A 144,179-nucleotide genomic window follows, 5' to 3' on the forward strand; every position below is an offset into this window, starting at 1 on the left:
ATTTATTAGTTAACCGTAATTAAATTTATATTATATATATTAATATAATATTTATATATATAAGCAGTCACCTTGGAATTAAATCAGACGAGCTCGATTGATCGATCGATCATTGCAGGATCGACCAATTAAGTGCAGGCAAGTATCTCGATTAAAACTTTCCGCTTCTTTACTGAATTCTCTATAAGAGATTTATTCCGGATGCGCTTATCGCTAAGAAATGTTTATTGGAAAACTCAATAAACGTCCCTGAAGTATTTATTAAAAGCAGTAGATCTCGGTAATTTCCATGAATATCGATTTTATAAAAAAGTTCAAAACTTTTTAATCGGAAACATCGCGGTTGTTTTCATTTCTCAAAAGAATAATAGCAATTACGCTCGGTGTTCCTCATAGTATAGTTCTGACTTCATCAGAAAACTTGTCAGTAACTACACTGACAATTTTTGTCAAAATGGAAGAGTAAGAGCTCTCCTTTCACTATACATAATATCGTTTTGAATACGGTCAATGTCTTTATTGTTGTTGCTTGAAATCTCTTTAACCCATTTGAAACGGCATGCTTCAAAAGAAAACTACTCATGAACACGAACTAAATGCACATCCCACTTTAAAAGTTATGGCATCAAAATAGCCTCGATGATTTGCAGTAGTTTGCCTTCAATACGGAAATTCATTTTCAGTATGTTTTCAAGTGGGAGTACCGACATATTAGCGAATTCTACCTTTATGTCCAGGAATATGACGTCAATTTATGGAAAAGAGCCCGTGCCAAGCATAATCACCACTGTATTACATTCAAAAGGAGTCAATACGTATTTAATGACCTACATTTATTAGATCCGTATACCTTTTTTTTAAAAGTAGTTTTGAAGCTAAGACAAAATCCTTACAGAATGAATCAAAAGTTATTAGCAGTAATGGCAAATGATGCAAGAAAGTAAGCTTTATATAGCACCAGTTAAAAAAAAAAAAAAGCCTACACAGTTCACCTATCCCTAACCTTCAAGAATTTGTCTAGTTCTCCTTCAGTTAATTCAACTCATCAACACTTCCATAACAACAGATGGAAGCCTGCCAATAATCCATCACCCGCTGGCTAAAGGCAAACTTCCGCACATCTATCCTGCAACCATCCTTCCTCAACTTGAATTTATGCCCTATCGTGTGTGTAGACTTAGCAAGTGGAAGAATACCATTAACAGTCAGCTTACTCGATCCATTCCAAACTTTAAACACCCCAATAAGGTCTCCCCGCACGTGCCTCGTCTTGAGACGCTGCAATTTGCAGAACTAAACCCTTTCAAGGCAAGAGCACCCGTTTGTTCCCTACACCAATTTGGTTGTCCTTCTCTGCACCGTTCCAGCAGATCTACATCCTTCTTAAAGTGAGGCCTCCATACCTGTATACACTACTCAAGATAAGGCTTAACCCTGGTCTTATACAAAGGGATAATCACCTCCTTATCCCTGCTAGCAAATTTCCGTATACCATTGACAAAACCCCATGAGCTGTCCTGGCAGCATGTCTGCACTACTCAGAGAATTTCATATCTGATTGTGCCGACCGGGCTAGCCGGGTGGGTAAAGTGACTAGTGCCTGCCTAGCAACCCAAAGGTCGCGGGTTCGAATCCCGCCTCGGGCTTAGATCAAAGTACTGCAAAAACCTTGGGAGGTGCATTATGGCCACAGAAGCCGATGCGCCAACAACTACCAAATAAAAAAAAAATATATATCTGATTGCACAATTACCCCCAGTTCCTCTTTAATTCTCTATTACCCTGAATATAGTACCACATATTTGATAAGTTACTCTGTGGTTACAACTACCCATGTGCAGTACCTTCCATTTGTCAATGTTAAACTTCAACTGCTATTTCTCAGCCCATCGACGCAATTTTCCAAGATTGCGGCAGGTCACCCTCCCAATTTTTGTAACATCTGCAAACTTAGACATGAAGTCTGATTTACCTTCATCAATATCATTGATAGATATTGAAAACAACAATTGGCCCAGCACTGACCCCTGTAGAATTCCACCAATAACGTTAGTCCACAAAGAGGAGTGCCCATTGATAACCACTCTCTGTGGTTATCAATTCCCTTAGATAACAACTCTGTGGGACAATTCCATTGGGAATTAAGGAACTTGCCCTTAATGCCACATTGCTCCAGTTTGTACAGCAGTATTTTATGTTCAACAGTATCAAAAGCCTTCCTGAAATCCAAGTTTATGATGTCAAAATCCTTTTTCGCATCGAGATCCTTGGTCACTACATCATAGTAACATATTACATTGGTTACACAAAGCGGCCCCTTAACAAATCCATGCTGTGATTGCAGCATAATTACATGCCTGTCCAGATGGTTGGTCCTGCATCACTTCTGCAAACAGTGATTCCATTATTTTTTACCTGAAACAGACAGCTAACAGGTCTGTAATTACTCATGTTGCCTTTTGTTCTCGCTTTATGAATTGGGGATATATTTTCACATCTTCAGTCCATATGCTTCTAAGAATGCTCTCTTAATTATGTATAAGAGTTTGCTTACGTCTTTTGCTGCCGCCCTAAATATAATTGGATAGATTTCATCCGCCTCAGGTGCCATATTTATGCACATCCTCAACAATTTTCCCTCCACTTTCCTTTCAGTTATGACTTTGTCATAACTTAAAGGAAAGTCATCTAATCTTTGCCACGTGTCTTCCGACATCCGTTTAGGTCAGCCTTGATAACTTGGTAACATCAGTTGTTCCCACTGTACACAATTTAAAAACTGTCTGAGACCTCTGTAGTCACCCTTACGAAAGCAAAAACCCTTCCATTTACCCTTGCTGTAGTTATGTGTTTACTTAAATTCGACATTAGTACTCTGTGATTGCTGCTAGCCAGTGGGTCTTTTACCTGCAGATTCTTAATGCACGAAGTGTGTAATTGAGCAACCCACAAATTCCAGTCAACACCCGGAAAGTCAATCCCCATTGAGAGATTCTGATTCGCTGGACCACTACTTCCCTGTATAGCTGTTTGGTATACTCGTCATAGTCATGAGGCCTATAACAAACTCCTACCCACAACTCTATTTTCGCATTGCTTATATCACACCAAACTGACTCAACATTACACTTATTACCCAAGTCAACTGAATGCACTGACTTAGATTTAATATTCTTCTTAACTAAGAGCATAATCCCTCTACCTCTGGATTCAAGATTGATTTTGAATACAGACTCAACTATTTTGCTGTTACTATATGAAAACGTAAACGAAATTCGGAACACCAAAATGTTACATTATGTATAACTGGATTCACACTGCTGTAGCTAATACATTTCTAGAACTACACGCAGATTACAAAGGTGAATCACTGCAATACGTATGTACAAGTACTCGTACATATGCATGTTTCAATCTAGCAAAATATACGAATCTCAGTGACATAAAATACCTGCCATTCGGCAAAGCATCTTTTCTACGAAGAAAGTTTTACGAATAAATGCACTGTGTACTGTGTTGATTCCGAAACTTCCCCTGTGAAATGTACTTTTCCGTTATTAGATCCGAGCAGCATCGGTGCTCTTCTTATGAAGTCTATGCAAGCAGAAATGTCATGGTATTAGCTGGCAGATCCTACTAAGGATGTTATTTGTTTAAACTCCTTCCGTTATTTCTTATTTCTCCTGACTCTAAAAGTAGTTCGCTCTTGCCAGTTCCTTCAGCTGAAGTAATAATTCGCGGACACCAGACCATTAGATGCGCGAGGGAGTCGCGCAGTTTTTATATCTTCTCGGATTAAATTTCCGAAGTCGAAGACTTGGTGTCTCGGTTTCGTTTGCTTACAAACCGCGGCTTGCTCACTGTAATCGCCCACTTTAATCACTCCACAGACGTGAACAAATAGTGTGATGAAGATTTATTTACCTTGAGAGAGTCTTCTCCTGCTTCAATAATAGACTTCGTTCAAATGTCCTGTCAGCTTTCCACGGATACACGTCTAGCTGTTTCATCGTCAGCGTTTATTTTTTCCCTAATTTCGAAAGTGTTTCCATACGGGCAACGTGCTTTATCGCAGCACAATCGACACAGAAGCCGGCAGAATGAACTGGGATGGTCAAAGATTCTTCTTCTTCAAATCCTCCACACCATTTCCCGTACTACCAGCAAGTGAAAGTCAAAATGGAATTTCAGCGAGTTTTTGCCTGTAGTTCAGCATTTCTCACTTGGGGGCGGTAAAAGAGTTCGTTTCCGTGTTAAGACAATATTAAGAGAAATGAAATGAAGAATTTTTTTTCAGAGACAAAAATTAAAGAAAAGACTGATAGCGCAGACAAGTTATTGTTATGTATTTCAGAAGTGACATAACGATGTGATTGTAAAAATTTGACCCACCCTCCCCCAACACAGTGCTACCATAGTAAGAGCGTTACCAAACGTTCGAGAAACCCAACTCTTACTGTTTGAATGTTTTAACAGTTAAAATGGTTGGCTTTACTTTTTTTCCGTTTTAACAGGAGTTTCAAAATTCATTTATTTTCTCTCACCTTAACACGATATGACTGAAATTTGTTAGGTGCTAAGTGTGGTCCACATTATACATATTTGAAACTTGGACGCTGAAAACATCCAGCATGAACAAATAGAGGCCTTCGAAATGTGGATCTACAGATGCATGCTAAAAATATCTTGGTTAGACAAAGTCACCAAAATTGAAGTCTTGAAATGAGCAGGATGAAAACGTGAATTGTTGAGCTTAGTGAAGAGAAGGAAAACTGCCTACCTGGGACACATCTTTAGAAATGTGAAATATAAATTACTTCTTCAAGTAATAATTGAGGGGAAAGAGATGAGTGGGGAGGAGGAAACTTTCTTGGCTGAAAAACATCTGCAATTGAACTGACAGATAAGCTGAGGATCTTTTTCATCTTGCCCAAGACAGAGAGAGGTACAGCGTGGTGATCGCCAACCTCCAATAGGAGACGGCATCAAAAGAAGGAGAACACAATACGGCTAGTCTAAAAGTCCAGGCGGTTACATCGTAGATTAAGTTAAGAAATGAAGAAAAAACGAGCAGTCCAAATTTTGTATAAAGTGCTACACAAATCTGTACGCATAACTTCGAGTACAGTTGACAACACTAGTCCTAGAACATGGTGGAGAATTCTAAAAGGTGCAAGTTCGGGTTTGCGCTAGGCTACTAAATAGCAATATGTGCTTTCAGCCGTCTGAAAAGTACCTAAAAGTTCCCGTTCCGATGGAAAATAAACAACCAACAACGATCGGCAGATGAAGATGTGACTACAATATTAATTATGTACCAAATATGAATTGTTTCTGTCTAAATATTTAGAATAATTGAATTAAGAGAGCAGAACTAACAGGGCTAGGTTCGTTAGAATTCGCACCAAGGCATCTAAGTCCACGAGAAATCAATATACCATGTCCACGGTTCCCTCTAAGCTGCGCGTTTACGCGGCCTTGCAGGGGTTTTGCAAGTGTCGCGCACTAAATTTTTTGATCACGCTGTACATTCCATAATGCAGTCGAACATGTACGCGGGTATTGGCTGCTAAGGGATTCATTCTCATGCAGGTTTGCATATTTGTATTACTAGAATACAAATTATGCTTTGTATCTGATAAGAACCGTATTGTACGAAAACTCGGAAGAACGACTACTCATACAATTCAAAGAAATTATTTTTCCGGGAAAATATATTTTCTAATACTGACGAATAAGAGATCGCGTTGTCTTTCTGTCATTAAAGGATGCATGGGAGGCTTACAAAGATTACTTTCAGAATATTCAATGCGAAGCGGATAAAATCTGTTAAAACTGTCAATGTTTTCATAGAGTTAATTTTACATTTCTAAATTGTATTTAATCTAATGGTTATAATTATCTGTTATTAAATTGTTTATTTTTTCAAATTCATGCGTAATTGTTACAGTTCATGGCCATAATTCAATTATTTTTGTGTAACGACAAGCTTTGCAGCAGAGTAAAGTAAGCGCAAAGCGATGTTCATTCCGCTGATTGAAAGGGGAAAAAAATTCCCATAAAAGTTCCCTCTCATCCAGAAAGAATGCATATTCTCAATTTGGTGAACGCCGAGAGTCGTGCTGGGACATTTCCACACGGTGTAAGAATTCAGCAAAGCAACTGAGAAAGCAGACAGCTCAGACGTCCGACCATATTCTTAGATGGTTATTTGATACGTCAGTTAGTACTATAAAGGGCAGCAATCTTTTAACTGTGCACTGCTCGGTTTTAACTATATATGACAGTACTCTTTTAATTCACTTTTCTTTTTTTTTTGTAATTAATATCGTGAATGTTACTAAAAACGAACATCGTCGGTTACTGCATTTCCTTAAACGATAGCTCGGGACAAATGTATACACCAAATGTCCAGTTTATTAGGGATGCGTGTATGTGAAAATCACCGAATGACTCTGAACGCTATAACAGTCGATGCCAGATGTACTGCGCAGGTATTATGGGTAAATGCGACTCTGTTTAGGGGTTCACGCACAAACTGTCCATAGCAGGGGATTGGCAAATGATCGATTACGATCGACTGGTCAATCACAAAACATATTTTGGTAGATCGCGGCGCAAAGAAATAAAAATATAATAAAATTATCTGGAGAGCCTAGTGCTATAAATCTAATTAATTACTAGTTTGATTTGGGTTTTAAATTTATTTCAAATTTTTATAAATAAAAGTCATAAAAATTGTGATAGTTCGATCTCAAGATCTTGCTTATTTTTAAAATAGATCATATGGTGGAAAAGATTGCCGCTCCCTGGTCTACAGTGTACCGAAAATGGTAATACAACCAGAGAACATCAAACCAACAGCATTCCATGGCCGGAGACAGCTCTTTGATATGAACGGTCAAAGGAGGAACAAAAGAATCATGCGGTCGACATGTGGTATGTCGTAACACGTAATATGTTGGCTCCTGTCAAGGATGGGATGCTGCGGCATATAACCTCCCCGGGTTCCGTTTTTCTTCGTAATGAAAAAAAATATATAAATACTGCGGGTACAGTGGGCAAGGAATCTCGACATTGGACATTCGAACAATGGAAAAAGGCATTGAGCTCTGACGAATCGCGCTTGCGGTTGCTCCATGCTAACAGCAGAATCAGGATATGGCCATTACAGCATGAATCAAACGGACCCATCGTGCCATGTATCAATACTACAGACTGGTAAGAGCGTAATGCGTGGGGAGTGTTTTCATGGCACATGTCAGGTTCCCCGATACTGGTGAATTAATACATGAATGTCACAACCCACTTGAACATTGTTGCTGACCTGGTGCTCACAGTATATTCATCTTATAACATTTAACTTTAGCAGGATAATTCCCTATGTCATAAGGCATGCATCGTTCAAGAAAATTTCCACGAGCCATCTGTGGGACGAACTGGAACGAGCTGTTCGCGTCAGTGATCCGCCTCTGTCCGATCTGAGGCAACTGCGGAATGAGATCGAGGCTACGCATCCCTGTGGAACGCTTTCAGTAACTCGTGCAGTCCGTATCCCGATGACTTTCGATATGGACTCCATGTAAGGGCGGCTAGTCCTGCGTGGCAGCTTAGCCTGCACACTACATCACCTTCTGCCACTCGTTTGGAGACGTATTCTCCAAACGAGTTAGACATATTATACACACGAGTAGGTTTCTCCCGGCGAGTTTTTTTCTGGTTCACGGGCTGAGCTTGCACAATGTGCAGCTCTATTTTCTTTAATTACGATTTGAATATCTAGGCCTGGAAGTGACTACCCGAATTGGTGCGTTCTCTATGTGGGATATGTTTCCTGTGCTAAATTTTAGAAATTATTCCAATCGATAACATCGTCAATGTATCTGAAGAAGTTAATGGCGTTTTTGATTTGTACTCAGTCCTGCAAGTAGAGGTTAGCAATGTAGCTCGCTCCCATTGCCACCACACCTCGACATTGCTCGTAAATCTTATTGCCCACTTGTATGCAGTTGTTAGGCACACATTATGGGGCCGCCGTAGCCTAGTGGTCAGGCGCGCGCGGGTGCATAAGTGCACGTGCCTTGAGTGACCGGGGGCTCAAGCCCGTGACTGCTGAATGTGGTGCTGTTTCTTGTATTCTGTCTATCTTGTGAACTCCTCTGACCGTTTGGTCGTCCCGGAGTATAAACAGAAAATTTATTTATTTATTTATAATGCAACCAGATCTAACTAGTGGCGTTTATTATAATCTAAAATTTCTTGAAACTCTTCATAGTAGTACTGTTTTTAGATTATTGAAAGCGAATGTATATACTTAGCTAATGTTATTGTGTTTAAGGTATTCTAAAACGTTTCTGTTGTCAGAAAAAAATTTAGTATTGGCGAGATTAGTGGTAATTAAATTTAGTTTTGACTCCAGTTTTTTACTTGGGTTTTTAATGTAGTTATTTCTACACGAGGTAATAGATCTACCGGCTACTGGGACTTGTGAAATTTCGGAATTCAATAAACGAACGGACATTTTGAATTATCGATTTTTTATAAAGCTAACATTTTTTTTGTGTAATGCCATTAGTTTTCTTTCTTTTTTTTTGTAATGATGCTAGAGGTGGAACTGGTAATTTTGTTTCGCTGCCATTCAGTTCTTTTTTTTTTATATATATTCAAATAATTTTTTTTTTTTTTTTTTTTTGAAAATTATACCGAAGTTGTTATCTTTATCTATGCTGGTGATAACAAATTTATTTTTTAACTGTAATATTTTTATTGAAATGTTTCATATTGTATTGTTTGTAGTTTAACTGGTACTGTATATTATTTTTGAAGCTTACCGTGTAATTTGAAATAGTATTAATCCAAATTTGAAATGCTTCCACGGGTGTTTGTATTTATAGGCCAATTTATATGCAACTGTGGTAGATCCGTTCTAATAGAGCTTTGGATGTTACTTTGATTAGTATGGGTGTTAGGATTAAATTCATTCCCTTTTCCACGATTTCTCATCTCATATTGTGATGCGGATCTATCAATGCTTTATAAATGGCTTCTTTGCAGCAAAAAGGGAATTCAAACTTATTAAAGTCTGAAACTGTGTTTTTGTAACTGCATTCAGCCAATCCAATGGGTCGTAAATAATTACGTCTAATCTCTAAATATGTTAATTTTGTCAATAGGTAAATATTTTAGGTTTTATCAATACAGTAATACATTTTAGATTGACAAGGCCAAATATGCGATTCTCATATAAAGTTCTTTTTCTTTAATTTAGTGGCTGGAGTATCCTAATTTAAATTTAATTATATCTTCCATAATGTGCTCTAGATGCAAGCTTCTAAACGGATATCTCACGCAGATCGTTTTAAGGGCTTTCAGTTTGCTGTATTTCAGCGCGAATAGTGTTTTGTATTAATTTAATGTTAATAGGATCGCTATCCCATTCGGTGAACAGTGTTTCAAAGTTGTTAAGGCTTTGGGGACTGGCTTCGCTGTATCTACTGTGTTCTTGTCTAACTTTAGTAAAATTATTATTATTTTTTAGTGTTTTGTATTTTGTCATATATTTTCAGTTAGCTGAAATACAGTACATGGTGGCGCAAAATATTGCTCAGCGGACCAAAATAGTCGCAATATTCTTGGAAAACAATCGGTCAGTAGTTCTAACGCGACGAGCATATAGCGAATTTCATAAATTTCGCGAGGCACCGAGTAGGAACACAATTTACACCTCGGTTCGAAATTTTGAAGAAAGGGGAACTGTTGCTGATGCCAGACACACTGGAAGACCTCGTAGGGGTCGATCAATGGAAACATTGCACGTGTACGAGAGAGTGTTGCAGATCAACCCCAAACATCGAATTTTGCGTAAGGACTCGCATCACTTCCGTACAAGATTCAGTTAGTCCAAGCCCTTCATCCCGAAGGCAAGCAGTCGCGTCTGGAATACACCCTTCATAAACCTCGCAAAAAATTTTTGAGAATTTCATTTCAAATTTGATGATGAGCGACGAAGCACATTTTAAATTAAGTGGCTTTTTTAATAAACAAAACTGTCGATTTTGGAGATCAGTGCGAACCCAAGAATAACTCGCCAGAGACCACTGCATCCAGCTAAGGTAACGGTTTGTGTGTGCCGTAACAGCCTAACGCATCACTGAACCTTATTTCTTCGAGGACGATGGTGTTGTTCAGACGGTCAATGGAGAGCGCTATAGGACAATGGTTGAAAATATTTTGATGCCACAGCTACCAGAAAGAAGACCACAATATGTGGTTCCAACAAGATGACGCCACGGCTCATGCCGCTGGAGCCACAATGGACCTCCTAAGGCAGCCATTTTTCTAATCGCATTATTTCGAAAAATGGTGATGTGAGTTGGCCACTGCGCTTACCGGATTTGGCCGCCCCAGACTTTTTTCTTTTGGGCTATCTCAAGGATAAAGTGTATGCCAATAACCTTCAAACCATAAAGGTCCTAAAAGAGAACATCCGGCATGAGATAGCCGCAATATCTCATGAAACTTTGAGAAATGCCATGGATGACGCCGTGAGAAGAGCATATGTTTGCGAGCAAGAAGGGGGTGGTCATTTGGCCGATATTATTTTTCACATATGATGTAAAAAATTAAGGATAAAGCTTTCATTCACCGTTTAGATCGGTGTTTCCCAACCTTTTTTTTACCATGCCCCACCTAAGTCTTTCTAAACTTCTGATGCCCCCTATGTAACGTTGGGAAACACGGTTATATATATTTTTTATATTCAAAAATTGAATTATTCCCTAAATGAAGCCTAATTACAACTTGTTCAGGACACGAGACTTAGGTTTTAGGAAGAAATCATTAGGAAAAATTAAGAAAAAAATAGGAAGTAAATTTTCAAAACATATAATAGACGTTGTGATATCCAGTCGATTTCTTTTCTTTAGTAACAAATCATTTATGGAACTAAATCCACATTCAGCTAAATATGAAGATGGAAACGGTAACAATAGCTCTCTTGCAAAGTTGGTTGAATTTGGGTATTTTATTTCTGTTTTATCACAAAGCCATGCCATCGCTTCTTTTATATTGAATAAAGTTTTAACTGACTCATCATTTTGCATTTCTGAGAATTCTTCTTGGTACTGCATTGATACATCAGACAAATCCACTAACATTGGTTGCATCATCCAGGTTGGAAAATCAATTTGTTTTAAATCAAAAAACCTTTCTTTTAAATCATCGGGCAGAATTTTCAGATGATCAACAATAACAAATACAGCGGTATCAGTCACTTCACAATTTTGCAGATAACGAAACTGTTCAAACTTTTTTTACAAATATATTTTTGACATAATTTAATAAATGTAATGAAACCAAATGTCTTCGCTTTTGCATCGACGAGAGTTTTATTTGTTCCTTGAAGCCACAGCTACTGTGGCTTCAAGGAACAAATAAAACTTCAAGGAACAAAAAATGCACTTATTTTGACTGGCGCAAAATAAGCTGAACAAACTGTTCAGCTTATTTTGCGCCACCCTCTATAAGTGCATTTTTTGGTGGTGTTGTAGGTGAAGTTTCTGCCCGTAAACCTATTATTTAGCCTGTAAGGGTAAAGTGATTTATAGTGCAGCATGAAGAGGTCTCCCATGATTTCCCCTTTCGCCGTGTTTACTTTTATATTTAGTATCGCTATAGTTGTTGTTATTTAGGTTTTAGGAGCATTAGCAACTAAGGCCATATTGTTCCGGGGATATGCGGTGGTCATTCCTTGACCTTTCCGCATCCTCCGTATTTGGGGGTCACGGGCTCGAACCCCGGTCGACATCAAGAAGCGTGTGCTACGCACTGCTGCTCCTGCCGACCTGGCTACGGAGGCGCCATCGCTATAGTTATATTGCTAATCTTGTGTTTTTGAAAATGCTTTAGTTCGATCTCATTGGTGTATTTATAGGAATCTTGCTGCGTTACCGTTGGTAAGCCTTTTTCTATATTTTTTAATTTGTGATTTAATCCTAAATGCAGTTCCATGCTTGCTTGTTTGCCCAACGTATTATATTCCACAGTCCTTACAGCTAATGATGTATATAGTATTTTGCATATGGCAAAAATTAAAACGTTATCTATTGTGGTGTTGTGTTTGTTATGAAAGATACCTATAAGCAACTTCAATTTTGAAAGTCATCCATAATGCTTAAGCATTGTCCATATATAGTTTCGGAATATTCCGTTTTGTTTATTCTTAATATATCGAGTGGTGTTGTCTCACTAAACGGTCATAATGCCTTTCAACTAGCAGAATGAATTATAAGTTCTGGAGTTTCTCTTTTTGCTTCATAGTTCACGAGAGAAGTGCTTTTATTGAACTGAAGAGTCGTGTATTTTAACTTTGCATACTGAATTATTAACCCTGGGAGCCTCCCAAGGATGGTGAATTTTTGAATAGTCAGTGCCTAGTCATTATGATAATGTGCTGCTTTTGGCTACTTTCTGAATATGACGAGCCACATAACAGACTTTTATACTTATATTATTATCTCCCTTTCTGTTATACTCTTTATTATTCCCTTTAATTGATCAAGCAATTTACATTAATTCTATTATCCGTATTAATGCTTTCATACTTTATACGTTTAACCCTCTTTACCACTGTACTTCTATGTACAGTATAGGACTGTTTATCCAGCGTCCCTCTATCCAGAATGTTTTGATCTCTTATATCTACCTAGCATGTACAATATACTCGTATTAAGAACAATATTCTTGTCGACACTAATCAGACAAGGAATATGACTGAAAAAAATTTAAAGTAGTATTTTAAAATTCTAAAGTCGCTTATACAGAAAAGAGAATAACAGGAAAAGAAGGAAAACGACAAAAAAAGTGAAACGGTATGTCTCTTTGTAGGTTTAGGTTTCACAAAAATGAAAAACTAGAATGCACAAAACTTTTTCAGAGGTAAATTCCTGAACACCAGTGAGACGTCATATCTCTTTGACTGGCTAAATCTGTCACAAAGTGAAATGAAAATTTAAAGGGTAAACTAAACAAAACGAAAGTCGCTTAATGAAGAACTGTGTGTGTCTGTGTTTTTAGCTAATCAAGGAGACATATCGTCTGAATTGCATTCAATTCTGAAAAAGTTTATTCCATTCATTGTAGGATTTGTTTTTGGAAACCTGCAAAGAGATATATACCATTTCACTGATTTTTGTGGTTTTCCTTCTTTTCCTGTTATTCTTTTTAGGCGGGTTTATATATTTCGCCCTTTAAAAAGTTGTGGAGCAATTCCAAATTTAATTAAAATCGGACAAGTGAAAATCCAGCATTATTTCTTTTTTTCCATAACTTTGAAAAAAATAAATTCATACATTTAGTTTAACTTTAATGCGGCATTGTTAGCTTTAGACAGTCCGTGCAGTCTTCGCGTGTATTTTTATGTGAACGTGGTGTCGCTTTTGAAGATAGATATATAATGAGAGAGGTGATTTAAAAGTATATCGGAGGCGACTAATAAATATTATACAGTTGTAATTAAACTGAACGGGAAAATTTAGAGAAAGTCAAACTACAGAGTTTTATTAAGTGTTCTATGAGGCTACAATTGTACTAATTAACTGATAAGGGTATAACTATATTTACTCTTCACATCTATTAATCACAGAAATAGAAAAAATCAATTAATTTAAGAAAGAAAATGAAACGCATTGCGTACATAAACTAACTTGTTTCTATATAAGCGGACTTTATTTTGCTACATATATAATTTTTTTAAATAAATCGATTCCTGTCTGGTCTGTGTTGAAGAGAATATTGTTCTTATTTCACTCCGGGCCTTTAAAAAATGGCCATTATAGTATACTCGCCTTGGTAATCCGCAATCGATTGTAGTGTACATCTTTTATGTTGGCCTTTATTTATCTCATATTACCTCCCCCCCCTTTATTATATTAACCATCCCATTATATTCATACATAATGTGTTTCCTTTGTATTTGCCGCCTAAGGGAGCCTTGATCCAGTTGCTGCAAAGTCTGCGACATGGTTGACTAAGACATTAATTTATCGGTGGCATAATTGTTTTTGTATACTTCTAAAGAAAAAATAATACATTTTTAAAAAAAAATGTTTCTACGCGCGTACTCATATATTCTTGTAAATCATCTTAAGTCATAAGTTGTTGTTAATCATATTCTAAAATAACGTACATTATTTTAGAAGATGATTAACAACAACTTGTTTCACCACGCTTTTCTTTTTCTCTGATACCCTAAAGCCAGGTGATGAATTATTATTATTATTTATTCAAGTAAAGGAAAAGGAAAGGAAATCTACCCCTAGACAGCAAACATTTGCTAGGAGGGTAAACAGATAAACAATATATACATTAATATAAAGGATACAGATCAAATTTATTACAGCAGGCTAAGACAAGGTTCAGGATAAATGTTCTAAATACATTCAGCATCCCTCAAAGCACGGTGCGGGAGAGCAGGCAAGTTGTAGAAAGCTGTACGGAACAGGAGGGTAGTGGAGTTTGTCCTCAAACACAGAAGCCTACGGAGAGCAGAGGAGACTCGAAACATCTAAAATTGCAATATTGCGTAGGTATCTGCAGACTTTGGATCTGTAGGTCTTGTCCACGCAAATCGCCTCGCGGTTAATATTTAATCGTTCAGGAGACCAATCGTGTTTGCTGGAAACATGACTGAGCGAGCTGATTTGGTTGAAGGCAGGTAGGATCTTAGATGTTTGGTGATTAGTTGCTCTTCTGTTATCTTTGGATAGAATGATGAGCCTACCCGAAATAAGCATAATTACCGGTAGGTTCTTGTTAATAGCCATTTAAATATAATGTACACAGCCACATCGTAGAAGAAACCCATTTTGTATTTATCTTTGAATCTTATATTTCGCTCCAGTATTTGATTCTTAAGCTGCATATGTCCCTTTGTTTTACAGAGTAGTATATTGGTTGTTCTTGGCTCTCTTAACAGGGTTCGTTGTGATCCAGTGGAAGAGATTTCCGATAACAAGGATTCTTTTGACATACCCGAAAAATTGCTGTAGAAGTATCTTAAAAAAAGATGAACGTTCATGGTATTTACCGATATATTTCACCGCTTCAGATTAGCTCACTTCCTTTGAGCTAAGTAATAATTCTTCATAGCTGCCTCGCATCTGTCTGCACCAACCAATTTACTTGAACGAACGACTGTCTTCACTCTTTTCACATAGTGAGGAACGTGATCTGTTGCTAGCAATTAAGTAACATCTATGCCGGAGATGGTTGTTATTCATAGCAAATTATCAGCCATTTAATTGAATAAGGGAAGACAGAAAGTATCTGGAACACTTGACACAAGGCAAATATCAGCAATGACCGTTCAGCTACAAATATTAATTTAATCTGCTTCATGAACGCTTATATCAGCAATATATTGATGCTATTAGTATCCGGTAAGTGTCTCTGGGTAAGCGAAGACCGCGTGAATGAATTATTTGTATGTATACCGATTTTTATTTACGTCATCAGATATAAATGAGTTCATCGCCCGTTAATAAGTTTTTTTTTTTTTTTTTTTTTTTGTCAGTTCCTTAGTAATACAGCGATATACAGGCTACCCTCATTTATAAACCTTTTTGTTTTTGTTCTTAAAAAAAAAAAAAAAGTGCATTCGAGATTATTCAACGCAGAAAGGAATAAATTAACAAAAGAAAAGAAAAAGAAGAACAAGTCCAATGTATCAGAATATTCGTTTTATATAAGATGCTTAGCTCATTAAATTTACTAAATTGACTCGAGGTCTAAGTGCGGTTTTTTTTTTTTTTTTTTTTTTTGGAAAGATACGTATAACACTGGAGTGATAAATTCCGGTGTGGGTGTAGTAGCAAAATAGCAAACACCCACAGGTAGTGATGTTATGTACTGCAAAGAAGCTGTATAAATCCAAGACATCGAAAATGTATCTCTTGAGATAACGATGTGGATAATTCTGATAACAAAACAAAATCAGTCCAAATTAATATAAGGCTAAGCTTACACTAATGCAAAATCATGTTTTTCAGTAAGATTCTGTTCAAGTATACAAAGCCTTTCGAAAACGGTTGTGAATCAACGATGGAGCTTGAGCGCGCACATATGCAACCAATGCTGTGACTGAAGATTTGCCTCATTTAACGGATTAATATGATTGTTTAACTAGCATAATCATAAGAGACACCGCCATTGTGGTAAATATCAGTCTTCGCGGTGTAGCGAACATCATCGATTCGACAAAATTCAGCAAGGTCACCTTGGGTGCTCGACAAACTTTTATTCGATCAGAAGCAGACAAAGATGCGCGCAAATCATCTCAAATAATAATAAAGAAGGAATGGTTTTCTGAAGTATACAGCGACGTAATAAAATGTTGTCCGGTGGGAAGGTGATCCGGTACGAAGTACCGAATCACCTGGAAACCCTAAACCTACATACCATTGGAGTGTATTGCCAAGATGGTGGCCTTAAGGCATTTAAAAGTTGATATAATTATACTGATGTTATATGATATTATAAAGTGACCATTCTCAGTTGCCATCACTGAAGAAATCAAAGTTAAGCAGTGAAGAGGTCATAGCAACAGCATTCTGCAACCGCGAATTAAATCCTTATGCACCTTCTTCAACGTAATCTGTTTTGCTGTCTAGAGAATACCAGTCCGGGTTCGCATCATAGTCCATCATTTATCCTTCCTCCTAATACTTGCGAACATCCTTCTAAAACCTATGTTAATCTCAGCATTTTTCTTCAGAATGTAAGAAGCTTAAAAAATAAACTGTCCACGCTTATAGCACTTTTGGTTGAAGAAACTCATGACATAATTTGTTTAGTTGAAACATGGATGCAGGAGCCTCTTCAGGATGTTATTCTACTGCCGAAAAATCTCAACTACACTCCATACATGACATCTAGGATTAATCGAAGAGGTGGAGGGTCAACAATTATTTTAAAATCCAACATTAAAGTTATTAACACCTACAACTCCTGTTCCTACAACTTTGAAGGAATTTCTCTTCTGATCCAAGTTAAAGATTCACTACTTCAAATATATAATATTTATATTCCGCCTGGACCTACTGATGATATTATTAACGAAGTAACAACCTGGATCATCACTGTTCATAAGTCTCAATCTAACATAATTATAATGGATGACTTTAATCTTCCCCTGCCCAAATATAATTTACAAATGAAGTTGCTGTCCGACTCCTTATTAGTTCTAGGAGCTAAAAATGTCAACGTCCGTGCTACAAGAGGTAATCAAGCGCTTGATCTAGTTTACTCCAATCTTCAACTTCAAGAAAAACGTAGCAGCAACATTACATTTAGATCTGACCACAAGAGTATAGAACTGCAAGCAGCAATTTGCTGTGGGAATCCTCGCCCTCCCTCTAGAAATCACTAAAGAATATCATCAATTAAATTCCTTCAGAAAGAAAAGTTTTGCAGCTCTTAAAATACTATCCATGGGATTCTCTTAAAAATATATCTATTCAGGACGCCACGTTTCTATTAATAAAATGGTTAAATCAATTAAATACAGAGTCAGCATCCAAACTTATACGACTTTTTTCACTCCAAACCGTGGTTCAAATCTCATCTAAAACCATACTTTAAAAGGAAACAAAAATGCCACAGGCAGTGGAAGAAGTACGGCACTTCATCAACATACATAAAGTATAAAAAGAGCAGAGAGCATTGTTTCAGCTCAAAAAAATTCAGGCGTACAAAAATTATTTAACGTTCAGGCTCAAGCATAATAAAAGAGCACTTTCTTCAAAAACAAGAGCTACCTTGCAGCATGACCAGACGTTGGAATGGATAAAATTCAATATGGAAACATGCAATTTTGACATCTGCAATGAAGATATGCAAAACAGATTTAAAGAATTCTATTCTTATAAACGCACAAATAGCGTTCAACATGAAATGCTTCCTAGTCAAGCCCCGCTAATCACCCAACTTGTAAACAAGAATACAGTTCAGAAAATTATTAACAAATTAAGAATTGATAGTAGTGAAGGCCCTGACGGCATCCCTAGTTTTATTATTAAAATGTCCAGTGAATTCATCATTGATTCTTTTTCCTTTCGATTTACTCCCGATTACAAAACAACTATTATGAGCCATTTAGTTTAAAGCCAACAGTTATCAATAGTTTCAACGTCTACGTCGAATGCCGTTGGTTTCATCGATCTAGATCGTACGGTTCGCGTAAACGGCGTTTTCCGAGCAACCTCTACAAGTACTGAAAGTAGTTCTCAGGGCTGGTCGGATATCACTCATTTCGCCTTTCCCTTCATTTCTCCGAACAAATTTAGGTGTCATTCGATGCGGACTGACGAGGACAGTAATAATATACCTTTTTACGCAGATATCAGACGAAATTTAAGAACGGTCCAGGTAAAACTGGAAAAATCCGGTTTTTCCTCCCGATTACAAAAGAACTATTATGATCCGTTTAGTTTAAAGCCAGTATTTAACAATAGTTTCACCGTGCACGTGGAATGCCGTTCGTTTCATCGTTCTACGTCGTACGGTTCGCGTAAACAACGTTTTCCGAGCAATCTGTAGAATTACTCAAGTCAGTTCTCTCTCCCAGGGCTGGTCTTAGCTCGCTGATTTCGCCGTTCGTTTCATTTCCCCGAACAAATTTTAATGTCATTGGATGCGGACTGAGGAGTACAGTACAAATATACCTTTTCTACGCAGATATCCCACGAAATTTAAGAACGGTCCAGAAAAACTGGACAAATCCGGATTTTTCCTCCCCCATTACAAAAGAACTATTATGATACGTTTAGTTTAAAGCCAGCAGTTATCAATAGTTTAACCGTCCACGTCGAATGCCGTTAGTTTCATCATTCTAGCTCGTACGGTTCGCACAAACCCCCTTTTCCGAGTACTCTAGAATTTGTTAAGTCAGTTCTCAGGACTGGCCGGAAATCGCTGATTTCGCCTTTCCTTTCATTTCTCCGAACAAATTGTGGTGCCATTCGATGAAGACTGACGAGGACAGTAATAGTATACCTCTTTTACGCAGATATCCTACGAAATTTAAGAACGGTCCAGGTAAAACTGGAAATATCCGGTTTTTCCTCCCGATTACAAAAGAACTATTATAATCCGTTTAGTTTAAAGCCAGAATTTATCAATAGTATTTACATTGCACGTGGAATGCCGTTCGTTTACTCCTTCTATACCGTACGGTTCGCGAAAACGGCGTTTTCGGAGCAACTTCTAGAATTACTGAAAGTATTTCCCAGGGCTGGTCGGATATCGCTGATTTCGCCTTTCCCTTCATTTCCCCGAACAAATTTTAATGTCATTCGATGCCGACTGACGAGGACAATAAAAATAATCCCTTTTTTATGCAGATATCCCAAGAAATTTAAGAACGGTCCTGGAAAAAGTGGAAAAATCCGGTTTTTTCTCCCGATTACAAAAGAACTATTATGATACGTTTAGTTTTAAGACAGCAGTTATCAATTCTTTTACCCTACACGTCGAATGCCTTTGGTTTCATCATTCTAGCTCGTACGGTTCGCAAAAACCCCCTTTTCCGAGCACCATCTAGAATTTTAGTCAGTACTTAGGGCTGGTCGGAAATCGCTGATTTCGCCTTTCCTTTCATTTCCCCTAACAAATTTAGATATCGTTCGATGGGGACTGAAGAGGACAGCAATAGTATACCCTTTTTACGCAGATATCCCACGAAATTTAAGAACGGTCCAGGTAAAACTGGAAAAATCGGGTTATTCCTCTCGATTACAAAAGAACTATTATGATCCGTTTAGTTTAAAGCTAGTATTTATCAATAGTTTAACTGTCTACGTCGAATACCGTTCGTTTCATCGTTCTACGTCGTACGGTTAGCGTAAACGGCATTTTCGGAGCAACCTCTAGAATTACTGAAAGTAGTTCTCAGGGCTCGTCAGATATCGCTGATTTCGCCTTTTCCTTTATTTCCCCGAAAACATTTAGGTGTCATTCGATGCGGAGTGACAAGTACAGTAATAATATACCTTTTTTTCGCAGATATCCCACGAAATTTAAGAACGGTCCTGGTAAAACTGGAAAAATCAGGGGATTTTTTCTTCCCGATTACAAAAGAACTGTTATGATACGTTTAGTTTTAAGCCAGCAGTTATGAATACTTTTACCGTCCACGTCGAATGCCGTTGGTTTCATCATTCTAGCTCGTATAGTTCGCAAAAACCCCCTTTTCCGAGCGCCCTCTAGAATTTCAGTCAGTTCTCAGGGCGCTGGGCGGAAATCGCTGATTTCTTCTTTAATCTTTATTATTGTATACAAACATGGTATATACAATAGACCCTTCACAGCAGCAATGCCAGGGGTTTTACATTGGTTGGTGGACAATAGCCTTGGGGGAACGGGGCCCACATCGAAGTTCGGGCTCATCCCCCAGAGCCAACAATAAAATAGAATCAGTGTCAGATTATTTACAGAATATATGCTTTTGACAGTATTTATAGTGAAATAATAGATATTCAGTTTACATTATGTTATATTAATATTTATATTCATAAAGATATTGTTGATTTTATTTACAACACATTCATAAAGACATCGTGCTTTGAACATTATTTACAATATATTGGGCATTATTATGCTGCCCTTATCAATGTGCACTTTGCCTGGCCAAAGTCAGGCTCTTAAGGATCTGTCTTCGGTACCTCCGATCCTTCACAAACCTACAGAGGTCGCCGTCAATTGAAACGATTGTGGGGAGCATCTCCATGGGGAGAAAGCGGTCACTGAGCGATAGTCTGTTATAGTGAGCTGTGAGCGTGGGAGCTGACCTCAGTCCGGGTAGAGGGATCCTCCAGCCACACAGTTCCCAGATGTTTGGCTCCGAGATCATTCCGGTTGTCATCTTGACAGTGAGAACAAGGCGTTTTTCAAATACAAGATCTGGAAGTCGGGCAAAATTAAATGAGATCGCCATCGCAGTTGTTCTTTGCTGGGGTGGACGACGATGTTTTTGCGTGATCCAACGAAGGAGCCAGTATTCGGCGGAGTACACGCGCTTGATGTTGGTAGGGGCCGCGGACCCCCAAATTTCCGAGGCATACAGTACTACGGAGTATACTGAGGTGTATACGTATCGACGAGTCACATCCAGATCCCTAACGTGGAGCAGTTGTTGTTTTGTGGTCCAGCGCATTTGACAGAATTTTGCTGTGAGCTTGTCAATGTGGGGGTTGAAGCTCAGTTTATAGTCGAAGACGACTCCCAAGTCTGTATGCATCTTGACCACTGGGAAGGGAATGCCGTCTAGAGAGGCTTGGATTTCAGTGGGTTGGCGCTTCAGAGAAAAGACAATTTGTGCTGATTTGGCAGGGTTAATGAGGAGGCCAAATTGATGGAGATAGGATCCTAAGTTGTGTAACTTTTCACAGATCTTTTTATTGATGTTTGAGAGATGTTGGCCGGGGTTAATCTGAGTAAATATCTTAATATCATCGGCATAGCAGAGTATGTCTTCTCTCTGTTGCACAAACGGAAGAATAACTGCAGTGAATAATACTCCGGAGAGAACTCCGCCTTGGGGAACTCCTGCGGTAATCTTTCTCCAGATTGTGTGTTGATCCGCTTTAAGAAGAATAGTTCTCTCAGAGAGCAGGGCTGTGATAAACCACAACATGTCACCTCTTATGTAGAAGTAGTTTTCTAGGAGGTGAACAAGTGAGGGGATACTGATGGAGTCGAAAGCAGCTTCCAGGTCGATGTAGGTGACAGAAAGCTCTGCTTTAGCTTCTAGTGCACTGAGAATGGTGTTGGTTATCGATGTTAAATTGGTGACTGTGGATCTACCTGGAATGCCATAGTGAATCTGTGGGGGTTTGTGAGGCATGATTTGATTGGTGATGGTGGAAAGTAATGTCTTCTCCATGAGCTTCAAGAGGCTGGAAGAATGAGAGATTGGCCTGAACTGTTTAATGAGGGTTGCAGATTGGAATTTAGGGTGTGGCCTCACAGCATATCTGTTCCAGAGAGGGGGAAAGTAGTGCTGCGTTAATACACGGTTAAAAATTGATAGTAGCGGATCGATGATAAACGAGCTAAGACATTTAATCATGAATTGTGGCACAAGATCGGGGCCTGCAGTTGCAATGGGTGGCAATCCATTCATAGCAGTTATAAGCTGCTTCCTGCTGATGCGAACGGTGGCGAGCATATCAGTAGGGACGTTGTTGATGGGTAAGTTGCCTAGATGCATCGGGGCCACAGTGTTTGAGAACCGTGCAACGTGGTCCATCCACAGTTCAAGGTCCAGTGTCTTAGGAATTCCTGTGTGCTGAGAGTCATAAAACGATTTGCCTTTTCGTAGGGTTGAATTTAAATGCTTTTTAATTGCAAATGTTTTCTGACGGTTGAAAACTGCTCGGGCTCTGGAGAAGGCAATACGATCTTGTATAGCGCCTGATTCTTTCCATCTCTTATGCAGATTTTGTTTTTGTTGAAAGCTGTTGTTCAGCGCTGGTGTCCACCAAGCTCTCGAACGGGGAGTGATGCAGACAGTCTTTGTGGCACCATAACTTGCAATGGTTCGAATCCATCTAGTCATGAGGTCCACAGCTAGCTCGAGATCACAATTATTGAGAGCCTCCCAAGGTATCGAGGATGCAGCTTCGAGACATCGTGGTGGATCAATGAATTTGGGTGCTGTGATGTCTTTTTTCTTTTTTGGGCCTTGGATATCAAAGTTAGGTGCGGCTAAGTGCAGGAGTAAGGCAATGGGTTCGTGATCGGATTGAAATAGGTTTTGAGGACTGTCTTCGAGGTCGCATGGTGCTGAGGAGAATATCAGATCCAAGAGATTAGATCCTCTCGTGGGGTGGCAATTAAGTAGGGCGATACCCAATGAATCCATACTTCTAATGAGTTTCCTATTAAGATGTGTGAGAGTAGGTGGAAGATTGAAGTCTCCACAAATAATGTGCTTAGCAGAGGCATGGAGGTGATTTACCAGCCAGTGGATCACATCTTCAATGATGTCACTGTTTGGGCCTGGTGGAATGTATACTGTTGCTATGTCAATCAGGTTGGCATTGAGCTTGAGGGATACCATAGCAGCTTCAAATGCAAGGGATTTGGTTACCACAGAATGTGTCAATGAGAAGATAGTGGTATTATAGAATATTGCGACTCCCCCCCTCTACGATCCTCTCTGGAGGAACTGAGCATCTGGTACCCAGCCTGAGGAGCACAGGCAAGGGAGTCCCGCCCATTCCCCAGCCACGTTTCAGCAATGCAGAGAATATCAAAGAATTTAGAGAGGAGAAGCTGTTCGACAGTGTCTAGCTTGTTACAAATACTCCTTGCATTTTGATAGACAATTCGAATGGTGGTAGCCATAGTAACTGGAGTTCGTACAGGTGGCAAGTCTCTTTTTAAGCTTCGCACTGGTCTACTGTGCAATGCGATGTGTACAGGGATATTCTTTACAGGTCTGGAGCTCAGGGGATTGTCATTATAATCTGCTGAGAGTTGGATTGAATGATATGTGGACAGTTTGTTTCCTATGGTAAGTTTATTCTCAGTGAACTTATCTGATTTCTCATGCGTTTTGTTGGCTTGGGAGCTTGGTAGCTTTAATTGCTATTGCGTTTGATGTTGACGTCGGTGGTTTATTGCGGTTCTTGGCTTCTGATCTAGGAAGGGTTTGACGAGGGTTACAGGGGGCCATAGCCTTGGATCCAGTACGAAGCTCATCTTCTCTGGGTGGCAGGTAAGCATGAAAGAGGCGTAGGTTGGATACTTGGTTCTTCTCTGTCTCACATCAATATTCATCCCATGTACTTCTGTAAACATGGCCTTAATGCTGTCTGGTTTAGTAATCGGTTCCAGTCGAGATATAAAGATTCGACCACGAGTCTGAACTGCTGTGATATTGTACGAATTTGCAAGAGTACCCTTCAAGGAAAGTTCTTTGGCATCTCTATTGCCATGTTGTCTTTCATGTTCCATGTTCTGATATGTTGAATATGTCATCCGGGTTTCTTTTAAGTGAGCATGTTGGTCGGTGAGAGATGCCAGGGAGTAGAGGCTATCTATGAGCCCTGCTGGTGCGATCTTTTGGTTATTCTCAGCATCTTTTTTGCCGGTGCCTACTTCTGCAAATGTGGGTCTTGATGCACCCTTTCCAGTATTGATTGTCTCCTTTAACCTTTTAGATTTAACCTTTTAGATTTCGCCTTTCCTTTCATTTCCCCGAACAAATTTTGGTATCGGTCGATGGGGCCTGACGAGGACAGTAATAATATACCTTTGTTTATGCAGATATCCCAGGAAATTTAAGGACAGTTCAAGAAAAACTGGAAAAATCCTGATTTTCTTCCCATTACAAAAGAACGATTATGATACGTTTAGTTTAAAGACAATAGTTATTAACAGTTTTACCGTCCACGTCGAGTGCCTTTGGTTTCATCGTTCTAGGTCGTAACGTTCGCCTAAACGGCGTTTTCCAAGCAACCTCCAGAATTACTGAAAGTGGTTCTCAGGGCTGGTCGGATATCACTGATTTCGCCTTTCTCTTCATTTTTCCAAACAAATTTAGGTGTCATTCGATGCGGACTGACGAGTACAGTAATAATGTACCTTTTTTACGCAGATATCCCACGAAATTTAAGAACGGTCCAGGAAAAACTGGAAAAATCTGGATTTTCCTCCCGATTAAAAAAGAACTATTATGGTACGTTTATTTTAAAGGCAGTAGTTATCATTAGTTTTGTCGTGCAGGGGGAATGCCGTTGGTGTCATTGTTCTACGTCGTAAGGCTCGTGTTAACGGCGTTTTCCGAACAACCTCTAGAATTACTGAAGTCAGTTCTCCCTCTCAGGGCATGCTTTATCTCTCTGATTTCGCCGTTCCTTTCATTTCCCCGAACAAATTTTAATGTCAGTTGATGCGGACTGAGGAATACAGTAAAAATATACCTTTTTTACGCAGATATCCCACGAAATTTAAGGACGGTTCAGGAAAAACTGGAAAAATCCGGTTTTTCCTCCCCATTACAAAAGAACGATTATGATACTTTTAGTTTAAAGCCAGCAGTTATCAATAGTTTTACCGTCCATGTTGAATGCCTTTGGTTTCTTCGTTCTAGGTCGTACGGTTTGGAAAACGGCGTTTTCCGAGCAACCTCTAGAATTACTAAAAGTGGTTCTCAGGGCTGGTCGGATATCACTGATTTCTCCTTTCCCTTAATTTTTCCAAACAAATTTAGGTGTCACTCGATGCGGACTGCCGAGGACAGTAATAATCTTCCATTTTTACGCAGATATCCCACGAAATTTAAGAACGGTCCAGGAAAAACTGGAAAAATCCGGTTTTTCTTCCCCATTACAAAAGAACTATTATGATAAGTTTAGTTTAAAGCCAGCAGTTATCAATACTTTTGCCGTCCACATCTAAAGCCATTGGTTTCATCATTCTAGCTCGTACGGTTCGCAAAATCCCACTTTTCCCGAGCACCCTTTAGAATTTTGGTCAGTTCTCAGGGCTGGTCGAAAATCGTTTATTTCGCCTTTCCTTTCATTTCCCCGAACAAATTTTGGTATCGGTCGATGGGGACTGACGAGGACAGTAATAATATACCTTTGTTTATGCAGATATCCCAGGAAATTTAAGAACAGTTCAATTAAAACTGGAAAAATCCGGTTTTTCTTTCGATTACAAAAGAACGATTATGATACATTTGGTTTAAAGCCAGAAGTTATCAATAGTTTTACCGTCCACGTCGAATGCCTTTGGTTTCATCGTTCTAGGTCGTACGGTTCGTGTAAACGGCGTTTTCCCAGCAACGTCTAGAATTATTGAAAGTGGTTCCCAGGGCTGGTTGGATATCACTGATTTTGCCTTTCCCTTCATTTTTCGAAGCAAATTTATGTGTCATTCGATGCGGACTGACGAGGACAGTATTAATGTTCCAATTTTACGCAGATATCCTCCTAAATTTAAGGACGGTTCAAGGAAAACTGGAAAAATCCGGTTTTTCCTCCCCATTACAAAAGAACGATTATGATACGTTTAGTTTAAAGCCAGCAGTTATCAATAGTTAAACCGTCTACGTCGAATGCCGTAAGTTTCATCATTCTAGCTCGTACGGTTCGCACAAACCCCCTTTTCCGAGCACTCTAGAATTTGTTTAGTCAGTTTTCAGGACTGGCCGGAAATCGCTGATTTCGCCTTTCCTTTCATTTTTCCGAACAAATTGTGGTGCCATTCGATGAAGGACTGACGAGGACAGTAAGAGTATACCTCTTTTACGCAGATATCCCACGAAATTTAAGAACGGTCCAGGTAAAACTGGAAAAATCCGGTTTTTCCTCCCGATTACAAAAGAACTATTATAATCCGTTTAGTTTAAAGCCAGTATTTCTCAATGGCCTCCGTAGCCGAGTGGGCAGGAGCGGGAGTGCAGTAGCACACGCTCTTTGAGTAGACCGGGGTTCAAGCTCCTCACTGCTGAATACGGTCGATCTGCCAACCCGCACTGGACCAGCGTGGCAGATTATGGTCCATTTCCCTCAGCATGAGTTGTTGAGGAGGCTTCCATCCTGCAGTGGGTTGATAATGGCTGCACTTTACTTTTTACTTTTTTTATTTCTCAATAGTGTTTACATTCCACGTGGAATGCCGTTCGTTTAATCCTTCTATCCCGTACGGTTCGCGAAAACGGCGTTTTCGGAGCAACTTCTAGAATTACTGAAAGTATTTCCCAGGGCTCGTCGGATATCGCTGATTTCGCCTTTCCCTTCATTTCCCCGAACAAATTTTAATGTCATTCGATGCCGACTGACGAGGACAATAAAAATATTCCTTTTTTACGCAGATATCCCACGAAATTTAAGAACGGTCCTGGAAAAAGTGGAAAAATCCGGTTTTTTCTCCCAATTCCAAAAGAACTATTATGATACGTTTAGTTTAAAGCCAGAAATTATCATTAGTTTCACCGTGCACGTGGAATGCCGTTGGTTTCATCGTTCTAAGTGGTACGGTTCGCCTAAACGGCGTTTCCCGAGCAACGTCTAAAATTACTGAAAGTAGTTCTCAGGGCTGGTCGGATGTCACTGATTTCGCCTTTCCCTTTATTTCTCCGAACAAATTTAGGTGTCATTCAATGCGAACTGACGAGGACAGTAATAACGTACCTTTTTTACGCAGATATCCTAAGAAAGTTAAGAACGGTCCAGGAAAAATTGGACAAATACGGTTTTTCTCCCCATTATAAAGAACTATTATGATACGTTTAGTTTAAAGCCAGCAGTTATCAATAGTTTTGCCGTCCACGTGGAATGCCTTTGGTTTCATCATTCTAGCTCGTACGGTTCGCAAAAACCCCCTTTTCCGAGCATCCTCTAGAATTTTAGTCAGTTCTCAGAGCTGGTCGGAAATCGCTGATTTCGCCTTTCCTTTCATTTGCCCGATGAAATTTTGGTGTCATTCGAGGCGGACTGACGAGGACAGTAATAATGTACCGTTTTTACGTAGATATCTCACGAAATTTAAGAACGGTCCAGGTAAAACAAAAAAAATCCGGTTTTTCCTCCCGATTACAAAAGAACTATTATGGAACGTTTAGTTTAAAGCCAGTAGTTATCATTAGTTTCACGGTGCATTTGGAATTCCGTTGGTGTCATCGTTCTACGTCGTACGGTTCGCATAAACGGCGTTTTCCGAGCAACCTCTAGAATTACTAAAGTCAGTTCTCTCTCTCAGGGCTGGACTTATCTCGCTGATTTCGCCGTTTCTTTCATTTCCCAGAACAAATTTCAATGTCATTCGATGCTGACTGAAGAGGACAGTAATAATGTACCTTATTTACGCAGATATCCCACGAAATTTAAGAGCGGTTCAGGGAAAACTGGAAATATCCGGGTTTTCCTCCCGATTACAAAAGAACTATTATGATATGTTTAGATTAAAGCGAGCAGTTCTCAATAGGTTTGCCGTCCACATCTAAAGCCGTTGGTTTCATCTTTCTAGCTGGTACGGTTCGCAAAAACCCCCTTTTCAGAGCACCCTCTAGAATTTTAGTCAGTTCTCAGGGCTAATCGGAAATTGCTCATTTCGCCTTTCCTTTCATTTCCCCGAACAAATTTTGGTATCGGTCGATTGGGACTGACGAGGACAGTAAGAATATACCTTTGTTTATGCAGATATCCCAGGAAATTTAAGAAGCGTCCAGGTTAAACTGGAAAAATCAGGTTTTTCTTTCGATTACAGAAGAACTATTACGATCCGATTAATTTAACGCCAGCAGTTATCAATAGTTTCACCGTCTACGTCGAATGCCGTTGGTTTCATCGTTCTGCGTCGTACGGTGCGTGTAAACGGCGTTTTCCGAACAACCTCTAGAATTAGTGAAGTCAGTTCTCTCTCTCAGGGCTTGTGTAATCTCTCTGATTTCGCCGTTCATTTATTTCCCCGAAGAAATTTTAATGTCATTCGATGCGGACTGAGGAGTACCGTAAAAGTATACCTTTTTTACGCAGAGATCCCCCGAAATTTAAGAACGGTTCAGGAAAACTGGAAAAATCGGGTTTTTCCTCCCTATTACAAAAAAACTATTATGGTACGTTTAGTTTAAATCTGCAGTTATCGATAGTTTCACCGTGCACGTGAAATACCTTTGGTTTCATCGTTCTATGTCGTACGGTTTGCGTAAATGGCGTTTTCCGAGCAACCTCAAGAATTAATGAAAGTAATTCTCAGGGCTGGTGGGAAGTCGCTGATTTCGCCTTTCCCTTCATTTCCCCGAAGAAATTTTGGTGTCATTCGATCCGAAACGAGGAGGATAGTAATAATGTACCTTTTTTCGCAGATATCCCACGAAATTTAGCAACGGTCCAGGAAAAACTGGAAATATCCGGTTTTTCCTCGCCATTACAAAAGAACTATTATGATAAGTTTAGTTTCAAGTCAGAAGTTATCAATAGTTTTGCCGTCCACGTCTAAGGCCGTTGGTTTCATTATTCTAGCTCGTACATTTCGCAAAAATCCCGTTTTCCCGAGCACCCTTTAGAATTTTAGTCAGTTGTCAGGGCTGGTCGGAAATCGCTGATTTCCCCTTTTCTTTCATTTCCCCGAACAAAGTTTGGTATCGGTCAATAGGGACTGACGAGGACAGTAATAATATACCTTTTTTTTGCAGATATCCCAGGAAATTTAAGAACGGTCCAGGTAAAAGTGGAAAAATCCGGTTTTCCTTTCGATTACAAAAGAACTATTATGATCCGTTTAGTTTAACGCCAGCAGTTATCAATAGTTTCACGGTCTATTTCGAATGCCGTTGGTTTCATCGTTCTACGTCGTACGGTTTGCGAAAACGGCGTTTTCCGAACAACCTCAAGAATTACTGAAAGTAGTTCTCAGGGCTGGTGGGAAGTCTCTGATTTCTTCTTTCCCTTCATTTCCCAGAAGAAATTTTGGAGTCATTCGATCCGAAACGAGGAGGACAGTAATAATGTACCTTCGCAGATATCCCAGGAAATTTAAGAACGGTCCAGGAAAAAGTGGAAATATCCGGTTTTTCCTCCCAATTAAAAAAGAACTATTATGATAAGTTTAGTTTAAAGTGAGAAATTATCAATAGTTTTGCCGTCCACGTCTAAAGCTGTTGGTTTTATAATTCTAGCTCTTACGGTTCGCAAAACCCCCTTTTCCCGAACACCCTTTAGAATTTTAGTCAGTTCTCAGGGCTGGTCGGAAATCGGTTATTTCGCCTTTCCTTTCATTTCCGCGAACAAATTTTGTTATCGGTCGATGGGGACTGACGAGGACAGTAATAATATACCTTTGTTTATGCAGATATCCCAGGAAATTTAAGAACGGTCCAGGTAAAACTGGAAAAATCCGGTTTTCATTTCGATTACAAAAGAACTATTATGATCCGTTTAGTTTAACGCCAGCAGTTATCAATAGTTTCACCGTCTACTTCGAATTCCGTTGGTTTCATCGTTCTACGTCGTACGGTTTGCGTAAACGGCGTTTTCCGAGCAACCTCAAGAATTACTGAAAGTAGTTATCAGGGCTGTTGGGAAGTCGCTGATTTCGCCTTTCCCTTCATTTCCCAGAACAAATTTTGGTGTGCTTCGATACGAAACGAGGAGGACAGTAAGAATGTACCTTTTTTACGCAGATATCCCACGAAATTTAAGAACGGTCAGGGAAAAACTGGAAATATCCGGAATTTCTCCCAGTTGCAAAAGAGCTATTATGGTACGTTTAGTTCAAAGCCAGTAGTTTTCATTGGTTTCATCGTGCACATTGAATGCCTTTGGTTTCATCGTTCTACGTCGTACGGTTCGTGTAAAGGGATTTCTCCGAACAACCTGTAAAATTACTGAAGTCAGTTCTCTCTCTCAAGGCATGTCTTATCTCTCTGATTTCGCCGTTCCTTTCATTTCCCCGGACAAATTTTAATGTCAGTTGATGCGGACAGAGGAAAACAACAAAAATATACGTTTTTTACGCAGAAATCCCCCGAAATTTAAGGACGGTTCAGGAAAAACTGGAAAAATCCGGTTTTTCCTCCGCATCACGAAAGAACGATTATGATACTTTTAGTTTAAAGCCAGCAGTTATCAATAGTTTTATCATCCACGTTGAATGCCTTTGGTTTCTTCGTTCTAGGTCGTACGGTTTGGAAAACGGCGTTTTCCGCGCAACCTATAGAATTACTAAAAGTGGTTCTCAGGGCTGGTCGGATATCACTGATTTCTCCTTTCCCTTAATTTTTCCAAACAAATTTAGGTGTCACTCGATGCGGACTGCCGAGGACAGTAATAATCTTCCATTTTTACGCAGATATGCCACGAAATTTAAGAATGGTCCAGGAAAAACTGGAAAAATCAGGTTTTTCCTCCCCATTACAAAAGAACGATAAAGAACGTTTAGTTTAAAGCCAATAGTTATCCACATTTTTACCGTCCACGTCGAATGCCTTTGGTTTCATCGTTCTAGGTCGAACGGTTCGCCTAAACGGCGTTTTCCAAGCAACCTCTAGAATTACTGAAAGTGTTTCTCAGGGCTGGTCGGATATCACTGATTTCGCCTTTCCCTTCATTTGTCAAACAAATTTAGTTGTCATTCGATGCGGACTGAGGAGTACAGTAATAATGTACCTTTGTTACGCAGATATCCCACGAAATTTAAGAACGGTAAAGGAAAAATCCGGATTTTCCTCCCGATTAAAAAAGAACTATCATGGTACGTGTAGTTTAAAGGCAATTGTTATCATTAGTTTCGTCGTGCAGGTGGAATGCCGTTGGTGTCATTGTTCTACGTCGTACGGTTCGTGGTAACGCTGTTTTCCGAACAACCTCTAGAATTACTGAAGTCAGTTCTCTCTCTCTCAGGGCATGCTTTATCTCTCTGATTTCGCCGTTCCTTTCATTTCCCCGAAGAAATTTTAATGTGAGTTGATGCGGACTGAGATATACGGTAAAAATATACCTTTTTTACGCAATCCCCCGAAATTTAAGGACGGTTCAGGAAAAACTGTAAAAATCCGGTTTTTCCTCCCCATTACAAAAGTGCAATTATGATAAGTATAGTTTAAAGTCAGAAATTATCAATAGTTTTGCCGTCCACATCTAAACCGTTGGTTTCATCATTCTAGCTCGTACGGTGCCCAAAAACCTCCTTTTCCCCAACACCTTTAGAATTTTAGTCAGTTCTCAGGGCTAGTCGGAAATCGGTTATTTCGCCTTTCCTTTCATTTCCCCGAACAAATTTTGGTACCGGTCGATGGGGACTGACGAGGACAGTAATAATATACATATATATATATAATCTTTATTGTATACAAACATGGTATATACAATAGACCCTTCACAGCAGTAATGCCAGGGGTTTTACATTGGCTGGTGGACAATAATAGCCTTGGGGAGACGGGGCCCACATCGAAGTTCGGGCTCATCCCCCAGAGCCAACAATAAAATAGAATCAGTGTCAGATTGTTTACAGGATATATGCTTTTGACAGTATTTACAATGAAATAATAAAGATATTCGTATTTACATTATGTTATATTAATATTTATATTCATAAAGACATCGTGCTTTGAACATTATGTACAACACATTGGGCATTATTATGCTGCCCTTATTAATGTGCACTTTGCCTGGCCAAGGTCAGGCTCTTAAGGATCTGTCTTCGGTACCTCCGATCCTTCACAAACCTACAGAGGTCGCCGTCAATTGAAACGATTGTGGGAAGCATCTCCTTGGGGAGAAAGCGGTCACTGAGCGATAGTCTGTTATAGTGAGCTGTGAGCATGGGAGCTGACCTCAGTCCGGGTAGAGGGATCCTCCAGCCACACAGTTCCCAGATGCTTGGCTCCGAGACCATTCCGGTTGTCATCTTAACAGTGAAAACGAGGCGTTTTTCTAATACAAGATCTGGAAGTCGGGCAAAGTGAAGTGACGTCGCCATCGCAGTTGTCCTTTGCTGGGGTGGACGACGATGTTTTTGCGTGATCCAACGAAGGAGCCAGTATTCGGCGGAGTACACGCGCTTGATGTTGGTAGGGGCCGCGGACCCCCAAATTTCCGAGGCATACAGTACGACGGAGTATACTGAGGTGTATACGTACCGACGAGTCACATCCAGATCCCTAACGTGGAGCAGTTGTTGTTTTGTGGTCCAGCGCATTTGACAAAATTTTGCTATGAGCTTGTCAATGTGGGGGTTGAAGCTCAGTTTATAGTCGAACACGACGCCCAAGTCTGTATGCATCTTGACCGCTGGGAAGGGAATGCCGTCTAGTGAAGCTTGGATTTCAGTGGGTTGGCGCTTCAGAGAAAAGACCATTTGGGCTGATTTGGCGGGGTTAATGAGGAGGCCAAATTGATGGAGATAGGATCCTAGGTTATGTAACTTTTCACAGATCTTTTTATTGATGTTTGAGAGATGTTCGCCGGGGTTAATCTGAGTATATATTTTAATATCATCGGCATAGCAGAGTATGTCTTCTCTCTGTTGCACAAACGGAATAATAATTGCGGTGAATAATGCTCCGGAGAGAACTCCACCTTGGGGAACTCCCGCAGTGATCTTTCTCCAGATTGTGTGTTGATCCACTTTGAGAAGAATGGTTCTGTCAGAGAGCAGGGCTGCAGATATCCCAGGAAATTTAAGAAGGGCCCAGGTAAAACTGGAAAAATCCGGTTTTTCTTTCGATTACAATAGAACTATTACGATCCGTTTAGTTTAACGCCAGCAGTTATCAATAATTTCACCGTCTACTTCGAATGCCGTTGGTTTCATCGTTCTATGTCGTACGGTTCGCGTAAGCGGCGTTTTCCGAGCAACCTCTAGAATTTCTGAAGTCACTTCTCTCTCTCTCAGGGCTGGTGTTATCTCTCTGATTTCGCCGTTCCTTTCATTTTCCCGAACAAATTTTAATGTCATTCGATGCGGACTGAGGAGTACAGTAAAAATATACCTTTTTTACGCAGATATCCTCCGAAATTTAAGGACGGTTCAAGAAAAACTGGAAAAATCCGGTTTTTCCTCCCCATTACAAAAGAACGATTAGGATACGTTTAGTTTAAAGCCAGCAGTTATCAACAGTTTTACCGTCCACGTCGAATGCCTTTGGTTTCATCGTTCAAGGTCGTACGGTTCGCATAAACCGCGTTTTCCAAGCAACCTCTAGAATTACTGGAAGTGGTTCTCCGGGCTGGTCGGATATCACTGATTTCGCCTTTCCCTTCATTTTTCCAAACAAATTTAGGTGTCATTCGATGCGGACTGACGAGGGCAGTAATAATATTCCATTTTTACGCATATATCCCACGAAATTTAAGAACGGTTCAGGAAAAACTGGAAAAATCCGGTTTTTCTTCCCCATTACAAAAGAACTATTATGATAAGTTTATTTTCAAGTCAGAAGTTATCAAGAGTTTTGCCGTCCACGTCTAAGGCCGTTGGTTTCATCATTCTGGCTCGTACGGTTCGCAAAAACCCCCTTTTCCCGAGCACCCTTTAGAATTTTAGTCAGTGCTCAGGGCTGGTCGGAAATCGCTGATTTCTCCTTTCCTTTCATTTCCCCGAACAAATTTTGGTATCGGACAATGGGGACTGACGAGGGCAGTAATAATATACCTTTTTTTTGCAGATATCCCAGGAAATTTAAGAACGGTCCAGGTAAAATTGGAAAAATCCGGTTTTTCCTTTCGATTACAAAAGAACTATTATGACCCGTTTAATTTAACGCCAGCAGTTATCAATAGTTTCACCGTCTACTTCGAACGCCATTGATTTCATCGTTTTACGTCGTACGGTTTGCGTAAACGGAGTTTTCCGAGCAACCGCAAGAATTACTGAAAGTAGTTCTCAGTGCTGGTGGGAAGTCGCTGATTTCGCCTTTCGCTTCATTTCCCCGAAGAAATTTTGATGTTGTTCGATCCGAAATGAGGAGGACAGTAATAATGTACCTTTTTTATGCAGATATCCCACGAAATTTAAGAACTGTCCAGGAAGAACGGGAAATATCCGGTTTTTCCTCCCAATTGCGAAAGAACTATTATGGTACGTTTAGTTTTAAGCCAGTAGTTATCATTAGTTTCGTCGTGCACGTGGAATGCCGTTGGTTTCATCGTTCCACGTCGTACGGTTCGTGTAAACGGCGTTTTCCGAACGACCTCTAGAATTGCTGAAGTCAGTTCTCTCTCTCAGTCTGCTCTTATCTCTCTGATTTCGCCGTTCCTTTCATTTCCTCGAACAAATTTTAATGTCAATCGATGCGGACTGAGGATTACAGTAAAAATATACCTTTTTTACGCAGATATCCCCCGAAATTTAAGGACGGTTCAGGAAAAAGTGGAAAAATCCGGTTTTCCTCCCCATTACAAAAGAACGATTATGATACGTTTAGTTTAAAGCCAGCAGTTATCAATACTTTTACCGTCCACGTCGAATGCCTTCGGTTTCATCGTTCTAGGTCGGTCGGTTCGCGTAAACGGCGTTTTCCGAGCAACCTCTAGAATTACTGAAAGTGGTTCTCAGGGCTGGTCGGGTATCACTGATTTCGCCTTTCCCTTCATTTTTCCAAACAAATTTAGGTGTCATTCGATGCGGACTGAGGAGTACAGTAAAAATATACCTTTTTTACGCAGATATCCTCCGAAATTTCAGGACGGTTCAGGAAAAACTGGAAAAATCCGGTTTTTCCTCCCAATTACCAAAAAATATTATGATAAGTTTAGTTTAAAGCCAGCAGTTTTCAATAGTTTTACTGTTCATGTCGATTGCCGTTAGTTTCATCATTCTAGGTCGTTCATATTATTTCCAGTTGCATCTTCCAGCCATTCCTTCCAAGACTATGGAAGACTTTTAGAATTGCCCTGAATCCAAAACAGGCTAGTAGTAATAACCATATAATCTATCGTCCAATTGCTGTATCGTCATTAGTCGCCAAAATTATTGATAAGATCATGCTGCCATATTCAGGATGAGATCGTCGCTAATGCACCTGTCAACATGCATTTTGGTCCTACAGGGTGCTTCACAACAACAATCCTAGCTGACACCATTGTTCGCATCCAAACTGCGTTTCAGGATAAAGCACAATGCGATGTCTTTTACTTAGACATCAAAGGTGCTTTCAACAACATTTATCACAAGAAGGCCATTGAAATACTGAAAAATCATTTCCTCATTGACACAATGGTTATATCCTCTCTACAGTACAGCATAAATCATAGAAATCTCATATTCCCAACTAATACTGATAATATTCTCGTCGCAACCACAAGAGGCATTCCTCAAGCTGTATATTCAGCATCTCTACAACCACGTCTACAAGAAAATCGAAATCTGCTGGCTTATGCCGATGATTTAAAGTTGTTTATTATTTCCCAATCCTGTGATGACATTTCCAAGGTTAGCCATGATGCGAATTTACAGATGTGCGGAATCATCAAGTATCTGAAGAACCTCAATCTGACTATAAATACAAACAAATCTGCTCAAATAACTTATTCCTTACAGAAACAACCAAACCACATAGAAATTAAAATTGCAAATATTTCACTTCCCAGCGTATATGCTCACAAAGACCTAGGAGTTGATTTTGACAAAAATCTTTCATTTAATTCTTACTATGTATATGTTGCCAAAAAAATTCAAAAATCAAAATGGCTGATCAAGCAAGAAACAACGGAGATTCAAGATATAAAAACAGTCATAAACCATGTTCAGAGATGCATTTTTCCCATTCTGTCTTATGCCTCCGAAATCTGGTCTGGCGCTCCTCAAGTTACCGTAAAAAATTCCTTGCCCTAGAGTATTGGGTTCTTAGATGGCTGAACAATAAACTTCGTTTTCCCCGTACAATATCCAGGCAACAGTTTTATAAAAACCGAAAAACAAGGCCTCTGCTACAGATGATCGACGAGTCTGAAGTCATGCTTCTAGCAAAGTTAATTACTTCTGCAACCAGTTCACCAAACCTAGCCAACATAATAGCTCCCACCAACAGAGAAAACTCAAGAAACCAACAACAATTCAAATCCAAACTCTCCAGACTAAAAAAAATGGACAGGATGTCCCCAATGCATCCCTTCACCTCATAAATTATCACAACATTGATTGTAAGAGGGTTCTCAACTCTGAAGCCTACAGGAGTCTCATTTCAAAACAAATTATGAGAAATACAAACAGCTGCCTGCCTGCAATCTAGTAACTACATCAGAGAGCCAAATGTGATGTTCTGCAATATATATTTTTGATCATTATAACTCATATTCGTTGCTAATGTATATATAGAATATCCTATGTATTTTTTTTTAATATATATACTTGTCTCCTTTGTACTGAATTTATGCCCCTAGCCTAGTGCTGTGATGGACTTGCTGTAGTTGCAATAAATGAAAATTTATTATTATTTATTTATTACCATACCCTGGTACATAGCCCTCGGAGATAACCCATACGGAAACGTTAGCAAGGAATGATATCAAAATGGGTGACATTATTGTACAGTCATTCTTATTCAGCTATAGTGTTCTTTGCTGGGAACAGGATGGAGGTCTTGATCCAACTCTCCCTACTTCCAAAGGTAATCTCTATATGATTGCCACCTGTTTGGACTCAAGACCATCTTGGAGGCAGTGAGATTTGAAGTGGTGATGAATGAAAATATCCTGAAGGCGTGGGGGGGGGGGATTGTCTCAGAGCAGTGAAGAATATGTCCGAAATAACCGCAATATCATAATATTCCATCTGCTCAAAGTTTTCTGGAGGTGCTGGGGGTGAAAAGTGCACATAGGTTGTGTAAACCAAACAAGAAAGTTTCTACAATATTGGTAACCATCCTGTCTTACGCAGATACCAACCATTCCTTCCGGATTTGCTTAGTTCTTAATCTCTGATAGTGATATCAGGGACAATAGACCGTTAGTTTAGTCTGCTGTTTTGAACTGAATGTCATTAAAAGAAGGATTAGGTTGATAGCATGTTTCTCTGAAATTTAACGTCTCGTTTCGCAAAAGTGGCAGTCTTTTTAGACGTTTCGAAAACTGGAACGCGGCTCTATGCGATCACCATTTTTATCACCCCTCTCCCTCGTCTCCAGTAACGTCTGTGTTTCATTCGGGCAAAATTACACTGATAATACTATACCCTGTTATACCCTTATAATTCACAAGGTAATATGAAAGGTAACCCGATTGGTAACTTTTCATTTCGATCGCTCCTTTATTTTTGATCAAGATGATGGGCATTCAAATTACTATATGTCATCATCCATTTAGAATTGCATATTTTCCAAGCCAAGTTGATTGTACGCGCGAAGGTGAAAAAATGTTTGTGTACTGAGTAGCGCAGAATCGGATATAAATCAAATTTACAATACATACATCCTACAATTTTCTGACAGCGATGCTTTTCTATCCACCAGCTCGTTTTGAGAAAGCTGCCAGTCAAATTATAAAAACCACCCTTAACATGCAGCATAAACCAAATTTAAAGTACCAGGTTTGCAATTAAGTTGTCAAACCTGGTACTTTAACCTGAATCCAGTGCAAAAGCACCCAGTACATGATACAGCACGCCGTGGCAGCTGAACTATGGCCATCTCCTTCGATAAGGCCATTTGAGTATTATAACCTGTTCGCGCGCAGTTATGTTAGAGTTATTATGTTGGTAACAAAAATGTATAGTGAGGATTTTCTGTCATTTCAATAAGGATTCTCATACCCGAAAAGTGGTAGAAAACATTGCCTAGTATTATTTGCCTATAACATTACTTATTTCTACAACGTCACGTGGATTTGTTTCAACAATTAACTACGCTGACTGAAGATACATTTCTGCAAATCTATTCTGCGAACAACCTTCCTAAATTTCAATTTATGCCACTGCATGTATGTAGTCTGAACAAGAGGTAGGATTCCATCAGTATTGAGCTTACTCAATCATTTAGAGCATTAAACACCTTATGTCTAAGTTTCATAAAGGTAGACATGATTAATAAACACTGAAAACAGCAATGGGCCCAGCATTGAATCCTGGAGGATTTCACTAATAACATTTATCCAAGAAGAGCAGTGCCCAATCAACAACTTTATGTCTTCTGCCAATTAACCACCTCTTTATCCATAGCAGGAACTTGTCCTGCTCCAATTTGTGCAGCAATCTTTTATGTTGCAACCGTATCAAAAGCTTTTATGAAATCTAAGTACATGGTGTAAAAATTATTTTTTGCTTCCGGCTCCTCTGTTACTGTCATACTGTTCCAATCAGATTGGTCAGACCAGACTCGCCCTTGACCAATTAATGCTGTGACTGTAATACAATGCACTCCTCTCTAGATTTCCTGCACTATTTCTTTGACTACTGACTGCATCATTTTCCAGGAACAGAAGTCAAGATAACAGGTCTGCAGTTACTCATGTCACCATAATATAATATAAATATATAATATAATATAAATATATCCCCTTGTGAATTGGGGATATATTCGCACATCTCCAGTTCACAAGGACGTCCCCCTGAGTCCAAAGATTCTCTCATAATTATAGCTTAAGGTTTGCTTTTATCCTTTACTGTGTGCTTATGCTTCAGCAATTTTTCTTCGACTTTCTTCTCAGTTATCACAAAATCATTTAGTTCCCTGTTAGAATTTAATACACTTTTGCATGTTCTTCCCTAAAAATTCCTCATGTGTGAATGTAGATGAAAAATACCTATTCAGTTTGTTACAACCTGATCAGATTCTTCAACAGTTAAACTATTCATATCTAGCGGAGCAATGTCTCCTTCTTTCCTCCTTGTGTTTTCATAAGTAAAGCTGTCTTTGCTGTTTATCTTTGCATTATTTTCCAGAGATTTCCCATAATCAGCCTCAACTTGCCTAACATCCTTTGTAACTTGATTGCTGACTCGTTTATATCTACTGTAGACTTATGTATACCCTGATAATCTATATGAATTCCGTGCATTCTTTTTCTTCTCTGTCACGAGCCTCATCTGTACATATGACATTCATTTAGCTCCATCGGTTGGTCCCACTGCACAGAATTTACTGTACAGTACTGTATTCACCTGTACGATTGGGTGCGATCGTTGATGACGATCATAGAGCGACAAAAGAATAATTCCACACTAGCAAAGGAACAGTTCCTGCAATTCTGACAGAAGATTTAGGTTTGTTGTTGTTTGGTTTTTTTTTTTTTTTTTTTTTTAGGAGCATTAGCAACTAAAGCCATATTGCTCCAGGATATGCGGTGGTCATTCCCTGACCTTTCCGCATCCGTGGTGACAGGCTCGAACCCTTGTCTAATCAAGAAGCGTGTGCTACGCACTGCTGCTCCTTCTCACCTGGCTACGGAGGCACCAGAAGAAGATTTCGCAAAAGAAAATATTTGCGCTAAGTTCGTTCCGCACTCTTTGTCTAATGAACAAAAGCTGCTCTGAGAGAAGGTATGCGAAGTGCTGATTCAAGCTATTGATGACCTTTCCTTGCTCCATTCAATCATAACAAGTGACGAGTCTTATGTTTCAAATACAATCCACAAAGAGAAAGTACAGAATGGCGATCAACATGCTCTCTGGAACGCAAAAAATGTTTTTCAAAAACCAAATGGTTGCTGTAGCGTCTTACCGCATCAACAACTGAGTCCATAGTGCCCAAATACGTATAAGATGCTTGTAAATTGGGTGCGTTCTGTGGTTGACTCTGTTTACTGGATGTAAAACCCTGGTTTTTGGGAGAAAAACCACGCTGCACTCGCTTGAGACTGATTAACACAGCCATGTTGCGAAAAAGTCCCATAAAAATTCCTTGCGCCATTGACTGGATTCGAACTTAGGTCTTTTACACTCACTGTAGGGAAGACAGTTATTATATCAACTACAGTATACTATCCACAGGGCCAGACATCAGCGATGTTGATCACTTGCATTGATAGATAGCAAGTGGTTGTTCCACCAACACAATCAATAAGGAGTGCTGTGCACAGGTTTGGGATCGTTTTGAGAAAATGGATATACCTACCGCATGACAACACTTATGTTGCAATTTCGCTGATTATGAAGAAGTTCTTGAAAAAGCTTGCAATTGTGGAGCTAAATCCCCCCCCCCCTTGTTCCCCTAACCTCTCTCTCTCTTCTTTGGATTATTTGTTCCCCAAAAACAGATGCCCTCGTGGGTAGCACAGTTGGTAGGATCGCCATGCTCCCCCCACACCGCGTGGGAAAGACCTGAGTTGAAAACCTGTCGATGACGAGAGGAATTTTTATAGGCCTTTTTCACAACGTGGCTGAGTTAGTCGGTCTCAGGCGAGGGTATCATGGTTTTTTCTCCCGGAAACTCGAATTTTTCGTCCAGCAAACAGAAAATCGACCTCAGAACACACGCAATTTACACGGAACAATATAGCCTTAGTTGCTGATGCTCCTGAAACCCAAGAACAACAACCACCAAAATCAGATTCATGCTGAAGCGAGCGATTTGAGGGGGCGGGGATAGAGGACATTAAAACAAAATTGACAAAGGAATTGGCGATGTTCAGTTCAAATGCGTTTAAAAAATGTTTCCAACAGCTCTACGTTGTAAAACTATGCCGTATTAGAGACACATTTAACATTTGTTTCTATCGCTCCATTTCTATTGCCTTCAATTTCAGTTTGTTAATTTTTATTCTAGAAAGCAATCGTCCGGTTTGGTGAGGCTTTTCTGGCACATGTCATCCATCAGTAAATCGAGAACATGACAAGCATTTTTTTCTTTTTTGAACTCATTCGTTTCCGCAATTGACAGAGAACAACTGCGGGTGACAGCCCAGGATGTACATCTGCACTTTGGGTTCAACCTCTCTGCTCTTCACGTCCACTTTGTGTCACAACTAATTATTCCCTTGCCAAAATACACAGTTTCATAACATGAGACGCAACCGCTTGTATCGCCATTAATTTAAAGGCAAAAGGATCAAAAAAGAAAAATTCTTTTATCTTAACGGTTGAGTTCCCTTTTGCACATAAAAGTTTATGAACAAAACGTGAGCTCGGAAATTTATTACAAGATGTGAGTTAAAAACAAGTATACGTGAACGCTTCATTCCATTGCTTTCAACTGAGCGCAGCATTTATCATTTTAGTGCGATCTTTTATCAACCGGAGTAATCTTCCATCAAGAAGATAGGTAGTATCTGATTTACCTCTCCCCACACCCAAGAAAAAAATCGTTCGTACCTTTCGTTAAACATGTTTCTTATGTGCGGAGAAGGCTAGCGACTTAATATTATGTTTGCTTTTCATATTAAAACGATTGTGGGTTTTTTTTTTTTTTGCTGTAAAGTCTGCTTAGGAAGCAAAACATTAAGAGTTTTTATAAGTATATACACACATTTTTACGCAGTTAGTTCTTATTACAACAACACAAAAACTACTGGTAAAAATAGGTTTGCTGAAAATCAAATGGTTTTTCCGGGAGAAAAAAACAATTTTTGCAACCCTCGCCCGAAGCCGACTAACTCAGTCACGCTGTAAAAAAAAAATGTGATAAAGATATTTCCGGTTCAGATAAATAAAGAAAAACAAATTTTCTGTTTATACTCCGGGACGACTACATGGTCAGAGAGTTCACAAGACAGAGAGAACACTAGAAACAGCATCGTATTTAGCAGTCGCTGGTTTGAACCCCCAGTCACTCAGTTCTTCTACCGATGCATTTCGTTCTCTTCTGGGATAAGGAGCTTATCATCCTTCTTATTGGCAGTTGTCGTGGTTCCTGTTTGTTTACTCTTTAGACATTTCCTCAGGAACCCTTTACGTTTGCTCCGTGACAAGCGAAAGAGGCTTGAATACCCAGATCATAACCGACAAAATTCTGTGCTTATATTTGCTGCAGATTACGTTTCTTCTGCACAAGTATGGCACAGATCACATATCCCAGCAGTTATTGCGAGTGTTGTGTTCTTAGTCTGAGCATTAATTGCCGTTCGCAACGTAGACGTGTATAGTATATCTGGCAAGCAGCTCTGTTTTTTTTTTTTTTTTTATAAATTCTCAGTTTCTTTACAGGAAATTAAGAGATTTACTGTGTAAGATAGTTCTTCTTTTTCTTCTAAAGTGATGTTTTCTTGATTATTTATCTATGATAATTCTGGAAAAATCTGCTTTCGAACAAATTGTATTCTTACGCCGTTAGTTCTTATTACAACAATACAGGAACTACTGGTAAAAATAGGTTTATTAAAAATCAAATGGTTTTTCCAGGAGAAATAAACATTTTCTCTTGGAGAATTATTCAGAACAGCTCCCAAAGCAGATTCGACTACAAATTCACCCTCTTAAGACGTCTACTATGTCCCTTATGTCCCTTCCGTTCAGTTTTGCTTTGAGCAGGTTTCTGAGTGTCTGATGGCATTATTCTTTAAAGTGGGCCTTGATCTCCTTATACTCTAACTGCTGAACCTGCACAATCCCCAGGTATTTGTAACTGTCTCCCCTTGTCATGACTTCCATCTCTTTACCAGTGTGCAGCGGGTAAAGGGATGGAAACTGACTAATTTCCCCTAATGCAATACGCGGGTCTTGAATTTGCCTGGTCCAAATTCTGATATCATTGCTGAATTTTTGGTGATCCGGAATATCTGCAGGAGTTGCTTCTCAACTTTCCGTGTAGCTCTTGATGTCATTCATGTACATCCAGTGGGAGAGGGTGTACAGGTTTTCCTTTCCTACTTTGAAGGTATATCCATACTTACTGTTGTTGAGCATGGTGGATAGCGGGTTGAGTGCTAGACAGAACCACAGTGGGCTCACGGCATCTCCCTGAAAGTTCCTCTTCTGATGGGGATCGGGCTAGTTGTGATATTCTTTGCCATCAAGGCAGAGAATATCACACTGTCATCAAGATAATAATCCATTTCATCATTTCGCCTTGGTTGCTTCTAGGAAATTTGTGACTGTAGGACTGATTTTGTAGATCTTCAGCGTCTCTGTTAGCCTGGAACGAGGCACAGAGTCAAAGCTCTTGCGGTAATCGATATAGGCCTTGTACAGGCTGCGATCTTCTTGTAGATTTCTTCAATAACTGTTGCATCAATGGTTTAATTGCTTCATTATCCTTTGCTCATCTGCATGAATCTCTTCTGCTGCTCATGTAGTAGTAGTAGGGTTTTAGGAGGATCAGTGACAAGTGAGCTTCTGGATGTTATCTAGTACTAGGGTTCGCCAGTTGTGAGACTTGCTGATAGACTGTTCTTCTACTTCTTCCCGAATCTCCTATTCGGCCATCTCTTATACATCTTTGGTTTTTTTTTCAGTCCTAGTTCTATCCAGGGGGCTCGGCTGTTATGCCTTATTTCACTGCTCCGTATGTTACCTCAAGAGCGCAGTCTACTCAAGTGATCCCATGCCATCTTTCCCATCTTGTCCAATACTCCTGTTGATGGCTCTTTGACTTTCATCGAAGACTCTGTTTATTTTTCTCTGGGAGTTCTATTTGTTTCAGGGTAGTGTGATTGAGTGCGAAGAGGTTCTGCTTTACTGTGTCTAAGTATTCTCCTATTCTGTGATTTTTGGTCTCGTGTTTGCTGTGGACGTTGTCTTTCTTGAGGATGCTCTTCACTTTTCCAATAACTTATTACTCTTATTACCCTGTTGGTACAGGGTCAATTCTATCTTCTGCTGAAGCCTGCTTTCCCAAGCGGGTGGTTCCTTGTTTTTTCGTATCTTCTGGTCTCTGGTTTCTCTTCCGTTGATCATTGTAGTTGTTTATCCATTCGAGATACGGCTGTAACTAATTTCTAATTGGCTGTCGGACAAGACGTACTTAAGTTTATAGCTAACGACGCAGGTGGAATCCTAAAAGAACGCATTTCACCATACAATTCGCGAAAAGCACATATATCAATGAATAAAAATTTAGTAATTAATCATATACCGAAATCATGACCCTTAGGAAACTAAAACCCGAAGTTTATTCTTTGTTATAAGAGGGATTTCGCGAAGGTACAAGCCGCTGCTTACAACAGAAAGCGCCATTTCCTCAACAATGTGTGGGCATTATAGAAGAGCAACGGTATGTAATATGTACAAATATTTATGTGCACGAGACATCACAAAATATAGTAGTGATGATGTGAAGCATAATTTCGGTTTTATTTTATTTTTTTTCATGCCAGTCAGCACACGCACTGAAAGATTCCATGAACAGAAAAACAATCTTTGACGTAGTGCGTTTAAAAACAGGAACATGTCGATCTTCAAGATGAGTCATGCGCAGTAACTCCACGTGGTGGAGTTTCTGTCATGAGCTTTCGTTTTCTACCTTACTTTCAGGACATCCCTCTTAGATACATAAAGAACAAAATTTAAACGCGAATTAGCCGAAATACTAGTCACAAAATGCACAACAGTGCACACCATGTCCTCAAGTACTATTTATTGCCTATTATAATTCTAAGATCAACTAAAGAGAAAATTACAAGGGTTTTACTAGACTGCGCGGATTTTACGCTGCCCTGCACTTCTTTGCTTTTGTTTTTTCTAATTGCATCCTTAGTTTTGATACTGATACTATTTGGCTCTCTGAGGACTAGTAGTGATTTCCTCTCAGTACTCCTTCCTCTCCACTTAACTCATAATTACACAGGCGAAAGAGTTTGTTCCTCCGAGCTCAGCTAAAAAAATGAAGTTTTTAACTTTATTTCCTTTCTGCTCCTTCTTTACTTTTATTTTTTTCAATAAATTCCTTCGTTGTAATTTTTTGTTATTTTAAAATCTTTTGTAACTTCAACATAGATTAAATTTATAAGTTGGAAGAGAGTATAAGATTGTTATTTGTTATTTGGTTTTTAGGAGCATTAGCAACTAAGGCCATATTGCTCGGGGATATGCGGTGGTCATTCCCTGACCTTTCCGCATCCTCCGTATTTGGTGATGACGGGCTCGAACCCCGGTCTAATCAAGAAGCGTGTGCTACGCACTGCTGCTCCTTCCCACCTGGCTACGGAGGAGCCTAGAGAGAGTATAAGAGCTTAAAAGGCAAGTCTGTGCACTGTTCAATGATTTTTTTATAATGTTCGAATATCATTATTTCCTGAGAATACGAGTACAAACGGCAATTTATAAAATTGATGCAGTTTTATAAGTTGGGTGATTGATTTTACCAACCAGATTTACTGCAGTAATTGCCAATTTTAGGCCAGTGGTATGATTTCTATATTCAACATCAAAGATTACATTTTGCTTAGAGTAGTGAGGAGCAAGGTGCGCTACTGATCGCTCTCTCCATTTTGAGGGACTATTTTCTAGTCACTTGCCGCTCCCTTGCTATTCATTTCAGGATTTTACACCGAACTCCACTGGAGTTTGCTTGCATTGTACTGAGCGATGAGATGCACAGCTAGAAAATTGACAGCAGCTTAAGGCAGCTTACCTTGACTAATGAAATTTACGAGTATGTTAGTCGCAGTAAGCTTACTTAAGCACCACGAGTCAGTTTGCCCCTTAAGCGCCAGCATTACTCACTTTCCCAACATGTGAATGTTGTGAAAGTGAATAATGCTGCGTTTCGGTTTCCAGGGGAGTGAACCTTTCCCTTGAATATACAGTATTCATCATTAGTGAAAGCTGATGATATTTAACTTGCGAAATGCTAACTTAACAGGTCTTTCTTGATTTCCTGGCCACACATCTTATACAGGTTCTGATTTTTCACTTCTTTTATATGGGCTCTGCGGAAAAATAGTGACCATCACCATCCTTTAATGTGCGTTAAGCACCAAAGAAACTAAGGCTATGAGACTTCATCCTACAATTGCGTGTGTTTACAGTCGGTTTGATGAACGATAAATTCTTGCGGCTCTCGCTGCCTGAGACCGACTAACTCAACTATGACACCCTCAGTATGCAGATATGATATGCCAAAGACAGAGCTATTTTGGGTTAATCGTTAAACAGGCAGCTTATTACATTATTAAAGCAAAGTATTGGAGATTTACTCATTTTCTAATCAGCACTCGCTGGTAATTAAGTGATTAGCGTTGATGCTCTCCTCTACCGTGGAAAAAGCGTGAGTGTGATTCCTGTCACCGGCAGAGATCGGGACTGAATAGAAGAACATTTTGTGGGCTTTTTTCGACTACGTAGATGAGCTAGTCGGGTCTCCGGGGATGTCGTTTTTAATCTCTGTCGCATTTTTTTATCCTGAAAACCAAAACTAGCTACGGAATACAACTCAGTTTCTTGACATTTATTGTTGCCTTCGCACTGTCGCCTCAGCTTTTATTTTAATTCAACATTATTCGTCTACTATTCTCGCTGATATGGTAATCAGTATTTGTGTGTGTTCAATATGGCATCAATTTTTCATAAATGACAGCATTATTATTATCTCTCTATATTACATTAAACAAAGTTTTCCTCCTAATGATATTTATTCGAGCCAATGGGAGAAGAAGGCGAGGCAAGTACGTCACTACAAATGCAATTAATTATTGAAAACTGCCTCCATAACGTTCACCAACCTCTCGTGCACGTGCTTCACTTTCTAACATTTGATGTTCCGTTGTAACGTTTTTTTGTATATTAATGAATATTAATATGCAGGAACAAACAGGAATTTACTTCAATCCCTTAATGTAGAAGCTTCACTACAACATTGAACATATCGGAAAACGAGTTCCCGATTTTAAAACAGCGGCAATTGGGGCAATTGAGTGAAGGATAAACACCTTAGGCATGTCAAACTAGGAGGAAAGGGGGGGCGGAGATAAACAGTGAGTGGCACCTGCTAATCACTGCCTTCTTCCTGACTCTTAGTCGAAATATGGAGTGGTATCCAAGATCTCAATTTTTAACAGGCCTTTTCTTAAGTGACCCATGTAAAAAGGTTTATATCAGATTTAACGACAGAAGGGCTACTGAGGCCAAATTGTGTCTGTTCATAGTTTATTTACTCAAAGCATACCATTTGTAGATGTTAAATCAAATGCTCCTGTATAGGTCAATACATTTTAAATAGATTATAAATTCTTCTGTGTTTGAATCATTTCCCAGGATATAAGTTAAATCACATCCAGACTAGAGACCAACTGAAAAGAGTCTGCTGACGAGGCGAGTAGGGGCCAGACGTGTTCAAAGCCGCAAGTGGATTTTTCTTATTTATTGATTTGAAATTATTGTTTTTCTAAAACTTTTCATTTAAATTTAGTAGTATAGCATTATTTTGTGATATTTCCGATTAATCTGGTTTATTTATTCTTTACTCGGCCTTGTAATTGCATAAAAGTATCGGTAAGGGTATCAAATCCACGTGTTACAAGTTACAACTCCGCTGAACGAGAAGTTTTTTAGCCATATTTAGCCGCTTATTGAATATTTTTTACATCAAATTATTTTTTGTAAGTAGCTTATAGACCTAGTAAGGATCGTTAGTTTATTCTGAATCGAGATAGCCAGATTTGAAAGTTAATTAATACTTAAGTGTCCATAGATTACCGTTCATAAATTCCCGCCTTTGTCTTTGTCATACGATCGTTATATATCGAACCTAGATAGCGTTAGTATAGTATAGGTTATAATAGTTTCAGCGATCGGTAAAATCTATTAAACTTGTTGAACTTCGTTGGCATTTAAATTGCACTTTTAACTAAATACATATACCGACTTATATTACAAACGTAACATAATTAATTAATACATAACTGATACGGAAGTTATATAAAGGGAACTCGGAGATAGTTAATACTTGACACTAAAAATATATATACCATTATAACTGTGTTGGGAGATAAGTTAGGGTTATAAACTGAAATTGAAATTTTATTTAAATTAAAAGTAATCATGACTCAGACCAGAGCAGCAAAACAAAAGGCTCAAGCTAATGGAAGTGCTCTGGCTCAGAGGAGAACTGAGGGGGGCAGTTGCCTTCTGAATCACAGCCTTCTAAAATGCACAGCTTGCATGATGTTTGTGGAGCAATCAGGTACGGGACATGATATTGCCATGGGGGATATCTTTGTGTGTGTGCGCGATGCAAGGAGTGTATCGAAATCAGGCAACAACTCAGCGTTCTTATTGGCCTATATGAGAGCTTGAAGGACAGGGTGGATGCCCTCGAAGGAACTAAATTGAGAGGCCCATCAAGCTCTCAGATGCCCACATCAACGCCAGAGCTTGCACTTGTCATCGTGAAACACAGCGGCAACCCCCAAGGCAGAATGCGCTGGTCCCAAAGGAACTAGTAGTTGTTGGTGACTCTATTGTCTGGGAAACGGGGAACATGCTTTGTAAAAAGGATAGGTGGAACAGGACCAGAGTATGTCTGCCAGGGGCAAAGGTTGATGACGTTGTAGAGCAGATATCATCTTTTAAGGGCACAAAAGGTGATATAGTTGTACACGTTGGTACTAATGATATCAAGAGTAGGAGACCGTCAGAATTGCTTAACAAGTACAAGTCACTGTTGAAAAAAAAAGCAGTGAAATAGGGTTGAATTTGAAAGTGTCTGCAATTCTGCCCAGACACGATAGGAGGGAGTATATGAGGAGAGCCTTGTCGATAAATTCGGCCCTGGAAAGATTATGCAAGGCTCAAGGGGTAGAATTTTTTTCAGCCTGGACTGTACTTGTTAACAGGAGAGATTGCTTCTACAGGGATGGGATACACTTAAATAGAAAGGGTGCAAGAATATTTGCTGATGCTATCGAGGCAGTGTTAGGTGGGTCGGAAAACTGCTAGCTTGGGGGGATACAAAGACGAATAGATTAACAGTAGCCACTGGCAGATGAAAAAAGAGATTCTTGCACTGCTTCTATTGGAATGAGCAGAATCCTGAAAAACAAGATTCAGGATATTTCAGATACTGCTGGGAGTCATTGAGGTACAAGTAAACACATAAGTTGTGTTAGGGTAGCTAAGAATAGAAATAGGTGCATGTATACTTGCGTGTACACCAATGCTAGGAGTTTAGTAAATAAATTTGATGAATTTGAGGTATTGCTCAAAACATCAAAGGCAGATATTGTTGGGATATCAGAGACTTGGTGTCACACAGATATAAGGAATGCAGAACTGGAATTTGGGGAGTACAATGTCTACAGAAAGGATAGACACGATAGGAAGGGAGGAGGGGTTATGCTATTAGTTAAGAAATACATAAAATCCAAGGAAGTGAAGCCAGTGGACATCGCTGGACACTGCAGTGTCGAGTCAGTTTGGTGCGACATAAGCATTGGGAGATCAAAATTGAGAGTAGGAGTATGATATAGGCCTAATGACTCTGATGAGTATAATAAGAAACTGTACAGGGAAATAGAGTGGGCCAGTAAATCAGAGAGTCTTATAATGGGGGATTTTAATTTCCCAGATATTGACTGGAGTTTGGGGGCTGGTCACTCACACACTAGCAAGGCTTTTGTGGATTTATTGGATGATTGTTTTCTAATCAGCATGTTCGGGAGGCAACCAGAGGGAGGAATACTCTTGATTTGATTATCAGCAGTGATTCTTCATGCATTAAGAATCTGCAGATAAATGAACCACTAGGTGGCAGTGATCACAGTGTGCTGAAGTGGGATTTACTCAAAGAGGTAACTACCATTAGGGGTAAAGGGAAGGGTTATTGCTTTCGTAAAGGCGACTACGATGGACTGAGACAGTATTTAAATTCTATACAGTGGGACCAACTGATGTTGTTACCAACAGCAAATGCAAAATGGGAAGCATTCAAAGAACTTATCTTGGAAGCTACTAGGCTTTACATATTGTTCAAGGTTTAGGCCTAAATGGATGTCAGATGAACTGATGAGGCATATGGCAGAGAAGAAATATGCATGGGATACATACAAATTAACACATGACACAGAAGCCTATGATAGATAGAAGTTGATCTGTAACCAAGTTACAAAGGAGGTTAGGCAGGCGAAGGCAGAGTACGAGAAATCTTTGGCAAGGGATGCAAAGAAAAACAGCAAAGAGTTCTTTACTTATGTAAACTCTAGAAGGAAGGGGATGAATCAGATTGGTCCACTTGATATCGATGGGTCAACTGTTGATGATCCTGCTCAGGTAGCTAACAAACTAAATGAATATTTTCCATCGACATTCACACATGAGGAGTTATTTAGCGAGGGGAAAGCCAGAGGTGTATTCAACTCTAGCAGTAAGTTAGAGAATCTTGTAATAACTGAGAGTAAAGTGGAGGAGAAACTGTTCAAGATAAACACAAGAAAGGCACCTGTGGTGGATGGAATCTATCCAGTTATATTAAATAAGGCAGCAGAGGAAGTAAGCAAACCCTTAGCCATAATTATGAGAGCTTCCTTGGACTCAGGGGAGGTACCCGCAGACTGGAGATGTGCAAATGTGACCCCAATTCACAAAGGAGAATCAAAGGCTGACACAAGCAATTATAAATCTGTGAGTTTAACTTCTGTTCCAGGAAAATTAATGGAGGCACTGGTTAAAGAAGCACTGCAGGATCATTTAGACAAGATTTCAGTTATAGCTCGGACACAGCATGGTTTTGTTAAGGGGAAGTCTTGCCTGACCAATTTGATTGGATACTATGATGCAGTTACAAAGGAACTGGATGCAGGGAATAACTTTGATATTATATACTTGGATCTTAGAAAGGCTTTTGATACTGTTGCACATGGAAGACTGCTGCACAAATTGGAGCAGTGTGACATTGGAGGCAAATTGCTGCTATGGATAAAGGGATGGTTGAGGGGGAGAAGACGGAGAATGGTAATCAATGGACACTGCTCATCGTGGACTAATGTTATTAGTGGAGTCCCTCAGGGTTCAGTATTGGGTCCTTTATTGTTTTCTGTATTTATAAATGATATTGATGATGGTATATCAAGCTTAATATCCAAGTTTGCAGACGATACGAAGGTTGGCAGGGTTGTCAAGGACACTACTGACACTATGCTGCTGCAACAGGATCTGGAAAGGTTGAGCAGTTGGGCTGAGAGGTAGCAAATGAAGTTTAACATTGACAAATGTAAAGTACTACATATGGGAAACAGCAACCCCAGAGCAACGTATCAACTCTGTGGTACTACACTGACAGTGGTAGAGAATGAAAGGGACTTGGGGGTGGTTCTGCAGGTAGATATGCAGTTCTCTGAGCAGTGCAGACGGGCTGCAAGAATAGCTCATGGTGTATTGTCAATGATATATAGGAATTTTTCTAGTAGGGATAAGGAGGTGATTATTCCCTTGTATAAGGCAATGGTCAGGCCACACCTAGAGTACTGTATACAGGCCTGGAGGCCTCATTTCAAGAAGGATGTAGAGCTGCTGGAACAAGAACAGAGAAGGGCAACATGATTAGTGAATGGAACAAAGGGGTGCTCTTACGAAGAAAGGCTTAAGTTTTGCGAATTACAGTGTCTGGAGACTAGGCACCCGCGAGGTGATCTGATAGAGGTGTACAAAACCTTGAATGGGTTGAGCATGCTCAATGCTGATGGGATTGTTCCTCTCGCTCAGAATAATCACCTGAGAGGGCATAAATTCAAATTGAGGAAAGACGGATGTAGGATAGACGTGCGGAAATTTGCCTTTAGCTAGCGAGTGGTTGGTTGGTGGAACAGACTTCCATCCCTTGTCGTGGAAGTTGATAGCCTAAATAAGTTTAAGGCTGAGCTGGACAGGTACTTGGAACGAACGGAGGGGTGAAATGGAAGTGTTTTTTTTTTTTTTTTTTTTTTTTGGCTGATGCTGCATAAGCTTGCTTTCTTGCATCAAATGCCTCTACTAATGCTAATGCTAATGCTAAACGCAGGTAAATAATTATATAGTGATATTTATTCGACCTTGAGAATGTACCGCACTACAAATGCACAGATAAATAATTACATAGGTCATTTCCTGATTAGATATCGATCAGTGCGTTTCGACAGGTGTCTTTGCGTAGAAAAGATTTGACTTACTCCATCATACCTCTACATATTACATAGAAAAGCGTGCACTGGGATTGGCAAGCAAAGCGAGCAGGGGGGCTCTAGTTATTATTATGTTAATATTATATTTCTTACGTTCATAATACTCAAGATATGTTTAATTTAATAAATTAAAAAAAAATCCTTTTTTTAATAGAAAAGATTGCCAAAAATAAAGCATCATGTTATCTGTTATCTACCAAAATATTGACGAAATATCTCCCACAAAACGGATCATAACTCTTTCTCGCTTATAGTGTTCTTTAAGGCTAGTCTCCTAGAACGCGCTATAACAGGAATATACTGTATATAAAAACAGCACAACAGGTAATGGTCTCGATATCAGGGGATTCCGTAAACAAAGCTTATCTTATAATGCTTAAGATACTTCGTTTATTATCCACTTCTGCCCTTCACGTTTTCAAGAGCAAGATGGATAAGCAGTTATGACTATACATTATGCTCTCTTCCAAGCTGAATTTAAAAGTGTGTAAAGTTGGGTTTGATAAGGATGAAATTAAATGCAATTGTTTCTAATGAAAGGCCTGATACAGCGACACTAAAAAAAAAAAAAAAAAAAAAAATGAGACCGAATGCTATGACGACTTACGCAACACCCTAATCACCAAGATCAGATACCTACCAAGAGGCCTTGAACAACACCTCCTGGACACCAAAGATGAGTACCTAGCGTTCATTGATTTTGCCCAGAAATTGCAAGACGCCAGACGGAGAGCCAACTACGCCATCGCCCACAACTGACAACACTCCGAGGATAAATTCAATCCTGACTAAAATAACTGGCTCAGGATAAGCCCCACCTAAGCCCTAAGGCACTGTTTAAAAATATGGACAGTAACCAAAGAGAAAAGCCTGGAACTAATCAGGTGAAATGAAAAGGAAACCCCGGTGTCTTATCACAGACGAGACCCGGACTGAGGACAAATGTCAATTCACAAAGCAGGCGAACAGCCTTCTACTATAAACACAACAAAAGAACAGATAAACACTCTGGGATTGCCCACACGGACGAGATCCCGACTAAAAACAAACCGGACTGGACCAAAAAAAAATAACCAAACTGTTATTTTTAGGCTACCCGAATAATTAAATTCGTCTGCCGTGCTTTGTCTTATGTGTGTTAATTGCGCGTGTTCTATGGTCGATTTGTCTGTTTTGATGGACGAAAAATCCCAGATTCTGGGGGAGAAGATCTTGCTATCTACGTCTGAGACCGATTAACTCAGCCACGGAGTGAAAAAAGCCCACCTTGCTCCTGTTCCAGGACAAATACCGGAACGACAACTCGGATGGAGTTGACGTGAGTGACATGCAGTCCAGCTGCCGACGCCACATGGTGATCTGACCCGGGCAACCTAGCCCGACTCTCTTTAAATCCTGGGGTGGCAGGCTCCCCCCCACCCCTCCTTTCTTCCCTTCTGGTGAGGCATGTGCAAGCCTCGCTGATCTACTGGGGTCGCCTACTCTATTGTCCCCATACTTCTGCCTTACTCCCCCAGTCTACATTCTCCTCCCCTTCTATCTTTACTCAAGCGTATGCCCCCACACCGAAACCTTAAACACCTCCAAATTAACTACGCCTACTTTCGGCCTTTTTACATTTAACCGATATTTTCCCACGCAATTGAAGACACGCACATATTACACACACATATATATTTTATATGTGCGTGTATATATATGTATATGTATATTTATATATATAATTTTTTTTTTTTAGGTCCTAGCCGCTGAAATCTCAGGAAATTAGGCGGCAGGACCCGCCAGAGTGAAAATAGTCCACTAGGTTCCTGGTCTTCCTCCACGGGGCGTAAGTGGGGCAACGTTGGGCCTCAGCAGGGGTCTAGCGGCTAAACGACCAGATGAGCAACGGTACACGACATAACACAAATTCAATACTCACATACTTTTAAATCTCTGGAAATTAGCACATCGACAATGTAAGCAACGCGGAGACGGCAGAAACCCCTGGTGCCGCTAGACATCAACACACTTTACCAAAAAAAGGAGATCTGAAAATTTGCTCAAATTATAGGACTATTAGCCTAATTTCTCACGCTAGCAAGGTTCTTCTTAAAATCATATTAAACAGAATCTCAAGAAAACTTGAAGAAATGAAAAAAAGAAGAAATGCCAGAAGAGCAAGCAGGTTTCAGAAGGGGTAGAGGAACTAGAGATCAGTTCTTAAGTCTACGACTGATTACTGAAAAATACAAAGACTCAATTCAATGTTCCAGTCGTTTTGTGTTTTATAGATTTTGCAAAAGCAATCTCAATCCACATAATTCAGCTTTTCTCAATCCACATAATTCAGCTGATTAAGCTACTGTACCAGGAACAGGAAGGAACTGTGAGAACGAACATGGGAAACACGGACTTTTTCACAATAGGTAACGGTGTCAGGCAGGGCTGTATTTTGTCACCTCACCCTTTTAATCTTTATGCCGAAGATATCATGCGTGAAGCTTTGGAAGATTTAGAGACTGGCACCAAAATTGGAGGACTGAAGATAAACAACCTTCGTATGTAGATGATACTGTGCTAATTTGTAATTCTAAGGATCATCTGAAAGAAATTGAGGAGAGTATGTGAAGCAAGTAAGAAAAAAGGATTGTTTCTGAATGTGTGTGAAACTAAAATTATGGTGATTGGTGATAATCTTGGTTCTAGAAAAGTGAAGGTTAATGGGGTAGATATCGAAGAAGTTGACGAATTTGATGACTTAGGGTCAAGAATAAATAAAAATAGTGACTGCTCAAACGATGTAAAGAGACGACAAGCAATTGCTAAAAGGTTGGTCGCCGAACTGATAAAATTAAGGAGAGATCATGATCCGCCCTTAAAGACTAAGCTGAGTATCATTGATTCGTTAATTTTTCCAGTTGCCACTTATGGATGTGAAGGAGGGAATCTGAAAAGAGTCGACAGGAAGAAAATTGAGGCATTTGAAATGTGGTGTTACAGGAGAATACTGCGTATTCCTACTTGGATCGAAGAACAAATTAGTGGGTATTAAATAAAATTGGCAGGCCTAAAATTCTTCTTCATAGCATCAACAAAAGAAAACTCGAGTTTTTTGGTCATATAGTAAGAAGTGAAAACTTTCTGTTGAAGAATATAATTGAAGGAAAAACCGAGGGAAAGAGGTGCGGAGAAACCGAGGGAAAGAGGTGCGGAGGAAGACCTGCAACTAGGTGGAAGGTTGGGATCAGTGAACTTCTGGGTGAACTTTGCGATGCTGCTCACATAGCACACGATCGATGCAGTTGGAGGAATTTGTTGGTGGCCACAACAGGTCCTCAGGGAGCTATGTGACTGGAGGAAGGATGGATGGTAAATGATCCTTGAAGTGCATCGTTATAAGTGGAGTTTCCCAGTTCTACCGAATTCTCTTTAAAGTTGAATGTAGGGGGTGGAGGGCGACTGAAGATGCAAATATATTAGCACATTCTATTCTTGCTGATTGTTTCAGCTCGGAAGAGCTTCCGGTTTATAGTGCATGTAGCAGACCTGAAAGGAAGCCTCTTGGCCAGTGTTAAAACAGGATACATCAAAAGAACAGTCAGTTCTGCGAATAGGTAAAGGGCACGCAATAGCTATATGAATTTTTAGGCTTGCAAATGAGGCTTGCAAGTTCATTTACTATAAATAAATACATGCATAGCATGTTGTATCTGAATTTTAAAGATAATAATAAATGAAATATTTAGTCCTATTTTTCTGTCTTCCTAATTCCTTACCCACCACATAATTTGAGTTTAATTTGTTAATCTTGCACTTTTGATTTATATGTAATCATTTCCAGTTCTAAATATTCAATAAACATTTACGGTGCCATATACTTGCACAATAATAGTGCTCAATTATTATATAATGACGAATCGTGTAAAATGAATAAATTAAGGCAATTACTTTATGCGTACAGAATAGCCTTATTCATAATGATAAAGATAAAATTATCCCTAGGAGGATAAATTGTAATTTAGATCTGTGACATATTAAAAATTATGCTTCACACTATGTTGTAGTCACTTGTGGGAAGCTTTTAGAAAATGTATTCCAGTAGTTTATGCCTAAATGGGGAGAAAAAAAAGTCTAATCTCCGAGAGTCTTTAATGTCCACTTGACTGGATGTGTCCAAATGTGTTGTACATTAACACTTGGCGATGCTAAATGGGCTGGTAATCGTCTCTCTATTAGGGGCCCAAAGTATTCATCAATATTTTGGGCCCCTAAAGTTTGTGGCATTAAAGCAATTCAAGTAAAAATGTTTCCAACCTTTTGGTAATACTCTGAGAAATGCAAATATTTAAAAAAGCTACCAGACTATGTTTATGATGCGAAATTAATTTTTGGCATACTCGTACTGTAATTTTAGAATCACACCTGAAACCGTAAAGCATATTTATCCAGTTAAAATCGAATTTCGTTTAATTATATACAAAATAAAGATTTTGTTTCTGCCCAACAAAAAGACAGTTCATTAAACATGTACACATATATTTTACACCATTTTGCTCTACTGTTCTCTTGTAAAAAGATCTGCATGGATGCTATAAACATAAAAGTATTATACATTTACACTAATAAAGGTCACATTCATCAGAGCGTGGAACGAGGGTACAGACACTTTCCTCTGCGTGAAAAATCTGATAATTAATTAAACAAACCATTAATGAAGATTAATTTTGCTGAAATTGTTTGCGACACATCTGCTCCACACACAACCAGTAGTCCGCCGTCACATACACGAAGCTAACGGAGAGAGCGATATTTGTTAGTTTTATTTTCTGGTGATAAATCATGAACAAAACAGAAAAAACGGTGAAGTGTAATATTAATTTTCTGACGTCGAATTTCACATTTGGACCTTGTCCAGGTTTAATTCGATGTGGAACTACACTTGGAAACATTCCAACAACATCATCACACGTACGCACGCTGTATTTACTTCTTCCCGCTGGCATTTACTTTTTAATCATTGAAAGCATTCGGGACCCCGAATGTAAGGTCAGGCTTTCCATTCTGTAGTTGTTTTAAGAGATATTTATCAATTTTATACGCCACTTCTAGAACTAAGTTACTTACTGGTTCCTCAAGGGATCGTACGTCTCCAGAAGTTAAGGAGGTTGCGAAGGTTTAAAGTACGGTAGATTTTTTGATTCATTTATTAAGAAATACAGATGGCAATCCCCCAAGTACTCCCTAGGTAAAAACTCGCTCAGTTATGGTAATTGATTTAGACACTTGTGGTGTGAATTATCGTGACACCACAGGAGATGAATATCTCAAATGAATTCTGTTGAATGATTTTGCGCAGCACAGGAATGAGTTTCTTTTCTTAAAGTGCCGTTAACAGCGGTAATTGATAACGTGAAGCGTTACATTTATGACTTCCAACTGTGTGCGAAAGATAATTAGCACGTACTTAAACAAGACCCACTGGTGTTATAATTTCACCAGGGTACGACCACAAAAGTTTGAAATATCCAATTTAACTTTCGAAATTATTAAATATGCACGCAGAAGTTTTGGCTTAAATACGTTACAAGGATTAAAATAATTTAGGGTGGAGCAGAAGGAGACCTGTTAGCTTTTTATTTTTTGTTGGAAAACAAGTCTCCTTCTGCCCCACCCTAAATGATTTTACGGATCTTCTCCCCACCCTAAATGATGAAAAAGAAAAGAAATATCTTCTTGAGTTGGTTGAGTTATCAGATTGTAAAGCATTCAGCCAAACTACTCATTCTCAACCTACCACCCCTTGCCAAAAAGCAAAACTTTAAACCACATATAATCCTTTTACCTTATTTACTGTAGTTATGATTTACTTTTAACTGATTTTGATTGACATGAAGAAGTAGAAATAATTTATCCAAAAATATTTATAACTGATATTGATATATGATTTCTTATATCCATTCTTCATAAGGAAAAGGCAACCAAAGGGGAACCATTCACACGAGATTCACAATTTTCAATATCTTGTTGCTCTTATGGCAAAATGTTTTCTGTCTCAGGAGCTCCATTATCAGGTAGCGAAAACGAGGACAAAATGGAGATATGGGTAAAAAGAATCACTCTTATTTTATAAAATTAGGCAATTTAAAGTCCAAAGTATCAGCAAGATGTCTTGCATTTTGTTTAAAAAAGAAAAGAAGACTAATTGAAATGCAATGCGATGTGAAATCAGATAAAATTGTCATTTCAGACTTTCATCAACCGGTGAAATACCACCACTTTGCTTATTGGAGGCTTGAAGTGGTGAAACCCATGTTTAGTCTCTAGAGCAAAGTTTCCGGCATCCCCCTCCCCCCATACTTCTCCTTCAACCCTTGCACGGTACTAAGTACTATAGGTTTTGATACCTTTCGTGTTTGGGGTTTTCATAAAAAAAAAAAAAAAAAAAACTTTATGAATCGACCGGTCCTTCTCAGACAGGCTCACGTGGTCATAGCAAGTTCTACAAAGCAGATTGTCCAAAGCGAAAGGATATGTGTATGGCAGACGTGCCGAAGCAAGTAGATCCAAATACTGCAGCCAGACTGGGGTGTTCGCGCAAAACAGTATCCAGAATTTTTCGAGAATGGTAAAACAACCAGGAAACTGCCAGCGACAGTTATATGCCTGATAACAACTTGTTAATGTGAGTAGCCAATAGACGATAAAAAGAATCGTGCAGTGTAACAGACAGAGCGCAATCAGTGCGGTACGAGAGTGTTGCACAAAACAGTATATCATAATGTGTAATGCGTCTGACTCGTCAAGGATGGGTTATAACAGTATACGAATTCACTGGTTACACTCTTATCAAGTTTGTTTGTTATTTGGTTTTTAGGAGCATTAGCAACTAAGGCCATATTGCTCCGGGAATGTGCGGTGGTAATTCCCTTGACCTTTCCGCATCCTCCGCATTTGGTGGTGACGGGCTCGAACCCCGGTCTAATCAAGAAGCGTGTGCTAGGCACTACTGCTCCTTCCCACCTGGCTACGGAGGCGCCCACTCTTATCAAAAAGACGCGACTATGGGTATAGCAGACATAGGGAACACCGATACTGGACATTTGAGTAGTGTCGCCTGCTCCAGTGAATCTCGGTTCCAGTTGTTCAATGCAGTTGGCAGGACTATAGTATGACGAGAGTAACACAGATTAAATGGACCCATCGTGCCAAGTGTCAATATTGCAGGCTGATGCTACAAGTGTGATGGTGTGAGAAGAGCAGTTTTAGTTGTACCCATTGAGTCTCTGCTTCCGGTAGATAAGCATCTGAATTCCACAGCTGCTTGAACATTGTTATCAACCAGGTGTGTCCAGAGTGCATCCATCTGGACACCGCAGCTTCCATATGGAGAATGCGCCATGTCACGACACAATTGTCCAGAAAATCCTTTTCAGGAGAATATGAGGCTCAACACATCAGAGAAACTGTAGGAGGAAAAAGCTGTTCGAAGCGTAGATTCGCCGCAATACGATCTGAAATAATAAAAGTAAAATACAAGGTCCAACAAGAAATTACAAATGGAATCATACTGCGTCTACAAAATTAAGCAAATACAGAATAAATACAAAACAGAGAATTTTGCATTAATATAATTAGGGCAAAAGCATCAAGCCATGAAAGCTGTAAAGAAGCCACTGTACCATGCCAGGCATATATTATTTTTTTACATAGCTTTGAGCAAGCTGGATTTGCTACTTTGTGAAGACAAAGTAGCAAACTTCGCAACAAGCTGCCTTCTTCTCCAATGGAAAAGTATAGTGCTATGTAAAGTGTATACATTTTACATTTTCAAAATGCTCCACAAATGCGTATTCTGAAGGCCAACTTCAGAATACGCCTGTTATTTCGCCTACAACCCATCCAGCCTGACCTGAGAAAGCCAAGAAATCCCAAATGCTGAACAGCATTGTTGTTAAAAATTATGTGTGAAAGAAATATAGTAGTAGGCTACATAACAACAACAAAAAAATGATGTAGCAGCAAATAAATGGATGTTCCCAAAATGATACACAAATTCATAACAGAGAAGAGTAAAACTGCGTGAAATTTGGTGAATTATGTATTAGAGGAATAGATACAACGTTTGTTTGTCAAGAAAGGCACGTGAGGCAGGTGCAATATCAGAAAATAGACTCGCATTAATTGCTTTTTATACAATGTTCATTTTACTATACTGAATATTTTCAAGTAAATCCTACTTTTATCCTTAAATACGGTTTATTATTCAATAATTTTAGTTTCAAAATCCACTTTGTCCGCCATGGAGGATTTACTTTGCCACTATATGGACAAAAGTGGGTGTTGCACCTCTTAGTATTATTTCAAGTTTTTTTAATCTACTAATTAACATATATTACTAACATATGTATATAAAATTGGGTAATTGTGTTAAAGCAGTATATTTCTCAACCTTTTTTTTCAAGATTAGAACCACTTTTATATTTTAGGTGAGACCACAGAGCACAAAACTTAGTTTGTTATAGGCATGTCAATATCTCCCATCGCTATTGACGGAATTGTTGCCTACTTAAAAAAAAAAAGCTCACAATGCTGATAAATACGGTGATGTTCTTGTATGCTCTCATTCTTGTAAGCTCCTCTGCCCCTATGCAGCCGTTCCGGAGTATAGACAGAAAAGCTGTTTGTTTATTTATAGACGAGTACCTAACATATCCATCCAAGTTTTGTAAATTATCTAATATTCAGTAATGTGGTTATCATCGGAATACCTAAATTGTGGTAATAACTAACGAAGTTTCGCATTGCTGTAATTCAGAAAATCAGATTTGTTTTATTTTTATCTGAAAAAAATATGTAGAACTTTCTTGCAGTGCTTAAATAATAATTCTTGTTACTACTATTGTAGTTGAAAACAATAGTAGCATTTTTATTATTATTACCAACAGTAATGTAAAAGTTCATAGCAAAATCTTTACGTTTGATATACTGTGCATATATATATTAGAATTAGATAACTAATATATATCTAAAACTGTAATGTATAGCAAAACTGTTTACAGTTTTGATATTGTGGGGTGGGGATAAAAATGTTATTTGTTTGTCTTGTTTTTGTTGCTGTGTTTTGATTTCCACACCTACGGAAGTCTCAAGCCCACCCCCCAAAACGCAAATCTGACTGCAATTCACAGAAAATTCTAGACTCTAGTTTCTAGGGTGTTTAAAGCGGGTGTTAGCAGAACATTAAAGACACCCTTTTTTTTTTTTTTCAATAAAAAACTCAAACCTTTAATGAACATTATATACAGAATTTACATAAAAAACCAAATAATTATTACATACATGAATACCGACTTCCATATATATGAACCATACTGATACAATACACTATCTCTCTCATCAACTATTCTCAATTTACAAATTATTAACGTCAGTTTGGATTAGTTTTATCTTACTTAATATTAATCCTCAATGATTACTCCATCATTCTCTTACACTACCAATTTTTTATCACTTACATCAGTAAAACTCATTACTCTTTTTGTATATTTGTTTCTAGCTTTAACACATGAAATGTATTACAACTGGTATCCTCTTACCTCAGTAATGTTCACTATAAATCCCTCATTCTACTTTAATTACTCTCTAGTTATCATCTTGGTCATCCTCTTTACCTACGTTATTTCATAATCATTTAAAAATAACTAAATGCACAAGGCATAATACGTTAAGAGTAAGCGTTTACTATCTATATAATATCGGTGTAGATACACCATAGATAACTCTTAAGAAACTACGATGGTAGTGTGGGAGGCATCATTTGCTCCGTATCTCATTGGTGCTCTTCCTTCACAACGAGTTGCCATGGTATTACACTACCTCGAATAAGTAACGCTCAGTGAGTACAACCACCCTCTCATATTGTGTGATTATCTTCACAACTGGGTTGTCATGTCTGCAATACCAGGGTACCTGCCTACCCACCGATGATAGGCCAATAGCTTTGAAACGGTGCCGTCTGGGTGGTGGTACTCGTGAGAATAAGTAACAATAGTCTTCTCTATTAGTGAAGCGTTACTTATTCGAGGTAGAGCAGTACCATGTCAACTCTTTGTGAAGGAAGAGCACAATATTATTATTATTATTAGCCCTATGATGCAAGGAATACACTACACTTTGGCTGGTGCAGCATAAGCCTTAGGCTTCCGCCTGAGGCTTATGCTGCACCAGCCAAAAAAAATTTCTGAGTTACCCTCTCTGTGTGTGTGTGTGTGTGTGTGTGTGTGTGTGTGTGTGTGTGTGTGTGTGTGTGTGTGAGAGAGAGAGAGAGAGAGAGAGAGAGAGAGAGAGAGAGAGAGAGAGAAGTAGAAGGACATTACCAAGAAATAGAAGAATGAAGATGAGGACCCTGGGTGTGCCAAGCCCAACTCACCAGATGTGAGCCCCTGAGGTTCAATGAGAAACAGCAAATGATGCCTCCGAAACTATCATTGTAGTTTCTTAAGAGTTATCTTTATATAGATAATCATTAACATTCATAAATTATCTCAACCTTAGTAACTAACTTGCTTAATATAACAGGAATGTTCTTTTTTTAAAGGACTTCATTCATTCATTTTTTTTCATTTATTTACACACCCAAATATTATGTACAATTTCAAGAAACATAAACAATAATCTATATACAATTTTATGTACATTTTCATTCTCATATATATAATTACCCTAGCATGCATATATATATATATATATATATATATATATTTTTTTTTTTTTTTTGTTCACAATACAGTTGAGGAAACAGAACAAAACACGTGTGTGTGTGTGTCCTGGTATCAAGGGTGGCCCCTAGGCATAGCCCATCTCCACCTAGTGGATCTGTATTGGATGTAGGACCTCTGCAAAGGAGCAGCCAACACCTGTGCAGCTGCTGTCTGGTGCCTATCCCCAGGCGCGAGTAGCCAGGCCTGGGTTTTTTTTTTTTCTTTTTTTTTTTTTTAAACTTTTACATGCCAAAATATTTTTTAAAGGACTATTACTCAATTCCTTACCGAGCTAGGTTATGAGTCCTTGGGTTCAGGATTCGAGAAAAGGAACAGACTTACGTTCCGAAATGGCCGCTACTTCCAATTTCCTTGCCTTCAGGCTTCTTTTGTGGCAGACAGGCTTTCTTCCATTTCTTGGGCACTCTGCTTTCCTTAGTGGCGGACAGGCCTTTCTTTTCGTGGCTCACATATCTGCACAACTGGCTATTTCTCAACGGGCCGGACCCTAGTACAAGTGTAGGCTCTTACACGAGAAAACTTCGGAGGTATAGATTGCGATTACGTTGCCGTTTTCTTTTTATGCGAACACTGGACGTCCACTCATTTCCTTTTTACTTCCTAACGGTGGCTAGATCAAAAGAGACGCTTCATAATCGCCGTTTCACGGTCCTGTTGTTCTTGCCTAGAAAAGGGTTCAACAACCCTTTTCTCACCTGTTCACAAATGGCACCCTTCCCTAGTGCTGACCGCTGTCCCTGTTTGCTTTTTATATTACTCGAAATTACTTGTTTCCATTTAGCCGCTATTTAACATATATGTCTATAACTTTCCCATCCCCAAATCCAGTGTTTCTTCAAACGTTAACCTTATTTACATTAATAATAAATATCCAATCTTAATACTTACTATTTTTAAACTGAATCTCCCTTTCCATCGCCCTTCCTGGATTTATTTTAGCAAAACAAATATTTATATTTTAATTTGTAAGATCTACATCTTACAATATATATTAGACTTCCTATTTGTTTACGCAGCACAAAATAATTTAAGCTGGATATGAAGTCAGATCTGAATATTGATTTTCTGTGTTCTTTCTTTTTAAACAGACCGCTAAGCAGCATTCTAATTCGGCTTATAGAAGTTATTGTTGAAGGTAATAACTGTACTCATGGTAACTAGCAAAAACAATGATCACTTCAATTACTTAAGATTACTTAAATAACGTGTCACTGGTCGGTGGATCTCGAACGTTTCTTTCTTATTACGACACAGATGCCAGCAGATTAACTGATCCCCCATTAGAATGCCACCTCTCCTTGATTGGAAGCTGTAAATGTGTCATGTAGTCGTATAATAGCATCACTAGCACCGTGCACGCCCGCATGTGTGTAGTCGCTGCCTGTAGTGCAATTCAATTTCGAAAGAAAAAAAGGAAAGAACGAGTCTGTTAAGTGGTTTTATTTATACAACATGTGCAGCATTTCAAGAGGTTCGTTGGGATTTGGAACACGGTTCTGGATATTGTGCGATGTGGTGAGTTTCTTCCTTCTTGCTGTTCATTGCCTTAAAGGATGAATTTGCTTTGGGGTCTATTCTAAATAGAATTCCACCAAGAACAGAATACAATTTACTGAAAGGTAGATTTTTTCCAGAATTATCATAGATAAATAATAAAGAAAATACCACTTTATATCGACATGAGAGTAGAGTTGAGGCGATTTGCCTGATAATTTCAGATTATGATCAGCTTATTAGCGAATGAATACGCTAAGACAAAGAGCGCTCATACATTCGAACATTTTAACTCTAATCAGAAAAAAAAAAAACTAGCTGGTTAGTTAGAGGCTTCTTGGTGCTTCGACAACAGTGATCAAAATGCGCAGTTCGTTTGGTAGTAACAGAGGGTTTGGATACTGATTTTTGTACAAACGAGCATTCAAACGTTGCGTTAGTGAGGGGGGGGAGCGCTTCATTGGAAAAGAAACGATCCGAAAAGTGAAACCGGCACCCTTCCCTAGTGCTGACCGCTGTCCCTGTTTGCTTTTTATATTACTCGAACACTGCGAAGTTTCGGTGTAGAATACGCAAAGCGTAAACTTGGGGAAGTGGTGGTGGGGCACCAAAAGTTTCATATAGTAACACTTTTTTCTTTTTTTTTTTTACGCCAGCAAATGCAACTAAAGCTGTGTATGAGCTTAGCGTGTTCTGCCTATAAATTGCGTAGATTCTATTTTTGTAGGAAAAACCCCGAATAAAGACAAATATTACTGGTTTATTGAACAAGAGTATTACTGGATTTTCGTCATTAAAATCTGGTCTTTGTTTATTAGGTATCGCTGAGAAACTCGCTAGTGCCAATAATTTTTCCATAGTTGAAGTATGCTGCTGGAGTGGGAGGCTTCTGTTTCAGCTCGTTCACTCCTGGAAATAATACTTTGTTAGTACGGTAAGTTTAATGTAGTAACTATTGAGGAACCATTTAATAGTTCACCATTTAATATTTATTTATTATCATCATTTGTTTTATTAATCTAATTGGTTGTAAAACGAATATAATCATGGTTATGTTGTTCAGTTTTTGTATTTTATTTTGTTTATTCACATTGTTGTAAAATTCATCAGATGTATCTTGTATTGAGTATTATTAATTAATATAAAGAATACCTTCAAAGATAATCATTCAGATAATCTTTGATGGCCAAATTCAGTGATAATGTAGATTAGTTTTCATCTTTTAAGAGGAAAAAAAAAAAAACAAAACAGGTGACGCTGTTATTGGTATTAGCAAAATCATGCAAAAAACCGCATTGTTTTTCAATAATAACTACTGAATCCAGAACAAGTTAGGGTTATAACTAGGGACCATCAAAGTTCGGTACAAGGACTGCTCTGGTTTGATTTTCTTGAATGATGGAGAAGCGAAAAAAAAAAAAAAGGGTATGTAAGTAACGTGCAAGAAATTTCGAAATCCTTTAAATTGTAGATCGGGACGGCTCTTAACGATCCAAATCAAGATGAGCACCTTTTAAATGCTGTGAAGAAATTTTATTGATAGTCGAAGAAATAGCAACTACATTTTAAAGGGAATTAACACGAAGAGTACAAACACGAACGGTTCATCTGGTAGAATAACAAAGGGATATCCTAATAAGGCGTGACTACAAAGACTGGGTTTTAGAGCTTGAAAACCGGACATTTCTAAAGGAGACAATCTCATTAAGGCGTTTACAGAAATCTGGGAGGACCAAACGAACGACAGCTTAACGTTAGCATTATTAGTAGTAATTGATGGAAGAAAGCAAGCTTATACAGAATCAGTCAAAAAAAAATCCCTTCTTGTTCTACTTATGCGTTCCCTCTAGTTCTTCTGGAAGTTCTAGAAGTTCTTCTAGAATTTGTCTAGTTCTTCCTTGAATTTATTTAAGCCTTTCACAAAAGATGGAAGTTTTATACCAGTAATCAACTATCCGCTGGCTAAACGCAAACTTACGCTTATGTATTCTTCAACAATCCGTCGTCATTTTGATTTTTATGTAACCTCATGTGTGCAATCTGAGAGAGAGAGAGAGAGAGAGAGAATCCCATCAGCAGTGAGCTTGCTCAATACATTCAAAGCCTTAAACACCTCAATCAATTCAGCTCACAAGTGTTTAGTCTCCAGGGTTAATCACCTCCTTATCCCTTCTAGAAAAATTCCTGCTTATCACTGAGAAAACCCAATGAGCTGTCCTGGCAGCCTCTCTGCATTACTCAGAAAACTTCATATCTGACTACAAAATTACCCTCAGGGTTTTTCATTTTTCACTACCCTGAGTGTAGTACTACCTAACTGTAGTACCACACAGTTCGTACGTTATTCTGGGGTTATCGCTAGCGATATTCAGTATTTTGCATTTGTCAATGTTAAGCTTCAATTGTCACTTCTTAGCCCATCTGCCTAAATTTTCTAGAATCTGTTGCACCAGCATACCGCCATTTTTGCCGCTAACAACCCTGCCAACCCAAATTTGTATCATCTACAAACTTGGACATTAAGCCAGCTGATATGCTTCCATTAATTTCGTTGATAAATACAGAGTGGACAGAAATCATGGGATACCTATCTTGTAACGGGTAGACCCACTTTTCGCCCAGATAACGGCAGTCACACGGCGCAGCACTGAGCCCACTAGTTTATGAAAGCGTTCCACAGGCATTTTCTTCCAAGCTTGCTGCACTGCTGTCCATTATTAGTATTAGTAACGGCCGCATGGTGCAAGAAAGCCTATGGCTTATGCTGCACCAGCCAAAAAAAAAAAAAAAAAAATTCCGAACAAAACAATGATAAAAACAAAAAACAAAAAAAATAAATAAATAAAATAAATAACTAAATAATAATAATTAATAAATAAAAAATAAAAAAAATTAAAAAGGAAATTAAACCTATCATCTTATGCGCTTCCCTTACCCGAAAGTACTATCCAGATGACCTTTGAATTTCCCCAAACTGTGGGCCTCTACCACCCATGAAGGCAACTTATTCCAGTAATTTATAACTCGCTGGCTAAAATAAAACTTCCTGCAGTCCAATCTAAACATTTCCCCCCCCGTAACTTGAATTTATGTCCCCTAGTTCTAGCATCATTTATAATCTTGAAAAATTTGTCCTCATTCATTTTACTGATGCCTCTCAGAGCCTTAAACACCTCAATCAAATCTCCTCTAAGGTGTCTAGTTTCCAAACTCTGCAACCCACATATTCGAAGTCTTTCTTCATAAGGACTCCCTTTTGCCGATCTCACCAGGCGAGTTACCCTTCTTTGCACCCTTTCAAGAAGCTCGATGTCTTTCTTTAGGTGCGGTCTCCATACTTGAACACGGTATTCCAAGTGTGGTCTAACATAAGCCTTATATAATGGGATTATCACGTCCCTATCTCTACTTGCAAAAGTTCGATAGATCATCGATAGGCACCATGGGCCTTCCTTGCAACCTGTTTACAATGCTCAGAGAATTTCATGTCTGACCGTATCGTAACACCCAAGTCCCTTTCCTCCAGTACTGGGTTTAGTTGAACTCCACCAAGTGAATAAGTTTTTTTGGGATTACTGTTTCCCAGGTGTAATACCTTACGCTTTGTTCGATTAAAGCACAGCTGCCATTTTTTTGACCATTCTTGAAGTCTATCTAGGTCTCTCTGAAGAAGCTCAGTTTGACAGTGATCATTAACTACTCTACCAATTTTAACATCATCTGCAAATTTAGACATCACGCCCTCTATCCCTTCATCAATGTCGTTTATGAAAATTAAAAACAACAGTGGTCCTAATACTGATCCTTGGGGAACCCCACTTCTTACATCAACCCAATCTGAGGAACAGCCATTTATCACAACCCTCTGCCTCCTGCCCTGACATCCTTCTATCCATCTAAGGATTTTCCCAGTGATTCCAACCTGTTCCAGCTTATAAAGCAACCGCTCATGTGGGGGCTGAGTCAAAAGCTTTGCTGAAATCTAAATAAACAATGTCGAAATTATTCCCTAAATCCAGCTCGTGAGTGACCCTTTCGAAATAGCGAACCAGATTTGTTAAACATAATTTTCCCTTTACAAAACCATGCTGAGTATCCTTGAGAATTTCAATTCCATCTAAATGATCCTGAATTCCACCCTTGATCATTGCCTCCATGATTTTCCCTACTACTGAAGTTAGACTGACAGGTCGATAATTTCCAACTTCACTTTTAGAGCCACCCTTATGTATGGGAGATACATTTGCACTTTTCCAATCCAAGGGAATCTCCCCAGAGTCTAGTGATGCTCGTCTAGTGATGCTTATTCCGTCGCATTCCTGGGTGGAGGATCTTTGGACGGAGCTCGAACGGACCTTTCTACTACATCCAAAAGAAGCTCCACAGGGTTCATGTCCGGTGAACGGAGAGACCGTTCCATGGTGGTAAAATCTCCGGAATGTTCTTCAACCATGTCTAGTCACCACGGCTCTGTGGTGAGGCGCATTGTCCTGCTGGAAGAGTCCATTGCCCTGTGGATGCACGATTACCATGATGGAATGTAGATGATCTGAAAGGATGTCCACGTAACCTGGACCGTTCAGAGATTCGTCTAAACGTACCAGAGGTGCCAACGTGTGTCATTTGAACACGCTCCAGTCCATTACCGACGGCCCACCTGCTTGAACAGTTTCTTTTTGACATGACGGGTACATAGCTTCGTGCGGTTTCCGCCAGGTACACACCCTCTCGTCCGCTCGAAATAACTGGAAACGAGACTTATCGGATCAGGAGAATCGTCTCGAATCATCCAATGTCCAGTGCTGATGTTATTTCGCCCAGCAGTTGAGGTGTAGAGTGTTAGCAATGGGACTCTGGTGGATCGGCGGCTCCCATAACCTATTGTGGCTAATTGGAGACGTTTCTGGCACCTCTCTCGTTGAAGTCAGCGGTAATTTGTGTGTTACCGTCGCTCTCCAGTTTTCTGAAAAAAAAAAAAAAATGCGAGACAGACGTCGACGGCCGGCCACGCACATCCACCACTTTCTCCGCCCACAGCGCTGTCCACGATGAGATGTTATTCCGGATTTTTGATTTTGATTTTTATAGCGCAAAGGCGACTAAGTTATTCCGGAAATGGCCTATTCCCGATACACTCATGATACCGTCGAACGGGAATAGTGAAATTTCTGTACCACTTCCGCGATAGTGATCCATGCATCGGGCACTCACTATCATCCCTCTTTCAAGTCGGTCAACTCACGACGTTTTTCCATACTGATATCGAATTACCATCTACATGAATGCAGTGATGCATTGTACCTATATACCCGCCAGGCGTTGGGTTCGTCCACTATCGAGATAGGTGACAGTATTGTGTTGCCCAGGAACCAAGTATTCCAGAAATTGGGTCCTTCCAGTGTAGAGTAAAGAACAATGGGCCCTAACACCGAACCCTGGGGGAAAACTCGCTAATATTATTATTCCACGAAGAGCAATGTCCATTGATTACCATTCTGTGTTCTGTCACACTCAACCAGCCCTTCACCCATAGCAGCAACTTGCCCTTAATGCGACACTGCTGCAATTTGTACACCAGTCGTTTACGTGCAACAGTATCAAAAACCTTCCTGAAATCCGAGTATTTGATATCACAATTATTTTTTGCATTCAGATCCTTTGTGACCATGGCATCCAATCAAATTGATCAGGCAAGATTTCCCCTTAACGAACCCATGCTGGTCCTGAAGTACAATTGCAGCCTTTTAAAGATGGTTCTGCCTTACTCCTTTAACCAGTGACACTATTTTCCCTGGAACGGAAGTAAAACTAAAGTCTTTAATTATTCGTATCACCCTTTTATCCCCTCTTTATGAATTGGGGATACATTTCCACATTTTCAGTTCATTTTCACGCGGGAACCTCACCTGAATCGATGGATGCTCTTATATTTATGTTTAAAGGTTTGCTTACATTTTTCGCGGCCTCCCTTAATGTAATTGTAAAGATCCAACCCTCCACTGGTGCCTCTTTTGTTGTATAACTTCAACAATTTCTCTTCCACTTTCCTCTCAGTTATTATAAAATCATTTAGCAATACACATTCAGTTTGTCAGCAACTTCAGCAGGATCATTAACAGTCGAATCATCGATACCAAGTAGACCAAATTGAATCATCCCCTTTTTTCTAGTGTTTACATAAGTAAAGAAGCCTTTGTTGTTTTTTCCATGCACCCTTTGCCAAAGATTCTCGTAATCTGCCTTCGCTTGCCTAACTTCCTTTGTGACTTGATTACAGACTAATTTATATCTACCACAGGCTTCTGTGTCACTTAATAATATATATGCATCCCATGCATTTTTTTCCTCTGGCATGAGCCTCATTAGTTCTTCTGATATCCATTCAGGCCTTGAAAAGTATTTCTTAGTTGGTATGAAAAGCCTAGTTGTTTCTATGATTAATTCCATGAATATTTCCCATTTAGAATTTGCTGATGGTAACTTCATCAATTGGTCCCGCTGCATAGAATTTAAAAAACTGTCTGTGATCACCGTAGTCACCTTTAACAAAGCAAATCCCTTCCCTTTACGCTTGATATTAGTCACATCTTTAGGTAAATCCCAAATTAATGCACTTGTGATCACCGACACTTAGTGATTCTTTTATTTGCAGATTCTTAATGCATGAATAAATCACTGATAATAATCAGATCAAAAGTATTACCCACTCTTGTTCATTTCCATTATGAAATGGGGCACCAACACCAGGGAACATAAATAGAAGTTATTATGAAAAACTAGCAGATTAGATCTCAGAAAGTCAACGATTGTACTCAGTGTTGCTAACTGCCGGAATAAAATGTCTCCGTGGATAATGTTGAATTTTGGCGAAATTAAAAGGAAAACTGAATCAGTACCTTCTCGCAGCGAGAAGAGTCAGATGAAAGTGGATACAGTATATACACTAAGTGGGAACTTTATTATGTACACCTACCTTTTTCCTAAAATAACAATAATAATAATTTTTCTATTTATACTTCAGGACGAGCACACAAAGTCAGAGGAGTTTACAAGATAGCGACAATACAAGAGCCGTTCTTTATTTATATTTTACGCATCTTGAACCACAGTTGTACTTAATGTACCCTATCGTTTTACCACTCTGCTACGGCGGTATTCGTGCCGTGCAATATAAAGGGATAGATATGGATGCTCGATAATTTGTTCAGTGGTGAAAGGGTGGCGAATAGGGAAAATTTAAGTATCTTTGAACGTGGCATGGCAATCTGAGCCAGAAGCGTCGGTATGAGTATCCCAGGAACTGCAAACATGCTGGGATTTTCGCGTACGACTGCGTTCCTGTATATCAATATTCGTCCAGTAACTAAGTAGCATCCAGCCAACGGAGATTCCGTGGTTGGAAACAGTTCACCGATGCAAGAATCGAACGGAAGCAGACAAGGCTTGTGTAGAATAATTGAAAGGCTACAGTTAGTCAAATAACAATTCCGTGCAACTGTTTTATTTTAAAAAGTTCATTTCAGAAAGCACAACTTGTACCGTCTCACGGTGACCAGGCACATGAGTTTAGCCGACGGTGGAACCGAATTCTATTCCTTTCAGAAAAAATAAGAAGGTTCGGTTAGAGGGGCTAATGGAACACTGACATCAATATTGACCAGAGGAAGATTTTAAAAACAAATGTTGTTTTTCTGACGAATCTCAGTTCCTGCCGATTTACGCTGATGGGAGCACGAGCCTATGGATTCGTCCTGCCAATAATGCAGACTGGTGGTGTTAGCGTTGTAATGATGTGGGAAGTGTTTTTGTGGTAAAAATTGGAGCCCCTTGAAGCCAGTTGAATGACAGCTGGATGCCACAGGTTATCCAGAAAATATTTCAGAAGGTGCGAATTATTTCCCAACTGCAAAAGTGTTCTGCTGACAGCGTTCTCACTTTACTTTTCTTCCAAGCAGGAAGCTTTTTTTTCTCCTAGTTATCCAAAAATCCGCCCTATCACGGAACAGTGTTCCCACATCTGGAACAGTGCCTCCAGAACCTCTCTAAAACTCCTGAATTTATGTACAGTCAGGTTAATTAACGATGTTTCTCTTACAAACCGAATTCACTCCTCGTGACAGACACTTTCAGTTTCTGCTGATATTTTTCTACAGATATTTTCTTGGGTACTGTAGCACACACACACACACACACACACACACACACACACACACACACACACACACACACACACACACACACACACACATCCTACCTTTATTCGAAACCAGTCTGAACACTTGATTCAATTAGCTAACATCCAATCCTGATTGAATTCTAAACTCAGAGCTCTAACAATTCTTTATTTCTTCTTCTTACTCCTCGTTAAACACACACATTGTGTGGCTTCGCTTATGCAGCTATGTAGATAAAGCTGGGTAGCTTCGCTTAGGCAGCTACATCACTTATTATTGTTGTTGTTGCTGTTGTACAATTTTAGGGGTATTAGCGACTGAGATCATATTGCGCCGTATATATTGTGTATTCTGTCGTCGATTTGCCTGACGAGAAACCAAAGTTTCCGAGGGTATAAAAGATGCAATCCTCGCCTAAGACCAAATAATTCAGCCACGTTGTGAAAAAGCTCATAAAAATTCCCCTCGTCTCGGCGGAATTCGAACCCGGCCTTTTCCACCCAGTATGAGGAGGAAGATGAAAATCCGCGAAGGCTTTTCACTTATGCACATCTGAATAGTACAGCCCTTTTCACAATGCAAGGAGGGGGCAGATGAAGACGGTATTTTTCACAAGAAAACTACTGCTGTGGGACAAACTATAAACTAAAATTTCTACAAAACTAGTTTGGTACGTCTACACAACAAATATTCGCCCTTAAATTCTGCAACAACTCGTTATTCAAGAAATCTTTCTGTATTCAAACAAGTAATGAAACGTGATTATATACGCGAACATTACGGACCTTCAAAAAGCGGTGATAGACTTGATGACCCGTTCTGAAATCGTTTGGGAAAGTTGAACGACCGGTTCAGAACTGCTTGAGTGTAGCGGAAGTGTATTTTGAACGAAACAAACATGGGAAGTTCAAAAGTATCGTGTGTTCTTTTTATGCAGTCACTCTGATACGTTTGGGACATAACCTGTATTATGAAAAGTAGAGTAATATTTGATATCATTTCACGTCCCCTACGACACTTACTATTATTTTATCGACTCGAATTGCAACACAAATTTGAATTTTATCTGAGGAGGAACTAGAAGGCACCTTATCATCGAAGGTTTGGATGCTGAGGTGCATCCACACTTTCGCGAGCATTAGTAATGGTAGACTGCTACTGAAAAACATTTCCCTGGGAGGATTTTAGGATTTTACAGCCTTGAACTTTCTGGCGGAACCAACAAGAGACCTTTCCTCTCCCCTGGAGTTTAGATGTAAGAGGACAGCAGATTGTCGTCTACGCAGCTGATGCACGCAAAGGAATAGCAGACACCTCGCATTCTCTCTGTTATTATACCCTTTGCTCATGATGACGGAAGGAAAAATATTTTTCTTCTGCTCCTCTACTTTACGTTTAATCCCTGTTTTCTGGCAGTGGCAGACTACGTCAAGAAGTGAACGTCAAGGGAACACAGGTTAGAGCCAGCAATTCTCTTTTCTTTCTCTAAAAAAACTACGCAAGACTTTAGGCAGATGTTTCTTTTAAGATTCTTTACTGTGTGAGCTACTTATTCAGAGAAAAAGAAAACGTATTTCTCCAGGAAATGAAAGCTATTCAGAAAGTTTCTACGTCCTTTCAGATTTTGAGCCAAATGCCAATCTTTCTCTAGCAGTGTATGGACGTCCGGATTTTCTGTTGTTCCGTAAGCGGCAGTTCTCCTGTAATGAAATTTGTCTCCCTGCTGATCACTGAGAGGGCACGTTGACAATACGCTGGAGGCACTAAAACCTCCGTGTATTGACGGAAACAGAAATAAGTTTAGAGAAACCCGAGTACTTCCTGTTTCAGAAATAATAAGGATGCCCTCACGAAGAAAAACTCTGTAGTGTAATCAAAGAATGCAAAGAAGAAAAATATAAGGTTTTCAAAAACTCTAAAAAAATGTCTCATAAACGATAGGAAAGTCTAAATTAAACTAGCACCCTTCGTTCTGTTCTTGAATTTATATATAAGCTTAGACCTACAAAGACGCTCACTCTTTTCGTACGCTTTTCATATGGACGGACAGTGAAACTCTAATCTTGATTGTCACATAAAATCTTCTGTAACAGACTGTACAGATATAGAATTAATTCTAAATAACAGTTCTGGCATTTTACGAAGACTATGCAATTATACAAAAAGCTAATTAAATTGGAATAAAAAACAACGAATGAATCGAAACTTTCCCAATAAAATTATAGACTGTAATCAATTAATTTCACGTATTAAATCAAACACTTAATTCGCAAAATTAGGCACGTGTTTTCAAAGTTGATTTTCATATGCCAGCAAAAGCAAGATTGCGTTTGATTAACGGTGTCACTTTTTTATAACAATAAAATATGCAACAGAAGGGTAAAAGAAGTCCGTTTTCATTTCCACTTGTAGGTCATTTAGCATTTGTGTATTTTTTACACTGAACGATGAGCTAGCCCGTTGCAGCAACCCCTAACCTGAAGGACTAACACTTAGGTGAAACTGGATTAAGAAAATAAGAGTGGACATCGAACTATTCAGGGAAGGAGAAATGCTATAAGTGGATCAATTTAACGTTGAATTGGCATCCAATCTTCACCCCGGAGATTGGATGCTGCAATTAACAGAGAGATAGAAGGTAATACTGAAGAAATTTACGAATATTTAAAAACATACTGTAAAAAATAGCTCATGAAATCCTAGGTAAAAAGAAGAGCCAAGAACCAAAAAAAAAAAAAAAAAAAAGAGACCTGAAAATATCGCAAGCAAAGTAAGAGCTGCTGTAGAGGAAAAGAAACTTGCATATCAGAAATGGCTGGGTGAAAGGAATGGTGCATATAGGAACATGTTGAAAAGAAGAAAATAGCCAATCGGTTGGTAGTAGAAGCAAAAAATGAATGGGAAAGGAATTGCGCTACTATTAATAGCAAATTGGGCTTCAAGCGATCAGCAGCATTGTGGAAGGTCCTTAAAGACTTGAGAAAACAGAATAAACACAACGCTGGTTTGCAATTAATACCTTTGAAAGATTGGATGAGGTACTTTTAAAAGAAGACCGGGAAGAGTTCAATACGGTGGAGGATTTCGGTGTGGAAGACTTGGGCTTAAAAGTTTCTGTTTGGAAAGGGTAATTCTTACTAAAGGAGGGAAAGAATGGCAAATCACCTGGACCTGGAGGAGTTTATATGGAACTTCTGAAATACGGAGGAAGAGGAGTGGCTGTTTTGATACTGAGAGGAGAAGAAATACCGAAAGAAATGACAACAGAAATATATTACATCAATTTATAAGAAGGGCGATCAGAAAAGCTGTTCAAATTACAGAGGAATATGCGTCCTGAATCCGCTGTTAAAGATTCTTGCAAAACGGATCAGGAACCATTTAGAAGCACGAATCGAGGTGTCAGAAGAACAAAGTGGTTTTTCAGCCGAGAGGTCATCTATAGACCATATTTCAAGATCCTTGAAAAACATCAATCGAAAGGAAAAGAAATCGTTATGATTTTCATTGACCTTGAAAAGGCATATGACAGTGTTCCAAGAAAACTTATGGGAAGCACTGAAAGAGGCAAATATTGGTCGACAATTGATTAACATTAAGGCAATTTACAGGAATAATAGATGCAGAATTGAAGTGGGATCAGCTTTGTCAGCTTTGTTTATATGGAACTTCTGAAATTCGTGCTTCCACACTTCAAAAGGCTTATTACAAGGCTGTTGCATGTCGATATAAATTTTGAAAAGTGTTGTCACCAACAATTTTCAAAATATATATCGACATCAGCCTAAGATCCTGGTCAAAAAATGCAATAAAATGGGATTGCCGATCAATAAGAACATCTATATTCACAATATACTTTTTCAGACAATCAGGTGGTGAAAATACAGGACTTAGAAGATGCTGACTGTGCATGTCGTAAATTGTTTGACGAATATAAACGATGGGGTCTAAAAATCGATTTTAGCAAGCCTGAAATGTTGTCTTCAGGATCAGAACACATTCTAAATATTGAAGGTTTTAAAATCAAACAAGTATTCAAATATTTGGGATCAATCTTACAAAGTGACGGATCACCCCAAGCAGAGATCAATAAGAGAATTGTAGACGGCAGAAAGGTTATCGGCATGTTAAATTCTGTTCTTTGGAGCAGAAATATTATAAATAAAACAAAAAACTTATATTTAAAACGATTGAACAAAGTCTTTTATTGTATGAAGCGGAAACATGGACGTTGAATAGGTTAGAGGAAAACAAATTGCTCTCCATAGAAATGGATTTTTGGAGATGCTCAACAAGAACTTCTAGAAGAGACAGAAAAGGGAATGAAGACATAAGAGAGAACTTCTAGAACTTCCATAAGAACTTCTAGAAGAGACCTATGGAAACTATTAGGCTTCCATCGAGGTTAAAATAAACAAACAACAAAATATTAATAAAAATAAGTCATGTTAAGGCCACTCGAGAACCAATTTATCTGTCCATATATATGCGCATGAATTGCGTGTGTTCTCTGGTTGATTTGCTTGTTTTGTGTTTTGTTTTTTGAACGAAAAACCAGAATTTCCGAGAAGTAACCTTACTTTTTGGTTGTGACTGTCTAATTCAGCTACGGAATGAAAAAATCCCATAAAAATTTCCTCCCCTCATTTATAAGAGATTTCATTCCTTTTCCACCCAGTCTGGGGGAGGACGGGGATTGTAACCACTGTGCTATACGCACAGACCTTTGCGATCGGTAATTTTGTGCTTTTTTTCACTCCGTGGCTGAGCTAGTCGGTCTCAGTCGCAGAGAGCAAGGATTTCCACCCAATATTCTTTTTTTTTTGTTTTATCCAGCAAAACAAGCAAGTCGTCCAGAGAAACACGCAATTTATGGATATAATATGCATGGGCAGATGAGTTCATTCTAGAATGGCCCTAATATGGCAGTTTTTTTGAGATCGATAATGTTGTCTTCCTTGCATATGTGAAGCAGGTGGCTGTCATAAGCAAACCCAATGTCCTCAAGGAATCTTACTTTATTGATCATGGTCCCTCAAGGATATCTCAACTGTCATTTTCCTTCTTATTCCTGAACGTTATTTCGGCTGTCTATATGTTAAAAGCGAGTCGGATTTGTCAAAGGAAGTTAGCACAGCCAATGTTTGTGAGAAGATCGTTTAGATTCCTGTATCTATTTTTTTGGCGACGCCAAAAAGAATCCATGCCGCTGTAAACAAGATGGCGGAGAGAGCACCCATCTATATTACTCCTATATTCAGTAGAAAGTTTGTATTGTAACATTGTGTGTCAACTTTCTTTTCTATGATATAGTACAACATTTTTTTGTACAATCCTTCAGCCAGAGGGAGACTCTACAAACTGTTACCGAATCAGTTTGATGTACTCTCTGTGGCACCACACAACCCTTGATTGGCAAGGTTCCATGATGTTGTCATCACTACTACTACTTGGCTTGATCGAAAGCTGTAGACACTCAGCCAGTTAGGAGATAAAGGAACTATCTGCTTAAGGCTGACCATTGGGTTAAGGATTGGCACTTTACAAAGCTGAATGTGAAAACTGTTTTGAAAGTTTGATACCTGCTCCTCTCCTACTTTCATCCTTTCACTGATTTCTCTGATGTCTATATTTCATCTTAATAAAGTGATGATAGTTGGAACATTCTTCACTGGACAAGTAATGACTGAGGAATATGGATACTTGAATATTTCCCTTTAAACAACGGCTATCTTCGTGCTGCTCACAACTTTATCTCATTTTCTTTCCAATAGCCTTTCGTCTTCACCAATGTCAGCAGAAAGATTTAAAAATGAATTTTCTGCCCTTGCAAGCCTTTCTGCCCTTCGATACACACACACACACACACACACACACACACACAGAGAGAGAGAGAGAGCGAGAGAGAGAGAGAGAGAGAGAGAGAGAGAGAGAGAGAGAGAGAGATGAACAATCTTTCCCTTTTCTTCTGCATATATTCTACACTTTTCCAACTCATTAGGCCTAGCTAACTGCTGTACTCGAGATGCAGTTTCACGGTTTAAGGTTCATTATTTCTTCCCTTAGTGCTCCTGGTTCTAGCTTAAGTGACTCTAGTTTTCTCCTAATGCTGACAATTAATTGCTCCTTTTTGCCGACAACATGTTGTCCATTTGTTCTTTCCTATGGTGATGATTCTTACACACAAAAACAAATTGAGGAGCACTAAGTGTTAGTGTCAGAGAGTGTGAGGCAATTTGTGTTATTTTTTTATTCTTCCAGCCATATTCAACTGGGTTGAGAGACGTTATCCAGTCGATGAATTTCTTTTCATCACCTTTCTACAGTTCTAAGTCTAACATGCCTTCCATGTAATCTGCCATGGTTTTGTAATTAGGAGGAGGCAACAGAACATTTCTTAATGTATCTTCACAGATCCCCCAAAAATCTAAAGATAATTGTTCATATTCCAGCTCTTCTTTATTTTTCATGCGGTTTCTTCTAATAAGGAGTGTATATCCAAACTTTGATGGCAGTATTAATACGAGTTGTTCCTGGCTGCAATTCACTGCCATTCATATTGGCAAGCTATTGGGCTCGCTATTTGAAGCATCCATGGAATTTTGGTTACACTAGCCAACACAACTTTTACCTTCAAGAGCTTAAATGATGTTTTTAACCAAGTTTTATTGTAGATTTCGAAAATCACCGTGATAGTTTCACATGACGTCACAGTTATTAAATATAGGAGTTACGTTTTACCAAAATTTGCTAATTTCGCATAATTTAGCCAGCAGTGTATGACATACTGATTTATTTTAACAGATATAAGCTGACTCTCTTAATTTTAGCAATCGATTCTGGCCTCGGTTTTCTTGTGATAAACATAATCAGACTTCAGTCTATGGTTTTTAGGTTCAAATTCCGATGCAACAAATTTACAATTTGAAGAGGGCACACTTAGTGTTTTTGGTGGGGATTTTTGTAGGCTGTGCCAAGGTTTTCCAAGTATTAACTGATCGTGACATGTTCTCAGGGTTGTAAATCTATCCTCCAAACGAATAAAAATCGAACGCATGGTTTTTTTTACACTTGTATTATAAACTTGAATTATACGTATATATCCCTTTATTTTGACATTAAACGTTGATACATCTTTTGATGGAGACGTGATAGAGACGTTTTATAGTGATTTTTGGAATCGGCGCGTTTATTTCTCCAGAATCACATTATCATTGCGGAGATATGAAAAAAGTATAATTTTTTTGGCTAGTGCTATGGTAAACTTTAATATTGTTGTTCTGCACTAATGTTCCTCACTAATGAAAACTTTATCGCACTATAAAATAGAAAGATTTTGATTACGCTGAAGACATTTACTGCTATTCCACAGTGCATCTCCAGAATAACACGAATTATTGAATATCAATCATATAAGCAGACCTAAATCTAAGAGGTCTATATCTATTTGTTCTTTCTTATTTTGGATCTTAAATACTGAATTCCTGTGAATAAAGGAAATGTGAAAACCATTGGGCTGTGAATTTAGAAAGACCGAGAACAGTCGGATTAGAGAAACGAGGCCTTTTATATTATCTGTTTTTGTTGAGTCCAATGATGACGATTACTTCAGCAGGTAACTTGAGTACACGTAGCGTTCAGATAGGTTACACACGGGGGGCTTTTACAACGGCAAATCCTAATTAGAGTTGCTTGCAAACGAGCTTGTGTGAAACCAGAAGATATCCCAGTGTGATGACGCACGAATATTGCGTAATGAGATATTTGGAAATTCTCCTCACCTTTAACGGAGCGCTCAGAGTTAACCAGGATACGGAAAATGATCGCACCATTAATATTTTTACAGCATTCGAATAAATTGGTGTGTTTTTTGTGGTCGCCGTGCGAGGACAGTTGTGTGACGTACGCCATCACACGTCTAATACAATGTAAATCCAATTACCTTAATGGTAGTTGCCGGTTTATTTTAAGGAGAAAGGTAATTACGCTCGCTAATGGAAAATCAGAGAAACTGTAAAAAGAAACCAGGTGGCGCTCTCTAATGTTCTTTAAATGTCCCAGTTCAGAGGAGCGGGCAGAGTCTGTTAGCGGCAATTCCGCTACGAGCGGCTACTTGGGTTTAAAGGAGGATGTTTGGACGTTATAATTGAAGCTGATTCCTTCCCGATTAGAGGTGGGATTCAGTGTTGCATAAATGTTGATCCGTGTGGAACTCGGAAAGTAGGCACGCGTTTCCTTAATGGCTTATTAATGACGACGCGGAGAGGAAATTCGAAGGCAGCTTGTTATTAATCAAGTGGTAGTAGCGTTTGTACAATGAAACAAGGGCCCGAGTTTGGATTAAGCCGTGAGCGAAGAAAAGTTCTCTAGAAAAGCAGATACAGAAACATAAGACGATCTGCACACGCGAGGAAAAGCATCCTATTGATGAACGTTTGATACTTACTGCACTGACGAAAAACCCTGTTTTCTTAGAAGGAAAGTATCTGCGCTTCTACTTAAGAAGTATTTGGATTCTCAATAACTGGCACACTTACAGTTGGCTTTCTGAAGCACTTTTCAGTCTTTCTGCTGTAACCAATGTGCTCACAGCCGTTTCAGATTCTTTACTAAACAACAAACAAACGTCGACCAGTGATAAACATCCACAGCGCATAGACGGAGGGTTTTATATACAGTAATTCAATAAAAGAAGCAATGCAGTTAACTATACGATAATACGGATTAATCTGATTAATATTATACCATATAATTAATACTGATTAATTATATAGTATAAAAGTTAATAGCCCACAACAGTGACATAACCTTGTATTAGCCTTTACTGTAAACCCCTGGCTTTTAGCCGTGAAGGGTATTGTGTACGGCATGTGCGTTTGTATGCAATAAAGAGTTCTTCTTCTTCTTATAAACTCTTTCAAGTGGCAACACCATCGAGATACTACAATACATTCTCAATTGTGGAAAAAATAATCGGAAATTAAAGTCAGTGAGCGATTTGCAATTCTCAGTTGTTCATGCAGCGAACACACTCGTGTCCTAAAATTGCCCACCCCTAAAAGTGGAGATTGATTTATGTTCTAGTTTAAACTCTGGCACGACCACCATGTCAGAAGAAGTTATTATAATTCGTGAAAACAATTGTTAAACGTATTCAGCAGTCACGCGTGAAACAGGGTTCATTCAAGGAACGTGTATTGCTATTTTCTTATTCCTGACCACTTGGCTACGTCAGGCCAACTACGTTGCTCGACAAAAATGTTTTTCATGAATATTTTATTGTGAACAGTGTCGCCGAAGACAAATATTTGATATAATAGGCATGCGAATTCCGAGTATCCAATATAGTAATCGATTCACCGACCGCCTTACAGAGCCGCACATTATGCGAATTTTCATGCCTATAAAAACACGAGTTGCGACCGCATCAATTAATTCCCGGTTTTTAGCTTGCCCAGTGGAATAGCCGCATCCTCAGTACTCAGAGGATGGCAAGCCATCGTCGTTTAGATGATTTTTGAGACTGCGGGCCGTTGGACAACAGCCAGACAGCCGCTGGCCGAGGTGTCACGTTGACTTAATGTGCCACGCAGTGTCGTCACGGCTACTATGGAAGTAGTTCAAGAGACAGGCACCATTACAAGAAGAGATAGCCAAGGTTGCCCGACGGCTATGTCAATCAAAACTGACCCTATCTTCTTTAACAGCAAAATAGAACCCTGCGATGCTCTGTCATCAACTGTCTCTTGAGGTCGTTGCGGTCACAGGTGAAACATTTCCAATTGGACTGTGTTAAGAAGGCTCAGTTCAAATAGATTCTAAGCAAAAAATCCAGTGGTTTGTATCCCATTAACCCCAGATAGCAAGGTTATATTCCCCAGAAACTGGGTTTTTTTTTTGTCCAGCAAAGCAGGCAAATCGACCAGAGAACACGCGCTATTTACAAACAATACATACACTGGTGTTCAAAGAAAGTGCATCACCTCTTAAATTGTAATTGTCGTCCGAATAACGTACGTATATGGCAATATTTCTTATAGATTGCATCAGATAAGATTGGCACGCGTAAGTGATGACGTAATATTGCATCAGCTGTTACTTTCAGCTATAAGCACGTTCTGCAAGAGTTGTAATCATTCCTTGCTCGTGTCGGGATGGCGAGTTATATGCAGTTGATGCCACAAAGAAATAGTGCTATTGTTGTTTTACGTGAGGAAGGATGTTCTTCCCGTCATATTGCTTATAAAGTGTCTTGTAATCATTCGACAGTGAGTAGATGTCTTTCCAAACTCAAGAATACTGGTTCTGTTGATAGGAAAAAAGGAACCAGACGCAATCGTGCCTCTATGCCAAAACAGGATCGCGTTTTGAAGCGCTTATGCCTTAAAAACCGTAAAGCTTTTTCGTCTGAGCTGAAAAGAGAATGGGAAGACCATACAGGGATGATCGCAAGTGCAGTAACAGTCAGAACATGCCTCTTCAAAAATAGACTTGTAGCCCATCATCCTAAGAAACCCCTTCTCACACAAAAAATTAAAAAGGCTCGATTAATTTGGTGTAAGGCGCACGTCAAATGGACCCTCGAGTAGTGGAAATCAGTTATTTTCTCGGATGAGAAGAAATTCAACCTGCATGGCTCTGATGGGAGGCAAACGATTCGCTGCATACGTGGTGAAGAATACCATCCAGACTGTTTGGTGTCTACAGTGAAATTCCCTACCAGCCAAATGATATGGGGGTGCATTTCCTATCGCGGAGTAGATAACCTGCAGTTTATAAAAGGTTCCGTCTGGCTGCCAATGGATATATTGGAAGGCAAATTGCTGCCAACCATTAGAGACTATTTCAACCTGTCACTGCACCTTTCAGAACGACTCTGCTCCTTGTCATCTGCCGAAAAGTGTAAGTAGGCACTTCTGTAGTTACTTTAGCTTCATTTCTGCATTAGAGGTTCGAGAGTAATGTGTTTACATTTGTTACAGGTGAAAAAATGGTAAGAACGGTCCATTGCGACTCTTAGCTGGCCAGGAAACATCCCGAACCTGAATTCTATAGAACTGTTGTCCTATAGAGAAGTTGCCAGAAAGAAACCAAAGATCCTACTTGAACTTCAGGAAGCCATAATTCGTGTTTGGAACCACGAACTATCAGTTGATTATCTTCAGAAATTGATCTTGTCAAAGTCTCGGCGGTGTGTTGCTGTTATCAGGGCAAGGGGCGGTTCAACTAAATATTAGTTTGCACCTGGTGAACTTTTCATTTTGTTTTCCATTTAAAACGATAAACTGAAGCAAATTGAGGGCTTCTGCTAACATTTCAGCCATAATTGTTGTTTACCAAAACTGTTGTATAATGGTTGCAAATGCTCATTTTGGAATATTTTGAGAGCACCTGTCAAATATTACTTAGCTTTGCCTTAACTATTAATAAATATCTTTTGTTTATATTTCTATTTGTGATTCTAGTCATTAATGTAACATACCGTTGCAAAAAAGGTTAGAAATGTGAAATTCCTAGGTGATGCACTTTCTTTGAACACCAGTATATACGAGTATATGTAAGAAATGATGGGTGACCATAATATAATAATTTGAATTTGAATCCCATTAACCCCAAACCATCGCAGAGGTCGTCGAAACTGATGCCATGAACATATGACTTTGAGCCCTGATAAATCGCATACAGTTCTATTGTCTTATAAGTCCGTTTTAGCCTACCAACATACACTAAATGATCACTGAATTTTGACCACCCTATGAAAGCTGAATGCGACCCGTTGACCATGTGAGGTACGAGAGTGCCCAGTTAGTCGACCTACGTAGCATAGATAAGGGTCAGTGGTTCAGTAGGTAGTAAACTTCCGAGCGTGATGGGTAAAAGGAAGGATTTATCGGACTTTGATAAAGGAAGGATTTATCGGACTTTGATAAAGGAAGGATTTATCGGACTTTGATAAAGGACAGATTGTGGGAGTTCGACGAGCTGGTGCCTCGATTTCCCAAACGGCTGAACTGGTGGGGGTGATTGAGAGCTGCCGTTGTTAAAGTGTATCAGGACTGGCGTCAAAACGGTCAAGCAACAATCCGACGGCAAAACTGCAAAGATCAGCGAAAGGTTGATGTTAGAGGTGAGCGCCGGGTCCGACGACGTGAACAGGTGCAGCACTGTTGAAGCCATGCCAGATATTGTTCCATACAACATGGAACAATATCTGGCATGACCATACGTCGCACGCTCACACGTATGAGCTATACCAGCAGACGATCCCTACGGTATCCTCTCCTAACCAAGGTTCATCGGCGTAAAAGACTCGCCTGGTGCAAAGAGCATGCAAATTGGACGTTAGAAGACTGGAAGTAGGTGTGTTGGTCGGATAAGTCACGTTATTTACTCCACACCGTGGATGGTTGTGTACTGATTAGGCGTCAACAACATGAGGTTCTTGATCCATCATGCATGGTATCAAAAGTGCAGGCCGGTGGAGGCGGTTGTATGGAGTGGGGCTTGTTTCACTTTTAGGAACGTGGATCCCTGGTGCATGTGCAACAGCGTGTTAGTAGTCTCCGCTATCGTCAACTGCTTGCTGACTGCTGACACTACGCTATGTTACACTTTTTTCCGAATGGCGATGGTGTCTTACAAGATGACAATGCGCCGAGCCATAGGGCACTTGCTGTTCAGGGATGGTTTGAGGAACACAGTTCTGACTTCCAGCATATCGATCGGCCTTCGAACTCGCTTGATATCAATCCCATAGAGCACTTGTGGGATACAATGGAAAGTCATATCAGCAGTCTGAATACTCTAATCACCCCAATACCCGCATTTCTGACCGTATTACACACAGATTGGTTAGCCTTACCTCCCGAACGCTTCCGACATATTGTTGAATCAATGCCACATCGGATAGCTGCTGTACTGAGAGCAAAAGAAAGACCTACGAAGTATTAGGTAGGCGGTCACAATTCTGTGATCACTCAGTGTATTCTAGACGTTACTTCATCTGGAGAAACGAGGAATGCGGTACCGTCCCTCCAACATCAGAGAAAGAGACAATTAAGATGGAGGCGGTGTTCTCGTGTGGGGCGGAATAATGATCAACTACCGTACCCCTCTTCATGTTTTTGATAACTATGCAGAAATATCGATAACAGATCCTCAAACCCTATGTGCGACTTTTTTGGGGTTTGGTTTGCCCAGATTTTCTTTTTATGCAAGACTGCACATAAAGCTGAACGATGAAAGGATATCTTGAAACTGAAGGTATCCAACTACTGCCGTGGCCAGCACGATCACTAGACTTAAATCCGATCGAACATTTGTGTGATGCTCTTGGGTCTCGCATTGCACGCCGACAGCCAACTCCTCGGGCATTTAGTGAGCTAAGGTGGTGGAAGAATGGGATTTATTGCCCGAAAATCTCATAGGCTTCCGTCCTATATGCGTTCATTGTAGAGTTCTTCACATGGTGCGGTACTAATACCTTTGTCGTGTTCCACTCTAAATGAAAGGGGTTAAGTGTTACGTTGTTTGGCGACAATTGCAGCTAATAATTTGCTCCAGATGGTCAGCTTTGTATGTCAATATCTCAACTTAGTCCGTTAACATATTTTTGGTCACATCAGTGTCTGTTCACGAATGTGTGTCGGGTATTTTTACATTCATTAACGACTCGAATAGCACTCATTTTTGAGAGCTAGATAAGTGGAGCTGTCCTGTCTGCAGTAGTACTTGCGAAAAGCGCACCGATAATCATAATTCTTTCGAAGTCCGCGAGGTTCTGCCCATTTTTGCTAGTAAACTGATTTTGACACTAAGAGGATCACAGGGCTTTACAGCGCATTTCTGCTTAAGTCATACGCCAGGTGACTTCTTCGATTTACATATCTGTGCACAAATTGTTGTATATAGTCCAAGATTCTGTGGTTCAGATAAAGTGGCTGGGCAGTTGAGGAATGAAAGCAAAGAATTGCAGTTAAATAATGCAAACTAAGAAGTGTATTGTAGATTTCACAAAAGCATTAAAGTATTTAGATTCAATAAGAAGATTAAAGAATGCAGAATTATCTGAATGGAGATTATGCAAAAATTTGATCGTAGTGAATGTTATGTCTTTATAGTTACACTGGAAAACAATTTACATCGCGTGATAGGAGAGGAACAGAAGGAAAACAGAACACTGAATTTCTATCCCTTATTCTTGACTAAAAAGACTGCCCTCCTGGTACAAGCAGATTAAACTATTGTAAGACACACAATACGGTCAGTGAAGATGGGTGTTTCAGAAATCTTTAAGTGAAATGCATGGGACTGGCAGCCATATATTGAAGAATTCCGGAACAATTCATATGCAAATAAATTGGAAACCAATAATTTGCATCCTTCAGATTTAAATATCAGTTTTGATTCATTGGTAAGTTTTCAATTATTCAACGTAGAGTCCCCCTCCAAAAAAAGAGAAACGCATTTTCCATCATGTTTAAATACATCTAAACACAATGATCTCTTAAACACATTTAACATAATTATGTATCCGTAATCTTGTTATAATATGTGTGAATTACGGACTTACAAACTTTATTATAGTAACAAAAATTATCACATTGGCCTATCATATCTCCCGAAATGCCCCAGATAATTTAAGAGGAAAGGTTGCCCTGAGGCAGTAAATAGCAAAATCAAGGATACCAACTGTGTAATAAAGAACCCATTTATTCGTAATCTCAGTTCTTCAAATTAGATCGATTTCTTGATAATGTAGCAGCCTGACATCAAAGTTTTATCTGTTAAGAAATTCCTGTGAGTTAAAAATTCAGGTTCGCTTATTTAGAAATTGAAATTCGGGACTCGGTCCAGTGGAATATGATGGTATACAGCCCTTATAACTGCTATTGCATATTAGAACTAAGAGCTTTATTGCATTTCAGAGACTGACCGATAGAGAAGAGAAGATGGAAATTTCGTGCGCAGCGGTCCGAGAGTATATACAGAAGGTCAAGAGCTTCTGTAGGTTTGAACAGAGCACTGGAGGGTTTCTGAGAGTCCTACCCGGGATTTTCCAACACACGAATTCCCAGATGTTGATGAAGTCGTAAACTGCGGAGCACAGATTGAGTGCCATTGTGAGCTTCCTCCCATATGCTGGCTGGGGTGTAGCTTAGATTTTTACAGAGCTGGGATCTTGATCGTATAGGGAAGGTGAGCCCACTTGAGAACCCAAAATCCTAGACCCTAAAGCGTCTTCAGGCTGGACAAAGGAGCTGCAGACCAGACTTCCATGCCGTAACCGATGGTGTCTTCCAAGATGACGATGTGCCGAGCCATCAGGCACTTCTTGTGCAGGGATCTTCTACTACTTCGGCTCAATCATTGAGCTGAGGTAGTAGAAGAGAAATTTCCTGACTGTTTCTTTATTATGCGATTTACAGAGGTCGAGTTTCATGGCCCAGAAGACCCGTAGCGCTTTTGAGCGCAGTTGCTGAATTTGATCCTTATAGGTCAGTTTTTCGTCCATTATCACCCCGAAGAATTTAACTGAATGAGCGGCGACGAATAGATGACCCTCATTTGCGGGCTCCAGAGAGACTGCTGGATTGAGGTCTGCTTGTGCTCTCGGGAAGATGGTGTACTTTGATTTTTCCGGGTTTAGGTTTAGCCCAAAAAAGGCGGAGTATTTACAAAAGGAGGACAGATATTTGTTGAGGGTGACAGACTTCGATAGATTCTTTGCCCGGTCTCGTGAAGTGTTAGCAGGGTTTGGTAGATAGCACACGATATCGTCGCATAGGCCATAAATGCAGGTATCTCATTCATTAGCGGTAAAAATATCGCCGAAAATAGCACTGCCAACAGGCATCTGCCTGCTTGGTGATGCAGCGATTTCCTTGTTCGAAGGTGAGAAATTTGGTGAGTAGACTTCTGAGGAGCTTAGCGACATTACCTGTGAAACCGTAGTAGTTCTCCAGGAGACACATGAGAGAATTAATCTATACTGAGTCAAATGCAACTTTCCGATATATATATATATATATATACATTTTATCCTGCGATTTCCCAAAAATTTTTAATTTATTTTATTTTTATTTATATATATATATATATATATATATATATATATATTTTTTTTTTTAGGTCCCAGCCACTGAAATCTCAGGAAAGTAGGTGGTAGGACCTGCCAGAGTGAAATTAAAACTATTGGGTTCCTGGTCTGCTTCCACGGGGCGAAGGTGGGGAAACGTTGAGCCACAGTAGGGGTCCAGCGGCTAAATGACCAGATGAACAAGTGTACACGACACCACACATGTACAATATCCATACACTTTTAAATCTCTGGCATTTCCAGCGAACTGGTACACCCACAATGAAAACTACACGGAGATGGGAGAAACCCCTGGTGCCGTCTGACACTAAATACCCTTATATATATATATATATACCTCTAATAGACAAATTTTTATTTTAGAATAGGCAGTATTTTTAAATTAAAATTGTGAACCAAATAATTACATAAAAAAAATTCCTAAAATTTACTACCATACATTTTAATTTTTTGGCTTTATTGTAAAATTCGGAGCGATGATGCTTTTCCTGCAGTCATTATGTTCATACGAAGAAGATACATTTACAGGGGCTTCGATTCCTTTTTGCCGGCACAATAGCAAAAATTAATGTGTAACGGAGTTATCAATGATAGTAATTACGCTAATTCTAATTTACGTAGTTGGCCTAAAGAGAAAAATTAGGAAAATTTAAAATATAACGTTAAGAGTTGCAAATAATTAAATATTAATAAGTTTATCTTTGCATTAGCTATTAAAGTATCCTACACATCAAGGCAGAGTCACTGAGATAAGATTTAACACAGACTGAATCGTTGTTTGTAAAAATCTCTATTCAGACATCGCAAGCGAGAGTATTTTTGCTTTAATGTAAACCTGTTGAAATATTTTTCATTTTATTATGTTCAGCTATGAAAATGAGTTGTTTAAAGTGACAGAACACAAACTCGGCAAATTTTTATTTCTCTGAAACGTTCGACCGAAATTTAAAAATTCCGTTTGATGCTCTTGGCTTCTCAAAACCGAAATTTTCCAAAAAAATTCTAAGCAAACTTTCAAAATTCTGCAGAAACTTACAGTATTTTTAAATTTAGTATTCTGAAACTCTGTACAGAAACTTTAAAAAAGAGACACCTGATCAGAGAATACAGAAACCTTACTAATTCATTCTGTTTTGCGTTAACTGATCAAATATATTTTTACTGTAATCCTGGCAGTGCGTTTACATTACGAATTAAAGATGTACAACGCAAGCTCCTCATAATGTAAAAAAGTCTCTCGATCTCGAACAATGCTGAAATATGAATGGAGACGAAGAGTTAAATTCCAGAAAAGAATCCTGACCTCTACTGAGAAGCTGCAACAAGAATATAGTTTACTTTTTTCAGTTTCTTCGGCCGCGGAATTCAGCCGAACTGCACACCATATCCAACAAACAGAAGGTACTGTGTCACAGTGGTTCGGACGACTGAATTTCGACAGCAACAGGCACGAACAAAGGCTGTAAACAGTGTGCTACTTTCAGCATTCGTAAGTTGCTCTTAGAAATTAGAAAGCGAACCGAAGTGCTCGAACTGTGGAGCTTGTTCGCTGCACACAACAGAAACCAATAGATTGAAACGATACACCCAAATATATGCGAAAGGCTATTAGATCGGAGACAGTAATTGTGAACCTACCGCGAGAGCTACGGCGGGGCAAAATGAACCCACTAATTTGTCGTCTTCAACTACATCCGGAAACCAGGAAAACAATGGCAGAAACTAAACTCTTCGTTGGACAATAACGGGCGTCAGACATCACAAGTGTCAGCATTCCGTTCCCGAGAAAGTGTATGACTACGAAAGCGACTCTTAGAATTATTCAGGTGACAGCAGCAGGTGTTTATCCCAATCAACACGAGCTATGAAGAGAAGCTACCAAGACACAAACTACTCAATGATAGAAGGGCATCAGAAATTACAGAAAGTTGTACATCGATTGAATGAGAAAGGGGTGCAGCAAAAGACCATTTGAGTTAAGAGGCACGAGAGGGTAGGGGTTGGGTAAAGGAGAACAGATAACTTTCCTCGCCGTGACGGCGGGAGATAAGTTATCTTGTCCCCCAGAGGAGGAGGAGGGGTATGGCTTATTACCTTCATCCTGAAACTTATTAGTAGGCATGTCCGCGTATATGTATGCTAAGCACGTATTGTCTTTATTGTGTCCGTACGCCCTCAAGTAACATAGATTCCCAGCGACGAATTTTCATGAAATTTTGTACTTGAAGTTGTTAAAAATATTTTTCGCGTCAAAACAACTTTCATTAAAATCGGACAAATATAAAACTAGCAATTATTACTTCTTTTTTCCATACAAACTGTATAAAAAAAATTCATAGATTATATGCAGTTTTAATGAAGTATTGTTAGATTTAGACAGCCTGTAAGGGTAATCAATATTGTAACTGCATAATATTATACAGTTGTAATTAATTAAAATGAACGGTTTGTTTAGAGAGCTATAGAGTTTCATTAGGAGCCCAATGAAGTTATTTTAGTAATTAATTGATAAGGAGATAACTATATTTACTTTTCAATTCTATTAATCGTAGAAAAAAAAAAAGTCAATTAATGCACTTGAAATGTAATACACTGCGTACGTTAACCACTTGTATTAGCAACTAGAGTAATAATAGGATTTATTCCAATCTAAAACAGGTTTTCAAGGCTGAAATAAAAAGGTGAAAACATCTAAGCAAACTTCTACCTCCATCAGACCACTTGTCCAGACTACTCCTGTGACGTCATCGACCGGCATAGCATATCTCTCTATACGTTAAAAAAAAGTTTTCCTCATGGTGATATTTATTCGAGCCAATGGGAAAAGAGGGCGCGACAATTACGTCACTTTTTCGAGTCATAACTGCCTCCATAACGTTCACCAAACTCGTGCACGTGGTTCACCGTCTAATGTAAGACCACGCACGGCATCATTTGATGTTCCATTGTAATGGAACATCAAATGATGTGAAAGGACCCGATATAGTTTATATATTTGTAAATAGTTCATATTTTATAAATATTTTAAATATTTGTATAGTTTGTAAATATTTCAGTGAATATTTTCAGTTTGTAAATATTTTAGTCCTGCTCTTTCTTTCGGATGCAACAATATTCCTCATGAATTATGGAACCCGAAACAAAAGGCCTTTTCCTAAGTGACTATATAAAAGCAGGTTTGTTTGTTTGTTGTTCGGTTTTTAGGAGCATTAGAAACTAAGGCCGTATTGCTCCGGGATATGCGGTGGTCATTCCCTGACCTCCGCATATCCCGGATTTCCGCATCCTCCGTATTTGGTGGTGACGGGCTCGAACCCCGGTCTAATCAAGAAGCGTGTGCTGCGCACTGCTGCTGCTTTCCACCTGGCTACAGAGGCACCAGTGTAAAAGCAGGTAAATAATTGCATAGGTAATTTCCTGATTAGATATCGATCATAGTGTTTGGGTAAGGCGCCACCTCTGGTTTCCCACATCTGCGCCATCAGTACTCATGTGATGAATACAGAACCTCTGCAAAGTCAGTGTTGTGTGTTTGTATGTGTAGTTAATGTTCTGTTGTTTTGTGCTGGCTTTTTAGCCGCAGGGGTCCCTAGTATGACTCCACGCTGCCCGCCGCCACCACTGAGAAGTGAGCCAGGCTGCCCACAGTACTCTGGCTGCTCTTCATCAGGGGTCGGCTGAGCTTCCTGACGGAGAACAAAAAAAAAAAAAAGCATGAGTGAACAGAGAGGATATAGTTGAAAGATGGGTGTAAAAGGAGGAGGAAGAATATCAGTGCGTTTCGACAGGTGTGTCTTTTACGTAGAAAAGATTTGACTTACTCCGTCATACTTCTACATTTTACGTACTAAAGAGTGTGCGGGGGTAGGCGAGAAAAGCTAGCAGGGGAGAAGACCCCGTAGTTATTATTATTAAAATCTTTATTTATATGTTTCTATTTTCACAAAGACTATAGAGAAGAAAAAAATGGAAATAGTACCCATCAGAGCCAGGGGTACTCATCTTGGCCAGGGGTTAACAAATAATTAAGTAACTTAAAATTAGAGTGAATGAGCTTCATGGTTGAGTTCATCGAGGTTCCTTTTTCGATACCTCGGCTCTTTGAAAAATCGGACGAAATCCAGTTTCAGTTGTTGGACCAGGAAAAACAACTGAGTCAGGATAAACCGGTCTGTGATGTGCAGTCGGTATTCATTGTGGCATTGACACGGGTTAGCTCTTAGGCCACAGATGGAGGATCCTCCAGTGGCAGAAGTCTCATACCTGGAGAACTTCAGTCCCACCAGCAAAAAGTTTAAGAGTAGCTGTTAAAAATTGATATCTCTTATTCTCAATGCTTATTGCAATTGCGAGATTGGTAATACTACCAACTGTATACAAGCACCGGACCTGATGCTTGTAGTTCATCTCAGCAGCCAGAATTCCTGGGCAAACAGTCTCTTCGGAGTAGTGTGGTAGAAGATACCCACAACTCCACCTCATAGAGAATGTGTTCATGTAGTGCTTTGTTAAGGCATAAACACGTAACAGATTCTGGTTTGAATTCCATTTCAACTTCTGCATTCTTGCTGTGATGAGATCAAGGTTGAACTGAATGTGAACTAGCTCTCAAAGACAACTCCTAAATCTGTGTGCTGTTAAGCTAGGGAGATGGAAATGCTGTTCAGAGATGGATGGAGCTCAGTTTGGCATCGTGAGTGCGAAGACTGCTATAGATAATGGATTTGATAGGATTTATTTTCATTTCATAAGTGTCAATGCATTTTGATACCTAGGCTGAGTTTGTGGTTAATTAGCTGGGATATAATTTGGGGATCATCATGTGTTTGAATGGTTGTCGATAACTTGATCCGATCAGCATGGTTTATGAAGTTTGGCTTTCGTTTAAGGAATGGTGGCAACACAGCAGGAAACGTAATCTGACAGCACACCGCCCCTTGAGGAACCCTGCTGTTATATGTCTGGATAATGTTTTTTGCCCCAATTTCAGGTGTAGTACTCTTTTTTGCTAGTAGGGACTTTATGAATTTTATTATGTTATCCTTGATATTAAAATAATTCTCGAGGCTGGACGAGAATTATTTTAATATCAAGGGTGACATAATAAAAGAGCATTTGGAAGTTGATAGAATCAAAGGCGGCACTGTCCTGCGTGTTGCTTGCTTAATTGATTGAAGTTAGGAACCGAGATTGGAATTTTAGCAGTAATTATTGTTGATCTGGCTGGAAACTAAGTAATGCGGAGGTAGCAATGGAGAGGTGTTCCGAGGAGAACAAGAGATCAGGCGATGAGGTCCTCTAGTGGATTTATGATTTATGAGGGCTATTCCTAATAATTTGAGTGGGCTAGTGAACTGTGCCTTAAATTTTCTGCACTGGGGGGGGGGGTTAAGCTGAAATTCCCGCACAACAGGTGATTCATTCAGATGTGGCTCAATAATGAGCTCACTAATACAATATTCAATGATAGTATTATCAGGAATTGGGAGGGTGTAGATCGTAGAAAAAACAAAACGCATTGTTTTTGCTCATTATTATTACACTTAATGCATCAAAATTCGCGATTGTTCAATACTGTAACTCTCAAGTGAGAAAGGTTTGGCTTTAAAGAAAACTGCTAGTCTACCTCCTCTCCTCCCTGATCTTGATGGATAAACTGCTTCGAAACCAGCCACTTTTAAAATATGTATTACCACTTCAGACTGGTCGAGCTAGGTTTCAGCAAGTGCAATGACTTCGATTTGGACAGAGAAAAGAATCATTTCTAGAGAATCCAAGTTTATTCCGTATGCTTCTAACATTTTGGAACATTAGACTGATTTCTTAATGTCCTTCAGATATCACCTAATTGTCGTTACTGCAGTATAGACTCGGTGATTGGATCATTTTGTTATACTATTCTATTGGTTCATTTAAAGTAGCATTGTGTTGCATTTCGGGAAAATATATGCTTAGGGCTCTTTTATAGAAGGGTTTTATCAATGTGCTTTTGACACATATACAGGGTGTCTCAAAAATATTGGTACAAACGTTAGGGAAGGTAGGTAACATCTAAAGGAATGTGAATCGCATAGGAACCCATAACCGGAAACGTCACCGTAATTCGGTAGATGGCGCTGTTCATCAGTTCGCGAGGGGGAAAAATTTCTGGTTTACTCATTCAAGCAGTAGTCGCCGTACGAAGAGCATGCATCGATATACGAACTGTGAGCTGGCAGACATGCACCTAGTGTATGGATTAGCAGAGGACAATGGACGAGTCGCTCAACGAATTTATGGAGAATGCTTCCCAGACAGACATGTACCGGACCACAGTTTGTTTACGCGTGTGCATCAAAATTTGTGCGGTTATGGGTCATTTAGAGATAACAGGAGTAGTGCGGGCAGACCACGTTCGACGCGAACTCCCGCCATGGAAGAAAGTATATTAAATGCCGTCCAGAATAATCCTACTACCAGCACACGTGCCGTTGCCTCTGCCTTAGGTGTGTCTCGTTGCAGTGTACAGCGTGTCTGGCACGACGACTCCTTACGAACTTTTCATCTCCAAAGGGTTCAGTTACCGCTCCCATAAGATCATCCTGCACGTGTAGCTTTTGCGCAGTGGTTTCTCCAAGAAAGTGTTCAAGACTTGAATTTTCTAGCCTGTTTTGGTCGCGGATGAGGCTTATTTCACTCGGGAAGGCTTATTCAATCAGCACAATGCTCATGTGTGGGCTCACGACAACCCACACGGTGTGCGCCCCCATGCGGCACAACATCGCTTCGCAATAAGTGTGTGGACAGGTATGGTCGGTGACTGCTTAGTCGGCCCATACCTGTTACCATCCCGCATGAACTCCGCTAAATATCGGATCGTTCTTGAACAAGTTCTACCAGCGTTACTTGACGATGTTCCAGCAAATGTGAGACGCAACATTTGGTTTCAACATGACGGGGTGCCTGCCCATTATGGAAGGTGTGTTCGTGACTATTTGAACAGACGTTTTGGGCGTCGATGGATTGGCCGTGGTGGACCCGTTGCCACCACGCTCACCTGATTTATCGAGCCTTGATTTCTTTCTGTGGGGGGGCCCTCAAATTTATCGTGTATGAATCGCCTAGCGGGCCAGTCGCGTAACGGATAACGCGGATAACGTGGTGGACCCGTTGCCACCACGCTCACCTGATTTATCGAGCCTTGATTTCTTTCTGTGGGGGGGCCCTCAAATTTATGGGGTATGAATCGCCTGTGGAGACGGAAATGAATCTCGTGGCGAGACTCGTCTGCGCTGCTGCTATTGTCAAAGAAACTCCAGGTGTGTTCGACCGTGTCCGCCAATCCATGCTGCGTCGGTGTCACGCATGCATCGCGTCTCATGGTGGAACCTTCGAGCATCTGTTGTAACATCGTGAAATGCATCCATCTCGTACTCCATTGTTAATATTATGTCAAATAAATGTTTGCCACTAATTACTGTCTTGTGTCATTTCTGCTTCTTGTGCCTCTGCTACTACTTTCCCGTGACGTTTTCGGTTATGGGTTCCTATGCGATTCACATTCTTTTAGATGTTACCTACCTCCCCTAAACGTTTGTACCAATATTTTTGAGATACTCTGTACAAGGTTTATAAAGCTTTTCATATTGGGCAGTCACTGAATATGGAAAGAGGTGAATGCTGTATATAGTGAGGGGATGGGGTACAGGTACTGCCTGTCAGTTCGTCAGTACGAAGCCCGTACAACGGGGATAGAGAAAGACCTGCCGGAGTTTGAGGAGGAAATGATTTGCAGCGCTAGGAAGGCGACGGCCAGCATCTAAGCAATCACAGGCATTGTCGGCTAGGCGCCTCCGTAGCCAGGTGGGAAGAAGCAGCAGTGCGTCGCACAAGCTTCTTGATTAGACCGGGGTTCGAGCCCGTCACCACCAAATACGAAGGATGTGGAAAGGTCGGGGAATGACCACCGCATATTCCCGGAGCAATATGGCCTTAGTTGCTAATGTTCCTAAAAAAACCAAATAACAAATAACAAGCATTGTAGGCTGTTTGAGGGCTCCCGTAGTGAAGGTGTGAAGTAATGGTCCGAAGAGGGACATACAAACAACCAACGTGTGGGGACGGGGAGACCCTCCCCCACTGATTGACAGTCGAAGTGAACGTCAGCTGGCAAGCGCTTTCCATAACAATAGACAGTTAATGGCAGACTACAACCAGGACGTACGGAGAAACGTTTCCAAGAACATCCAGCGAAAGCTCTTGCGGATAAGCAAGAGCGTCCGGAGTATGTGGCCTGTTGATGTGCCCATGTTGACCAACTGTCATGACTCCAGCTCCATAATGCTGATGTATTCATTATTTCTGATGAGTATTCGACGGCGAACAGGTGAACAGCTGCAACCAGATCAGACTGCACGGTTGGGCGAAAACAGGCAGGCGGTGTGGTACCATAGTTTTAGGAATGTTTTCATAGACATGACTTGGCGCCTCCTCAACCTCACTGAGCACATCTTCCCTGCCAGATCCCACCTCTGCATTGTTTCGGACCAAGTTTTGCCTATAAGGTGTGTATCCAGATGGAACAGGACTCTTTCAACAAGACAACGTTAAGTGTCACAAGGCCCGCATTGTGCAAGAATAGTTCGAGGATTATGTACAAGTATTTGTACGTAATCCACGGACTGTTGCAGGTCTACGGGAAGCAATCCTGGCAACGTGGTACAATATACCTTCTGCAACGTTCAGAGACCTTAAAAGCTACATGTCTCGCAGTGTGACAGGGGTACTGGCGGTACCATACGGCCACCTACCCACTATGCGGTAGGTGGTCATAATGTTTTGACTGGAAGGTGGTAATCTCTTTCGCAATTATTTCGAAACTTTTGTAATCTATCACCTATAGAATGATACGTGAAAAATGCAAAATAAGACAGTTTAAAACACATTTAAACCATATTGTCCAGGATAAAGCCGTGGATAAAATATTCTTATATCGTTATTTCGCTGTGCTTCTTCTTCGACTACTTGTCCGAAGAGTGCAGCCAGAACGCACGTATTTTCCTCTCAAGAAACATGGTCGTTGAGATCTAACGCAAATCATAACATGAAACTTCATGTAGATAATTTGAGTTCTAAAGGCCATCTTATCGATATCTGCATGAAATTACTGCTTTCAAAGTTCCCAGACATAGTGAATGACAAATACACTCAACCACGAAGTCCCACTTGCGTATAAAATGAAATGATTAAATGGAAAACAGGAAAAAAGCATTTCTACTACACACTAATCCGGATTAAAGCCTTTTGAAGGTCTTGTGCTCCTTCATAATCGTAGGCCTACGTAATAAATCTACTGATAAATATTTACATTAAATAACATATCTGAAAAGAAATCAAAACATCCTGTCAGTACTGAATTTTATCGACTCATACAGAAACACATGGATCCAGCATGTAGAGAGAATGGAGGATGGACGCTATCCAAAAGAGATTCTAAACTACAAACCCAGGGGAAGGAGAGACAGAGGCAGACCCATGCAAAGATGGATAGAGATCGTAACAGGCCATTAGGCCTAATACTGGACAGGAAGAAGCAGAAGAACATATATAGTTTCCATAATTATAATCATAGATGTTCAACATTTATAGATGAATTATTATAATATAAAACTTTCATAAAGTAATTAAATTGAAGAAAATTATTGGGTTTGATTTATCGGGTTTTTAAGTCATTTCCATCTGAGACTTTTTTGGACCTAAACTTTTTTCCCAGGCCCCTGGGAGCTTCTAAGCTCTGGGAAGTATGCCCAATGGATACAGCCGTACTGAAACATAATTATTACAGAGAAAATTAGTGTAGCAATAATTCTGGTATAAGAATTTTTCCCTAAAACAATTATTGCCAATAACTGTGTCATAAGACTCCATTCGAAGTTGAAGTTTCAGACTCCACATGATGCCACCGCTGCTCACTGGAAATACTGGCCGAGTTCAGCGAAAGAATGGAAGCACACTTCAAAGTCATGCACTGAAGAATGAAGACAGTATTTTTAAAATTAAATCAAAATCAGCTGACTACTATGAAAATTTTTCTGCAGACAAAGATACAGAAGAGTTTCCAAGATGCTTTAACTTTTATATTATGCTTCTCAGATTAATAGAGAAAAGTAAAGTTTACAAGGAATTTTATTCTTCCAAGAATAGGAGAATCTCGCAGTTTACGTTTTAATGCCAACAACCCTCACATTCACTGCTATTCATTCTAACATCATTAATTACTGCCGACAACATCTTTAGGCTTTTAAGTAAAAAAACAAAACAAAAAACGCACACTCTGGTGCTCTTTGTTTGTTATTATTTTCTTTTCTTTTCTTTTTTTCTTCGTTTCTGTTCTTAAAGAGCTGAAGACTCTTTTCATTATTTCGAAGACCAGTTATGTGTTGTGGTCGATATCCCCGTTCTTGCTGATTATAAAGTATAAAAAAAAAAAAAAATTAAAGGGCGAAGAAGACGGGATGCGTCCATTTGGCTTGCCGTGTTCGAGGTAATTGAATCAGCCATAATGGGGCCGATTAGGGTACATTCTGCAGTGAAATGTACCCTACGTAGTGAAATGTTGGCCTGACAACGTACAATAAAAAGTGGGAAAACGCATTATTCTACCGCAGCGACCCTGATTAGATTACTTAACGTATTACGAGATAACTATAATTGTCGTGATGCAGTGACAGTGGTGGGTGGACGAAGCTTGCAGTCTCTAGCTTTAAAACACGATGGGTCGTGACTCCGAGTGGAAATTTATACGGTTCGTTGATCGAAGACCGTCCAACAACCGTGAAATGTGAACGCACTGGATGTCCGGAGCAGCCGATCGCAAACACTAACACAGCCATTTCTCGATCCACCCCCGTCGCATGAGAACTTTTACATTCGCCAATAAAAAACGCTTAGTTAGATGTCTGAATTTCAGAATTTATTCAAGAAATGAACGCTGCATCATCAACTTTTTGACTTTTTTGACACTTAACTTCCAGAAATTTATTCCTACAGACGCAGATGGTCTCGTGCCATTGCCATACGCCAAGAGGGCTAAATGGTGGACATGGCAGGATAATTTAAATGCGCATGCACGCACGCATGCACTTTCTCTCTCTCTCTCTCTCACACACACACAAACAGAGAAAAGCCACTTACCGTATTAATAATGCTTTCTAAACTTCGTTAGGACGTAAAGCAAAGAAGTATTTGCATTTAAAAAGATGGACACGTAGGATGAGCAACATTGTTCCATCTGAAGTAGTCCCCCAAAGACTAATGAAAAATAATCGATTTGACAAACATCTACACAAGATCGTACTTAGCGAAGGTATCTCAATCGAAATAGCATAGTTTGATTAAAGAAATACAGGATGGAACACTTGCATTCAATCTACAAAAGGAAATAGGGAACACTATAGCTGAAAAAAAAAACCAAATAAAATGCCTGATTTAATGATAAGTCATTCGATTCTTTCATTAAACAACTTCAAAGATCGTCAAAATATTGATCAGGAATTAAAGACTTATTTTCGGAGTATTATATTATTAGAGATCATAAGAGAATCATCTCTAATATAGTTTAGGAAGGACGTTACTAGTGTGGTTGTTATTCATAACGAATTATTAATATACATTATAAACCACTCTTATACCACGTGGAGTTACTAATATATTTTATTTAAGCATTAGCCTAAACTATTATACATTGGGTAACGTTTCAGGTATCTTGCCGGTACCCATCATCAGACCGTGCTGTGCTGTCTGCTAACCGAATCCTCTTTTCTGGTTCACAGACCTGAAGCGAAAAATGTAGGGTACAGCACAGAGAGGAGCCAAAAACGTTTTTCAAAAGATTTTAGATAATTACAACAAAGATGGGGAAGCAGCAAACCAAACACGGGTTCTAGAATACCGCTGCATAGTCCTGCCTGCAGAAAGGATTCGGAAAGAATCTAAAATCTTTGCCAAGTTCAAATTTAGTGTTGTATACACCTTATAGATTGTTATCACTAGACTGACCTTGCAACGAACTACATTTTCACAAATCTTACACGGAATTTTCATTTTCCACGCTATATTACAGGAAACTGATCTGATTTGTATTCTACTCATTCAGCGCAATTTTCTTGCAACTTGAACTGACTAAATTCTGAATGTTTTTCTGCATAGAAACAATTGTCCGCAAGTCGGGTCCACATTTCTAAGATAATCGCTGATATTTTCATTAAATTCTTAGTGCACAAAACCGGCTTAAATTTTAAATACCTCATACTCCTCTACTACACGAAGTGAGCTATGTCTGCTGTTTCTTTTTTTACTTATAAACCCGAAAGGTGTTGTGTGACAGTATATTGGTTATTCTTATAACTGTGTGTTGGGATAAAGCCCAAATACAGGATGTGCAACTACATTCATTCATTATTTTTTATGTATTTGCTGAGTTCTGTCGATTTCAATACTATATCCGGATGAATGACAGAAGCAAGAAGAACTATCACTGTTCGGAAACCATAATTAAATGCACCATTCACATCCAGAAGAAACAAAAGTTGCAGTACAATGTAACTGTTCCATGTGTGTGTATCGTGACAAAAACGTTATGATACAGAATCATTTTCCAGAAAGATCAGAGAATGAGAATTCGCGGAAGACAACTACTACATCAACCTGACGAAGAAATACATCTTTTTTTCATCAACAAGAATTTCACAGTAGTGATTCACAAGAAAGAAGTCTGATCATTTATTTGTAAAAGTTTTCCGATATTTTATGGATGCTAGGCTGAATAATTGAGTTTATTTTCATTGAAAACTATTAGCGCACCGTGCCCTATTCAAACCTAAAATTCTATTAATACGATTTCCACAATCATTATATTTATTCCTGAATCGCCCGGTTGTCATTTTACTGATGAAACACTTTTAGGCTTAATAAGCTGGTATCATTTACAATGAGAATTGACTGCCCGAAAAGCGACAGTAATTTAGCCTTCAAGCATTCCTTCATATTTAGCTGTCAAAGGTCACAGTTCAAGTGACCTGCCAACAGTTTAACAATAGAAGAGGAGGAGCGATAGCAGATACAAATGGAGCAGTCCGTGTTAAGTCACTGGGGGAATCGATTGCTGCACAACCTCAGTTCAAAGAGAAGATCATAAATTTGTGTCCAAGTGAGGAGAACATCTGAAATATTAGATACTATAGTAATTTGATAAATCGACACTTGTATATACATATACGGTCAGTTAAGTGTGAATTATAAAGATTAATGGAATCCTTGCAATCTCGAAAACTGGATCGGTTCAGAGTGAATGCATGTAGTAGATACGGAAGTTAACTGCGACTGATACGGAGAATGAGGGGGTGGGGTGGAAAGGGATCCTGAATTAGCAATTGTCTAACATGGCATGTTGACTCAGAGAGCAACACAGTTGTCCATTAACATACGAGCCTGATGACAGCATTGTGACATTAACACGTGAATTGAGAATTTCTCTATCGTAGAGTGTTCTTGAAAGGTGATCAGCAAATTTTTCATCCACACATTATCTGGAAAAAGGAGGAGTGTAAAGATCATTAGAAGAGAAAACATTCAGCGCATAATGAGCAGCATGTTCTTTAGACATGTTCTGTAGAAAGGAATGAGCACTGGGAAATCTGGTATGAAGAAACCGAAAAAGTTCGCATGAGCACATGGGACGCTATGACGAAATGTTAGTATCTCGCATTATAAGGAAAACATAAGAGAATCAGCAGGATAAAAGAGAACAGGGAATAGTAAGAGGGAGAAGCCTTTCCACTATAGGCTACTTATCTTAGCCAGCTGTGCTCTTCAACGTGTATTTTATATTGCATATACGAAACTGGTAGTACATACTGGGGTGTATGTTTGCGCGTATATAGGGTTGGGGTAGAACTAAGATGGGACGGATCGCATAAAGGTTTTCTGCATATAATTTTATGCAGTTTGAAACTAAAATTAGTTCATTAAGAAGTGTACATTCCTCATGATTCAAGCTCGTTTTTTGAGTTAAACGTATATACGACATTTAAGAATAATAATAATAAAAAAAAAACCCCGAAGAATCATTTGATGTAAATATAATCCATTAAATTAATCTTACATCAATTAAATCATTTAATGTATGTAAAACCATTAAAATAACCATCTAATATACTGATTTAGCGCAGCGTTGGACACAAATCAAGTTACAAAAGTAATTTAATAAGAGTGGATCATTAACCGTATTTTCCTTGCATGGTTTTAGTGATCAATGTCTAAATAAGCACATTACAAATATTGCTTCTTCTGCATCCAAAAAGCTAGGTTTTTCTCTTTCACTCTCTGTGTTATTTTTCTTCCAAACAGCTTTCACTCTGTACAAATTGCAAATCCGCCCTACCATGGAATATTGTTCCCACATCTGGAGTGGTGCCCCCAAAACCTCTCTCAGGCTTCTAGATTCCATTCAAAAGAGCGTAGTTAGGCTAATTAATGACTCATCTCTAACAGAGTCTCTCTACTCTCTGTCGCATAGACGTTCTGTTTCTGCTGCATGCCTTCTCTGAAGATACTTCCATGGGCACTGTTCTTCTGAATTGGCTTCTATAATTCCCGCTCTCTCTACCAAAGCAGTCCGAACACGTGCCACAACCACTAAACACCTTTTTTACTGATCAACTTCAAACTCACAGAACCGACTTTCCTTCCTACTCATTATTCATCTAACTTCCGTTTTCTGGAAGAACCTTCCTTTGTACTTATTTCCTAAAACTTATAATCGACAGAAATTCAAATCTAATGTCAATAAGTATATTCTTTCATCTTTTCAACCTTCAGCCCATGCACGGTACTAAGTACTATAGGTTCTAATACCTCTCGTGTTTGGCGTTTTCATAAAAAAAGGTCATAATCCCACATTTGGAATACTGTGTTCAAGTATGGCGATCTCGACTGAAAAAACACATTGAGCTTCGTGAAAGGGTCCACAGACTTGCAATTCGAATGGTAAGACTGGCAAAATGACGACGGTACGAGGACAGACTCCGATTGTATGGACTACAGAGCTTAGCAACCAGGCACTTCAGAGGTGACCTTATTGAGATTTATAAGGCTCTGAGAGGGATTAATAAAATGAATGAAGGTGGAATTTTCATTATTATAAAGAATTACAGAACTAGGAGCCATAAATTCAAATTACAGGAGTTTAGATTAGATTGTAGAAAGTTTTCTTTCAGCCAGCAAGTTGTTGATTGCTGGATCAAGTTGCCTTCGTAAATACTTGAGGCTGGCAGGTTGAATAAATTCAAAGGTCAACTGGATACTTGCCTGTGTGAGGAGGGAAATATGTAATTTGTATTTTCTTATTAACTTGGTGGATTTTTTTTTTTTTTTTTGGTTTTTTACTAGTGCAGCAAAAGCCTGTAGCTTCCTTGCACTACATGGAGATTGCTATATATTGCTATAAATACGGAGTCCTTCAAGTCTAGAGTTAATCAATTTGGTCCTTGTCATAAATCCTTCATTATCGCGTCTGAAGAGAATTAATTGCAGACACAATTGAGAATGAAAAATGGCCATACTGAACGCTTGAAAGGGTAAGGTAAGGGTACTTTTCCCCTGACAATTTTTCAATATTTTGTATTCGCTTGAGATTACAAAAAACAGCAGTTAACAAAATTTAAATACATCCTGGGAAGTTATTTTATGTTCGTATTCTAGATTAAAAAAATGAATACTTTTCTGCACTCTAGCAAAGTTCAATTTAAATCGCATAACATTAAGTTCCGTTAATAAAATCATTCATCAAGATACGGTAGTAAACTTATCAATCTTTAATGAGCATCCCGTTCTTAAATTACTTCGGCATCTAATAAATATTCTATTAGATTCACTAATTAACGAAAGTACTAAATATAATTAGAAGAAATGTAGTCTTGGGTAATTAGATAAAAAAAAAAGAACAGAAAAAAATAGGTACAGTTAAGTTAAATGCGGAAGGTCAAAATGGGGAAAGCACTCCATTGGCCGGTTCCGAAACAAAGAGAAGGGCTTAAAAATTCGATCTGATTTCAGTAGACGCATAAACAGTAGGATATCGTGGAACCCCACATACAAGTCTGCAAATTTATGCAATACCTTAATATCGGACTATGGTTTAGAAAATAATAAAGATGGAGTTCTGCTATTTTACAGGCTTTTATTCGACTATAACATAGACCTTTATTCATCAGACGAGCGAAAACATGGCAATGAACTGTGACGAAAGTTTTAATAATTTTACATGAAATATAAGATCGGTTTATATTCATAACTGCCAAATCTCTGGATTATGTCGGAGAATCCGTCTTTTTTTTTTTTTTTTTACTCGATTTGGCCCTTCTACATCTCACCATAGTAATATACAGTTGGTGATAAAGAGTTTATTCGTCTTTCTGCAAAAACGTTTTTCTTTCTTTCTAACTTATTTCGTTAAAGAATTGGCCCTCAGGTGTGCTTTGGTAGCCTACGCTACAAAATACGCAGAAACGGGTGATAATAGCGTGGTTCACTTTAATGTGATATTTCATCGGACTTAGGTGCTGCCAGGAAAATTAAAAATTTCATGTATTGCGCAACCGCGTTCGCCTTGTTGTACCTTATGTACAAATGTGAGCATTCAGACATTTACAAACAAATTAGCATAACGACAGCGTGCAGCGCATAAAAAAAATGTGATGTAAATATGTATTTTAAACCCCTGGCTCCACCAGGGGTTTAAAATACATATTTACATCACACTTTTTTTGCCGTGGCGAGAATAGCTGTATGAAGGTTATACTACAATTAAAGATTCTATTCTATTATCTGACAAGTCAATTTAAATGAGATAAGAAGTGGTCAGAAAAGCCATGTTAGCAACATTTCAGATAGTTGCATAATCGAAAATTACAAGATTTTGTTCTAATTTTGTAATATTACAAAATGACAACAAGAAAATAGATAAATTGAAGAAAAAACTTCTGAATAGCAAACTTCTCGTGAAAACAGGTCAAATTGATAATTTTATGCATGTTATCTTCACTTGTGCAGAAAGTCTGTTCATATTTCTCTCTTGTGGCATGAATACAGCAATTTCCTTGTTTCTTTTAAAAGTTATGCCACCATTTGAAAACCAGAACGTAGCTCTTCAATCCATGTACTGAGATCATTACTCCTAGATATGTTAAAGAAAGTTATGCGCAAATTTATTTTACCAACAGTTTTCAAATCTTCCACTTTCATTTTGGAAACTGATTATCGTTGCAGGCTAAACAAATGGATGATTCTGCTTTAGTCATAGGCATTTCTAATGCCTATGACTAAAGAGAAATTTTCTGTTCTGCTTAGCGAGGAAGTACTTTATAGCCGCATGTGACTACATGGTGCACAAGCACCATGTAGTCACCATGTAGTCCCACTGAAAAATGATATTCTTATAAATGCCGGAATAGCGACAAATTTATTCATTTGTCAGTGCATCATTTTCAAATTTGAAAATTTTCATGGAAAAATTTCCGGTACTTCATGGTGTTGCTAAATATTGAGAATCGGATGAATCGACAGATGTTTTGCAGCGTCAGATTCAGAGATTATGAAATACGAAAGGATTAATGTTCCTCGGTTGGGGAACGTTCAGCCGGGTTAGAAAAGGTGAAGCTTTATTGTGATTGTTGTTGTTGTTGTAGAGTTTTAGGAACACCAGTGACTAACGTCATATGCTCCATGTATTCTGTCTCTAAATTGCGCGTGTTCCGACTTTCTGTTTGATGGATGAAAAATTCTAGTTTCCGGGAGAAGAAACTGCTACCCTCGCCCGAGACTGAATAACTGAGCCACATTGTGAAAAAGGCCCATAAAAATTCCTCACGTCATGGAGGGGATTTGAACTCAGGTTTTTCCCACTCGGTGTGGGGAGGAAAGCGATTCTACCAACTGTGCTGCCCACGAGGGTAGGTGAAACTTTGGAAATGCTCCCAACAGCCAAATTTAGACAGCAAGGCCGATGATATTAAGCAAAACTTTGAACTTTTCTGAAGAAGGCAAAGTCTGCAAAAGTTTCTTTCTTCAAATAATGAAAATCAGTTGATGTCTAATAAAATGTCCAAACAGATATTCACCTTGTTATCTTATAGAACTTATAGTTTTTTTAGGCTCATCAGCGACTTAGATCATACTGCGCCATATATTTTATATTATACCTGTAAACTGCATTGTTCTTTGCCTGGTGGCTGAACGAAAAACCCCTGAGTTTTCGGGGGGAAAAAGCCATATAATCCTAGCCTGAAACCCACGAACTCAGCAATATTGTAAAAAAATTCCCGTAAAATTATTCGGGTCACGGGTTTCGAATCCCGGACGTTTTCCACAAGGTTTGAGAAGGAAGATGCTTATATGAATCGTGTTATCCTCGAGGGCTTAATAAGTTTCATGAGCTTATTAAGATTGCATGAAATTAGTGTGCGTTGTTGTCCTGCGGTACTAATAGCCAAATCTTGGCAGCCAGATGATTACTGGGTATTTTCGCTGTGTAAAGTAAAACTAAAGCCAGTAAATAAAAAATTGACGCAATAGAGTGCTTGCTTGCTTCTCTCAAAATAATGTCTTCCTTTGTTCCTCCCGTAAAGGAAACAACCCTTTTGTGTTAGAAAACTGTCGGATATATTGGGAACATCGTTCCATAGTGTAACTAGCATTTCAAAAAACCATCACCCCGATAAATAAGAGGAAGCAAGGCACACTTGTACAAGCTGCCTCGAGACTGATTATCGGTCAGCTGTATTCATTCTGCTGTGTCAATTAAGTAAAATGGTCCTATCAGTTAATTACGCGAAGGTCCTATCATTTGTGTCCGCTAATTACTTTATCCCTACCCGCTGCCACCCTTCTTGCTTATCGCCATTATTATCTGATTTTATCAGCCATTGTGTGGACTCTCAGTAATTTTACTCCCTGCTCTTATCGATCCTGCTGAGACTGTCGAACATTATCTGTGTTTATGCATATCCGTAATGTCTTTACTAGACAGGATTCCGTATTATGCAAGACACTATCTCATCGTCACTCTCTAAAATCATTAAAAATTTCAAATTTCACCCGAGTCGTTTCAAATATCCTGATTCTTACTATCTGATTGCCAAGTAAACAGACAGGAAGGAAAAGCTTTTCATTCCGGATCCTATCTAAGGAAAGTAAAACCGAAGAATTCACAGTAACTGCATCCTCAAAAAACATATCACAATACCATATTCCTCTTAACACGCGGAATTCTTACATCCAGGAAATACTTCATTAAGGAGTTGTCATCATTGTAGCCATTTCAGAATTAATTAATAATGATATCTATAATAAATATAAAGAAATACGTGTAGTGTACCCGTGACATATCACTGAAGCAAGGGTGGTGATACTGAAGAAACTGATAAACCAGAATTTTCTAGCTGAAAATAGAGCTTAAAGGGAGATGTATAGAAGCCGGCAGCAAAACTCACTGATACACGGGATGCGAAGAATAGAGAAGTCAAATTCTTAGAAAAGGTAACAGGTCAGACACCTCGCAACTGAAAATAAATAATCTTTATTACTAGTAAGTGTCCAATGAATTACTAGTATATGATCATAGACCTGAATTTGAAAATCTGGCTAATGAATTATCCGAATATCAGATTCGTGTTCCAATGCCCCAGTAATATGTCATTTTGATAACAATTTAATAAAAAATTATTACATTTCTGACGAAGAAAATAAAAACTTAAGCTTTGTTCTAATTAAACTTCCACATATAAGGCTATTCGATGTGTAGACGTATAGCATCTTATATAGGGCAGCTCCCAAAGCTAGTTCAATTCCGCCGTGATACACTCTGACGATACAAAAACTCTGCAGAAAGGCCAGAAATGTGTGAAGTGTTATATTTTTGTGCTGTTTATGTGTTGTTATGTTGTTTCTGGCCACTTTGCTACCAGGAAGGTGCATCCTGGTGCTCGTCTGTGGCATGAGGAGTCAGACCGCAAGTGAGTGCAAACCGCAGCATACCTCGAGTGTCACGTGCTGAATGTCCAAACTATTTCAAAAAAAGAGTTAATAAAAATTTAAAAAATAATGAAAAAAAAATAAAAGAACTGATAGAAATCTGTCAATAAATTCTACAGCAGTGCCAGCAAGGACGAATATAGTACGAAAGAATAGCAGAAAAGAAGGCGGAAGAATAAAAAGTAAACACCTGATAGATAGACGAAAAGGAAAAGACAAGAATTAAAAGGAAAATAAGGGGAAGAGATATAGATTCCACACAGATATAGATTTCACCTGTGCCAGCAGATGATTTCGTCTCAGGACCAGCTTAAGGCCAGCAGGAGATAGAAGACAGGGAAACACAGTGGCCGTTCAGCATTCTACAAGTACAATTAGGAACTGTCGAAGGTCATGGTAAAGATATACGAAGTAAATGGAGACGATAGTGGTAAGGTCTAGACTGAAGTTGGAATAGGAGTAGTTCCAGAAACTGAAGTAACATTGATTAGTTGTCCACGTCTGGTGAAGGCTTTATGAGCAATTTCTTGCAAAAGATTAAACTGTTCTTTGGAGTCCAAGAGAGAGATGATTCATTGCTAGGAGAAAATGGTTGAAACACAGTAGAAGAGGGTGACGAAGATCCAAGTAATATGGGAAAAAACTATTGCATTCGGGTCGCCTGGAAAGTTATTTCATCTACCCATATGCATGGTATCTGTAAATTGCGTGAGTTCTCTAGTCGATTTACCTTTATGCTGGACGAAAAACCCGAGTTTCCGAAGGGGGGAACCTTGCTATCTACGCCTGAGAACGACTAACTTAGCCACGGAGCGAAGAAAGCCCATAAAAGTTCCTCGCGTCATCGACTAGATTCAAACTCGGGCTTCTTTCACCCGATATTGTGAGAACGACGGTGATAATGCCACTGTGCTATCCGCGCAGACCAAGCTATTCGAAATCTGATATTCAGAGTTGGGTGATCGATTGTTCACAACAAATAATTTAAATTTAATGTCTTTAAATTTCTTCTTCCAGCTGACGTATATAACGTCAACTGGAAGAAGAATGTGTGACCGCAATTTACAGACATTATATACGGCGCAATATGGCCTAAGTTAATGATGAGAGCAAAACCTTATAATAACCAAGACTTTTTGACCCATTGACACGTGAGACGTGGAAGTAAGAAAGGCAATGGGTGCGAGGGGAAGCCAGGAATGGATATCGGACTTTGCATATGAGACCGTTCCTTTTCTGGCGATGGTATGACTGATAATTCAGGCAAAGACAATGTCTGGATTGTGTGTACAGGCTAACGAACTTAAAGAAGTTCCCAATTGAATGCATTTTGGGTCTTTATGGATTGATAACCAGCTATTTCATTTAAGAATGGATAAACAAACCAAAAGGATATATTAATTTACCAGTTTGGTGTCCATCATCTTGACTAGAAAATATTTTATCTCGCTCTGAACACAAGCATAAAGATACACGCTTTTATTCTGGAGCCATAAATTCAAAAAAAATATAGGTATAAGGTTTAAGGTAAGTTCTCTAGTCGATTTACCTATAAGGTATTTTGCCGTGCGAAATTAAATACTTCCATCGCGAATAAATTCAGTTCCTTAAAAAGAAAAAGAAGCAAATGAAGTGTAATTCTTTTCTGCTTGTGAGTTGGGTATCGATTTATATGCACGAAAAAAAAATCTATTACGCCCTCTGCAGGTTATCTATTGCGACGAAAATATTGTCTGAACACGGGAGGCGTTTCTCTTCGGAAATAATTCTGTAGCACGTGAAAGGAACCGGCTGCTCGCTTCGAACTCAAAGTTTGTGGGTCACGTGACATGAATGCATTGGCAAGGTAACAATAGCTTCAGACGATCGAAGCGCATACCTTCAGCATTAATCACTACCATAAAATTGCGTTAAGTTCCACGATTTTGTAAGAATCTTTAAAGAAAAACCAGCACGCTTTAATTCGAATTTTATAGACGCTGCTAGCCAGCGATGCGATCGAACAATGGGAACCTTATCGAGAGCTACGCTGCAATATAGCTGTTATTTAAGATGAATAATTTAAGAGTTTTTAGTGTTTCCTTCCTTATTGAATGAAACTGGAACAAAAAAAAAGACTGTTGCGACCAACATCAAAAGGTCTCTGTCGGGAAGATTTTCTTAAAGCCGATGGCAATAAGGATCTTTGTATATAAAAGGCCTTCGTTAAAACAAAATAAGCCTATGAAAACTAATTATGGAAATTAACGAGAAACCTTGCAACAGCTCAAAAAACTAGAACTAATCTGGATGTTATTTAAAGGCTGCAAAAACGACAGCTGCCTGATCAGATTTCGAATTGATACGAGTCAGTTTGCGTTCTAAAGGTCGGTTTCGCAATTAAAAAGCGGGATTTTGCTGTCTCGGAAGAACTGAGACAGCAAACCTGAGACCGACTCCGTAGTGGATGAAAACCCGTTCGTCTTACGTTCCAGTCATGACCACAGTGAGTTCGAATCCTGAATATTCCATTTTGCTGTAGCGCAAGTTGATATCGAATAAGTTACGTGCAGATTATGTTGTCTACTTCACAAATAACTTCACAATTTTCTAACAGTGTCAGTTCTTGTGGTACTCCACATACATTTTGAAGGATATTATGTCTCAACGGGTGTGTTCACGGCCGATGCGCACGCTATCCAGAAAAATCGACAACAGAATACACGCAATTTACAAACACGGTATACTGACTCCTCATATCCTTAGCTGCTTTGGCGCTAAAAAAATTCACACCTATGCCGATGCTACGCTTTCATCTACTAACAAGGGTCTTATCGAGCTATGACAGTATCACTTAAAGCTACTAGACAGATCACAACTCAACCTTTCTTTCTTCATTCCATGGTCTCGGACAGAATCTATGAAATACTGCTCAAAAAGCTTTTACTAACAAAACATAAAAAAAACCAAAAAAAACCTACATTTGTATTAATGATAACTCAGTTTAGAAGGTTGCTAACTTACTCGGTATGAAGCTCAGTGATCAGTATGTGCAAAGGTGCGTTGATCCCGTCCTATATACAATGCCCTACGATTAATATCCAGATACCAACATATCTATAAATATCATTGTATTGAAACCTTTGGCTTTATCACGGCCTCTAGTCTCCGTGGAACACTCTTCACAGGTTTTTGTAAATGACCGATATTTTCCACTATTTGGCCTTCAAAGCAACGACCAGGCAGGTTTTGTTTTTTTTTGGGCGGTCTCGCCTCACACACGCCGGGCGATCCAATTCATTCTAGAAGTTTTCTATAGGATTTGGGGGTCAGGGCTGACCAGTGCAACTTTCCGATGCTCATGTCCTCACACCAGTCCGTCACAAAGCGAGAAGTATGACAGGTCTTTCTCAGACTTACTGCCAAAATGTAGGTAACGCATTATTGTCCAGGATGTCTATAGACCTCAGCATTCACGATTTTATCCAAAACAACCAATGGTCTCAGGACAAACCATTAAAAACAGCCCTAGGCAGTCCAGCTGCCTCCGTCAAAATTCATTGATGTGATGATACTGTCGGGCAGATAGCTCTGCCGGTGGCATCCACCATGTTGCTGTTGAAGTAGGGTTTTTAGGAGGATCAGCTACTAAGGCGTATTACTCCTTGTATACTGTCTGTAACTTGCGTGTGTTCTGTGGTCGATTTTATGTTTGCCGGAACAAAAACCAGAGTTTCCGGGAGAAAAAACCATGCTACCCTCGCCTCTAACTCAGCCACGTTGTGATGAGGTGGGTGATTCTACCAACGGTGCTACCCACGAGGGCTATCCGCCAGGTTCAGGCATGACCCTCAGACTGGTAATTTGTGACTACTCACTTTAATGCACAGTTTCTATTGGTGGGCCTTTCACCAAATTACATGGCGTCTGGCATTAGCCGGGGTTGATTAGTAGCTTATGGATCACTGCAAACGAGGTAACCCATATCCTACAGCGTCCCGCTCGCTGTACAACTGGTGCTCACATCTGTTTCAATCATCTCAGTAAGGACCTGGGTACGCTGCAACAACATTGACTTGGTTCCGCTCGGACCATTCTTTGCAGGACTGTCTTGTCACGTTCCGTTATTTTCGGAGGTTTCCCAGGTGGTTTAGTAACAGTTTTGGCATAATTTCGCGTCTGTTTGCAGAGCACATTACCAATCGTTGATCTGGTGATCATCAGTGTCATTGAAACGTCACGTACAGATCCGATTGCTTATGTGGCACTCTATTATTATTGTTGTTGTTATTGGGCTTTAGAAGCATCGGCAACTAAGGCCATGTTGCTCAGTGTATACTGTCTGTAAATTGCATGTGTCCTGAAGTCGATTTTCTGTTTGCTGGACGAAAAACCAGTTTCAGGGAGAAAAAACCACGCTACCTTACCTGAGACCGAATAACTCAGCCACGTTGCGAAAAAGGCCCATAAAAACTCCTCTTTTCATCGAACGAACTCGATCTCGGGTCTTTCCTAACCGATGTGGGGAAGACGGGATCCTACCAACTGTATTACCCACGAGGGCGCTATTATTATTCCTCACTGGAATTCAATTAAATCTGTTGTTCGCGACCATTGTACTATTGTCTCCTGAAAGCATGTGGGCATATTTATAGTTGTGTCTGACATGTGGTGTTTGGTAGATGTGACCAACTATCAACGGAATGGTGTCTGGATATTAATGGTAGGACAGTGTATATTAGGTTATGTTGTGTGTTAAGCTACAGCAAACTAAGGCTATGAGGCGTACGTATACTGTCTGTAATTGCGTGGACTCTTCCGTCGGTTACCTATTTGCTGACAAAAAAAAAAAAAAAAAAAAAGAAAAAGAAAGAAAGAAACCTCAGTTACCGAGAGATAAAAACCGGGGAGTCCTCACCTGAGATCGACTAATTCAGCGACGTTCTGAGAAAAGCCCACGAAAATTTCTCGTGTCATTAACGGAATTCGAATTAATATATTTTAAATCCGGTGTGGGACGACGGTGATTTTAACCATTGTGCTACTGCAAAGGCTTTGACATATATGAGCAAGAGAAAAAAAGCGAATTATCATTAACAACCCACGAATGATAATCGGAATGATAATGAGGGTTAGGTCCGGTCTGTTATTCGGGAACGTCTGGGCTGTTATTATGGCGCGGTCTCGGTACAGCTTGTAAGTTAGAAGAAGAAGAAGAAGAAGAAGATGAAGAAATCTTTATTGCATACAAAAAAATGCATATGCCGTACACAATACCCTTCACGGCTACAAGCCAGGGGTTTACAGTAAAGGTTAATACAAGGTAAAAGTCTAATATAAAGGTTACAAAGGCTAATACACTGCAATAGACAAGGATGAGATAGGAGAAAAAATAATCTTATTACTAATTATACAAGTGTAATGAAATGAAAGCAAATGGAAAATTTACATATGACACAACAGCATGTTATCATGCTAATTTATCCTCCAGGGAGCAGTCCTCTTACAGTGTTGGAGTCATCTGAGCAGGCGCAGAAAGTTGAAGCAATGTAGTGAGGGATCCATGGGAGTGATGGACAGGTCCTTGGGAGCAGGTTCTAATGCCCTGTGACATGGTCCTGAGAAGGAAGTCGATGGAGTAAGTTCTGCCTGTATTTTTTATCCAATGCGAACTTGTAGAGGTCGCCATCCAAGGAGTATACGTACTGCAGCATTTGCACGGGTATGAAGCGATCGGATAACTTTAACCGGTTTGGGGTGGCCTGAAGGACTGGATTGGCCCGAAGGCTTGGGACCGGGATCCTCCAACCACAGTTGGCCCAGAAGTCTGGGTGCGAAATAATGCCAACCATCATTTTTACAGAAAAGACGAGTCTTCTCTCATGGATAATGGCAGGAAGACGTCTGATGTTTAGAGATGCTGCTATCTGGGTGGTCCTTCGTGCAGGGGGAAGTCGGAATTTCCATATGGCCCACTTCAATAGCCAAAATTCGCCCGCAAAAATCCGTCTTAGATGCGTTGCGGCAGTTGAGGTCCAGACTTCTGCTCCATAAAGAATGACCGGATAGACACACGTCTTAATATACCTGCATCCAACGGCCTGGTCATGGACATGCATAAGTTGTTGCTTAAGCATCCACCGGAGTCGACAGAATTTTTTTTTTGCAGGTGGTCTATGTGTGGTATAAAGGAGAGCTTCTGGTCAAAAATAACGCCCAGGTCGGTGTGTTGCTGCACAGCAGAAATCGCGGATCCTCTTATTATTGTTGTTACAGTACACTTTCTTTGATCAAATATACTCCCTCGCTGGCTTTTAGATGTATTATCCTGGCTACTTGGTCATGTCTATAAGTTTACTGCGTCTGGGTGATCACCAGGCATCTTCCACTGATCTGCTGGATTATTTCTGGGACCAGGTGGCATCGTCAAGAGGTGTCAACTTTAATTATTCATTCCAACAGCCTTGCCTTATCATCATTGTCGATGTATTTTCTGTACTTCCTGGTGTTGATTACCTGGTTTTGGATGGCGAGCATGAATCCTTTGGTTTCAGGGAAGAGTGTCCCGCTCGTGAGCATTGGAAGCCATTTTATCTAGTGGGCTTGATGGAGGTCATTGTAGTATCTGCCATGGAGTACTTCTTTGCCTACCTTTCTATCTTCGTTCTTCCGTCTGGGCAGGAGTGGTCTCCTTGCTTCGACTGTGTGGGGTATTCCGTTTGTCTTTCCTTCAGGTCTCAGTCTCTTTCTTCTGCTGCTCGATCAGGTCTCTCAATTCGCTGCTTTTTGCTCATTATTTTGTTCTGAATCATGAATTATTATTATTTGCTAACGCACTGCGTACATTAATTAATTCTTTATTATTATTACTTATAAATTTTCTTTTAATCGACGACCTTCATAAACCTTCCTTCCTTTCGACGTTTTCTCTTTTCTAATATTAATTAAGGTGCGAATAATAAAATAGGTAGCTGACGTGCTCTAGGAAAAAAATCAAAACAGATATAACACGATGTACACATACAATTAATTTTTACAAAATAGCATGACAACGTAGCTCATCGTTTTTTTTTTTTTTTTTTTTTATGAATCCGAAACAATTTCGGCGTGAGATTTTTGCAAATATGCTTGTTCGTCACGAGACCGTAATTATACCATTCCAAAACCTGTCTGTTATGGAGAGAGAGAGAGAGAGAGAGAGAGAGAGAGAGAGAGAGAGAGAGAGAATCTCATCGCTTAGATTTCGCTTGCATTAAAATAAACAGCTACATCCTAATATTTGCATTGCAAAACTTATCAGACATTTCATCCTAATATTTGTATTGGACTTGATCTTAAGCAGAATGTGACAAACTGCAAAATACTTGGACTGGATAGCTTTATGTTGACTACTAATCTTCTGCCGACGTTACAACATCAACCTGTACAACATCTTAAGATGTCGCAGAAGAAAAGAGAGATCGAATCTCAACTACGAAGTTTAATCTGCGTTTTCTGTGTGTGTACCAGCTGCTTACATTCATAATCCAACGAAAGAGTGCCGTTCGTCACCATGGTAATATAATGGGTTCTAAGGCCCTTACGTAGAGGCGTGACTAGATTATTACTTACGTTCCACGGGTGCCCTTTAGGTCTTATGTCGTCTCTTCGGTACTGTTCCTATCGTGCAGTGAGCTCCAGTTTAAATAACAGGGATTAGCAGCAAGCGGAAATAGTTGGGAAATTTCAACTAACTTCCTGAGGTGGTCTAGCTAACTTTTAATAAGGCTAAAACGCAGGTATGCGAAAGGCCAACTCCCTTCCGTTTCGCTGCATTTGGTAACGTCAACAAGCACGAGAAAAGCCCTTTCTGATTGTACAAATGGGATGACGCTAACTTTTAGAAGTAGCAACATTCAATCCATTTTATGCGGAGGAAACAGAATTGTAGTTGCTTGGGCTTTACAGGACTTACAAGACGGTTGAAATCAAAGAAGGACTGTTGAAGATACTTCGTAAATTCCTAATCGCCGCGATTCGCAGTCTCCAGTTACGGATAAGAACGAAATGCAGCACACTGGGCTTACAAATTAAGTTTCTTTTTATTAAGTAAATTAAAATTTTCGGTAGTGAATGAAGAAGTGCACCCACCCAATGGAATAAACATCTCACTGACGGTTTTTCTCTGTTTGCACCGTTTTAAAGAAGACGTAACATTCAAGCTTGCGATGATAAACTTATGGAAAGCTGGAGAATAAAGTGTAGCTTGTAAGAAGCTCGTTGTTTTTTTGTTTAGGTGAGGTCTGTACTTGGGTGAAATTTAAGTGTGGTCTCAAAATTGCCTTATACCGTGAGATTATAAACTCCAAATCTCTTTACATGCAAATGTTAGATGAAATCATTAGCAGAACTTCATGAGTCATTGGTGCCACAGGTTTGCATTGCATGGAGAACGTCATGTCTACTTGTATTGTAACTTACAAACCCATTTCTTCCGGTACTGATTTTGATTCAATCCTGTAATCTGAATTTTTTTATTTTCCAACAGCTGCAACTTTTCTGACCATTCCTGAATCCTATTAACATTCTCCAGATCTTTACATCACGCACTATCCATGTACTTTGAGAAAATAACAGCAGCAGTGCTCCCAGCACCTATCCGGATCCATAAGGAATCCTTCTTCTAACTTTGGACCCATGTGAAGAACAATCATTAATTAGCTCTCTCTCTCTCTCTCTCTCTCTCTCTCTCTCTCTCTCTCTCTCTCTCTCTCTCTCTCTCTCTCTCTCTCTCTCTCTCCTGCCATTCTCTTGCAGCCATTCGTGATCCATTACAAGTTATTTCGTTATATTCGCGTTTACAATATACTGTACAGCAGCCTCTCGTGCTGCTCTAAGTACGTGTTCATTCGCGAAAGCAACTAATACCATGAGGTTTCAGTATACTGTGTCTGTAATTGTGTGCATACTGCTGTAGTTTGCTATTTTCTAGACAAAACACAACCCTCGCATGCGGCCGACGAACTCAGCGATGCTGTGAATAAGCCCACACAAATTCTTTGCGTCATTCTTCGGATTCCAACTCAGACCATTTTCAGCCGATGTGAAAGGAGGTTTACAAGTCTACTACAGTTGTTTAGGGGGTCGAATTTTGTCACAAACAGACGCTCACTACTAGGATACATCCTTCGTTGAGATACTTCCGTTCCGTGAATGAAAGGAATGAGGTGTGGGATGTTTCTTTCTAGAGTTTGCCCCAATTTTCTGTATCTAAACTGAATCTGGACCTGACGATTTTGTTGAGCTTGCAAATCCGGAGTAATTGGGATTGTAATTCGATCCTGCCAATTGCCACTGGGCTTGTTTTGGGAATGGCCGAGTTGTTTTCTAGTTTCAGTTGCGGAATGCTGTTGGTGTTCCTGAACGGGATGTTAACTATTAGGTTTTCTATTGGTCAAGGGCCAGTCAATATATTAGTGTTCCAACATTTTCTTTTGAAGTTTTATTTCCGTTGGAAACCATGCGTTAGAAATTATGTGCATGGGATGCTTAATTGTTCAATTGTTTATGGATTCCTTAGCCTCAACTTCGTTCATATTAGATTCAGTGAGAATGTTTCATCCATCCGAACAAAATACTTAAAGAGATCCGATTCTAGAGAGGTGATGGTTCCCCACTAAGATGGGGGGGACAGCAATTTGGACACTTCCATTGTATAAATTGCTTCCGTACCAACCGCAACTAATGAAACAAACCCTATGAAATGTATAAATTTCGCTAAGAGGATGAACTACTATACTTCGTGCACTAAGTATTATGATTTTCGCAAAATAAGCCCCCGCGCTAGCGCAGATGATATAATCACGTTTCCCCCACACCGGTGGAAAAGACCTCAGTTGGAATGCCGACAATGACGCGAGGGATTTTTTTACGGGCCTCTTTCGAAACGTGGCTCAGTTAGTCGGTCCCAGGTGGGCAGGAGCAACAGTGCGTAGCACACTTTTCTTGATTAGACTGGGGTTCGGGTCCGTGACCACCAAATACGGAGGATGCGGAAAGGTCAGGGAATGACCACCGTCTATCCCCGAAGCAATAGTCCTTAGTTGCTAATGCTCCTAAAAACCAAATAAAAACAATAACATAGTCGGTCCCAGGTGGGGTTTGCATGATTTTCCCTCCCAAATACTCTAATTTTCGTCTATCAAACAGGAAAATCGCAATTTACAAACAGAATATATGTGGCGCAATATTGTTTGAGTCGGCGATGTGCCTAGAAAAACAATGGAATGCGATAAATCACTCCCACTGATTGTTTTAACTTTTTGGAGATAAATCTAAATGCAAGCGCAATTTTAAATTCGCTCGCTTCTTGGATTGTGATTAAAACAAGAACAGGAGCAAATTGTTGGAATAAAAATCAAAATCTGATATTGTGTTTGTGTGAGAGAGATCATCTGCAGATCGACGTTGAAGCCGATGATTTTGTTTTCATAAGAAATAAATAACCATAACTGTCTTCGCCCAATTCTTCTCCACTAGTTAAAAAAAAATCATATTCTCAGCATAGCTACTGCGTATTACGAAAGACTAATACTTCGTCAAATGCGTTGCTAATATTTTTCTAGCACGCTCCACAGAACACTGCCGTATTACTGCGCCTCTTTAATCTCTTCAAACGCAAAAACTTGTCCGTGTTTTATTTACCGAACCCCCGTAAGGTGACAGACGGCACACTATCCGGCTAATACTTGCTCACGATGATTTATAGCGAGCGCATTTCTCTCCCTTTTATATTCGCAAGTTCTCATTCACGCGAAACATCTTTTAGCGACTTGAGGCTGACCCACAATACACCAGGCCCCTATTATTCTCTCGAAGAATGAACCATTGCGGAGATAACGTTCCTTTCACGAGCGGATGAGGCTCACGTCTGGCCTCCGGTGAATTGGCGGGTTAAAATGTCTCATTGTTGCATACACGTCTCATAAACTTAAGCTTAGTGCGGAATATAATGGATCTTAATGATGCATAAGACCGTCACTTCAAAGCTACCAGCTTTCAAAATTAATGTTGCTGGTGATAAAAAGGTGGTACCGCACACTGAATGATATCGTGGAACAACTGGAATCCCAACTCGTTTCAATATCGATTTGCCTAAAGTGAGGCGTATCAACTCATCTTACATAATGTAACTTTCCTTTTTTTTATTTATTATTATTATTTTTTTTGAATTAAGATTTAGCTAAAGAAATAGCTTCTTGGCGCTTTCTTTCAATTTAATCTAAATGAGAATTTGCTAAGATGTATCTCGCAACAGATTAAAAATATGTGAAATCGCTTCAGGCATCGAGAGTACGATGATACCAAAGATAGTTAAAACAGTTTTTTTACATATAAACAATACGTTTCGCTCATAATGGCGATATTTCGATCCACAATTTTCCAGCATCCTTAACAGCTGATGAGTGAACATTAGTTCCAAAACTTGCAAAGTTTATTTAACTTTTGGAAAATTGGATTTTTTTTATATATATATCTGAAATTTATGCTTTTAATGATTTTTATTACAAAAATTAATTAATTTTCACGATAAATAATGTTTAAAATGAAAGAGGTGCTATTCAAGACTAGTGCTTCTCAAGACATCAAAGACTGATATTGTTGGGATATCAGAGATATGGTGTCATATAGATATAAGCAGTGCAGAATTGGAATTTGGGGAGTACAAAGTGTACAGGAAAGATAGACCGGATAAGGAGCAGGGATTATGCTATTAATTGAGAAACACATAAAATCAAAGGAAGTGCATCCAGTTGACACAGACGGACACTGCAATGTTGAGTCAGTTTGGTGTGACATAAGCACTGGGAAAGCAAAATTGAGGGTAGGATTGTGTTATAGGCCTAATGAATCTAATGAGTATAATAAACAATGTACAGGGAAATAGTGGGCCAGTAAATCAGAGAGTGATATGATGGGCGATTTTAATTTCTGGGATATTGACTGGAATTTGTGGATTGGTCACTCACACTGAAGCATTCATTGGATGATTGTTTTCTACAGCAGCATGTTCGAGAGACGACCATGTTCGGGAGAAATAATCTTGATCTGATTATCAAAAGTGATTATTCATGTATTAAGCATTTACAGATGAAGGAACCACTAGGTTGCAGTGATCACAGTGTACTGATGAGGGATTTACTTAAAGATGTAACTACCATCAGGGATAAAGGGAAGGGTTTTTGCTTTCGTAAAGCGACTGAAGTGGTCTCAGATTTTTTACAGTGGGACCAACTGATGATGTTATCGACAACAAATTCTAAATGTGAAGCATTCAAGTAAGTAATTTTGGAAGCTATTAGGCTTTTTGTTCCAACTAAGAAATGCTGCTCTAGGTTTACAAAGTGTGCAGAAAGGATAGACCGGATAAGGAGCAGGGATTATGCTATTAATTGAGAAACACGTAAAATCAAAGGAAGTGCATCCAGTTGACACAGACGGACAGTGCAATGTTGAGTCAGTTTGGTGTGACATAAACACTAGGAAAGCAAAATTGAGGGTAGGATTGTGTTATAGGCCTAATGAATCTTACTCCTGAATGGATGTCAGATGAACTAATGAGACTCGTGGCAGAGAATAAAAATGCATGGGATGCACATATATTGTCAGGTGACACAGAAGCCTATGGTAGATACAAGCTGGTCTGTAATCAAGTCACAAAGGAGGTTAATCAAGCGAAGGCAGATTATGAGAAATCTTTGGCAAAGGATGCAAAGAAAAACAGCAAAGATTTCTTTACATATATAAACTATAAAAAGAAGGGGATGAATAAAAGATCGGTCTACTTCATATCAATGGTTTGACTGCAGCTGATCATTCTCAGATAGTTACCAAACTAAATGAGTATTTTGCATCTACATTCACACATGAGGAGTTATTCAAGAAGGAGAGGGCCAGATCTTGATCTGATTATCAAAAGTGATTATTCATGTATTAAGCATTTACAGATGAAGGAACCACTAGGTTGCAGTGATCACAGTGTACTGATGAGAGAGTTACTTAAAGATGTAACTACCATCAGGGATAAAGGGAAGGGAATTATAACAGGGAATTAAATGATTTTGTAATAACTGAGCGCAAAGTGGGGGAGAAATTGCTGAAGTTAAACATAAGGATAGATCCCATCCACCTGGGGTGGATGGGATCTATCCAGTTATATTAAACGACGTGGCAAAGGAAGTAAGCAAACCCGTAGCCATAATTATGAGAGCATCCTTGGACTCAGGAGAAGTCCCCACGGATTGGAGCTGTGCAAAGTGGCAACTGAAGTTTAACATTGAAAAATGCAAATTGCTGCATAAGTTGTAGCAGTAACCCCACAGTAACATACCAACTGGGTGGTATTATATTCAGGGTAGTGGAGAATGAAAGAGATCTGGGGGTAATTGTGCAGTCAGATATGAAGTTTTCTGATCAGTGCAGACAGGCTGCCATAGTAGGTCATGGGGTTTTGTCAATGATATACAGGAATTTTGGGAGCAGCGATAAGGAGGTGATTATCCCCTTGTATAAGGCAATGGTCAGGCCACGCCTTGAGTACTGCTTACAGGTCTGGAAACCTCATTTAGGAAGAATGTAGAGTTTCTAGAATGAGTACAGAGAAGGACAACAAGACTGGTGAGGGGAAAAAATGAGTGCTCTTACGAAGAAAGGCTTAAGTTCTGCAAATTGCGGTGTCTGGAGAGTAGGCACCTGCGACTCGATCTGATTGAGGTGTATAAGGCCTTGAATGGGATAAGCAAGCTGAATGCTGACGGGATTCTTCCTCTTGCTCAGATTAAGAACCTGAGGGGGCATAGATTCAAATTGAGGAAAGACAGTTGTAGAATAGATGTGCGGAAATTTGCCTTTAGCCAGCGGGTAGTTGATTGCTGGAAAAAAAATCTTACATCTTGTGGAAGTTGATAGCTTAAATAAATTCAAGGTAGAACTAGATGAATGGATGGGTGAAATGGGAAGGGTTTTTTTTTTTTTTGTTTGGCTGATGCTGTATAAGCTTTCTTCCTTGTATCGCATGCTTCTACTAATGTTAATGATAATTTGCCTGTTTCTTGGACAAGTTATATGAGATTAAGCCTATAATTGAACATTGGCAGTCTAGTTTGCGCAGGAACCAAAAAGAGGGTGTTGTTCTATCTCGGCCCCGCATAAGGCATTGTTACTTGACACATTGCTATCTGCCTGAGGGCAGACGATCGTTCTATGTGTAGAAGTTGTGACACCATTTAACAGTTCGTCATATTTTAATCTAACTTCCGTGTTTTTACAATGATCGTCGTTTATGTTTAAGCCATCTGTATGAGCCAGCCTTATACACTCAGACAGATTTTATCGGACAATGACAACGTGTCAGCTATGCTTAAGTTTTTATAACTTATTAATTCAAATAACTTTATTTTGAATGCTTTATCGTTTTATGCTTTATAAACTTTTTATATCGTATACTCTTTCACAATAATATATAAACAATTATGATATTATACTTTTACATTTTACACCTTTTTGACTTGTCGCATTAGCCTTAGACGCTAATGCGCCATAAAATCCTTAAACAGCCAACCACTTAACCTGTTTTCTGGACAAAAATCTTGAGTTTCTGAAGGAATATACTTCATTTTGATACAGAACCAATTGGGGAAGCAATACTATGTAAATATCTGACTCTTATGTGGTCTAAACAGAAAACAGAAGTATAAACAGAAAATTTATTTTATTACGTATGTGTTAAAAGTTTCAGCAGAACCAGGTTAAAAATCCTACAATAAAATAAAGTAACTATCTTGCTACTGTCATGGCATTATTATTAATTTACGCGATGCCATTTTAATGTAGGATAATCAATACATCAGGCTGAGAGCCATCAGTGATATGAAAGCAAAGCAATGAGAAAAAGAAACAAAAACAAGCAGTTATGATTGCATTATTTCGTTTTAAAGTGTTATGCTAGTTTGAGTTTCAGTATTCTTCTGCATCATTAAAACGGTACTCTTTTGCATTATTATAAAGTATTCTTCTGCATCATTAAAAACTATCTAAACAGGATGGGCTATAAAAATTTTTTGCAATATTTAGTAAGAATTATCATGAAATGAAAGAATCAATGAGAGACTTCAAACTTAGTTTTGTTATTGATGTAAGCAGCAATGTAGTTGATGGACGGCATATTTCGACAGGAGCCATAAAAATCATGATTTTAATATTAACATATATATTTGTTTTTTTGCGACAGTTATTAATATCAGTTTATTTCCGAAGAAATGTCCCTTTACAGCTATGCAGCTAGAGGACACGAGTTACATACAGAAATTAAATAAATAATGACAGCAAATGCATTGTGTACAGAGTCCAGATACAATACACGGCATTAAGCAGACTCTGGTAAAGATACATAAACATAAAAATACAAAAGATAAAAATTCATAAAGATATAACAAAGCGTGGATAGAGCGGCATCTCCAAGAGACTCACTTAGAGCATGGCAAGGGCATACATATCTGCAAGAGTGGAAGATCTGTAAGTTTTGTTCTCGCATAGCTTCTCAACGTCTATAGATAACCTATTAAATATTTGGAGGGAGTTAAGTGTAAACATATGTCCCGGGTGGACATGCTATGCAGCTTAGATCTGTACGGGGGTGCGTTGGTCTTGCATCTATTTCTATCTGACCGTCTGGCGATAATATCCCAGATATCGGGTAAGTTTAGTTTTCCTGGTAGAAGCTGAGAGAAAGTAAAAAGGTTCCTAGGGATGATGTGATTCTCCAAGGAAGCATATTAAGATTGGTGACCAAAACAATTTTGAGATTGTAGGTGTTAGACTGGCGATACATTTCAAAATCCAGTATTCCAGGGATAAGAACCTGGTTTGGTAAGATGAAGGTGCGGAGGACCATATAATTGAGGCATATAAAGAAATTCGGATTATGTATCGAAGAATATAATTGATGATAAGGTGCGGATTATGAAAGTTGGAAATCTCCTGTTTCACTGCCCATAAAGCCGCATATGCTTTCATTCGAATGGCATTAAAATGGGGCAAGAACTTAAGGTCTTTGTCCCAGGTGACGCCCAAATCCTTATGTTGGGTGACTTTTTTAACCAGAGAGTTCGCTATAATGATGTTCACATCGTTGATAATTTTCTTCTTGGTGATAGAGAGTTGTGCTGCTTTCTCTTTGTTAATGGAGAGCCCAATCGCATGAACGTAATTTTCCTGTTCATGTAGTTCACAGTGATAGATTGGAGAGACTGGAGGCATTTTGTAACGATGAAGAAGTTTAAATCATCAGGGTACATGGTAAAGTTAGCATGATTTGCGAGGAAGGGTTCTAAAGATGCGGCGAAGAGGGCGGCAGAGAGAACCCCCCTTGGGGGAGCCCTCTGGAGCAGAGAATCCGGTGATGATGGTTCTGATGCATAGGGCCCTGGACTGTAGGAGCTTCTTGAGAAGAACTAAAATGTGGCCAGAAATTTTGAAATATTCGTACAGTATGGCACATAATGCAATGGATGGACAAATTGTCGAAGGAAGCCCAGCCTTAATGTCGAGGAACACAATATCAAGTTTCTCTTTGTTGCCTAAGGTACATTCAATTCTGAAAAGTGTATCCATGAGGTTGGTGAACGCGGATCGTCCAAGTAGTACGCTATGGAGGTTTGTGGCCAAACATGTGATGGGTGAGAGCAGGGAGTATGGCTTTTTTCATGATTTTGAGGAAGGTGTATCCTACAGCAATTGGTCTGTAATCGTTAAGCGATTTTGGGTTAGAATTTTTTGGGACGGGAGAAAGATATGTGTTCCAGATGGTAGCGTAAGCTCAAAGATGTACATGTCAAGCACACTACACATCCTTCCACTCCCCACACACTTTAAATCTCTGGCTTTCACAGAGTTTTGTGCTACACAGAGTACACACCGCAGAGATGGGGGAACCCCTGGTACCGTCAGACAACTAACACACTTTGCACTTTGTATGCATCAAGCAGGAAGTCGATGATATATACACTGCCCAATTTAATCATAAAAATAGGGAATCCATCCGGGTTAGTGGTGGATTTGTTGGGAAGACTGTTGATGACCTCAGTAAGGCCTCAGTTGATGACCTTAGTGACCTCAGTTCCTTTGTAATGGCTATTTTATCCAGTATTGTGTTTGGTTAGCTGATAGGGCAGGCAGGGGCTACGTTTCGAGCGAGTTAGTCCACGCGTTGTTTTTTTTTTTATTACCTTTTTCATATTAAGTATTATTACACTTTTCTTATTTATATTAGTTCCTCACTAACCGGTTACCCAAGTTTATTTAAGAAGTTACTACTGTATCGATAAAATAATCGTTGAATAAACCATGGTAACAACTGGAGAAAGAATTAGGTGGAAAGGAGTTGAAAATCTAGGGCACACCCATTTATTCAGGAGACATTAAACCAGTCATATCCACAGTTTAATGGAAGTAACTAGTGCATGAGGCCTCTCTTCCCCCCCACCTCCATAAGTTTCCTGATGACACGTCAAGTGTTTCGGAAACACCTCCGGCTGATATTTGAATTGCAGAACTAGTTGGTATACCCATGAAAAGTGCGCAATAATGGATTTTTAATGAAACTATCTTGTAGTCACATCCAGTCTGAAAACAGTGATGATCGAGAGAAAAGTGATGAATATTTTATAACACTTCCGTTTCCTAATATCGATCAGCTCTGTACTCAACACAAGGGATGTGTGAGGTTGGAGTGCAATAAATGTGTGTGTTGGTGTTGAAAGATTATGACTCGTTTCATTAAAATTATTCAAAAACTAAAGGTTCGCTCATTCCACCTCTGCACATCAAATTGCCTATTTTGTCATTATGTTATTTTGTCTGTAACGCCGTCTCACTTTCGAAGAGAAATGTAAAGAAAAAAGCTACTAAACGTTAACGAAACTCAAAGAATCTTCTTGAAAGAAATTTTAAGAATCTAAACTTTTGTTAAAGTTTAGATTATTTTAGGAATCTAAACTTTTGTTAAAGTTTAGATTCCTAAAATAATTGCGTATACATATAATGAAACGTATTCCTTAATTTAACAGTAACTTAATGCAAAATTTATTCGGAATACTTTTATTTTTTCCTAAGATGGCGCTAGAGCTAATTGTAACAAAATAACTGCTGATGTACTATCCAAAGCAGGACTCGCTCATTTCAGTGGTTTATAAACTAAGATTGGTTTTGTTTTTTCGGAACAAAATATTGAATTTTCCAAGAAACCCTATTCAGTTGGTACTATCCCTGATTGAAAGTGATTAACTGAATACCTGGTGATTTCAAACCCATCGGTGATGGGACTGGGCCTAAGTTCCCGAACCGAATCACAGAGATTTGGTGACAAGTACCCTCTGAAATCCAGTTGCAGATGGTATTTGCCCTGCGCAGTTTAAAACAACAAATAAGATATAAAGACTTACCAGTGTTCAGGCGATAGTGCCAGTGAGGACAGATAAGTAATAATCGCATGTAGTATTTAATTTATGTATCTTTCGAACTGAAAAGAATGTTAATTACTTTTATCCTTCAGAAATTTAGTAGAAATCACTTTACATCACTCCTCCCACATTCTCATATGTATGACAGGGTGATTCTTGTAGATATGACGTTGCTGAATTCAAATATGGCGATCATATTGTTGTTATACCCACCAATTTTAAGGGATAATGGATTAAAGTCAAAAACTAAATTTCTAGTAAAAATGATTTCATGTATTTTAAGAAAATGTTACATACAGTACTAAATATTGAAAAATGTTTATACCGAAGTGATAAACATTTTTCATTATTTAGTACTGTATGTAAACATAAATCGATGCAGCAAAAGGCATCGATTTATGACTACCTTTAAGCCAGCCTGTTAATGTCTTTGAACCTGAGGTACAGGAAATCTTTGGAGCCTATACTTTATCTCGATCCTTATCTCAAGCCAATATCTTATATCCAAAATACAGTTCATAGGCTTTTCTCACAAGTTGTGGCAGTGGCTTCCGCTGCGATTTTAATACCACTTCTCCACAAATGTAGCAAAAGTATCAGGCTTATTTCGGCAGGAACGCTGCATAGGTTGAGGTATGCACACATACCGGTAAAGAAGTTTCTAGAAGGAGTAGTATTTCTAGAGAATTCCGTCTAAAGTTCCAGAACCTTCCAGAAACCTTTCGACCTTTCTTCCGTAGAACGTTCAGGAGCATTCTCGAATGTTGTAGAAAGCTCCTGAATGCTCTACAGTGTTCTAGGGAAAAATAATAAATCGATAAAATAGATGGAAAAGATGAGTAAACCAGCTACATGTATTGGTTTTCGGTCATTAACCTACCTACGGTGTTTGAAAACTGAGGGCGATGAGAACTTTTTAAGCACATCCCTTAGTTTTTGAACATATTTCCTTCGAGAATCTGTGGAAATTATTTCAGGGAGGAAATTGATGCCAACCAATGTAATTTAACAAGTTGTGATAAACTTCCAGAAGAATTTCGCACCTGCGGCTTCCACTCTTTGTTGTTATCAAGATTAACGCTTCACAATTTCAGGTTTCATTTTGATGAAATGATGACCAGTTACATTTTTCTTTCTTTGTGCTGCAGACTAAAGCCGAATTAAAATCAGTTCCTTTATCTCCTTAATAATGAGCATATGCTTTTCTCAGATTCATATTTCATTGAACACTAAAGGTGATATAAGTAGTGTACATCCGAAATTACAGTAAAAATAACAATACAGCATTCGCTGCAGTAAGTGTTCTGGTCTGTGGGCTAACTAACTGTCATTCGATTAAAATATAGTCAGCAATGGATATATGTCGGAACTAGAGTTGCTCACTCGAGTTATTATGTGCATTATTTTCAATTAAATAAAAGGTACATAGTTTGTGTTCTTTATCCTCAACAGCCGAATGGCCAGCACTTTAAGGTATGATGGGAAAACGGACTGTCAGTACAAACAGAAAGTTAGTTAGTAAGCTAACCTTTTTCATATTAAGGAATTTATAAAGAAATGAGAGTACCGACAGTTCTCACAAGAAGAATAAAGTAGGAATGAATGTTGAGGCGAGTATCACGTTAGATTATAGCAGATAACTTCAGTTTTTTAATTAAAATTTGTTCACTAGAAGGAGTATAATCCCCCCTTCCACAGTTTTTGAGATCAGCTAAACGTGAATACGTTATTAGTTTAGGCCGACATATCTTCATATGCCAGTTTCTAATATTTGATTATCACGTAAAAGACTAATTTGATGCTAATTAATATAAAACGAGATCGGTAAACATACATCTCTGGTAGCCATTGTCTTATAACATTACACTTATTCAGGATCAAAGACATAAATAAATAGAAAACACTTTATTAAATTATGTTAAATTATATAGAGTTATGCAAATAACTTCATGAGCGATCACAAATGGGCCATCGATAATCCATGGAAACATACCCTAATAAGGCATGTGCCTTCAATGGGTATCAATATAGGTTGCGCCCACTCCTTATGCTGAGAACGATTCTCTTAATTAGTGTTGCATGTACGAATTCCTATTCTTGCTTAACTACTGCTACAAGTTTAATGCGGTTTCTGGAAGGATGTCTGAGCCTAGTGCCTCTTAGGCGTACTGTATTGGTGCAGGGATCTAGCTGACCATTTTCTATTCGGGCTATAATCGATCCCTGAAAATATTGGTTAACCATGAAAGTAATGCAAGGAGATACCCTACCGTCTATTTTAAGAAAGCCTGGACCATTTTTTTTTTTTGAAAAAAAGGGAATATAAGGATTTCGTATCGATACCTTACAGCCGTGAGGTTCTGTATAGCAATTGATTCACGCCTATATCATCAAACTCTCATCTTCACTAGCCGTGTCTTTTTCCGCATTGTTAGAAGGGTAAAATTAAATTCCCTATTCCATCCAGAATGTGACCGATGACTATCTGCACCAATCATTGAAAAGCACCATGGCCCATTGCTCTTGGATCCTCAGGCGTAAATGTTCCTGCCATGGCTAAGTTCGATCGAACTTGGCTACGGTTTTGGCTGTACGAGTTACTGTATATTTGGAGCTCTTATTCATGTCCGGCTGTGATGGAGACCTTGTACTTGTTTGAATATATGCTGATGTATGAACAATTATAACCCCCCTATTTGTGTTTACATTGTGTATGAATGGCAGTAAATGTATATGACAGTCTATGCTTGGGCGGAGTTCTCACTGACGTCCAGGTTGCTAGACGTGGTTTAGAGGGATTGCCTGATGTATAATGATAATTCTTCCTTCCAATCAACACTGTTTAGGTCAATTGCCTGTTTATCGGAAGGAAATCCGAGTTTTCGGTTGAAAAAAAAAACTATGAAAATCTCCTATCGCATAGTTTTTCCCTCAGCCGCGTTGTGAAAAGAAAAAAAAAAAAAAAAAAAAAACATTTCTCATATTATTCACGGAATTAAAACCCGGACCTCTTCCACCAGGTGTGGAGAGGACGGCGTTTATATGCACTGTACTACCGCGAAAGCATCTCGTACATGTAATTAAATCAATTGTCTCATCCGTTGAAGAAACTAAGCGAAACTTGTAATTAGTTCAGAAATCATTTTATTACTTTTTATTTCTTGTTTCATTAAATTTATGTTATTTAAATCACACTATTTCCTACACAAAAGAGAAACTCAAAGAAATGCGAACTCCTCCTTTAATGATACAGGAATTAATGGCAAATAAATTTCGTGTGTGTGTGTGTGTCGTTCCTAAAGATATCTATTTAATTTTCCATTGCAAAAAACGAACATGCATTTTCGAAGTGACTTCGTATTAAAAATGATTTTTTAAATTCTAACATTCATTTCAAAATAAAAATCGACAAAACCCAACGAACAGCAATAAATAAGTAAATAAATAATAATAGCCAAATAATAATCGTTCTTGTTAGCCGAACAGCGGAAATTCCAACTTCTGTTATATACTATTTCATTTTTTGCCTTTTTTTTTTTTTTTTTGTTTTTAGCCATTTCTAATAATGCGCTCGAAGTAAGTTCAACAGTTAGTTGCCAGAGCCTTTACTTCAAAGACTAATATCATGAGAAGTTTCCGTGGGCACACAATATTAAAGTAACGTGCATCCGGTTCATTCGTGTTTTTACTTTACTACAAAGAAATGGAAGGAATGAAACTTTATGTTTGGATCTGAACCTTACAGTTTTTCATTTATGAATTTAAATATAAGAATTCTAAGTTCCCTTTGCGGAAATAAAGCAGACTACTTCAGAATTTAATACAAGCATCAGGCCAACATTTATTGCATAAGCAGTAGTTGTGCGTTTGTCTGCTACAAAGTACGGAATTAATAAATAAATGTACGTCAGTCATGAAATGAAATCGTTATGCCTGATATTTCTCAATTTATATATTGTTGCGATCATTTAATCTTGGTTACTCGGTTTATCAATTAATCTTGGTTTCGTTCAAACTATATGAGGTTGAAACAAAATACATTGGAAAAGAAAGCGAAGTAAAAGGCCAATCGGACTGTAATCGAAAGAAAAATATACCAAGCGATATTGCCTAATATATAGCATTAAAGTACATTTTCAGAAAAGCATGTTATCATACTGTCGTCGGTAATGGTCTTTAAATTGTAACTCTGGGAGATACGTGAATTACCGGTACGTTTTACTCATGAGCTGCTATTAAGCAATCATTAATAAGGGAAAAAAATCAAATAACTTCTTTGTTCACACAACTCACTTGTCTCGTCATTTCGCTAGAAATCGATTTAAAACAAACATTCGAACATTTTAAAATTTAAAACAGAACTCAAGATTGTCAAAAATCAATTTTTTGAAATCCTGTTATCATAGCAGAGTAATAATGATTCCATACATGGATTACTAACATTTAAAAAGTTTTGTGGTGTATCAATAATAACTTTTGCAAGTTGTTGTTATAGCAAATGAAGTGATTCCTGTTACATTTAAAAGGCATGAATAATTAATTACGTATATTGTAAGAGACACAGATTTCCAATAAGAAATGCTTTAGGCTAACTTCTCATATATCGTGATATGTTGTGTTTTGTTGGGGGTTTATATGTGAAAGATAATATGTATGGGGATAGATAATCCGGCAACCATTTATTGGGGTGTTAAGAAGAAATAGCGTCTTCTATTGCGAGAAGCTGTGACTGCTATAAAGGCTTATTATTAAGTTGCATCTACATAATTAAATTTTCCTCCTTAATCAATAACCTCCCCCCCAACATAGTTATGGCTTTATCTGTGTGCCTTGTGGCTTTGTTTAGAACCAAGTTTCGTATACCCTGAACATAACAGATGAGATGGATAAAGCATTTTTCTATTATATCGCGGTTTGAACCTGTTTAGCGTTGTGTACTAAGGAAGAATTTAATTAATTATTATTTTTTCTTCCCTAGCGCAATAGTTTTAATTGAACCTAATCAACCCCAGGTGATTACTGATGTGATCTGAGGACAGCAACGAGACAGTATTGGTAACAAAAACAATCATTTATTACTAATATATATAAACACATTACAAAAAGAAAAATACACATATATACCTCACTCTTGCCCTCATAGCATTCATCTTCTTATTAAAATTAAAAGTTATTACAACTTCATTTAAATCTTTTTAGTATTATACTGCTTTAACATTTCCATGATTCCTTATAGTTACATTCCTCTTACAAGGGCCATGCAGTTAATACAACAATCTATAATATCCATAAAACATATATATATTTGGCTATTTGCCCTTGTTAAATATCAACTGGATACCAACATCTCTTTCACCCTTTGCTCCTCTGTTTAACTTTAAAACAGTTAATATTCCAGACATTTTGATATTTAAAACATTTAATATTTGTGAACGTTTAACATTTAAGACATTTAATATTTTAAGTACATACATTGGATCACCAAAACTTTATGTTAACCAGTTGATATTCTGGGTACCTATACTACTGTACTGCGACATATAATACAACTCATGTGTAACATACATAAAACATAGAAAGAAATCAACTTAGAAAGGAATCATCTTTTAAAACTGCGTCACCGTAATATTCCATTTAAAGAGTCTCTCGCTCTCATACATACATGATGAAACATTTCAGCTTACCGTTCTCCTGTATCTTTTCCCTTGCTTGCTTCAAACTTCCTCCTTCTCAGGGCGTTTCCCTTTGCTTGTTTATGCTGGCTGGAAATTACTTGATTCCTTCAATACAATTTGCACTGGCGCAGTTTTTACTAGATAGCGTTTTTTCACTATAACCAAAAATCGCGACTCTTTTAATCTTCTATCTAAGTCGAACTATTTTTAATTCTTCTCTCTTGAACTCTAATTTCTTTAATTGTAAATCTTCACACTCCTTATTATTCTCATTATCTTTTCTATCTCTTCTCTATATTATTACTCCCCCATTTCCCTTTGCTCCTCTGTTTTTATATCAGGGTCAAACCCCTTTTGCGTTTTTTTCCCATCGCTTGTCTCACTGGATGCTCTAGTTCCAAGGCCAAAAATCTTAGGTGGTCCGAGTATCATGTCATGATCAAAGAATCTGTTGACTCTTCTTCTAAACCACTTAACGAGCAACAAACCCTAGGTACGTCATGATTTTTCGGTTGCTAAGAAGGCGTTGCCGACGCTGATGTTACTTTTGACCATCTTTGGGCAAGCGAAAATGTCATCCAATATCACAATCATTGAGAAAGAGCTCAAGGTATCTTGATGTTTATGTGGGGAAGACAATTTGTCCCCTGCTGTAGCATCCGGAGCGCTTGTGTGTTTACAAGGGAAGACACTTTCCTTGACTTTTCGTGACCTTACAGCGGAAGCTTTTACCGCTGTACTGTACTGTACATGGCTTTCTCCTAAGCAAGGTTACGAGTGGGCTGGGTCTTTAGAAGATATTTAATATCTTAATTCTAATTTTGAATAATATATGTTTGATTTTACTGGTTTCTGTCTTTGTTGATGGTATTACAAATTTTATGAGTTTTAAGGCGACAAAATAAATATCAGCAATTAGGGAAACCAGACTAATACTTAATTTATCAATTACTAAAGATTTGATTTGTCCGAAAAGAGAAAGGTGGGATTTATGCCACTCGTAACAGTTTCACGAAGATATGACATAACTTCAGGGCCTGATTTCTGAGTCAATTTTGAGCCAAACAAGTTCATAAGAACATGGGTCTGATTCTGAATAATTCCAGAGCTATGTAATATTCGTAGATTCTCAGCAACCCACCACTGCGAATTTCGCTCGTAATAACTCGTGCGCCCGCGCGACCTTCATCGAACGTAGACTGATGAAACATGTGAGGCGGGGTTCAGAGTAGTGTCGTTCCATTGCTATTTGCATGATACCTTTTACATTTACAAGTGCTGAATATGCCGACATGTGTAAAGTAAAGTGTGTTCGTATCAAACGGCATCAGTGGTTTCCTCATCTCTGCTTTCATTGTAGGTGTACAGTTCATTGGAAAGGCCAGAGATTTAAAAGTGTGTGGATCTTGTAAGTATAGTGATGCGAATCGTTTTTCTTCTGGCCATTTAGCCGCTGGACCACTACTGAGGCCCAACGTTGCCCACACTCAGCCCCGTGGAGGCAGACCAGGTACCCAGTAATTTAGATATTTACAGATATTTGCCACCTAAGTTCCTGAGATTTCAGTGGCTAGGACCTAAAAAAAAAAATCGCGTGTGGGAGGCGTCGCTAGAGTTTGAAAGGCCGAAATGGTGTGCAATTTAATTTTTGACGTGTGGGGCATTCGCTTACATGCAGGTATAAAATGGGGGGAACTCAAGGCTGGAGGAAAAAGACAGACGTATGGGGTCAGTAGGGAAGGCGACCCCAGGTTGATGTCAGTGGGGCATGCCCATACTCCACTAGAGGAGAAAAGAGGAGTTGCAGGGAGGGGAGGAGACAGGAGGACTGTCACCTCCCTCCCTCCCCCTCCAGGGAGAGGAGGAAAGTGATCCAGGCAAGGGTCTATTTGGTTTTAGGAGCATTAGCAAGTAAGGCCATATTGCTCCGGGTGGTGGTCATTCCCTGACCTTTCCGCATCCTCCGTATTTGGTGGTCACGGGCTCGAACCCCGGTCTAATCAAGAAGCGTGTGCTACGCACTGCTGCTCCTGCCCACCTGGCTACAGGCAAGGGAGCCGGCACAGGTCGCCAGTAAGGCATGATAGCAGTATGTCTGCTGTTTTGTCAAGTCCATGGATTTTCACATCTGGGACAGGTCACTGACATGAGTTTTAATTTAAGTCATTCCTGGGGTGAAGTCCCATCCTGGGTTGTAGTAAGGCATAGTAAGTGGATGTATGTTATTTTGTCCGGTGGGACAGATCCCGGCGGTGAGCTTAGATGTCCAATCAGTATTTTAAGTATTCCTGGGATGAAGTCCCGTCCTGGTTGTTTAGTGAGGTCAGCTAGATGTCCATAGGGCAGTATATATCTGCTATTTTGTCGAGTCTGTGGATTTTCGTGTCTAGGACAGTGTCCCACTGTGTGCCTTGTTATCCAGTCAGTGTTTTAGCCGTTCCTGGGATGAAGTGCCATCCAAGGTTGTTTAGTCTGGTCAACTGGATGTCTTCAGAGCAGAGTATCTGCTGTTTTGTCAGGTCCGTGGAGTTCCAGTTGTGTCTTTAGTTGTCCAGTCCATATTTTCTCCATTCCTGGGATGTATTCTCGTCCTAGGTTGTTCAGTCCAGTCAGTTGAGTGTCCGTCCGTGGTAGTTCAGTGTTTGCCTTGCTTAGTCAAGTTGTTCATGGGTAGGATGTTTCAATGCAAGATGTTTCAAATAAAACACACCAGGGTGTATCTTGCTTATTTCTATGTTTAAGCTATTTATGTTCAGGACCAAAATGCCGATATGGTGTATGTTTATGATTTTGTGATGGAAATTGTGTCGCTGAATACTAGGGACATTTTCCGAACCATGGTTCCGAATCGTCAAGTTATTAGCGAGTTTTCCAAACATTGCGAGATATCGGTTACTTCTCAGCGTTCACATCCCATATGTTCACATCCCAGCGATGTCCCCTTGTTCAGTCACAAGATGTGACTGAACAAGGGGACATCGCTGAGGTAGTACTGCGCAATCCTCATGCTAGTACGCGAAGAATATCCACGCGTCGGTCTTTCCCATTCAAAAGCATGGATAACAATGGATAAAGAAGGCATGCATCCATAACAAAGATTTAATTCATATTTTCATAGTTTATATGAAACTTCTAGAAATCTTAAAATCTAAAAGGTTATACTTAATTCAATCTTAAACATCAAAATCAAAATTTTAGGAAAAATATAGCGGAAAAGATTCTGAACATAAATAGCCTAAACCTAGAAATAAGCAAGATACATCCTGATGCGTTTTAATTGAAACATCTTGTATATAAGACCAAGGTCTTTATAGGATTTGAATTTGAGTGTTGTTAATTTAGATAGTTTTTTTTATTATTATTATTATTTTTTTTTCTTCTTAGTAAATGTCATTTGGGCTGATCTGCAAATCTCCCTGGAAGTTCCTTCTGTGAATTCCGCTGTACGGTATTCGCTTCAGACACATCGTTTTATCACCCCTGACACTTAGCATTTAGATGATAGAATGGATTTGAGACGAAACCCATATAGACTTATAGTGTATGGTCCTTCACCATATGAAGGACCATACACTATAAGTCAATTTACCCTGATACCGAACTTATATCATAAGATGTAATTATTTCAAATCGTTATTAGTCGTGCTTCATGGCATCATGACAAAAATAGTTCACAAAATGTAATCAGATGCAGAATCATTTGATGACGAAACCTGTGAGGGACAACCAATTCTCTCGTTTGCATTTGCATCGACTGGGAAAGAAATAAAACTGAGCAACTGGATTCTACCTAAATTTGCAGATGACAACAAACTCCAGAACCTATCCTTTGTTGCTGCTTTAGCGTCACAATAATGGACCATTTTTAGGTGCCTTAGCAGCTACTGTCTTCACCATGTCCGTCTATCAGTCCGTCCGTTCGCCTGGAAAGTAATAACTCGAATCCTAGTCGATGGATATCCATAACATTTTATATTTGGCTCTTTTAGGAAGATTTTAAGTCCTCCAAACATTATTAAAATCGGACCAATAGAAATCCGGCAATTATTATTTCTTTGTCCGTCCTTCTGAATTTAATAACTCGACTTCCATTGATATATTTTCATGAAATTTTTATTTAGCTTGTTTAGAAAGATTGTTAATTTCCAGTTTCGTTAAAATCATCGGACCAATATAAATCTGGCAAGTATTATTATTATTATTTTTCATATATATCATATAGGCAATCCACAGGACCTGACTTGAGAATATATGTGGGTCCCTAGGCAAAAGTCTTTTTGGGGCCCCTATAAATATATTTATTATTAAATGCTCTACTTTAATAGTAAAAAAAATAGGACATAAGGGCCATCGGAAAATTAGGATTACGCAATCCATATAAAAATGTAAAGAAAATAAATCTTCATATATTTGTAAGGAAATGTATACAAACCTGAACATATCAGCAGCACGAACATTTTGACTAGAAGCTATTTGAAAGTATATTTTATTTTCAAATTTTATAAGGAACGCGAGCACTCATGCTCGTCGTTACACTACTGGATATCATCGATTTTGGCTGTGTCAACTGCCATTTACGGGGCCCCTCAAAGTACGGGCCCTAGGCACATACCTAGTTTACTTAGGCCTAAGAGAGATAGTCAGGGCTACGGAGATAGTCAGGGCCTCTCTTAGCTGAGAGTTTGCTGCCGTGTACTACTGAACGATTCCGGAAAAATGAATGGAAAATAAGGCGAGTACGCAGAAAAGAAATATTCTCTATTCGCACCTGAAAATCGCTGCTTTTGTTGCTTTTTTTCTTTGGTAAGAATCATCACTATTTGCAAACGTGCCTGAAATGTAACGCCACTACGTACGTTAACTAACTTGCTGCACTGGTTGCTGTTGTGCGATGAAAAATAACTTGTCACCAACACCAAACAATTGCATCGTTGATTATCATCCTGTGAACCTACCTGGTATATCATAAAAGAATTTAAAACACTTTTGCCGAAATTACCATTTTTATTTAATTGTCATAAATGTAATTTTCATCTATGTGTCAAGTAAATCAAATACAGTGTACACTGCTTATTGTGATCACTTACTGTATACATACAGTATTACGTATGGTAATATGTATATACTAATTGATATTTCTGTTCACTCACTTTTTTTTGTTGTTGTAAAATTTAAAACAGTAAAAATGATAAGCAATTAATAACAAAGAACACGGCACGCAAAAATTACAACAAACACGAGATGGAGTAATGAGTTTCAGAAAATTATGTTTTTTATATGATTGAATATTTCATGGAAGGGGAAACACTTTTCGCCATAATAACGTGAAAAATCCACAGAATTCCAGCTATCGGTAAATGCAAGAAGATCGAGTTTACTATCCGTTTAATAATGAGATTGCACGAACAGAAAAAACCAATAAGCCGGAAACTGCAAATTATATTATTTTATGGTAATGACCTCCAGAAATGTGCTTTAGAAAAATATCACGAAGGCGATAACAACTAGCGAGTCAACAGCAGGGATTCACAAAAAAGAACGGAAACGTTGAAAATTACATCTAACATATAGAGATTTGTGCTCGGAAAACCCTGCTATTATGTAATAACAGGGTTTTCCCACCACAAAAGCTCAAAAATACCGTGTTATGCGAGATTTCCAGCAATTCTCAAACCGTGTTAGAGCGAAACCTTGTTGAAGGAGTACCGTGTCATGCGAGGATTGCCGCAATTTATCAATCGTGTTAGAGCGAAATCGTGTTGTAGAAGAACCGTGTTATACGGGAGTTGCCTGTATTTTGTTGTTAGCTGCAATTACAGCCTTACAACGATCTGGCATAGAGTTAATCAACTTCTGGATATACGGTTGCCCAATTTCGTGGTGCCACACCCTTACAATGCTCTCCTCCAGCTGAATCTTACTCGTTGGCTTCTTCTGAGCAATTTTAGACGACATTATGTACCAGCAATTTTCAATAGGGTTCAAATGTGTACTGTTGCTGGGACAGTCCAACACTGTAATGCAGCATTTCTGAGGTATGACTGTACCTTAAGGGAGAAAAACGAAAGGAAACATTAGTGTAAGTATATTTTAAGCCTTGTGACACAAGAAGACAAACTCATCATTAAATCTAAATAGCATAAAACTTACCAAATTTGCTGTGTGGCAAGGTACTGAGTACTGTTGAAAAATGCAGTTTTGGACGTCTGTGTGGTGATCCCTAATAAAGGGTTTCAGGCACTCCTCTAAGATAGCAGTGTAGGTTTCTGCATTCACCGTTCCGTTAATAAATTTAATTCGCCCCACCCTTCCCTTTTCTTGTTATGCATCCCCAGACCATCTGACCGGCGGGGAACTTTACAGTCGATGTTATGCAGTCAGAATGGCATGCCTCCGATTTTCTGACATATCGCTTCCCATCCGAGCCATGTAGATTTAATTTCGATTCGTCAGAAAAGATTACGGGGTCCCATTGCTCTTTTGTCCATGAAACATGCGTTTTAGCCAAAGCAGATCGCTTCTTCCTCATTTTTTGGGTCAACAAAGGCTTCTTCCTTGGGCCGATAGGCATTCAGACCACATTCCGAAAGCCGTCTTTGGATAGTTCGTGCACTTGTTTCAACATTAGAGGCCATCTCAAAGTCCAGTTTTAGATCAGGAGCCACTAGCATGACTATTACGAAAGCATTGCCGTTTCGAATATCGATATTGGGAAAGCATAGTCGCTCTCTTACGGCCTGATCCAGGTCTTCTCTTCACATCACCGATTTTAAGCTTTAATTTCAGCACCCGGGATACTCTTCACTGATAGCAGCCTATTTTATCAGCGATAGCACGTATAGAAAGCCCTTCCTGTGATAGAGCTACAGCTACACATTTTTTTTCTTGCTGTCACGAGCCATGCTTACACCTCCGCAAAACAGGATACTGATGAGCGTGTATACGCTTCCAACGCCGTATCTATAGAAACAGCTGATGCAATACCTTGCAATTACTGTCTGATGCAATAGAAGCGTTATCTGACGGAATACATTTGCTTTGCGACAAACAAAATGATTGAAATCAAATAATATGTTATACGTTTCACTACAAATGTTACTTTTTTTTTTTAAGGTGATGCAGATTTTTTGTCCGCCGGTGTAGTTACTAAATTGCGTACTGCTTCGTGCTGTTCGTATGGCTGTCGAAAGAAAGTACTGTATCTGTACTACTATATATAACATTAAGCATTAATACTTTTCTAATTCTTGATTTTAATTTACTTTTAATGGTTTGTGACAGTTTTATATTGCTTGATTTTAATGTTTTCTTTCTGTTATGCTAATATATCATAACAACGATGTAAGTAACCAGCGCTGAACAGCTGTACTCTTGTTATCACTTTAGCTGAGTCCCGAGATAATCACAATAAGTGGCGTCCGCTGTACTTTGGATTTATATTTCGCGAATTCAAAAAAAAAAAATAAATAAAAATAAATATAAATAAATAACAATAAAAGGTTGTTGGGCAACCTCTGCTCTAGTTTGCACAGATCGAGAGGGCTAGAGGGCGCTGTATCGTCCAGTGTGGCTCATGTGTTCTGAATGTGCTCCTGCTTTTTGAGATATTTAATGCGTTCATTGACAACCCCCTTATGTGTAAATATGTTTTCCTAGAAGTTAAAGTTGTGGTGAGTTCATAGGTGATTTTTTGGTTGTTGGGACCGTGGGGTTGTGGAATTATTTGCATGAGATTATATTACAAACTGAGTAATTGATTTCATAGTGCTTATACATATATCACTGAAATCTCCCATAGAGATACCATTATCCCATAGACTTTGTATGGATGATAATGGCGACTTGAAATATTCCTTTTTTTGAAATTAGTCATGGAGACGGAAAACATTTACTAGCGCCATCGCAGTATTTTGACTTAATATCGTTTGTTCATTAGTTTACTTAAGCCTTCTGCTGGATAACATTGTGGGCTTGTTTGGGCTATCATTTCTCAATCTTAAAGTTGATATTTCTCCTCATCTATTGGTCCTTGGGACCCCGTTATTGGTAGGTGAGGATCTTATAAAAATACTTAATTTCAATAATTTTTCTGGCGCCCTCAGGCTATTAGGGACTGAGATCTAGACACTGCTTTTCGAAGATTTCAGAACTTCCCTTCCACTTTCCATCCAGCTGGATAAGTGAAATACATATTAAACATAGACATATTGATATAACTCTGTCTTTAGGGTACTAATGAGTATCCTATTAGGATTGAGAAGACAAGTTTAGAACAAGAGGATAGACAATAGTCGTGTGGTTTTTTTTTTTTTTTTTGCCTACACTTATCTGACATGGATACTGACTTGGACCAAGTTAGGATACTGACACAAGATATTGACATTGAGAATTCTTCTGGATCAGAGTCTACGGATTCATCTAAGAAAAAAAAGGGATGCAGGGGGAAGAAAACTCCCAAAACTCCTAGAATTACTCAAGCTCGAGGAGATAAAAACATTGTGGTGGAGAGTCCCTCTGTTTCGTTGGCTTCTGAGCCGCCGATGGTCATTGTCGATAGTAACTCGATTCCAACAGAATCTTCTGAAGATCTTTCTCTAACAGAGGGATTGGACCTGGGTGGGTCTTTGAATGCTTCAATTGTATATGCGACGGTTGCCAAAATCAGGAAAGCTCTGGGAGAGTTTCTATCAAAGGATTCTAGCAAGATAACTAAGTCTGCCTCTAACCGCATTCATAGTCTATGGGCGGATCTAGAGGCAGTTACCACCGCAATCTTAATTGACAATGAACGACTTAAGACCAAAGCATCTGAATTGGAAATCAGAGCAGGTCTTTTGGACAAGATGATACAGATCCAACGTGATCTACATCCTCATAAGACTTTTACGGAAGTTGTTCGTGGTGGGACAAAGCGAAATAGACAGACTCCTGAAATAACAGAGATTCCTCTGCTAACGTCTTCAGTGGAGGTGGCAGCTTCTTCGGGCAGACCAATTGCTGGTGAAGATAGGATGGATTCCGGAAGTGGGATCTCTGATTCCGAAAACATGCTAATACTTAGGCCCTCAGCAGAATCTTCCCTGGCGTCTAGCCAGGATATCAGGAAGGCAGTTACTGAAGTGATTAAAAAAGATCACAAGGACATGAAAATCAAGGGTGTACGTCTTTTGAGAAATAAAGGTGTGTTGTTAGAGACAACAAATCCTGATGATGCCAAGAAGATCTCAAGTGCTTCTGCATTAAAAAAAGCAGGATTATCAATAGAAAAACCCAGATTGTCCGATCCTACAATTTTGATCTACGGTGTCCCGAAGGAATATTCTAAGGAGGATATTTTGGAGGATTTAATTAATAAAAATTTAAAAGACTTTGGTTTTAGCCAGGAGGAAGTTAAGAATGAGATTACATTCAGATTTAACTCTGGCACCGGAACCAGAGTGACCAATTGGGTTATTGGTTTCAGCCCACGCCTTATGGGACACGTGATTCAGAGTGACAAAATTTATCTAGGTTTCACGTCACACAGATTTCGTAAGTTTACACTTGTAAGCAAATGCTTCAGATGTCTAGGATATGGTCACAGTGCGCAGTTCTGTTCCCATAAAGCTGTATCTTGTGGCCACTGCGGGGGTGGAGGCCATGTTTTTTCTGACTGTATTCACAAGGAGGAACAACCACAGTGTGTTAATTGTAAACGTAGAGGTAGGGATTGTAATCACTCGGTCAGGGATAATAAATGCCCTGAGTATCTTAAAGCTGTTGAATTGACAGACCGAAGAACCAGACATGAATAATACAACGGTAATTGATTCAACAAGTGTAAACCTGCAATACGGCGAAATAAAAATTCTTCAGATTAATGGGCAAAGATCTCGTGCAGCGGCGGACGAGATTAGGAAAGCTGCTGATGATCTGGGGTTTGATATTGTATGCTTGCAAGAACCGTATTACTCTTCTCAGGTAGGGGGTTCAGCGTATAAAGTTATAGGATATCCAATTTCGGCAAGGATTATTGCCTCAAGTGACGATCGACCCAAGGCCGCCATAATTATCTTTAACAGTGAACTAGTAATAACAACTATCTCAAGTGAATGTTCTGCTACCACAGTTTGTATCCTGGTTTCCTCCAGGGACCAGTCGTTTTATCTGGTTTCCCAGTATTTTCCTCCCTCAGAAGATATTCAGCCAGCCTTACACAGACTTGACAGGGTATGTAGCAGATTTTCAGCTAAAAACTTACTAATTACAGCAGATTTCAACGCTAAGTCTACACTTTGGAACAGCGGCTTTTCTGATGCTCGAGGCGAGCAGTTGGTTGATCTGATCTTGGATCATAATCTCTGTGTAAAGAACTTGCCAAATAAACCATATACATTCTCGACGACAAATGGTGAATCTAATATAGATGCTACTTTAACCTCCATTAATCTGGTGGATAGGGTGCAAAATTGGGACGTCAATCCGTATCTAATTAATAGTGACCATCGAGCAATCACCTTCTCGATTTTACCGGAGGATAGGCAAGTGAATATAACAATAAGGGATTTAAGGCGTTTTCGGATGGACAGAATGAACTGGACCAAGTTTCGTGAATATCTGAATACAATTTTTAATGGAGATAACAAAGTAATCATTAACACCTTAACAGCAAAAGAATATGTTTTTCTGGTTCAATATCATTTATATCAAGCGATGGCCTACTCGACGAAAAGAAAACAGACAGGAAGAACTTCTGTCCCATGGTGGTCTTCGACACTAGCTGAATTGAGACAACAAACTCAACAAGCACGAAAAGCATACCAAAGGAATAGGCATCTATCGGACGCAGACACTCAGGCTTTGAAAAATGATTACAGAGACTTGAGGAAGAGGTACCATAAAGCAATTGCTGATAGCAGGCAAAATTGTTGGCAACGTCTGGTGAAGGAAACAGGAAATGCTGACCCTTGGGGTATAATCTATAAG

The sequence above is a fragment of the Mastigoproctus giganteus genome, chromosome 12, assembly GCF_048544385.1.
Source record: "Mastigoproctus giganteus isolate SK-2022 chromosome 12, ASM4854438v1, whole genome shotgun sequence".
NCBI lineage: Eukaryota > Metazoa > Arthropoda > Arachnida > Uropygi > Thelyphonidae > Mastigoproctus > Mastigoproctus giganteus.